At 40.3% G+C, this 144,179-nt stretch overlaps 5 protein-coding genes and 1 non-coding gene across 13 annotated transcripts; 3 read left to right on the top strand and 3 right to left on the bottom strand.

Annotated features, from left to right (window-relative positions):
- Window positions 1-43,794: 43,794 nt before the first annotated feature.
- On the top strand, window positions 43,795-67,974 carry LRRC31 (leucine rich repeat containing 31). Its single transcript, XM_036851526.1, is given in 11 exon segments — window positions 43,795-43,977; window positions 49,781-49,787; window positions 49,981-50,124; window positions 51,871-52,038; window positions 54,733-54,786; window positions 54,789-54,896; window positions 55,117-55,284; window positions 56,080-56,244; window positions 58,916-59,083; window positions 62,436-62,603; window positions 67,614-67,974. Coding segments are annotated over 11 exon segments (1,665 nt in total). The 3' UTR covers window positions 67,946-67,974.
- Window positions 67,975-70,292: 2,318 nt separating this feature from the next.
- LRRIQ4 (leucine rich repeats and IQ motif containing 4) lies at window positions 70,293-94,141 on the bottom strand. The gene is given in 9 exon segments (XM_036850010.1): window positions 70,293-70,585; window positions 75,544-75,740; window positions 76,772-76,910; window positions 78,343-78,516; window positions 82,925-83,077; window positions 83,079-83,321; window positions 83,323-83,418; window positions 83,420-83,975; window positions 94,030-94,141. Coding segments are annotated over 8 exon segments (1,680 nt in total). The 5' UTR covers window positions 83,945-83,975; window positions 94,030-94,141; the 3' UTR covers window positions 70,293-70,432.
- A 278-nt stretch (window positions 94,142-94,419) lies between these two features.
- LRRC34 (leucine rich repeat containing 34) lies at window positions 94,420-114,836 on the top strand. 6 transcript variants are annotated; one of them, XM_036850006.1, is made up of 11 exons: window positions 94,420-94,578; window positions 99,050-99,170; window positions 99,677-99,795; window positions 99,894-99,958; window positions 101,131-101,214; window positions 104,519-104,647; window positions 106,863-106,958; window positions 110,656-110,810; window positions 111,197-111,352; window positions 111,989-112,115; window positions 113,689-114,836. In XM_036850006.1, the coding sequence occupies exons 1-11, from the start codon at window positions 94,479-94,481 to the stop codon at window positions 113,890-113,892; spliced, it is 1,356 nt and encodes a 451-aa protein (XP_036705901.1). In that variant the 5' UTR covers window positions 94,420-94,478; the 3' UTR covers window positions 113,893-114,836. The 6 variants fall into 6 exon arrangements, with proteins under 6 accessions (XP_036705901.1, XP_036705900.1, XP_036705899.1 ...); XM_036850005.1 differs by having other exon boundaries at window positions 99,870-99,958; window positions 106,872-106,958; XM_036850004.1 differs by having other exon boundaries at window positions 99,870-99,958.
- Window positions 114,837-114,951: 115 nt separating this feature from the next.
- On the bottom strand, window positions 114,952-136,614 carry MYNN (myoneurin). Of its 3 annotated transcripts, XR_005019662.1 has the most exons (9): window positions 135,993-136,218; window positions 134,801-135,097; window positions 129,222-130,012; window positions 128,343-128,502; window positions 126,336-126,514; window positions 125,359-125,442; window positions 124,215-124,301; window positions 122,118-122,438; window positions 114,952-120,484 (listed from the first exon to the last, which is right to left on the bottom strand). XR_005019662.1 is itself a non-coding variant. In XM_036850002.1 (8 exons), the coding sequence occupies exons 1-8, from the start codon at window positions 136,208-136,210 to the stop codon at window positions 122,176-122,178; spliced, it is 2,079 nt and encodes a 692-aa protein (XP_036705897.1). In that variant the 5' UTR covers window positions 136,211-136,614; the 3' UTR covers window positions 122,077-122,175. The 3 variants fall into 3 exon arrangements, 2 of the variants coding, with proteins under 2 accessions (XP_036705897.1, XP_036705898.1); XM_036850002.1 differs by lacking the exon at window positions 114,952-120,484 and having other exon boundaries at window positions 122,077-122,438; window positions 135,993-136,614; XM_036850003.1 differs by lacking the exons at window positions 114,952-120,484; window positions 125,359-125,442 and having other exon boundaries at window positions 122,077-122,438.
- A 2,270-nt stretch (window positions 136,615-138,884) lies between these two features.
- Window positions 138,885-138,957, bottom strand: TRNAV-AAC. Its single transcript has one exon. It is a non-coding gene; the product is annotated as a tRNA-Val (tRNA).
- A 1,546-nt stretch (window positions 138,958-140,503) lies between these two features.
- On the top strand, window positions 140,504-142,441 carry ACTRT3 (actin related protein T3). The gene is made up of 2 exons (XM_036851504.1): window positions 140,504-140,742; window positions 141,330-142,441. Exons 1-2 carry the CDS (start codon window positions 140,543-140,545, stop codon window positions 142,246-142,248), a joined length of 1,119 nt encoding a protein of 372 aa, XP_036707399.1. The 5' UTR covers window positions 140,504-140,542; the 3' UTR covers window positions 142,249-142,441.
- The last annotated feature ends 1,738 nt before the right edge of the window (window positions 142,442-144,179 follow it).

The following is a 144,179-nucleotide window of genomic DNA, read 5'->3' as shown; positions in this document are numbered from 1 at the left end:
GAATGCAGTCCACTTCCCTCGATATCCACTTAAAACCACTAACACAAGGTAACACGTGTGTGTAGCTGACTTTACCAAGGTCTTGGCCGACTGGGGAAGGTGTGTGTCAAATACATCTTAAAATTGAACATCAGACTTTTCCATCGTGAAACAGTCCTTTGGGCAATTTTGACAATGCAAGCTCTGGCTTCTTGCTCTTTTTTTTGTTTTTTTTAAACCTTCTCTCAGCTGCTACCCCAATTCTTCCCACTTTATTTTGCAGAGACCACTCTAGCCCCTCTCCCTGAGTCTGCTCTTAGCCTTTCCTCAGTGGGCCTTTGACTCTAGTCTCTTCATATCTTCCTCCCCAACTCATCTTTGCTGAGGGTAGGGGAGTTTAGAGATTTCTACTTGTTTGAATTATACCACTAACATCTCACTTTAGAAGGCAGCTAGACTTGATTTTGGTTTTAAGTAACAATAAGCACTTTCTCTGTTATACAAGCACATTATAAATGAGTTAGCACTATAGTGGCAAGTAGTATTGACAACAAAGACCGTTAATACCGAAGCACTTGGTAGTGGCCCTAAAATATATTTCACTTTTACTGAAGGCATATACTTTAGCACTCTTCTAAATGCATCTAAATGCACATTCCCTAGAAAGTGTTGCTGATGACAGATGGCTTGCTTCCCTCACCTCCTATTTCTTTTCACTGTGGAAGCTCATGGTCGTCAGATCCACCCATGTCTTCTTGAAATGAAAAGTTCTAGGTCTATCTGCAAGTATTATAATGAAAAGGGATAAGCCTTTGTCATCATTAAGCAAGTAGAAATTATGTAATTTTCTTCTTGAAATCAACATAATTTAAGTGCTACCACAGTTTGTATACATTGTGTTCCCTTCCAAAGATTGTGAAGCAAAACCCATTATATATAAATCTGTACATAGACTAAAGTGAAATTCTAGCAGTGCTCAATTGAACCGAATTTTAGATATTTCATTTAGATCTTTTTAAAGAAAGAGTGAAGAAATATTAAAATGAGATTTTTTCATGATTATCATTGATTGTTCCTCAATCTTTTTCCCCCAAATTTTCTACTCTGTCATTTCATGGTCCATACCTCGTGACAATTTTTTTGCATATAGTTATCTGCAGTAATGGGAGGCCATTAAAGTAAGAATGGGGAGTAAATGTATGTCTGTAACACACAGAAGCAGGTACTTAATCTATTTAAAGATAATGAAACACTTAATAAATTTATATAACAACTTTGAAATGACTATTTCAAATAAACTTCCTTTTACTTTTACTTAAAAAAACAAACAAAAGCAAGGCAGTATTTACTTATTTATTTGGCAAATAAATCTTTACTTTACTGCCAAATAAATCTTTACTCTTTAGTAACTTCAGCCAAATAAGAATTTATTAGCTAACATACTGTTAGTAATGAAGCCAATAAAATTTATAGATAAGTCTAAGTATTTCTTTATACATATTTATTTTTCCCAAGTGTATCATGTTTTATAGTATACCCAGTGGTTTGGGGAGGAATGCTGTTGATGGTATTTACACAAGAATAATACAAGAATATTTCCTTACGTCATCATTTTTCATTAGACCCATACAGAACCGTATTCCTTTTAAGATAAAATTGTCCCTTTATTTTTATGTGCAAACATGTTTTCTGAAAGTAACTAGCCTCAGTTTGGACTAACCAATGTGTAGATTTGTGTACTTACATCCAATGTGAAGACGTCTTGGTTTAGACATTGCTCATAGAAGAACCATCCAAACTTTCTGTCTTTCAATTGCAGAAGCTTCTCTGAATGCAGGCTGAAAAACACATCTGACAACTGTGTCAGACTGTCTTAATTAATTCACCTTGCCTTAAATACGAACTCAACTAAGTTGATTAGTCCTATTTCATGACAGAAACGCTGCCCTCTATATCCTCTACAGATAGGAGAAAAGACGTTAAGCCCCAGGAAAGTGCACCACAGTGTACATAAACCTGTCTCAGAGTTTAGCCTTTACTTTAATCCTTCCTTAGCCTTTAAGATGCTTTGTGGGCATTCAGTTAATGCCACTCTTCAATTTGACACAAAAGTAAAATACTCTGCGTATAAGTAATAAGGTTTTCTTTGATAGAAATAGAACTATTTTATATTTCCAACAGGTTTTGAGTGGAAAAGTTCCTTTTGCAAGTAGGAAAAAAAAAAGTTATTTTCCACAGAGCTGCAAAATTAAACAAAAGATGGCAGTATATTTAAGGAAGAAGCTTCTAGAATTGACAACTCTACTTTAATTCCTATAGACAGTGAAAAAAACCCTTCATAGTCTGTGCGAGAGCTGTGATCCATATGAAAGAGAAAATATGGAATTTTGAAATAGACCTGTTCTATTTACTAAAGAAACAGTTGAAACCTTGAAAAAGAATATCCATATTTTTCTATTTCTAACAATTTTACTGGTGGAAAGTACGAAATAAGAATACAGTATGAAAAAACTACAGTTGAGTTACAAGTAATGCTTTCAGCTCCTAGTGTGACGATAACTTGCTGCTTTGTTGACACACATTTTTAGCATTGGATATTGAGGTCATTATAAAAAATACCACATGGGACGTATTGATTGCATTTTAGGGTGATTGTTCATGAAGCAGTCATCAACAGCAGGGACTTAAAATGACTAACTAACAGACCCAGTCAAGTCCCAGGCCCACCGTGTATGAACTGTACGACCTGGCCAAGGTATTAAACTTCTCTGAGCTTCAGTTTCCTTATCTCGGAAGGGCCTCATAGCGTTTTTCTGAGATGTGAAGGTGACAAAATAGACAAACTACCTGGATAGTTCCCGCTGAGCGTTAGCCATTGTATTAGATAACTACATGACATGAAGTCCTCTGTTGAGGATCCACGGGAGACAATTTTCTCAGCCCACAGTACTAGGAATAATTGAGTTTTTCCCTGAGAAATCCGGCCAAAACAAAATCTCAAGAATCACGTAACTAGTGATTTGTTTTTTGCATTAACTGCTGGAAGCTCAGGGCCAAATTTGCGGCCTGCTTTTAAGCATGCATTTTAAAACTAGAAAGTATCTATGGCCTCATCTTGTTTTTCCTAACATTATTTTCCTTTTGCCCTGATTTCTTTACTGAAGTGTTTTCTTATTGTATTATATGCATATTTTGAAGTTTCTGCCAACAATAATAAATGCATATAGATTTTCATCACTCTGGTAGTCTTAAAATTAGAAGAGGGACTTCCCTGGTGGCGCAGTGGTTGAGAATCCGCCTGCCAATGCAGGGGACACGGGTTCAAGCCCTGGTCTGGGAAGATCCCACATGCCGCGGAGCAACAAAGCCCGTGCGCCACAACTACTGAGCCTGCGCTACAACTACTGAGCCTGCGCTCTACAGCCCGCAAGCCACAACTACTGAGCCCGTGTGCCACAACTACTGAAGCCCCCGAGCCTAGAGCCCGTGCTCCACAACAAGAGAAGCCACCGCAATGAGAAGCCCTCACACCACAACGAAGAGTAGCCCCCGCTCGCCGCAACAAGAGAAAGCCCGCACGCAGCAACAAAGACCCAACGCAGCCAAAAACAAATAAATAAATTTTTTAAAAAATTAGAACAGCTTGTGCCTGAAAGGCTTGTTTATACGTTGTTCAGTGGGAACTTATAAATGCTTTGCTTCTATACATGCAACTTCCTAAAGGGTAATTAGGCTCCCAGCCAAGGCATAAGCACCTGTCTAACAGTGTAATAGCAGTGCTTGTTTCAATACGGAGTTACCATTTATAATTCTTTTTTTCCGGTAGCTTAGTCTCTTCCAAGTTCAATGGTCTCCTTCTGATTTTTTCTTTTTTTCTTCTTTGAGATGGCATGGGAGTCCGGGGGTGGACAGCTTGCAGTGTCCTTGCAGTGGAGGAGTTGGGGGAGGGATCTTGGAGGGTACTAAGGGGCCACATACTGTCCTTTGGTTCTCCTGATGCCGCTTCAGGCTGGAGGCTCTCTTGGCTTCCCATGTGGACACCAGTCCTATGATCTGCTCACCCAGAGTCCCCACCTGCTCACTCAACATCTGACACAGCAGAGCCCCTGAGGTTTGGCTGTCCCTTCCCTGGCTTAGATGGCCCTCACTATAGCCCTTGACCACAGAGTTATTTTTGCCCTGGCATTGGTGACCCACCCTAACAAGCTTCCCAGGCAGAGTCTCTGCTACTCTAATGTTGCCTAAGGGGATGCAGGCACCTCCTTCCACACCACTATGGGTTCCTCAGGAAAGCTAACTCAGGCTCTCTCTCTGCCTGGCCTCTTGGCACTATGAGGTTGTTCCAGGGCACCTTGCTGGGAAGTCTTCTTCCAGGAAACCACACGAGATGCGCGGAAAGCGTGCTTCTGTGTATAGCTTCCCCTCTACTCATCTAACACTGTTCTCCTCTCCTGGACCCTAGAGTACTCTGGGCGCTCCTGGAATCAAAAGCTAGGCCACTCTCTTCCTGCCTTGCTGGGACTTTCCTGATGTACAACTGTGAGCAGGTCCTCCAGTCCTGGCTCTTGTTATGCTAACCAACAGAGATGATCTGGAATTAAGTTATCCATTCTCTCTCCACAAAGTCTAGTTTTAAGGATAAAAGTCTCAACTAAGTAGATGAAAAAAAGGAAGTGTGGGACTCAAAGCCAGACCACCCCAGCCTCTTTGGTGAAGGGAGTTCTCACACACGTTCCATTCCTGTGGCCATGAGCCTCATGACTCTGCTGCTGAGGGGTCATAAGTGGCTGCTGGCTTTATAGCTTCACATTTTTGTATCATCTCCATCTATTTAAAAAAATAGGGGGCTTCCCTGGTGGCACAGTGGTTGAGAATTTGCCTGCCAATGCAGGGGACACGGGTTAGAGCCCTGGTCTGGGAAGATCCCACATGCCGCGGAGCAACTAAGCCCATGAGCCACAACTACTGAGCCTGCGCGCCTGGAACCTGTGCTCCGCAACAAGAGAGGCCGCGATAGTGAGAGGCCCGCGCACCGCGATGAAGAGTGGCCCCCGCTTGCCACAACTAGAGAAAGCCCTCGCACAGAAACGAAGACCCAGCACAGCCAAAAAAAATAAAATAAAATCAATTAATTAATTAAAAAAATATATATATATATAAAGTTAGCTTTCAGGTTTTATTACTAAAGTTCTTACTGACTTACTGTCAGTGACTTATCTAATTGTGGTGAGGATACACTGAAAAATAAAGATTGCTTTAGAACTATTTTATATCCTCACTTGTTTTGATGCTGACACACTTCTGATCCACCATGCACTTGAAATTATTTTCTCCTGTAGTGCTGAGAGATCTTTTTCCATAAGATAAGCATGTAAGCATAGAAACAGAATGTAATATGATTAATTTCAAGAACACTTTTTCCATGTAAACAAAACACTTATAAAGAAAGAATAGGAGGGCTTCCCTGGTGGCGCAGTGGTTGAGAGTCCGCCTGCCAATGCAGGGGACATGGGTTCGAGCCCTGGTCTGGGAAGATCCCACATGCCGCGGAGCAACTGGGCCCGTGAGCCACAATTACTGAGCCTGCGCGTCTGGAGCCTGTGCTCCGCAACAAGAGAGGCCGCGACAGTGAGAGGCCCGCGCACCGCGATGAAGAGTGGCCCCCGCTCGCTGCAACTAGAGAAAGCCCTCGCACAGAAACGAAGACCCAACACAGCCATAAATAAATTAATTAAAAAAAAAAAGAAAGAATAGGAAATATTCCTTCTTCATCTGTTCTTCCCTTTCTTTGTCCAGAACTTCTATGGTGATTATTTCATGATCTAAGGAAATTGTGAAAACTTCACATCTACTGAGTTTGTAAAAAATTGGAACCTCTAGCTTAATAAGATTGTGATTCTTTGTTAAAAATATGGAGACTTGGGACTTCCCTGGTGGTCCAGTGGGTAAGACTCCATGCTCCCAATGCAGGGGGCCCGGGTTCGATCGATCCCTGGTCAGGAAACTAGATCCCACACGCATGCCGCAACTAAGATCTCACATGCCACAACTAAAGATCCCACGTGCCAAAACGAAGACCTGGCACAGCCAAATTAAAAAAAAAAAAAAAAGATAGCATTAAAAAAAAATGATAGCATTAGATACGTTCTTCTGAAATTGTTATGTGCTATTTTATAATGCTTCTAACAATTAATAGAATACTGTATTTGGTATAAGCTTTGAACAAATGAAAGTATTTTCTTCTGGAAATAATTGAGTTGGAAATAACAAACATATTTTCCATCAATTTGCATATATTCATATCAATAAAGTATATTATTTTTATAATGGCAATTTCATTCAATCAGTGAGCTTTGGTTCATCTCTTGCTCATGTATATCATACAAGTGGACAACAGTTTGGAAATGGTAAGATAAGAAAGACAATCAGCAGAGGTTTTTGTTTCTTTCAATACTAGTTTTAATTGTTATTTTCCTTAATTTCCCTAATTTTATTTTATTTTTTTAAAGATCTTTTTGATGTGGACAATTTTTAAAGTCTTTATTGAATTTGTTACAATATTGCTTCTGTTTTATGTTTTGGTTTTTTGGACGTGAGGCATGTGGGATCTTAGCTCCCCGACCAGGGATCAAACCTGTACCCCCCTGCATTGGAAGGCAAAGTCTTAACCACTGGACCACCAGGGAAGTCCCAATTTCCCTAATTTTAGAAAGTCTCAATTTCCTTAATATTCCCATTCAAAAATAAGATTACTTATTATCTTATTACATAAAATCTTACTAAGATTTAGAAAGCCATGAACCCTGAAAATAAAAATAATACTAAAAAATTATTTCCTGCATTGCAAAGTACCTTAAAAATATCATTTGATCTTAAATAGTGATTTTTAATGGCCATAAAATGCCAAGCACGATGAGAATTGTATGCTGGAAACATGGCTCTTGCTTCTGGCTTATAATCTATGACTTTTTTTTTCTTTCCAAAAGACCCTTGTTTTCTGCTACATGAGTCCTCTGTTACCCCCTCCTCACTACTGATATAGCATAAGAACAAGAATGACAAATAACTGACAAGGTATAGGAAAGAAAGCAGTCTAGGAAACAGAAAGAAATGGCATTTCATCTTCAAACAGGAAAATTAATTTAAAAGGATCATTAAAACAATTGCACTTGTTTGTTGATGGTGGTACTTTCTTTGGTACCAAGAACACAGGATAAAAACTCCTCCAGGGAATTTGAATCTAGATTACTTGACCATACCACAAACGCTTCTGGAATTGAACACATTTTTGTTATGTGGATATTAATTGTAATGAAATTCGATCCCCCCAAATTATTTGCATTTCTCTAAATAATAAAAGTATTTCCAACAAAAAATGACCATGAAAAATAAGAACTACAGTTCCTGTGCTCTTATAGCTTTATTTATAAAATGTTGAGCTCTTGTGCTGAGTGTCACCATGATTCACGGGTAATATATTTTTACTGCCATTAGAACACTTGCAAAATTAAGGTAGAATTACCTCAGTTGACTGCTATTAGCCAAAGCTCCAGGATCCAGTGCCAAAAATAAATCCCCGTAATGATAGACTTCAAAAGTTGGACAAAGCAGGCTTTTAAAGATCGGTTTCCGGAAACTAAATATTACTTGCTGTGACAAAGGGCCTATCATTAATAGATATCTAGCACAGACCATTAAATGGACAGATTCCTTTTAACAATGTAACAATGTTTATAGAATTAGCATAATAACACTAGTGATACTTTTTTTTCTTAAAGTCTTCTTCTTGGTAAAGAGCCTCTGTAGTTTTACAAATATTACCCCATTCATACTTAAAACATCTAGTTTTTTTTTTTAGAAGGCAGTAAGAACATTTGATCAAATCCTCCAAAGGTGCAGTAACTGTATTTCACACATGGCGTATCGTTGATGAAACCAGAAGTGGTCTCGGGTTCCCTGACTCCCCTCCAGTTTAGTGCTCCGACTCCTGGCCTGAGCAGTACCCTGTTTCAAAGCAATCTCAGATGTCAATATTTTATCCTGTTTCAAAGCAATCTCAGATGTCAATAATGAATCAGTTTTATGAGTGCCACATGGCATGAAATATCTTTTTTTGAATTGTGGTTTAATACACATAACATAAAATCTACCATCTTAACCATCTTTATGTATACAGTTCAGCAGCAACTTTATTCACATTGTTGTGCAACCAGTCTCCAGAACTCCTTTCATCTTGCAAAACGGAAACTCTATACACATTAAACAACAACTCTCCATTCCCCTTCCCCCACCTCCTGGCAATCACCATTCTACTTTCTGTTTCTAGCATTTTGACTATTCTGGGCACCTCATATAAGTAGAATCATATTGTATTTATTCTTTTGTGATTGGCTTATTTCACTTGGCATAATGTCCTCTAGGTTCATCTATGTTGTGGCAGGTATCAGAATTTCCTTCCTTTTTAAGGCTGAATAAAATTCCATTGTATGTATATACGATCTTTTGTTTATTCATTCATCCACTGAGGGACACTTGGGTTACTTCTATCTTTTGGCTATTTCGAATAATGCAACTGTGAAAATGGGTGTGCAAATATCTCTTTAAGACTCTGCTTTCAATTCTTTTGGAAATATACCCAGGAGTGGGATTTCTGGATCATACGGTAATTCTATTTTTACTTTTTTTGAGGAAATTTTATACCTCAATAAAGCTGAAAAAACATTTATAAATACTGAAAGAATATTCCCTCAATTTTTTATGCTATTCTCTAAGCAATGGCTTAGAGACATGATGCACTTTTAAAGTTTTCGTCTGGATTATTAACATTTTCTCCATCATCTTATTAAGTCTACAATCAACAAAACATATCGAGCACTGATACAAAGCATTTTCTGATTTCCACAGCGTTCATACTCTCACCACCACTGATTTCAAGCCACACCATCGCTGAAGGGGCACACAGCAGCATTATACATTGCTTCCACCATTCTGATAAGTAGATGTAAACAACCTCAAAAGCATAGAAAATAGTAAAATGTGGTAAAATAATTAGCAAGCGCTAAGTTTTGAGTATGTATTACCTTACTTTTAATATAATTGGTTCAGTAGTGTGTGTCTATAACTTGATTTTTAATAATAGCTATGTTTAACAGCAAACTTGCAAAATTCCTAAAAATTTAATAATCACTATTGTGAGTTGGTACAAGCTGGCCCCAGCACATTACTGTTTAGACCACTTCTGCTCTCAGCCATGAACAGTCCTTCCCTCCTCCAACAATGTAAGCATTTTGTTTGGGTTTCTAAAACAGTGTATAACTTTAGCCTTTCCTTAAAAGCTTTCAAATAAGTCTCAAATAATTGGTATTCCAAGTCCTTCTAAATCTGGGCCCTGTACACCTAACCACAATGTTCCCACACCTCGTTAATGTGAACCTTGCTGCACTTCCAGTGGAGCCGGGTGCCTCCCAGCCCTGTCTTCACACAGTCCTTGCACATTCTTGACTCTGAGCCCTGCATCCTCTCAGTTTCTCTGGAAAGCCTTCCCCTATCCTCATACAAGTTCATTCCCTCCATCAGGGCCCAGCTCCAATTCCACTGACTCTACAAAAACTTCTCTAGCTACCTCAGTAATTTCTCTCACCACTTTATTACACTTACAGCTTCTACCATAAGATGCACCTCTTAATGAAGTATTATTTTGTACTGATCTTTTATTGTTGTCACACGTTGTTCTTAATTTCCCAATTAGAATGTATTGGAAATGTATAACATCTTCAATTAGAATGTAAGGAAAAGACTCATGTCTTATACCTCCTGAGTATCCTTCCTATATGTATGCATATACTCAAAAATATTCATTGAGCATCTACCATATATCAGGGGCTATGCTAGGCATTAGGGATAAATTTGTAAAAGTCTTTGTAAAGGAACAAGACACAGGTTTATCTTTGCCTACCTCATTGACAAGGCACACACTAGGAATTAAAAATAATTAATTAGATTAAGTTTGGGGGTAAAGTATATAAACAGAACCACTGAATTTCAGAGCTAGCAGGGATCTTAGACCAGGGATTCTCAATGGGGACCGTGGTACCTCCTCAGGGGTTTTGTGGAACCCAATGGAGGGTTTTGGGTTGTCAGGTTGTTTAGAGAATGCTATGGCATTTCTGGGTGGTTCCAGGGATAGGCAACATCCTGCAATGTGTGGACAGTCATGCTCAACAAAGACTCACATTGTTTCGTACACAATTTTAAAGTGTTTTGCTGGGAATTTATGAAGATGAATTATAATTAGCAGAACTTAGAACTGAACTCCACTTTACATGAAGAACTTTCTCTTACATGGTTTTTGGCATACACTGAATTTTCCAGATATTCAACTAGGATGTAAGTTGAGGGAAAATCGCTTTCTTCCATTCCAAATTTTTTTGAGTTGTTCATCATTCCAAAAATAATCACATCATAAACAGCAATGCCCTTCATGCCATTTGAGTCACTAAATCAACAAATCATATTCTGCATTCTTAGTCATTATATGTCTACATCTCTCTCTATAAAATCTTACAACATGCTAATCTGTACAATATACTAATTTAGTCCTGATTTCAAAAAGTCGAGTACTTTAAAAACTCAAAAATATTACATTGACTATAAATAACAACATATTAGACATAATTTAAATATGTTGATATAATAAAGTATTAAATAAAGTTATGTAAACACACATAAAAATTAAATAAAACATTTTCAATATAAGTGGGTATAAGAGCTGACTTTTCATGTATCTTACAGTGTAGTTGTGCTGGAGTATTTGCATGTTAAAATACATATGACTTTTTTTATGTTATTTTCCTTGCTTTTCTCCTTCATATTACACTTAGGACATTACCTTGGTTTTCTGGAAGTGTGTAAGCAGGTTATATAATCCAGGAATTCCACGTCAGGATGTTAAGGGGTGTTCCAAAATGTTATGAGAAGGGGGCTTCGGGTCTGATGAGGGTGAGCACAGCAGCTGCAGGACCACACAGACTTGAGATCACTCCGAGTGTTTTTATCTCTGCTGCGACCCTTGTTTCATTGCTGTGGGGTTTTGCTTGCCCTCCTGCCCTCCTTGAGAGCATCTGCACCCCGGGGATAGGGTCTGTGTTCTCTTGAATCCGAGAGCATTAGGCACACTGAAGTCAGGTAGCAACATGCATAATGAAATGGATGTCGAAATCATGGTGACTGTAAAGCACAACAGAAATTTTGGCAAATAAAGCGAGAGCTTGCCTGACATGTCACCTACAATGTAATTTTAAAGACAGTCATAAGGACAGTATCTTGCAAGGATAATAATGACTAAAGGAAATAATGTCGTTGGTGTTGGGTGTAGTTCTAAGAACTGGAGTTCAGAGCCCAGGGGAATCAAGCTAAGTTTTAGTGCCTCCTGTCCTTGCTTCCTCGTGTCAGAACCGTGTTTCCTACAACAGAAGGGAGGTTTTAAAATTCATCACCTAAAGGAAGGTTCTAAATACCTTGTAGCTTTGAGTATGTTTGGAAAATGATTAGAGACGAAATGCTTGAAGACGTGTGTAGGAAGTGTTGAGGGAAAAACAGCCTGGCCCTTATAATTATTCAGCTGACACACACCACTGCAGCTTCCCCAGGCACCACCCCCTGCCCCCATCACCAACACACAAGAACACTTAAACACCTTAGTCACCATTTTGCACAAGCGCTGTTCTGTCTTTGCAGTGTCCCCCTCTCAGGTTTCCAGTCAAAAATGCAGCAGAGGCTCACCAAAAAATTAATAATCAAACGTACCCAATTTTTATCTAAACAAAATCACCCTTGACACAACAGGGACAACCCCTGACCAAAGATAGGTGCTTTGTGCTATATCTTGGGGTCATAAACCCAGGTGCTCTCAAATGGAAAAAGAAATACGCTTCAGAGGGAAAACAAGCTGCAGCTGGTCTCCGTGTGGATTAACCAGGGACCGTGATTTCCTCCAGCTCCCCCACATGGGGAGGGCCCAGAGGAGACTCTGGGGCAATCAGGGACCAGCCAGAGAGCCAAGACCAGTCAGTCAAGAAGAGGAGAAGTGAATTGCGAATACAAGCAACTGCTGGCATGTCAAGTGATTTTTCTGGGATGACATATATAATAGAAAAATAAGTAATTTTGCCTTTTTGTCCCTAGGGTTAATGCGTCAGTTTTTCTTGTTACTAGTTTTTCCTACTTTCTATTCAACTGCTGTTGCCCTTCTAAAGACACACTGTGAGAAACGAGGGTGAGGTATTATCTTTTCCATCTATTAGTGCAAAATGGTATTTCTTCTCTATGCCTGCCTCAGCAACCATGGCAACAGCCTTTCTAGCTGGGCATCTGCAGCTAGAGTTTCACCCTATCACTCATGAGTAAAAGGCTGCCTGTGTCCCTGTTCTCAATTAGAGAAAGCGCCTTCGGATCCAAGTCTTTCCAGCCATGCATTTTGGGACACAATTCCAATTTTGTGGACATTGTGTCTTATTTTGGTGAGACGGATGAGCTGGCCATACTCCGTCAAACTGCACCCCGGGGAGCAGATGCTCTCAAGCAGGGCAGGAGGGCAAGCAAAACCCCACAGCAATGGGAGGTGTGAAGAGAGGGTGACTATGAAATGTAACATTGGAGAAAGCACCTCCATCGTACAAAATGCCAAAGACATTGGGCAGTTCTGCCCTGGCCTTTGGCAGAAACAGGCCAGCATGTTTTTCATAGGATAACACTGACCTCAAAGTGCCAATCTGAGTTTAGAGAGAGGAAATTCTTCATCCATAAATGCAGGCAGCTAGGGCCAAAAGGGTTATCAATGTTCCTTCAGCAGAACAGAGCCTTAGGACACAAGGATACCTCGGACTGAATACAAGAATGATGATGATAGCTAACATTTATTGAGCGCTCGCTCTGTATTAAACCCTATGCCTTGTACTTCGTACACATTATCCCATGTATTCATCACAACAGACCTGTGAGGCAGGTACTATTATTACTTTCATTTTACAGATGAGGATGCTGAGGCAAGGATACAGATAGGCTCCCATCGCTAGTAAGAGAACTGGGATTTGAACCCAAGTCTGTCTGGCTTCACAAGCTTCTCACCTTCACACACAGCCTTAGGTGGGAGTTGAGTGGATTGGAGCAGAACTCCCTCTTCCACTCCCCACCTCCACCCCCAGGTCTGAGCCATTGGAATTTCTGGGCCTTCTCCTGGTTCTCCAGCCCCTGGTCCTGTCTCCCCAGGTTACTCATTTTTTTCTTGCAATTGAGGTCTCAGTATGCAATTATTACTATTGTGTGGTGACCTGGAGCGTAACTGTCTACTCTCTGAAAACACAAGGTGAGCATAAGTTCCTTGAAGTTCTCTGCTAATGATGCTTGGCACTCTTCGGCTAAAGGAACATGAGTCCATAGCTGTCATCTTTCCAGCTCTAGTTTTGGAAGCACTGTGATTAAGAATGCAGCCAATCCAGCTGGAACTCCACATATCTGAAAGGGTAAGGCTTTCCTTTGCTTGTTTGCTCTGAGCACAGACTCCAAACAGCAGGAATGATGGTTATGTGAAGATGTTTCTCACACGCTGAGAGCTGAATGGACACCTGGTTTGCACATTGGCCATGGGAAATCTTGAGTATCCTGGCCGGTTACTAGGACTCCCGTTTGCATGAGACCCCCTCGGGGTCTTGGGAAGTGGGATAGTGAATTTTGGGAAGTTACAAACTCCTAGAACATCAAGGTGAGTCTTCAACAAAGATGTGATGAAGGCTGCCTTTGATTTATGGGGACTGCGGTACCCTGAAATGCAGAGGATGTATCATGTCTTGAATGAAGGAAGGAAAATTGATCCCTGGAGAAGAGTTCAAGGGCAATAGAGGAGAGGTGTGCTATTACTTGCCCACATTTCTCTAGATCTGGGAGATATATCCCAAGTCCCTCAAACAAGTAGGCTATCTTTTGAAGGAGGGCTTAAAGAATGTAACAGCCAGTATAAGGCCAGGCCACTGGAAGTTAGGCCAAAAACACAGTGTTTGCTGGCAGGGGAGAAACTCTTCTATAGCTTTAAGGATTATTGCAGTGAAAGGAGAGAGATGAGCATCATATTCCAGTGACAGGGTGGTAGTAGCCACAAACCCAGGCCACCAAGAGCTAGAACAGGCAACATGAACCACAGCTTCATCTGCTGAGAAAGCTTCAGGAGCAAGACCAGGAAGCCTGCCTTATAGCCAATAGGAAAAGGAAGGAAAGCTTGGGGCCTTGGAGTCCAGTGGCTTCCTTGGAAAACTCAAGAGTTTTCATCCCCAAGGACAGGGAGCCTGGGAAAATAAGGGTCACCCCCATGTTATGGGTTGAATTACATCCCTCCGAAATTTATATGTTGAAGTCTTAACCCCCAGTACCTAAGAATGTGACCTTCCTGGAGATAGGGCCTAGTAATCAAGTTAAAAGGAGGTCATTAGGATGGGCCCTAATCCAATGACTGGTGTCCTCATAAAAAGGGAATTTGGGACACTGACATGTACACAGGGAGAACAGCATGTGAACATGAAGGCAGAAATCAGAGTGATCCTCCTACCAGCCAAGGTACAGTAAAGATTGTCAGCACACCACTGCAAGCTAGGGGAGAGACGTGGAACCAATTCTTCCTCACAGCCCTCAGAAGGAACCAAGCCTGCCCAAACCTTGATCTTGGACTTTTAGCCTCCAGAACTGAGACAATAAATTTCTACTGTTTAAGCCACCCAGTTTGTGAATCTGTTAATGGCAGCTGTAGGAAACTAATGCATCCAGTTAAGCCCTCAGAGCACCAGGTATTGGAACATTAATATCAAGGTATGAAAGGGACAGCAGTTCTATCACGATGAGGTTATGCCCCATAAATTGTGTTCTCGGTCCAGGCCGTGTTTTGGTGAATGACTAGAATATCTTCTCCCCTGAAGTATAAGTGTAAATCCTGTAAAATACTATATACACAAATATTCATTCAATGAACACTTGCAGGCACTATTACATGCCCAGCAACCATTAACATTTTAAAAACACGACAAATAAAATTGGGTTAAACACTCAGTTGTCTCCTTTTTAAAATATTCTGATGAATGGACCCATTGAAGCCTGTCTCCAGCATTGCTGCTCTGGCCAGGCCTCCAGAGGTCAGATAGGGATGGAGAGGAGCACTGACTCAGCACATCTGGATGAACAGCAAGGTTTCATTTATTTCAACAACACTTTATGGTTCCTGTAGGGAATATTCAACTGAGAGCACTAAGTGCTACAGGATTTCCCTTTCTAGAGTGGAAATCCTGTATAGAACAATAATCAAGATAATCAAGGCCTCTTTTTCTTGGCTTTTCCTTAGAGGTGAGATTGGTCCATTTCATGTAATTTTGTTGGATTCCACTAGAGTCTTTGAAATTCTTGCTTCTGAAGAACATTTTCTTTGGTATGCGGTTTAGAAATACAAAGGGGGATGGTGGTTGGACATAAGCCCTAAACAAATCTTTTTATTGTGGATAATTTCAAACATATACTAAAGGAGACAGACTAGAAGGATGATCCTGAGTATACCAATTATGTCGCTAAAACAATTAGAAACTTGTGCCTACTCTTGTTCCAGTGATGCCGTCCACTTCTCCTTCCCCACACTGGTTTATACTGAAATAAATGCCAGCTATGATATCATTCCATCCACAAATATTTCTCTAAAAGAGAAAGACCTTCCAAAAATTACAATGACCCCATTACCACACCTAAAATAATAAGTCTAAGTGGCATCTATTGCCCAGTCAGTGTTAAGTTTCCCTGACGGTCTCACCACTTTTTTTTTTAAGTGTTTTTGTTTTTATTTAATTTAATTAATTAATTTATTTTGGCTGCACTGGGTCTTCGTTGCTGCACGCGGGCTTTCTCTAGTTGTGGTGAGCGGGGGCTGCTCTTCATTGTGGTGCGCGGGCTTCTCATTGCAGTGGCTTCTCTTGTGCCAGAGCACGGGCTCTAGGCATGCAGGCTCAGTAGTTGTGGCTCGCGGGCTCAGTAGCTGTGGCTCGCGGGCTCAGTAGTTGTGACTCGTAGGCTCTAGAGCGCAGGCTCAGTAGTTGTGGTACACAGGCTTAGTTGCTCTGAGGCATGTGGGATCTTCCCGGACCTGGGATCAAACCTGTGTCCCCTGCATTGGCAGGCGGATTCTTAATCACTGTGCCACCAGGGAAGTCCCTCTCATCACTTTTTGAAAAGTTGATTTGTCTGAATGAGAATCCAAAAAATGTCCACTTGTTGCATTTAGTTTGTGCCTTGAGTTTCTATTAAGCTGTAGGTTCTCCTCCCCCTTCTTTTCCTTCGAAATAGATTTAAGAAAACAGGTTATCTCTGTCGAGTCTCCCACAGTCTGGTTTTCCTTATTGTATTCCTATGGTGTTAATATGTTTCACAGGCCTCTGTATTTCCTGAAACCTTGTTATGAGATTTAGATGCTTGATCTGATTCAGATTCGATATTTCGTCAAAGATGGTATTGGATCTCCCACCAGGAGGCACATCATGTTCAGTTCTCTCTACTCTTGTGATGTTAGTGCTATTGATAGTCAGAGCCTAGATCTTATTTCATTTGAGGTTTGCCAAATGATGATATTTTAAGTCTACTATTCCTTGAGTGTGAGGATACAGCTCATACAGGAAAGGCAGGTTCAAGCTTTATTCTTTTCCAAATATTTAGTTGGTTCACTAACATTCTCCAAAGGTGACCAATGAGATTATTTTTAAAATGTCATTATGCCTTTTATAATAAATTTATTTAATGTTTGTCTTAATGCTCAAATTATTCCATCTTTGGCCAGTTGGTGCTGTTTCAAGTTGGTGCTTGAGTCTTGCACATAAGATTTTTAACTACTTTTGGGAAAAGGGCATAGACACTCTTTCCAGAACTTTCACTCATAGAGCAGTGGTGTCCAAACTTTTTTACTGTTAACTCTCATTAGAAAATATTTTCAAGTGTGAATCACCACTGTATGTTTATTTATAAATTATACACATGTACTATTATTTAATAGATTATGTGCATAATAACACCCCAAATAGAAAGTTTAAAGGATGAGATGAAGCTGAAACAAATAATGTTTTAAAAATCATGGCCACCTAGGAGATCACTGGATATGGCTCTCTTAGCCAATATCTTGGCAATGGCAGGGAGCTCCACCTTTGTCTGGTGAAAACCAGTCATCATAAAAGAGACTAGGCTGCTGGCCTCCAATACTGGGGCCTGGAAAGCTCAGTCCAGTTTCCTGCCAAGAGTCTGGCCTTGAGCACAGCTGAGATTCCTAAAGTGTCCTGGCACCCCACCCGGCTCTTTCAATGTCCAACAATCTGGTGAGCAGGCCTGAGATGGGTAAATGTTCAGAAGAGGAGACACACAGGCTGGCTTCATAGATATGGAAACAGAATCATATTCATCTCTCCGAGAAGGGAAAATTTGAAGTTAGAAAGTGTGACTTCCTTTGAGAAAGGAATCAGCTGATTAAAAAGAATTGATAAAGCAAATTACTGAAAAGTACTTTTTCATTGCCTTCCTATGCTGATAAACGAAGCCAAAGGATAAACAAATATTTATGACTCAGGCTGCTAAACAGAGGACTTGTTTAAGTAATCTGGTTGAGACAAACTCTCAAAGACTCAAGTAAAGATTCTGCTCCATCACGAGTAACAGATTTCCTCAGTTGTGCTTTTATGATATTCAGTTTATGAGGACTCTCTTACTGCCAAATTGTTTTGATATTCAACTAAATTGCAAACCTTCATGCTTGTCAATAACTCTGAAACATGTTTAGAAATTGTGAAACATTAATAAGTAAGGCTGGTGTTGGAAGTAATGGTGGTTTATGCAAGGACCCTGTTGTTATCTCTTCAAGGTGTCTGAATATAAAATCAACTCTGATATTTACAAAAACAATCTTTTGTTCTCCAAAACAATAAAAAAAAGTCAGAACAGCATCTGGCTTTTGAAATGGTGCCCACATTCCCTGCCTCTCTTTTGTAAAAGTTTAAAAGCAAACCTGGATAAAATAAAAATTTCTCTTTGACAGTTTCTAAATTTGAACATGGAATTTTACTCATAATTTGCAATTGTAGCAAAGAAAGTTAAGAGCTGAAAGGACCTGAGAGAGTAAGATCATCTTTAAGAAGAAGCAGAAACTTCTAAATGGTTCATCACCTGAAATTTTACTCTAAGTTATTCATTTCTATGAGTTAAGGGTTGCTAACCCTAGAAGAATGCAAATATGCCTAGGAAGCAGAATATAGTACTGCTAACATTTTGGGTGAATCAGTCAGTTTTCCTACTGATTGAAGCGACCCAGGCAGAGAGAGTTGGCAAATTTTTTGTGACAATCTCTTCAAGAGATGGGAAATTTTTTCACCTACTGACTATTTTCTATACAAACACTTAAGCCCTGTTTTTGTAATGCCAACCACTCTTACTGAAAAATAAAATTTGACCAATTTTAGCATCTATACTAGAGATTTATCCCAAAAGTTCAGTTCTCAAAGTTGGAAACAAAAGGCCTGAGCTTTTTATTTTGTCACAATCACCTTCACCTTCAGGAGGGCTGGCTAGCTCTTCAATTATGTGATGATGACCCACCACCCTTACTGCTTCATTTATAAAATACCTTGGGATTCTAAATGATTTTTCTACAAATGCTCACCATCACCAATTTATCCAAAAAGGAGACAAGTAAACTACATCATCATGGAAAAATCTCCTGTTCTGTGTGATTTCCCAGCTGGATGAAGTACTTAGAGGCCCTGGGCGGGCAGACAGATGTTGAAAAGACAACTGTGCTCTATTATGTAAACAAGTAAAAACAATTTCAAACTATAAAATACTTGTATGGAATCCAGCAAAGCATTTGTATTTCCCATGATGACCACTTCAATTTATTTTTCAAATATAAAATATCAAATTTTTTTAAAAAAAGGTTTTTTGTTGCTTCTCTTTTTGCTGATCAGCATGTGCCTGATCTTCTCCTCGGCTGACCCAGTCCCACGTGTTTTCGTCACAGAAGACAACTTGCTACGTAAAGCTGGATTCGTGTCAGGATTTCAGTTTCTTGGGAATGGGTTTACCAGTTAATAAACAAGTTTTTATTAAGCATTTGCTAATGCCCAGTACTGTGCTGAGTACTGCAGGGAACTCCAAGACTTATAAGTATGCAGGTGGTATTTCATTCCAAGTGTTTATAACCTGGGAAAGAAAGGTGAGTACGTGAAAAATGTCAGTTGTTACACAACATGGATCTGGAATTGAGTATCTGGGAGACACTCTGGAAGAAAGTTGGACTTGTGGTGTTTTTTTAAAAATTACTTAAATTTTATTTTCTATTTTGAGTAAAAATATTCAAAATTCCAAATTCAAAGTTCCAGAGATATTCCTCTCTCCCCTATCCTTCAACTCCAAGTTTCCTCCTCAAAGGCAATTGACATTACTGCCTTTTTGTATATTTTTTCAGAGATATCTCATGCATATATAAATAAATGTGAGTAGATATTTTCTCTCCCTTTGGAGTTACAAATTGTAGCTAGTCTGTGCCTTGAAACACAGAGGTAGTATGGTGTAGCAAGCTATCAAAAGCTGAGGCTCTGGGTGGGGGGCTGAGAGCAATAGATGAGGGAGATTAAGAGGTACAAACTTCCAGTTACAAAATAAATGTCATGGGGATGAAATGCACAGCCTGGGGAATAGAGTCAATAATCATGTAATATCTTTGTATGGTGACAGATGGTGACTAGATTTATTGTGGTGATCATTTTATAATGTACAGAAATACTGAATCACTATGTTGTGCACCAGGAACTAACATAGTGTTGTAGGTCCATTATTCTTCAAGAAACAAACAAACTCACTCACAGAAAAAGAGATTAGATTTGTGGTTACCAGAGGTGGGAGATGGGGGGAGGAGGAATTGGAGGAAGGTTGTCAAAAGGTACAAACTTCCAGGTATAAGATAAATTAAGTCCCAGGGATGTAATGTACAACATGATTAATGTAATTGACACCGCTGCATGTTATATATGAAAGTTGTTCAGAGTATATCCTAAGAGTTCTCATCACAAGGGAAAAACATTTTTTTTCTTTTTCTTTTCTTTTGTATCCTTATGAGGTGATGGATGTTCACTGAATATACTGTGGTGATCATTTCATGATGGACGTAAGTCATATGATCACGCTGTACGCCTGAAACTCATACAGTGCTGTATGCTAACTGTATGTTAATAAACTGGAAGGAAAAAAAAAAGCTGAGATTCTGGAGCCTGTGTTCCAGTCTTGGCTCTGTCATTTTTTACCAGTGTGACCTTGGGCAAAAGTCACTGAGGCAGTTCACCGATCTCTAAAATGGAGGAAAGAATGAGTATCTGCCTCTTAAGGTTGTTAAGGATTAAATGAGCTAAGGCATATAAATGCTCAGAACAGTGCTTAGCATGTAGAAAGCACTGTAATATGTTAGACGTTACTATTTTCACATAATATGTCTTGGAGTTTGTTCCTTATCAGCATAAACAGAAGACTCTTATTTACGATTGCTTAATGTTCCATTGAAGGACATACTATATTGTGCTTGGCCTTGAATGATGAGTAATATTTAGAAAATTAGGAAAATAGTGGTGTTATAGGGCATCAGGAGATAGAGGAAAAGTAACAGGTTATCACTATGCACCTTCAATTGGCTAATTTTTATTTATTTATTTATTTATTTATTTGCCGCGCCTTGCAGCTTGCGGGATCTTAGTTCCTGGACCAGGGGTCAAACCCAGGCCCCCTGCAGTGGAAGCTCAGAGTCCTAACCATTAGACTGCCAGGGAATTCCCTAAAATTTAAAAGACTGACCATACAGTGTTGGCAAGGATGTAGGAACAAGTGGAACTCTCTCACACACTGCTGATAAGTAGGTAAAATGGTGTGATCATTTTGGAAAACAGTTTGGCAGTTTGGCAATTTCTTATGAAGTTAAACACACATCTGTCATATGAGTCAACCACTGCACTGCCAAGTATTCACTTGAGAGAAATAAAAATATATATTTGTTACTGGCAAAGCCCAATGGGTCCCTGGGGAAAAATAAGATGGTATCTACGTGATAAGGTCTAACCTCTTCTTTTGTGCTTAGTCTAGTTTCACTTGCTTTTAGGGGGCCGTGTGTAGTGGCCTTGCGCCTCACACATCGGATTAGGGTTCCCAGCACAGAACTGCTGCTCCTGACACCCCAGCTTGGCAAGCTGTGTACAGAAGTGCTGCACACGACACCTCAATTCAAGACAGTGACTGCGGACCGTGTGCAGACACGCTGCCCCTGGCACTTCAGTGTGAAGTGCCGTGAGCCACAGAACTTCGCCTGACCCGCAAGCACTCCAGCCTTCCCTCTGCTCATGAGAACCCCAGAAAGCAACCCAGCCCAGGGCCTTTCAGAGAGAACGTGTACTTTAGAGCTTGAGCTCACACCTCTCCATTCTTTGATCAAAGACTAAAGCTTTCCTTTGCTTCTGAACCAAACTCAGTCTCATTCTACTGGCATGAGGTACACCAGGCAGGAGGATCCTTTTTGGGACCTAACTGAAAAGGGTCCGTAACAAATTCTGGCGACCACGAAGGATGGACTGTGGCCTTTTCAGCCGCACCTATCCACCAGGCTCCAGGCTCACCCCGGCTCCAGAGGGAGGATGGCAGAGGTTTTGGGAGGTTTGCGTAAGGATGACTGACTCTGATCTTTGAGTTCACTCTGATGGGGTAGAACTTTGGCAGCCTTTGGCCAAATTCAGAGCAACTCTGCCCAGCAACCCAATACCCAGGTGTGGTAAGCACACAGCGTGGCCCCCAGAGTCATCTGGACTGCACCTCCTTGAGGGGATCACACTGTGGCAGTGTTGGGGACTGGAGACTGAAACTCACACGTGTCTGCCCACTGCCTCTGGCTGGCTTCCCACGTTACCAGACAAGACGGGGCCAGGCAGTCTTGCCCACTGTGTCGCCGGTAGTGCTGGCCTCTCGGCCCCGTACAAGGCAGCAGCAGCTGCAACAGGGCTTCTTGCCCTCCTTCCAACCTCCAGGGGTCAACAGTGCATTCTCCATCATCACAGTTTGGTAAAGGAAAGTGGCCTGCCGCGTGAGTCAAGAGGCTAGATGGGGAACAGGCCCAGGTAATAAAGACTGCCTGACAAAACGGAATGAGGGCACAGGATCTGAGTTCAGGAAAAGGCACTAGGGACGCCTGAGTATGAAAGGGCCCTAGGTACAAGACTGGTGACTTGACCGTTTCTGGTCAGTGACAGTCTCCCTGAAGTGGGCTGGGAAGCCCCACGAGCTGCTCGCAAGACCAGGAGCCCCATTATCAGGAAGGCCTGTGAGCTGCTGGCAAGAACAGGAAACACCCACCGTCTGACCTCTCCCTGATGTCTTTTCCTTCTAATCTTCCAAGCTCCTTCCCCCTTCTGCTTGCGAGGCAAGCCTTGGGTGATTCTTTATCAACTGAGGTTCCACGGACACTCCTCCTGGTATCAACCCTCGTGATCTGGGGAGTACCCTGGTGGGGGGGATCCCTCATGCATTTAGCTCTCACTTGGGAGGAAGTTTAAAACTCCTTTCCAGCTGAAAGAAGGAAAGACACCTACCTCAGCTAAGCTGCTCTGACCTGGAGGCAGTCCCGTCTTCAAGCACCGACTGAGAGTCAAGGGGAACCCCCAATCAGAGCTCACTCCTATTTGGGTCTCTTGAGGAATCCATTAACAGTTTGGTGCTGGTTCCAAATTTCCCAAACTGGAAATCTTATTTGGGTCAAATCTTGTGGCATTTGCGTGCCAACAAATCACTCCAACAGCCCCGATGGTAGTTGGAAAAAAGTCATAGTAAGGGGTTGAGAGAAGATCCAGAGGGGTTCCTGAATTTGATTAGTGGAATCTTTTAGACCCATGACCCACATGCGCTGACATCTAGAGCCTCCTCAATGTACTCCTAACGGGGGAAGAAAAGGCCATGGTCTTTTAAAAAGCCTGAGAGGAAGCAGACAAAGAATAGAAACAATGTAGGTCATGTTATTTTCAGACCAGGAAGTCAAGGGGTCCCAGATAACAAACGCAACTGGGACCACTGAGACAATGGATAAGGGGGTAGAAAGCAAAGGCTAACCAATTATAAAAATATGATCCTAAAGGGAATCCAAGCAGCAGGAAAGACACCTGTCAATTAGAATAAGATAAAGGAAATCAATCAAGAACCAACGGAAAACCCTTTGGCATTCCTAGACTGCCTCAGGGAATGCCTTTGAACATATACTACAACTGACCCTGGGTCATTGGAAGGGAATGCAGTCCTGAGGTCGTGTGTTTCATTTCCCAAAATGCCCCCGACATCAGGTGCAAACTTCAGAAACTGGAAATAGAACCAGATACCTCTACCCCTTGCCTGGTTGAGGTTGACTACCAGGTGTTTAATAACTGAGATACAGAGGAAGAAAAGTCAGAAGATAAAAAGGTGTGGAGGCAAGCCCACGTCCTGGCTGTTGCCCTTCAATGTCAACTGGTCACACGGGAATCTGGACTAACTGCCCAGACTCCATTGAGTGACCCCAAGTCCCCACCGAGGGATAACAAGCCAAGGAAACTAGGACCTAATCAGTGCCCGTGTGCCACGTGTAAACAAGAGGGACACGAAGGAGAACGCCCTTGCCACTCCCAAAGGGAGACAGAAATGGCAGATCCTGGCCACTACCCTTGAAGGCAGATGGTCCAAACAGATGAAGAATGATGGGGCCATGGGGCTCCTAAGCTGGGGCTCCATCTGGCCCCCGAGGAGCCCTGGCTAACATTGGACATAAGGGGAAAGCCTGTCAAATTCTTAGTCGACACCAGTGCCACTTACTTGGTTCTAAAGACCAGATCAGGCAGACTCGATTGCAAGAGTTGTAAACTTCAAAGTGAAGTAAGTCAAACAGAGATAGACAAATATCATATGATATCACTTATATATGGAATCTTAAAAAACGATACAAATGAACTTATTTACAAAACAGAAATAGACTCACTGACAAAGCAGACTCACTGACAGAAAATAAACTCACTGACTCACTACCAAAGGGGAAGGGGAAAGGATAAATTAGGGCTTTGGGATTAATATATACACACTACTATATATAAAACAAACAACAAGGACCTACTATATGGCCTTGTATATAATCTATATATTTGAATATATACTATATTCAATATGTTGTAATAACCTATAATGGAAAAGAATCTGAACGAGAATACGTATACATATGCATAACTGAATAACTTTTCTGTACACCTGAAACATTGTAAATCAACTATACTTAAAAAAAAATTGTTCCTCTGGATGTAGAGTTCTAGGCCAACGGTTATTTTCCCTCAAAATTAATAAAATTAGTTTTAAAAAGAGTTGTAAAATTATGGGGGTAACAGGGAAGGCCCAAGACCAGGCATTCAGAGAGCCATTAGACAACCCAGTGGTTACTATAAAAACCTGTCACACACTAAATCCTGCCACTTTACTACCTACAGAAACAGGGTCCTTGGAACGTGATTGTGTAGAAACAATAGATACAGTCTATGCCAGTTCCCCCAACCTAGGAAGCGAGCCTCCCCAAACCCTAAAGAGGAATGGTTCATGGACAGGAGTCGTTTCATGAGGGAGGGAAAAAGGCTGGCAGGATACACAGTAACCTCTCAGACTCCAGTAACAAAAAGGATTACAGAAGATGGACAAGCGTCCCTCAAAAATGAGGGGCAGGACAAAAGACAGAGGAGGGATTTGTCACTGCCAAAGCCCGTTAACAATTCCCAGGAAATAAAAACAGCATCTGGGTAATAAAATAAAGTCTCACCTTTTTCTTTTCCTTTGTGTTTAGTCTAGTTCCACTTGTTCATAGGGAGCCGCGAGCAGCGACCTCACACCCAGCACTTCAGCAGAGGTCCCATTGCAAAACGGCAGCACCCGACACCGCAGCTCCAGCCGTGTACAGAAACGCTGCGCACAACACCTTAATCCAAGATGGCGGTGGTGGGCTGTGCGCAGAGGGGCTGCACCTGGCACTGATACGAGTGAATGCCACGAGCAGCACATCTGCGCCTGCCCAGTGAGAACTCCACCCCCCCCCCCCGCCCCGCCCCCTCCACGAGATCCCTATAAAGCAGCCATGCCCAGAGTCTGTCGGCCTGTTGGGGGGAGTGAGTGCTGTAGAGCCGAGCTCACATCTCTCCATTCTCTAATCCAAGAATAAAGCTTCCCTTTGCTTCTAAACCGAACTCGGTCTCCTTCTACTGGCACTGGCGACACTGGGCAGGAGGGCCCTTGTTGGGGCTTGACTGGGGAGGGTTGGTAACACAAGGACTTGTACGCAAGTGGACATAGCAGCTTTGTTTTCAATTGCCAAAACCTGGAAACAACCCAGTGTCCATCAATGAGTGAGTAGAATAAACAGGTTTTGGTGAATCTATACAGTAGAATACTACTCAGCAATAAAAATGGACAAACTAATGATAAATGGAACGTGATTAAGTCTCAAAATAATGTTGCAAAAGAGTATATACTGCAATGAGTTCATTTATATAAAATGCTAGAAAATGCAAACTAATCTATACTAAACAGAAAACAGATTAGTGTTTGATGAGTGGAGGAGTGGGGGTGAATTATAAAAGGAGACTGGGGGGATGATGAATATGTTTATTAACTTGTGATGATAGTTTCACAGGTATGTACATGGGTCAGAACCCATCAAATTATGTGCTCTAAATATGTGCAGTTTATTGTGATAAAATATACCTCAGTAAAATTGGGGAAGGAAAAAGAAAAAATTGTATATATTCAAAACAAAAGGGTTAGAGCACCCATAATAAGCTAATAGAAAAACTAAAATTTTTTAAATATCCAAATACAGTTCATTTGAGTATGCATACAAAAATAGCATAATACCAAATAACCCCCAAATCACTTGCATTTAGTTCTGTTTCACGCTTTCCCTTCCTTGCTCCCATACTGAGTATGTTTGTAGGAGAGGAAAAATCTTTCCTTCTACCCTTCTATGGTCTCAGCTGGGTCTCTACAAAGACAGATTAATAGCAGAAAAACAAACAGAAGTTTGTTAACATCTCACACATACATGGGAAAAACTTGGGGAAAGAGAAGAGTAACTAGAAAAGGTGGCTTAGAACTCCTGCTTTTATAGCATTTTCAACAAAAAGCAATACATTTGTAGAGAAATGACAAGACAAAGGAAAGCAGTTTTAGGTTTCCAAGGGTGGCAAACGGTGGGAAGGTAAACATATAGGAGGAAAATAATGGAGTAAGGTTTGTTTGCAGATTCCTTGGGTTGTCTCTGGGCTCATAAGAGTCCAGGATCATCTCTAGTAAAGGAGAATTTATATCCTGCCTTTAGGCAGAAAAGGTGGAGAGTATGGACAGTTTTTCCTCTGTTTGCTTCTTCTTAATTGCCTTCAGCTCAAAATAAATTTATGTCAAAGAGTGGTATTTGGGGGTGACATATTCTGTTTTCCTCTACCTTCATTACTCAGTTGGGGAATTTTTTTCTTTTAATTGCTTTGTTGAGTCACTTAATATTTACTTATTGAATTAAACTGGTTTTTTTTTTCCTTCAGTAGGCGATGGGAAAGAGCTTGATTGGGATGTGTGTGTGTGTGTGTGTGTGTGTGTGTGTGTGCTCTTCGAGGTGGGATGTGTGGAGAGGTGGCTAGTAAGTGGCAGGGGTATCTCTAGTCAAAGCTGTTTCCCTTACACCAGTGATTCTCAAACTTTTTTGGCCTCAGGATCAATCTTGCCCTTAAAATGTATTGGGTGCCTTAAAAAACTTTTGTTCAAATGTAATGTATGTCAATATTTACTGTGTTAAAAATTAAAGCAGAATTTCAAAAACATTTATCAATTCATTTAAAAATAACAATGAACCCACTGCATGTTAATATAAGTAAAATATTTTTATAAAAAAGATATTTTCAAAAAAAGTTAGTGAGAAGAATGGCACTGTTTTGCATTTTTGCCAATCTCTAATGTCTGGCTTAGAAAAAGACAGCTGGATTCTCTTCCTTCTTCATTCAATCTATCGTGACATCACATATCATGTAGCCTCTGGAAAACTCCACATGTCATGTACAGTCATGAGAGCATAGGAGTGAACAAGGCAAATAACATCTTAGCATTGTTAAAGTGAGAATTGTTTTCACTCTAAGGACCTCAGTGAGAGGGTTCGGTTTTTTAAAATTTTATTTTATTTATTTATTTTTGGCTGTGTTGGGTCTTCGTTGCTGCGCGCTGTCTTTCTGTAGTTGCGGCAAGTGGGCTTCTTATTGCGGTGGCTTCTCTTGTTGCAGAGCATGTGCTCTAGGCGCGTGGGCTTCAGTAGTTGTGGCACGTGGGCTCAGTAGTCGTGGCACATGGGCTCTAGAGCACAGGCTCAGTAGTTGTGGCGCACAGGCTTAGTTGCTCCACTGCATGTGGGATCTTCCCAGACCAGGGCTCAAACCCATGTCCCCTGCACTGGCAGGTGGATTCTTAACTACTGTGCTACCAGGGAAGCCCAGTGAGAGGGTTTTTACCAGCCCCAAAGCTCTTCTCTGGGAGAGACCTTGAGCCCATCTCATTAGGACCACCCTTGTCACAGCATCCAGCTGACACTCTACCCTGTTTTACAAGAGTTACCACTGAAAGAGGGTCAACAACGTTCCCAGTTTTACAAAATATTTACCAGATAAAACAGCTGGAGCCTCAGTAATGTCGGGGAAAGTGGATATGAGGCCAAACATTACAAGGAATGTTTATGTATCTGATTAATATTTGTCCTCAAAGCCTTAAAGATGTATCTAAAACTGGATTTTAAAAAATCTTTGTTATGGCCAAATTACTCTGAAAACTGGCCCACTAAATGAAACACCTGGAGTTGCATAAGGCATCAAGGGAACAGTCCCCTGACCATATTTTTCTTGAATGGCACAGAGTTTCACTGTTTTCGTAGACAACAATAGTTAGTCATTAAGGGCTCTTTTAGGGCAGAACATGGTCTTCCAGTCAGTCATGCCTGAACCAGTGGGTTAATTTCATGTGATGTGCAGAAACCCGGTATTGTGTGTTAATGATACTGTTCCTTACCACAGAATTTGAGAACTAATGGTAATTGCGCCTCCAGGAAAGGTCTAACTTCATTTGATGTATAAATTACATAAAGCCTGTTTAAGGAACGAAAAAGTCAGTAGGTTTTTGTTGTGCAATGGTTCTTGAGGTTAATTGCTTACTTTCTCAGCGAGAAAAAAAAAAATTAAAAACCAGAGTAAAATTCCAATGGCAAAATCCCTCCTTTCCTGCAGTCAGATTGCTTCTTTTTGCATTTGATCATGTTTACTTTCATCTTTTCAGTGTAGTGCAGAAGATACGTGATAAATAGGTATAGAACACTACTCTTGAGGGCTTTACTGGAACTCATGGTACAGTACTTTGTAACTAAAGAATGAGGACGGGAGGGTAAAGGAGCTTGTTTTTTAAATTTAGAACAAATAAATATATGCAAAAGAACCTGCAAAAATATAAATTGTTTTATTGTCAACAAATGTTTATTGAACCCCACTACGTGCTCTGTCATCAGTATCATCAAAGGGTGCTGTGCTGGGCAATGTGCAGTGTATGCACAGGTATGAGGTGTCCTCCTACTCTGGAGTAGAGATAACACTTTGGTTGTAGAGATAAGCACTCAAGGTAATACTAGATCAGAACAGAGATGCAGCATTGTATTATTATTATAATATTGCATTATTATTATCATATTAGATCAGAGCAGAGGTGTGGCAAAACAGTCAAAAGGCTGAGAGATCCCTTCTGCTATAGATTGCATGTTTGTGTCCTCCCAGAATTCATGTGTTGAACCTAATCTCCAATGTCATGGTGTTTGTAGGTAGGAACTTTGGGAGGTGATTAGGTCGTGAGGGTGGAACTCTCGTGAATAAGATTCGTGCCCTAAGAGAGACCCCAGAGAGCTCCCTAGCCCCTTTTGCCATGTACCAACACAGATCAAGATGGCTGTCTATGAACCAGGAAGCAGGTCCTCACCAGGCACTGAATCTGCTGTTACCTTGATCTCGGACTTCCCAGCCCCTAGAACTGTGAGAAATAAATTTGTGTTTATAAGCCACACAGTCTGTTAAAGCAGCCCAAAGGGACTAAGAAAACTCCTGTCTGGGAGAAGGCTTTGTGGATCTGGTGTGATTTGAGCACTCAAGTTCTAGAAGAATAGAGTCATGTGGTATCACTAACACCAGCACTATTCTTCATGATTTCCTGGCCTGAAACTAAGTTTGCGGTATGTTGAATGTTTGAAATACCTGCTAGTATAAACCTCTTTGTTTCCCACAACCCCACTCCCCAAGATTTAAAGAAGGAGAGAACCAAAGAATTTCCATTGTGAAATTTTTTAATGAGTTTAGTGTAAATGATTCAGAAACATAAGGATTTTATTTCCCTTAAAATAAACAGAGATCCCAGCCCAAGGGGAAAATATGTGGCCAGTGCAGCTCGCTGTTTGCCATGTTCGGGCAGGGTGTGAGGTTGGGAGGACCATTTGACCAGGGCTTCTTTGCGACATGTTGAGCTGACTGCTGTCAAGGACACTTTTTGCTATTGAGCAAACTGATGGTCATTCCCATTTTGCTTGACTAAATAACTTTCTTGAGAAAAAAAAATTAGACATTGTTAATTAGATATTTCCCTAGAAAAATCTAATGGAGTCAATTCTGTTTTGGTGTTGTGTAGTAAAGAGTCTATCTTTTACTGCAAAAAGAGGTCTGGCCTTTGTCCTTTGTCCTCAGTTGCTGCTTTTTTTTTTTTTTTAATTTTTTATTTTATATTAGAGTATAGTTGATTAACAATGTTGTATTAATTTCAGGTGTACAGACAAGTGATTCAGTTATACATACATATGTAACTATTCTTTTTCAAATTCTTTTCTCATTTAGGTTGTTACATAATATTGAGCAGAGTTCCCTGTGCTATACAGTAGGTCTTTCCTGGTTATCCATTTTTTTTTTTTTTTTTTAAAGTTTTTTAAAATAAATTTATTTATTTATTTATTTATTTATTTTTGGCTGTGTTGGGTCTTCGTTTCTGCACGAGGGCTTTCTCTAGTTGCGGCAAGTGGGGGCCACTCTTCATCACGGTGCGCGGGCCTCTCACTGTCGCGGCCTCTCTTGTTGCAGAGCACAGGCTCCAGACGCGCAGGCTCAGCAGTTGTGGCTCACGGGCCTAGTTGCTTCGCGGCATGTGGGATCTTCCCAGACCAGGGCTCGAACCCGTGTCCCCTGCATTGGCAGGCGGATTCTCAACCACTGCGCCACCAGGGAAGCCCCCTGGTTATCCATTTTAAATATAGCAGCTTGTACATGTCAATCCCAAACTCCCTGACTAACCCCCCGTCCCCCCTGGTAACCGTAAGTTCATTCTCAAAGTCTCTGAGGCTGTTTCTGTTTTGTAAATAAGTTCATTTGTATCTTTTTTTTTTTTTTTTAGATTCCACATATAAGCGTTATCTACGATATTTCTCTGACTTATTCACTCAGTATGACAATCTCTAGGTCCATCCATGTTGCTGCAAATGGCGTTATTTTATTCTTTTGAATGGCTGAGTAATATTCCATTGTGTATATATATATATATACACCACATCTTCTTTATCCATTCCTCTGTAGATGGAAATTTAGGTTGCTTCCATTTCTTGGCTATAGTAAACAGTGCTCCAATGAATATTGGGGTGCATGTATCCTTTTAGACCATGTTTTTCTCCAGATACTTGCCCGGGAGTGGGATTGTAGGATCATGTGGTAGCTCTATTTTGAGTTTCTTAAGGAACCTCCATACTGTTTTCCATAGTGGTTGCACCAATTTACATTCCCACCAACACTGTAGGAGGGGTCGAAAGAAGGCATACAGATGGCCAAGAGGCACATGAAAAGATGTTCAACATCGCTATTAGAGAAATGCAAATCAAAACTATAATGAGATATCACCTCACACCAGTCAGAATGGCTGTCACAAAAAATCCACAAACAATAAATGCTGGAGAGGGTGTGGAGAGAAGGGAACCCACCTACACTGTCCTCAGCTTCTTGACAGGAGAGTCTTTGTTAGCCTGGGGGCCAGGCAATTAGTCACAAAGTGAGGTAGGGTGGGTGTTTTGAGGTGGTATCAGTAGACCTCTTGAGGGGCTGGAACTTGAGGTTACCCACTGGATAAAGACTGGACACCGAGGCTGGGGTAAACTTTCTTAGTTGATGGTATTCAATGCGTATTGTCACACATCAATGTCAAGAAAGTGACAGTATCGTGACTCCATGGGAAGAGAAAACAGAAACAGCATTTCGTACTCTCTTGGACTCTGTCCTGTGTACTTCTTCCCTTGCCTGATTCTAATCTGTAGTGTTTAGCTGTATTAAAGCATAACCATAACAGCTTTCAGTGAGTTCTGTGAATTCTTCCAGCAAATTATCAAACCTAAGAGTGGTCTTGGGAACCCCTGAACTTGCAACTTGTGTCAGAAGTGAGGTTGGTCTCTTCTGTGGACTGTTTTCTCACTTCTCAGTTGGCTAAACTCTCACAAGTTTAAAGGCACATCTGTATGGCCTGCAAAAATCCCTACCAGCTCGGCTTTGCTGCCTGAAACCCATCAATCCTGACCTATCCTAATAAAGCACAGGCCAGGATATTTCTCCCAATATTTTGGTCAGGAGAAATGATATTAAAATAAAGATAAAGGGCAGTTTGGGAAAAGAGGACATATATACAGATAAAGCTGTCCATCAAAGTACTTATCAGAAGAGTGAACTGATTATATAAATTATGATATTCCCTAGAGTGAATATTATTTTAAAAATCAGATAGATATTTTTGTCCTAATATGAAAAGATCTCCAAAATAGTTTATTAAAGTATAAGAGCAAGATGCAAAGAATTAGCCTTTTTTAATTTTAATTTTTTAATTAATAACTCTGAAGCAAAGGGGTAAATGCTTTACTGAAGAAGTAAAGAAGTTTAAACAGTTTCCTTTGGGGGGGTGTATCCTAACCTGGGCATAGGATTTGCTTATTGGGGGACCTGGAATTGTGAAACAGAAGGAAGAGAAGTCAGTACAGTGTGTGTTAAAGAGGAGGTTACTCTTAACAGTCTACTCCCCTCTGGGGAACCCCTGAGAAAATGTGTAAAACGCCTTCACAGTTGTCAGCTCAAGGGACAGAAGAGGGGAGCATGTACCTCCTGCATGGCCCCCAAGTTCCCCTTGGCCAAGGTTTGTCCAAGGGGGGGTGTGCACTTCCTGGCACTTCCAGGCTTGCACCTGCAGTAGAACTCTGGGCAGCTCCCCCCAGCCTCCCTCAAGGTGGCGGCAGAGGAGCTCCAGGGCCAAGAAGCAGAGCTCCTGGGTTCAGCCAAGGCAGTGCTGTCCTGTGAGGCCTGCACACACCCGGCTGTCCCAGCAACACCTGCAGCAAGCCGTGGGCTCGGAGGATGTCAGTCGGGACACAAAGATCTCTGACGTGGAGTAGGATTCTCATATTAATCCAGATGCTGGACTCCCAGAAGATGTAGAATTTCTGGAATCCCAGGTGCAGTCATGACCTGGGAAGACTCAAAGTCAGAACCGAGATGACTGGACCAAGGGGAGGCTACCGCTGGCCCTGCTTTCAGGATTTCTCCCCGCCGCTTCAGCAGTATCCCGTCCACACCCGTTGACGGCGGGGGCTCTCTCCTCCACAACTGTTGCTGATCTTCTTCCTCCCTTTCCCCCCTCTTTCTCCTGCCTCTGAAATTCTTTCATTGCCCGACAACCCATTCTGTATTTAAACATACATAGCCATGAACTTAGGTAGTATTGGGGGGATTTACATCTCGTTTCCTCAGTTGGAGGGTTAGCTCCTTGAGGTCCAGAGTCATGAACTGTGTTTCTCTGCACCTATCAACACCTGGTAAACGAACTATGGGTAACAGATGGTCAGTCCATACGTGGCTGATTGTGGATGCTGGCCCCATGCTGCCAAGCTCCGAGAGCAGCTAATTTCAAGGCAAATGAATGAGAACAGCAGCACAGCCAGGGGTCATGTGTAACAAAGGGACTAAATGTGCTTGTCCTCATCGAGGCAATGAATAGATGACGAGCCAGCTTGGGTAAGCACATTCTGCTATTGGCCTAAAGTTCATTTTCACAGGGACATTTCTGGTAAAGCCCTGAGCTTAGGACTGCCTAGATAAGAATGCACATTAGCCAGTAGAGAACATGACAATAAAAGTGAAATGGGGAAAATATGCCTCAGTACAAAGAATACGATGTGCTTGCTTTAGGAAGTAAGACTCAAGTCACGAGTTATAGAATAATCAATACTTTCCGCCTTCTAACCTTAACGTTTAGGTCAGCTTCTAGGGTAGGGGGCTACAGCAGACCAGTATTCATAGTTCTTCTCCCCTTCCTGGATTTGCTCTTTTGAAGCTAGGTGGCCTTGTGACTTGCTCTGGCCAACGAAGTATTCATGGAGGTGATGCATGTCATTCCCCCGCAGAAGAATTTAGGAACCAGTGGCCAAGTCTCCAAGCTATCTTCCTTTGCTGCAGCAATCATGGGAGCAGGTATTCAGATAGAGTTGCAACAAAACCGGGGCAGGAAGATGGAGTGCGTACACTTAACCTGTACTTACTGAGCCCCAGCTGCGTGCAAATCACTTTTAGATACCGAGGATATGGCAGCCTCTACTCTCATGGACTTTCCTGTCTGCAGGGCAGACATCTATTAATATTTTTGACTTATATAAATCAGCATTTAACTCTGGCTGTGACTCAGGAAGGGAGGTAGAACGTGTCAAGAGAGCACATCACATGGACATCCTGAGGTCTAATGAGAGAGTTCATTTAACAACAAGTAAGAGTTACCAGTTAAAGAATAGCCGCAGCTGGGGTTCTGAGGCAGAGAAGGGAGTAGTGAATCTGAAGAAGAAAAGGCCAGCATGGCTGGACAAGAGAAAGTGAGGGCACAGTCCACCAGGCTCATGAAACACGTAGCAATCACATTGTACGGCCTTGTGGGCTTTGTTAAAGATTTCAATCTCTTTTTCTAAAACTTATTTGGGTATTCTGAAACAATTAATGGTCATGTATCACCCTCCTATTATACTTTTCTCCACCCCGGAAGCCCTTGTGGAATGGCATGGAGTTCCTTCTTGCTGAGAGAGATTTAAGCATCTTGAGAGATGGCGCACGTACTCCTGTCCTATGAGGTTCCTGATTGGTGACTCCCACCCCTCTGTAGCTCTCACCATCACACCCACCCACCCAGTATCGGGCAGGGTTCTTCAGAAGAGACCAGGATCTGCTCTGGTTAGATTGGCAAAAAGGGATTTGTTACACGTACTATATCAGTTATGGAATCATGGGAAAATGGATTCTGAGTTGTGTTTCCAGGAAGACCCTAAAGCCACCCCATATTACTGGGTCACCAAGAAAACTGCTGCCCTGTCACAATGAGGCCACTGCCTGTTGAAACTGGAAGCCGCTGCTACAGCTGCTGACCCAAAACCACACACATCAGGAAATTGGACATCACGTAAACCGCCCCTCTCCCCATGTACCTCAGCTGCAAATTCAAGGCTTGCACAAATGCACCGGATCAGCAGAACCTAAATCACATCCAGAGCCTAGCTCTGGGGGAGGCTGGGAAAAGGCGTTTTAAGTCTGTAGTCTCTGCAGTAGGGAAAACCTGCTGGACGGGGTTGAAAGAGATTTTGAGCATGTAATTCATGGTGTTCATCACACCACATATCGAAAGAATCAAAGTGAGATCCCCGCTTTTGAAAATCTTCCAATTCTCACATTAGCTCTTTAAAATCCTATACTTATCTAGTGCCACTCTCCTTGTCTTTCTATTGCCTTTTCCCCTATCAAGAATAAAGCCACTGTAAAAGTGTGTATTACTCCACTTCTTTTGCATTTGGCTAAAGCATGTGCCTTTCTCTCCATCTGTTCCTTGCTTTAGGAACATTAGAAGATGTAAGAGGGCAAGTTCCTTATCACAGATGAGCTTTGTCAGAACCCAGCACTGCGTAATGTACATATACGTGCTTGTTATACAAATGTTATTTGTCTCATTAAGTTCCTCTGTAAGGAAGCTGCTCCTGTTTTGAGAACATTTAAAAGGGATCATAAGTAATGCAATTGGGATGAGCTGCATTGAGCCACCAGCTTATGGACCAGAGGAGGGTAGATACTTCAAACCTCTCCAAGCCTATATTATTTTCTGTGACTAATTGGACAGTGCTTTTACACCTCTCTCATTTTCTTTGCATTTCCTTTATCTTGGGCTGCTTTCATGATCAGGATATGTCTAGGTAGAACTTTGATTCTCAGAATTCTGTGAGTCTTGATGTTCTCCTGGTGCTGGGCACAGGGGAGGTGATATCTAGGTAAGGAGAATGTTGGGAGCATCTAAACCCATCTGGTGACTTTTTGAGCTCAAATGGATACGTTCCTTATGCTACAGCAGCAGTCCCCAACCTGTTTGGCACCAGGGACCGGTTTCCTGGAAGACAATTTTTCCACGGATGTTGGCGGGGGATGGGGGAGGAGATAGTTCAGGCAGTAATGAGAGGGCTGGGGAGCGGCACATGAAGCTTCACTCACTGGCACGCCGCTCACCTTCTGCCGTGCGGCCCGGTTCCTAACAGGCCGTGGACCGGTACTGTGGGTACCGGGGACTGGGGGTTGGGGGACCTCTGCGTCACAATTTGCCAATAAGGAGACGGGTTCACTGCAGGAAACAACTAATGACCAACAGCCCTAAAATGGGAGTGAAGATCCCACGGGCAGGCTTGTCACTACATCCTTCATGATAACTCACTGCATAATAAGGGATGCATGGGTAGCTGATGATATAAGGGACTAAGTATTAGGGGCTGTGGAGAGGCCAGGAAGGTATTGGCTGCACCTAAGATCCTACACTCAAGACTGGTCTCTGTCCTCTGTTACCTTGGGACCCAAGAGGGGCCTTGGGTACAAGTGGAGGGCCCACAGCAAAGAGAAACCATCATTCCTACTCCCTGGCGGTTATTTCTGGATCTTCCCATGAGCATCCGATTAGCCCTCATGGTTGGAATAAATGCCAGCTACCTCATAGTCCTGGTGGTGATAATGATTATGATCATGATGACATCAGAATCTAACATTTATTGAGTTCTTGCTATGTCACAGGCACTATAATAAGCATCTGACATGCATCATCTCATCTAATCATCCCAAAATACTCTGTATTATATGTTATTATTATAACTTCTATTTTACAGAAGACAGTATTGAGTCTTAGAGGTTACAGATGTCCGGGATCACACAAAAAAGAAGTAGTTGAGAAAAACCTAACTGTAATAAGATTTTATTCAGGCAACATATTCCAACTCTTTTATTCTTTTGTCTACTATTTACATCTGTATTTCTAAATAATACACTTATACTGTCATTTCAACTTAGGTACTATCTATTGTCTTCCTGGTAGGGCAGATGAGAATTTATTTCTGTAACCCTCTACAAATTTCCCCTTTCCACAGCCCTTCAATATGGTTATTCCAGAGTTTTGTAATATAACATTTACTGTTATATTATGACAGCTATGTAAAAACTGTTCACATCTTAACCATAAAGTATGTCAGAAATGTATGTACATTTTTTCCTGTAGTTAATAATAGCTTCATTTTTTAGTAACAGCTTTATTGAGATAAAATTCACAAAATATAATTCACTCATTTAATGTGTACAATTCATTGGTTTTTAGTAGATCCACAGAGTTGTGCAACCTTCACTACAAACAATTTTAGGACATTTTAATCTCATCGAAAAGAAACCACTTACCCTTTAACTATCACCTTCCCCTTCCCCCGCTTTCCCTTACACCTCTCAGCTTTAAGCAATCATTAGTCTACTTTCTGTCTCTATATATTTGCTTATTCTGGATATTTACTATAAATGGAATCTTATATGTGGTCTTTTGTGTCTGGCTTCTTTCACCTAACATAATGTTTTCAAGGTTCATCCATATTCTAGCATATATCAGTACTTCATTACTTTTTTTAGGACCAAATAATATTCCATTGTATGAAATCACATTTTATTTATCCATTCATCCGTTGATGGACACTTGGATTGTGTTTACCTTTTGGCAGTCTGGCAGTTCCTCAAAACTGTTGACAAACAAATGTTGGTTTGTCTTTGCCTATCTTCTATTCACAGCTCTCGCTTTCTCTTGAGTCCTTCTGTATCGTAGAGCAGTTTTAATTTTTTTTATTTTTATTTTTTTTGAGTTTATGAATTTATTTTATAACTTTACACGTTTAAATTTTAAAAAATTCTGATAGGGGAGAAGAGTTCATCACAAGCTTTATAATACATAAGCTCTGAAAGCACACTTTAATTATTTTTTAAAGTAACTGATAATTCTGAAGATTTTAACAAATACACAGTTGAATTTAAATTCCATGTGTTGTTGAAGATAGCCAAGTGTTCTATTCCAAGATACAGTCCCAAACCAACCAATGTTTGGAGGAGAATTTCTACAAATCAAAAAGACTTATTTTCTTTAACATGCACTAATACGTATAACAAACATTCATAACTGTTAGAGCAGTTTTTAAATGCCCATAATTCTTTGATACTCCTTCCTTCAAAGAGTGGGGCTCTTTCTTCACCTTGAGTATGGGCTGGACTTAGGGACTCACTTTTAACGAATGGAATACAGTGGGAGGGATGGTGTGTGACCAGCTCATCGCAGGCATAACTGCTTCCTCCTTGCTTTCACCCGCGAATCACCTGCTCTGGCATGTCAGCTGCCAGTTTGTGAGAATATATCAGGCAGCCCTATGAAGAGGCCCACATGGTGTACCTTAGGAGAGGAGGGTACACCAGGACTGCTTTCCTAGCTCGATGGCTTTGCTGTTGTTATGCTAAAGAGTCAAACAATATTGCCTTATGCTTTTTGAAACTACCTTTTCTGCCCCTTCTCCCACTTCATCTGGATCTTCTCTTGCCTTTGCTCATAGTATCTCTGTGCTGCTCAATTTAGATTCTACTGCCAGCAGATCCTTCTCCGTGAGGGATTTTGTCCTGGAAAGGAGAGTCAATTGGTTAGTTCTGAGATTTAGTAGGGCCCAGACTGTCCCACACCATCTAATCTTGCCTTTGCTTTCACCCTTAGAACCTAGCTCTGGCACTGTTCCCCAAAAACCCATGGGCTTCCCTGGTGGTGCAGTGGTTGAGAATCTGCCTGCCAATGCAGGGGACATGGGTTCGAGCCCTGGCCTGGGAGGATCCCACATGCCACGGAGCAGCTAGGCCCGTGAGCCACAATTGCTGAGCCTCCGCGTCTGGAGCCTGTGCTCCGCAACAAGAGAGGCCGCGATGGTGAGAGGCCCGCGTACCGCGATGAAGAGTGGCCCCCACTTGCCGCAACTAGAGAAAGCCCTCGCACAGAAACGAAGACTCAACACAGTCATAAATAAATAAATAAATAAATAAATAAATAAATAAAGGAACGTGAATTTCTTTAAAAAAAAAAAAAAAGCAAACTGGGCTATTCATTTCAGTAACAGTCAAGTGGTCTTAGTTTGCATTCAATTTCCAATCAGTTTCTCAATCTATTTCATCTGAAAAAAAAAAAAACCCAATTAGCTTTCTATGCTGAGTGGGCACATTTAGATTTTAGGGTAAGTACCTTTGGCAGTTTGATTACAAGTCGGATGCCGTTCAGTGCCACCAGAAGACCCTTTGCCTGCTTTCGACTTCCTCCTGCCCACTTGCTGATACCCTGTGGGTCTTTCTGCTGTCAGTTAATCCGCCCTTTCCTTGTATTCGAAGTTCACAGGATACCTTACTACTTTTATAGTAGATAATTGTTGTGCGTTTGTTGTGGTGGTGGTTACTGTTAGAGGAATAGGTAGATTCAAAACTACACGATTGCCATTTTAATCTTGCACAGAAATGATCACATTTTTAATTTCTAGAAGTTCCTTTATTCCCTAGATTTCCCCCTTTTTACATCTTCTGATTCTTGGTTTATGGGCCCAAGAACTCTCGAAGTATAATAGTGATTTAAAAACTTTTTTTCTTCTCCTTACTTTGTCCTTATTTTCTCCAAGTTCCCTTTTTCTTACGGTTTCTGCATCTCATTTTCATATCAGAGTCTTTCCTCAACTATCTTGAGGCCTTTGGCCCTCCAAGCACTTGTAGAATGAGGGGCTCTGTGTATATAGGTGGGACCTGTCAATCAGTGGGCTTCTCTGTAATTGCTTGGGCAGCAACAGATTCATTTAGTTGAGGGACTCTACACAGTCAATATCTGCAGGTTTTTTCTCTTGGGCTGGTCAGTTTCCCAGATAGGTATCCCCGCACCTACCTCTATTGGGTGCGGGAAGACGGTGATTAAGCTTGGTTGCCAGTGTGTTCTTAGAGGAACTAAAGGGGTCGTAGGGAGAGATCTTATGCTTCCGTACACAGACTTTACTTCACCCCCTATCCAATAAGGTACTCGAAACATGACCAGTGTCTCTGAATCCAGATCCTCTGTGTTTCAACAGTTTCTGAAAATAAACTTTCTATCTTTTCCAGGTGGGGGGACGAGGGCGGTCTCCTGTCTGCCCCGGGGTGAGAAATGGAATTTAATAGTTTAAATTCTTATACTTTTAAACTAATCATCCTGTTTTCAGCCCTACCCATTCCTACCTCTTCCTTCAGAGTTACCTGGTATAATGACTGGTTCACTTACTGAACCTTTGGGGATTCTGAAATTTGAAAAATCTGTTACCCCAAACTTTGCAGGGAATTAACTGTAAAGTCAGGTAAACGTACCCTCCTCATGCTCTCTAGATAACAAAATTCTGTTGGCATCTGTCCAGTTCTCTTTATCCTTACAGATTCATGAAGTGATTGTGTTTTTTTAATTCCTTAATTGTTTAAATGGGGTTCAAAAGGAGTGGAGGTAAACACATGTTTACCTTTCTCACCTTTTTAATAGAAGTTTTGTCATCCTTTTAATACATCCGTTTTCTGCTTAAATTAACTGAGAACAGTAATATTAACTAATGCTAGAAATATATCTACAATAATATGTTTTCAAGGCAAGAGGTCTGAACAGGGCTGAAGTAAGCCCATCAGACATGTAACTCAAGACACTGCATGCTGCCAGAATGCTTTAGAACCGAGTGACTGAAGTAAGTTTTTAAAGATTACATAGGATTTTGGGCTTCCCTGGTGGCACAGTGGTTGAGAATCTGCCTGTCAATGCAGGGGACACAGGTTCGAGCCTTGGTCTGGGAAGATCCCACATGCCACGGAGCAACTAGGCCCGTGAGCCACAATTACCGAGCCTGCGCGTCTGGAGCCTGTGCTCCGCAACAAGAGAGGCCGCGATAGTGAGAGGCCCGCGCACCGCGATGAAGAGTGGTCCCCACTTGCCGCGACTAGAGAAAGCCCTCGCACAGAAACGAAGACCCAACACAGCCATACATACATACATACCTAGGATTTTTACTTTATACTTATTAAAACTTACTTAGACATTTAGGTATGGATTTTTAAAAATCATGTTGTACTTGTACATACGTAAGAAGAAAAATAAAAGCAGAAATTGATTAAGGTACTCTTAAAACTTCTTTACATTTAGAGTCCTAGCCTTGTGAATCATGTTTTTTTAATATATTTAAAAAAAAATTTTAATTGTAGTAAAAAAACCCCACATAACATAAAAGTTACCATCTTAACCATTTTTAAGTGTGCAGTTCAGTAGTATTAAATATATTCATATTGCTGTGCAACAGATCGCCAGAACTTTTTCATCTTACAAAAGTGAAACTCTGTACAGATTAGACAACAACTCCCCATTTCCCCCTCCCCCAAGCCCCTGGCAACCACCATTCTACTATCTGTTTCTATGAATTTGACTGCTTTATGTACCTCATGTAAGTGGAATCATACAGTATTTGCCTTTTTTATGACTGGTTTTCTTCTCTTATGTCCTCAAGTGTCATTCATGTTGTAGCATGTGTTATGCTTTTTAATAAAGTAAGTTTTGTGGAGAAAGAAAATGCATTTCCCTTTAAGAAGCAACACTGAAAATATGATTCACTCTGAAAACACTGGATCAAAAATTTTAAGGCCTTTGAAAGCATTCCTCAAAAATGCTTTAAAATATACGTTAAGCCGAAACCTCAGGATGGAAAAGAAAAAAAAGTATGCCTCACTTTTACAAAAACAAAAATCGCTTCAGTGCAAGAGAAATTACATGCCAAATATGTATTATCCTTGGGGTTTCATGGCAAGTAACCTTACCTACTGATAATACAGTAAATATAATACAGTAACTACTCTATTAAATGCCAGCCATTAGTTTCCCCAGAGGGCTCTTAAATGAACGCCTCTGATCCTGGGAGGAGAGGCAAAACCCTGGTTTTTAGCTGCTGTAGTCTGGTTATGTTGTGATCTGAAAATTTCTCCAAATTCAGTTTCCAGGATTTACCTTCACAGAGTAAAACCCAGTGAAGAGACAAGGGGGAAGCCATTCTTAAAGCTCGAGTTGGTGTGGGAAGCCTGAGTACTTGCACAAGTTTGTATATAAAGAGAAATTTCCCAAATACATTTTGAAAAAATTTCTTTTCTAAGTGTGAGCATGGTAACCTACTGCTTAACCCACTGTATATTAAGAAATATGCAGGTGCTTTCCCTCTTGTTCTCACAAGTCTGCCTTTCTTGCACTTGTTCCTTTTCTGATTCCCTGTTAGCTCTCAGTTGCTTCCTTCTCTTGCCTTCCTCTCCTTTCTGCCTTCCTTGTTCCCTACGGTATTTTGTTTCCTCCTCTGATCACTCGAGTCCTGTGTACTTTCTGACCTTCCCTGGCTGCCTGGTCTTTCCCATCCTGCTCTGTGGTGTACTCATCTGCACATAGAACCCAGCGGGGCCTCACCAGCTGGGTGGGGTTTCACTTGGGGAAATTACCACATCCTGGAGCACCATCCAGCAGTGTTTTCTTAAGGCGTGGGAGTTGGAGTCACAGCAACTGGGGGGGGGGGGAAGTAAAAGCATTTACTGTGATGGCTCTCCAAAGAATGGCAGTGTACAAACCTCCCAAAGGTGAAATTGAGTGAAAATGACCATAGAGGTAAGTCTTGGGTGGGAGCCAGGGGATCAGTGAAAGGAAAAGCGCCCCCGGGGTGATGGTGGAATCAGGATGCGGCAGTCAGGGCAGCAGGTTGTGGCTGGATTCACAAGCTGAAGGTCTGTCTTTCCCACCCAACCTACTGAGGCTCGGTCAGCTATGGGGCTGTGGCTGGAACACTTGTCTGGTTTCCTTGCTGTCTGTTCCTGCATAAACCTGGTGGGCCGGATCCTGCTTCTAGTTTGGAGAAAAAAAAAGGATGCCCAGTTGTGACTTCTAAAATAGTACTCCGTGTGTATGGAACAGTCCATCCCCCAAGCATGGAGGTGGGCTCTACAAAATCATTTTGAGGATCCCCTGTGTGCAAAATGTTTCTTGAACCATTCTGGAACATTGTAAGACCTATTTTATAGGGAGGAAGCCATGAACATTGTAACTTTAAGAATACCTATTAGGCTCTAGCCTAAGGACAGAATCTAAATTTTATTAACAGAATCTAAAATTTCATTTATAGTTTTACCCCTTTAGTTTAAGTCTTGAACCCTCCCTTAAAATGTAAGCAAATCCCCGGAGGGATTCATAGATTTACCCTTATGAATCTTGAGCCTCAAATCATACCAGAACTACCCCTAACCTCCATCCTCCATTCTTGCTCCAGGCAAACCAGAATTCACTCCTAGAGGCAACCCCAGGCTCCTTTAGATCTTCATACCTGGAAGTTTCTGAGCCTGATTTTTCTGCCTGGGACACTTCCCTCTCTCTCCTCTTTTTAGCTATCTCAGTTCTTCAAAACCCAGGCAATGCCACTCATTGTTCAAAGGCTGTGCTCCAAAACAGGCTTGGTCCAACTGTGGGTTCCCTGACTACGTGGGTCTCTCCTCCCTGACAGCCCTTGCTCCAGTGTAACCATCTTTCCACCACGTTAAGACTTCAGTGACATGAGCTGTGTCTTGTTTATCATTGAATCTCTTAGCATCGAGAACAGTGAGTTCTGTTTATGGAGTGAATTAATTCTTTACTGCCAATGTGTTCAATTCTTTACTGTGTTTCTATGGGGTGTGGGTCAAGGGCTGCAGTAGAGAAGGTGAGAATGCCAAGAGAAAAAGAAACGGTAAGCCAAGAGATGCACCTGGGGTCCCTGGAAGCAAACTCCTCTGGGCGACAGTTTTGCAAAGGGCCAGACAGCTTAGAGGCATGCCAAGTGCTCTGACGCTATCTCTCCCGGAAGGTAACTTTAATTGACTGTTGAAATTTTAAAAGTATTGACACATTTAATGCACTTGCCAAAGTGGTATTTAATGAATTGTATCTCACAATAAAATAGGGCAAAGTTTAAAACTCAAATTTGCTTTGGATTTGTATCTGCTACCATCTGTTAGTTCCGGGATCCTGGGTTGCATCATTCTTATTTTTATGTTAAACACTACCAGCAATAAAAACAGAAAGTAAGGGGGAAATAAAGACAGGTGTAAGGAAGTTAGGATTTCACACAGGCTTGACAGACTCTTGTTTTCTTCTGAAATCCTAGAAAACAGAAAACCACAGGAAGATGGCTTATTGAGAAAGACACCCTTCAACTTGTCCATGAGTCAAACAGGGAACAAGAGTTCCTCAGATGGAGAAACTAAATCCCAGACTTCATTTGTCAACAAATGCATCAGGGGGTCAAAATTCAGGTCCCCCAAAGCTGAAAACAGAAAAGAGAGCCATGACCTTAAAACAACTGATTTTCGACCCAGCGATGAGACACCAAAACCTAATGAGTCTGTTCTAAACATTTATTTTGTTAAATGCTTTAAATAATTTGCTCATTTTCCTTTTTTGTTTTGGCCATGCCACTCGGCTTGCGGGACCCCAACCAGGGACTGAACCCGGGCCCCCAGCAGTGGCAGCGTGGAGTCCTAACCACGGGACCGCCAGGGAATTCCCCTCACTTTCCTTTTGAGTTATCAAAAGTAATATGTCGCAGAAAGGTTTAGAGAAAAATACCCTATTTCCTTTCATTCTAGCACAAAGGGTCATTTCTTCAAGATTCTTTTCAGCCTTTTATTCATATACATGCATTTATGGTCAACCAACCAGTCAAACACTGAGTATCTGCTATGTGCCAGTCACTGTTATTAGAAGTACAGCCATGAAAAAGAGAACATTTACGTATATAAAGAACCAAAAGCAGATGTAATTTCTGTGTGATAAGTCATATGTAAACAAAGCAGGCTGAGGATACAGAGAATGATGGGCTGGGGGTGCTATTTTAGATGTGGTTGGAAGGAAGGAGTCTCTGATTTGGTGGCATTTGAGCTGAGATCTGAAAGTCAGCCATGTAGATTGAATGAAGCCAGCTACACAGGTATTTGTGGGAGTAGTTTTCCGGGCAAAGGGATGTGTAAATGCAAAGGCCCAAGATGGGAGTGAGCCTGGAGTGCTTGAGAGCAAGCCAGGAGGTTAGGCATGCTGAAGCAGGATGAGAGATGGAGAGAGGATGAGAGTAGTAGGAGACCAGTCAGAGAGGTAGCTGGGGCCAAACGGACATACTTTGTACAGTTATAAGAGCTTATAAAGCCCGCTTGATCTTACACGGAGCTGTGATCCTACTGAGACATATTATTATACTGCTCAGTTTTCATATTGTTACATGATGTTCATATGCCTAATTTTGACAGTGGCATAATATTCCATTACATGCCTATGCCATAATTACTTAAGTTCCTTTTCTGCCCTTTAGTGAATATCTTTGGCTTTCCCTCTCCCCTATTTTCTGCTTTACTCTGTTTCAGCTAATCAGCATAAATTCCCAGAACAGAGATTACAAATACAAGGGTTATGAAAATATTGCCAAATCTCTCTCTAAAGTTATGTGTCATATACAATGCCGTCACTATATTATTAGATTAAATGTATTTTTAAAACACTTTAAACTTTTTATGCAAACATATACAAAAGAAGAGAGAACAGTATGAGTCCCCATGACCATCTCCCTCTAACAATTACCAATCCATGGCCAATCTTGTTTCATTTATGCTTACCCTCGTGTCCGTCAGATTATTTGCACCAAATGCCAAAAATATCATTTTTACCTGTAAGCAGATTGAATGCATTTTTGGAAGCAGAAAATTAAGAAGTCTACCTTTAAAAGAAGGCAATCAGAAAGTTGTTGATATTTGTTCTAAAGTATGATTTGGAGCTTCAGGAACATGGTTTATGGATACCCATGACCATGATTCAATTAACCGTGCAAGGCCAGTCAGCTGGTTATCCCAGCCGGGCAACACCATGCGTGGCTTCTCCATTTCCCTTTCTCCCCAAATCCAGTGGCCCCTGGAGTCACGTGAATTCTGTCCTCCAAACAGCTCTGGGACCTCATTCCGCCTCTCCGCTGCTGTCCTGGCTTTCATCGTCTCTTGCCTGCACCACTGCCGCAGCTTTCTCCCTGGTTTCTCTACTCCTGGTCTTGCTCTATGGCCAGCCTGTCCTCCACACTGCTACCGGGTGCTCTTTCCAAACCACAGATACTGTGGTGTCTCTCACCGGTTTAAAATCCTTCACTGAGTCTTTCTTGCCTTGAAGAGAAAGTCTATACTCTCCAGCATAGTCTTCAAGGTGTTTGTGATCAGTTGAATATCTCTTCACAACCTCTGCCTTCCCCCCAATCTTATGTTCATCCTCTACTCCTGACATTCTGACTGACTGTTTCCTGAACTGGCCACATTCCCCCGAAGTGGGTCCCTGTGCCCAGAAAGACCTTCCCTTGTGGCATCCTCCCTCTGCACCCCTCCTCCATTTATCCCTCCCTCATGTCCACCCACCTGGCTGACTTTCACTCACCGTTTAAGGTGCAATTTATCTACCACGTTCACCTGGAAGCTTCCCAAGACCCACCCACTGGACTTTGGACCCTCTGTGGCTTTCTTGTCTGTCTGCTCCATTAGACAGGTAGCTCCTTGGCAACAGGAACTTGTTACCTTGGTTCCCTGTACAGGATCACCCATGTTACAAACATGTAGAAATGTTTCATGAAAGCATTGGGATTCTTGGTTGTAAACAACGGAAACAAACCCCTACAGGTTTAGCTTGGAAAAGAACCTAATGAGAAGATACTGCTTGGCTCACAGAATCACCTGGAGAAGCAAGAGCTCGGTTCAACAGTAAAGCAGCCAGAAAAGGCCCCGACTCACTCCATGGAGCTGCTTATGTGTGGTCACTTTGCACCCTCCACGGCGTGCCAGCCAACCTGCATCAGCTTTGACTAATCTGTTTTATATATTGAGGTGTGACATAAGATATTTTTTGAAGGAAGGGTTTTATAGATTTAAAAAAAAAGAAATATATGGTCTGTAAGGAGATGCCCGGGGGCCTCATAAATTGGTACTCATATTTATACTTAGGTGGTTTGATAAAGATTTGTCATCTTGATTTATTTTGGTTATCGAGGAACTGTAAGACTAATATTCATTCATTCGTTCAGTTATTTGTTCATTCAACAAATGTTTACAAAGTACCTCTGATGTAAAAGGCATTGCAGAGTCCCATCTTCCTGGGAGGCCTCAGTAACTTTAAGTCACTATGCTCCTGAGAAATGAACCAGGCAGGAATTATAATTTCCATTTTATAGATGAGTAAACCAAGGCTCAGAGAAGTTAAGTGACTTGCTTACCCGATGGACCCATGAGTTGAACCAGGTTTTCCAGTTGTGCTGCCTTGGACTTGCCAATCATATAAATATTACAGAGCTTCCAAGTAAGATGTGGTCTGAGAAGAGATTTCTGAATCTGTCAACTGGTTGGTGGGTGGACCGCACCCCACCAGCCTGCAAATCTTGTAGCTGCTCATCCTTGAGACCAAAGAAAAAGCCTGGAGACAACAGAGACATCAAAGTTCATTGGTTAAGGGGCATCTTACACAAAGGTCCTGGAGCAACACTCCTTCCATGGATGGCCGGCAGCAGACAGGACATGGCAATAACCTTCACTACTTGGTGGAGAAGGAGGCTACCATTTATAGGGGAACTGATGTCGGGTGGGCTCCTCAGTTACCACGGAAACCAGCAGCAGGGGCAGGGGGCAAGCACGCAGGCAGTTACTGATTAAGCCCTATAATTAAGAGGATTGGATAGTCATGTGAGTGAAGCAGGGCCTGGTGGAACAGGGGATGGACAGAGAGCAAGAGAACAGCCATCTTGAATGGCCTGACCATATATAGGCCATTGGTGGTGACCTCTGAGAAACAATTTATTTGGCTAGGCGAGTGTGGCAACCAGAATGTAGAGGGTTAACTGGTAACTGTGGTGAAGAAATGGGGTCAGCAAGTACAAACCATTCTTTCCAAACATTTGACAGTAAAGGAAATGATTGACACAACAGTGGCTTGAGGAGAAAACAAAGAAAAAGAAGGTTTGGTGAGGCTGGAACTTGAGCACGATTGTAGGTTGAGCCTATGGAGATAAAAAGCTAAAACCAAAAGAGAGAGCAATAAGATACAATGCAGAGAAAAAAAAAATTTTTTTTTAAATTTATTTTTGGCTGTGTTGGGTCTTCGTTTCTGTGCGAGGGCTTTCTCTAGTTGCGACAAGCGGGGACCACTCTTCATCGCGGTGCACGGGCCTCTCACTGTCGCGGCCTCTCTTGTTGCAGAGCACAGGCTCCAGACGCGCAGGCTCAATAATTGTGGCTCACGGGCCCAGCTGCTCCGCGGCATGTGGAATCTTCCCAGACCAGGGCTCGAACCCGTGTGCCCTGCATTGACAGGCAGATTCTCAACCACTGCGGCACCAGGGAAGCCCGAGAAAATTTTTTTAAGAACAAAAATTTTAAAAAGCACCTGGGGCTTCCCTGGTGGCGCAATGGTTGAGAATCTGCCTGCTAATGCAGGGGACACGGGTTCGAGCCCTGGTCTGGGAAGACCCCATGCCGCGGAGCAACTAGACCCGTGAGCCACAACAGCTGAGCCTGCGCATCTGGAGCCTGTGCTCCGCAACAAGAGAGGCCGCAATAGTGAGAGGCCCGCGCACCGCGATGAAGAGTGGCCCCTGCTCGCCGCAACTGGAGGAAGCCCTCGCACAGAAACGAAGACCCAACACAGCCAAAATAATAATAAATAAATAAATAATTATTTAAAAAAAAAAAAAAAAAAGCACCTGCACATAATGGGCTTTGGAGCCGATTGCTCTGGGTTCAAATTCTGACTCTGCTGCTTACTACTTAACAGTCTCTCTTGAGTCTCAGTTTCCAAAGCTATGAAATAGTGTAATTGTGACTCTTTGCATTAAGTTTACACAAAATACCCTGTACTCACATCCTCCATCCACAACTCTCCTCACCCAAAATTAGGGTTGCCAGAAAAAATACACACAATATTTGGGACATACTTTTACTAAACAATGATTCCTTGTTTACCTGAAGTTTAAGTTTAATCGGACGTGCTATTTTTATTTTTCCTAAATCTGGCAACCCTACCCAAAACAAAATACCTTGTATCCAATGTACCATAATAAAAATTGAAGGCCAAAATGAAGAGGTAAACGGTAGGTGGATGATGCTGCCCCCTACTGGTAGAATGTGGCAACACCAACCGTCCCCGCAAAGATGTACAGCCTGTAGGTGGTTTTCTTAAAAATAGCAAGCCACCAAGAAAACAAAACAAAACAAAACAAAGCAACAAAACAAAACAAAACAAAAATAGCAAGCCACCAGACACACTGTGGAGGAGAGGGGGAGTTTTTATTATCCTGCTAATATTTTAGTCTAAATTTACTACTACTGTAATGCCACTATCTTTTCATTTCCACTGGTACTAATATATTTCTTTTTTGCTATGTGGTTGTATACGCTTTGTCAGGGGTAGTAGAGTATTACTGCACATTCAGAACTTATGCTTTCCTATTGGATTCCAGTATACTCTTTGCATGTGTTTTAAACTGTACATTTTCACTTACAAAACCTCTTTAAAGTCACTGTCAGTACATGCCTATTCATTTTTCCTTACAAAAGTACGATGTGTTTCACATGTGTCTTAAATGTTGACACATGCAGTAGGTAAAGCCCTGGTACATAGTAGGCACTCAATAAAATTATAGCTTTTTATTTTTATTTATTTAACTTTTAAAAATTGTAGTGATATCATGTAGTGTGGTACTATTACAGTGGAACTTGGTAAGGGTGCCACATAAAAAGTCCCTAATGACGAGGACACATGAGGCTTTCTGAGTGTATTCTCTGGCAGGAGTTGAGAAAATACAAAAGCTCTCCCAGGGGCTACTCTCTCTGGATGTTTCAATTGAAGGGTCTAGGAAATGAGCAGTGAGTGCTTCACTCGCTCCCTTTATCCATCTGAAGCTCATCAATGGTGAATGCAGTGCTTCCCCTTCCTCACCTGTCTGGTTAGGAGGCCAGTACCCGGGCATACCCCCAGCATTGCATTCACCAAAGATGTTTGTGCATCCTTCCAGCAGCGCTGTCTTAAACGCTGTGCTAACAAGTTTACCTCTGTCCAGAAGCAAAGCTCCATCTACATGCAAGAAGCCCAGGTCAGGCCACGAAAGCAAAGCCACTGAGTTCCTCAGGCTCCTTTGTAGGAAACGGGTCACTGGAGCGGCCAGTGTTGAGCACCGACCGCAGGAACAGAGGTCAGGTTTTGTCCCCTTCTGAGGTGAGGTTTCACAAGGTACCAGTTCAGGGTTGTTGTCTGTCTTCTCACTTGTCTTATGGCGATCGTTATGCATCTTTAATACACTCTGTCATTCACAGCAAATTCTTCTTTATTTTTGTAATACAGCTAAGACTATCACTTCAGAAATGGAATTAAGATCCAGGATGGAGGAAAATGAGCCGTTCCTGCAGAAGCTGGGCAAAAACCCTGTCGACAAGTGTCTAGATTTGAACAACTGTAGACTAACAACAGCGGACGTGAGGGAGCCAGGTCTGTATGGAGTTGACCTTGCCCAGAGGCACAGAGGGCCTTTGGGCTGGGATGAGCAGGGAAAGTGCTCGGTCCTCACTTGGTAACCCAAGGTCTGCAGGGTGGCCCAGACAACTCAGGAAGTGCAGATGCAACGCTTTTTTTTTTTTTTAAACAAGTTAATTGATTCTTCCTCAAGCTTCAAAGATTTGAGCCGTGTTTAAGAGGGGGGTTTGTTTGTTTTTCCTGAGCAATTTTACCTCTCTGCTGATTACCTCTAGCTCCCTGAAACACGTCTGTTCCTGCACAGGATATAAACTCATCCATAAAACTGAGCCCTGCTGGGAATTTAAAGGGGCATCTTGTTGTTATCTGTGGAGTGAAAACTATCACTGCCAGCAATTATTGCTCACACCTTTTTACACAAAAGTGCAACTACTGTTTGTGACACTCTAGCAGGAGTTTGGTTGCAAAGAACCATCTCCCCAACACCCTGACACCACCTTTTTAAAAAACCCTCTTTTTTCAGATACCTTAAATCAAGTCTTTAATCAAATTAGGTGTGTCTACCAACAGAGGTATCAAAAGAACTGCGTTTTGAGTGAGGGGTCCTTGAGTATTTTAATTAAAATCCATGCCATTATATTTGAGACAGATCTCTTACGAGGGAGCTCTAACCATGCCTGTGATTCTCAAATGCCCATGTACATGTCAGAATCTCTTGCAGAACTTGTGGAAATGCAGGCACTTGAGTCCAACCCAAACCCACCGAATTGAAATCTTTGAGGGTGGGCCCCAGAAATCCTGTTTTTTTCCTTCTTAATATGTTCAATAGGCTTTCATACTTTATAAAGTTAGGATCATGGTGAACAAGATGAAGTTGCTAAAGTGCTTTGAATGCTAGTAGAAAGAAAACATATTTTTTGCCCCCTAAGCATGTTTTTAGAGTTTCTTCGGAATTATGGAAGGTCAGGAATTGCTATGCCTGTAACTCTAGAAGCTCACCATGCAGCGTCTGACTGCTGCCACTATTTTAACATTCAAGATAGATGTTTAAAAGCAAGCAAGCAAAGACACTTTCGCCCCTTGACTTTGGCATTTCCATTCTTAAGTCTTGTTGCTGCAGGAGATAAATATGACCTTTGAGAATCTTGTTCACAGAGAGTAACTTCAATTTTCATGAGCAATGGAGGAGACTCAGAGAAGGTTCTGGTCAGGGTTTGTGCCAGTCTAAACCTGCACATGTTGGCCCATGTAGGTATAACAGGAACTTTGTAAGGTGGTGACTCCCAGGTGATCAAGATAAGAAAGAGAAGGTAACGGGCACCCTCAGTCTCAGCGGTCCTGCCAATGGAGTATTCCCCAGACCTTCAGCCTGAGGGTCCAATAGGATGACAGGGTGATGGGTGTCAGGGGGTTTTGCAAAATAAAAGGACCAGTATACACATTACAGTGACAGTGGTAGTAACAGTCCTAGCAGTGGAATTACAATTTCCACTACAATAAAGGAGTACTTATGAAATCTTATGGAAACACCACTGCATTTTCAGAGTGCAGTTATTTGGCGGAAATAGAAAACGTCCCAAGAAACAGGTAAAGTAAATGTCACAGTGTCTCCAGTTGTGTGGCTGAGAGATCCCTGCTTTGTGGAAAGTCAGCAAGTCCACCCTCCTTCTATCCTCTTACAGAGCAACAGGCAGTGGATCCTATTTACTACAAATCACAAATTACACACGCAAATCTGTTTTTTCTTGTGTTCACTTCTAGTTGCTTTGCTGCCTTCTCACCCAGACTTGGAAAAACTGGATATTTCCTGGAATGATTTCATAGGCAGAACCCTCCATTTACTCATGCAGCAAATGCATCTTGTCAGCAAGTTAAAAATCCTGAGGCTGGGTAGCTGCAGACTTACTGCTGATGATATTCGAGCACTGGGTATGATGAATGCTTCCCTTAAGAGATGGCTTCCCTGGAAGGATCTTTGCAACCCAAACCCTCAGGGGGGAATTATCTGGGTCACCACCCCCTCAGGTGCCCATGGACGAGGATGAGAGCGCTGCCTGTATATGATGTGATACTGTGTTGAGCACTTGTATACCTTCTAAAGAGCTGTGTAACCTGCACCTAGCATCGTGCTAAGCCCTGGGATAGAGAAGGGAACAGGCTGACCAAGCCTCTGTTCTCATGGAGTTTAAGTGGAGATAGTAACTGTAAAATGTGCTCACTTTGGGTCTGTTACCTCATCTGTAAATTAGAGGAGTTGGGATAGATAATAATTAAGTTCCTTTCCAATTCCAAAATAGTACTTCTCTCTTCTATTTTCCCATTCCCATTTTTAAAAAAATGATCAAAACAAGATTTTTCAATTAAAAGCAATGATTTAAATAGGACTAGAACCTCAATTAAGTTAGTTTATAGTATATCAAACATCGGATAACATAGAACATAAGATAAAATTTGTCATGCTACTAACCCAGCTGCTTTACTGGGTTATGAACGCTGGGTTATCTAGAATGCTTGCTGGTTTTAGATGCAATTAATACTTTTTCTGTCTTCTTTTTGTCTGAAGTTTCTTATTTCGATCATGTATTTTGATCATTTACATCTCTGCAAAGATTTCTGTAAAAGCAACAAAATTTATGCCAATGTCTTCTCTCTAATCCTTCCCTAGAAAATGGGGGCCAGCTGATGTTTCCTGGTTCACCCTTCCTATAGCTAAGGGAAAATATTATACATCTCAGAGCTGGCCTGATCCTTTCAAATCCTAGTCCCACTTCTAATTCTCTTTGTGACCATGGACAAAATACTTAAACTTTCTGAGCCTCAGTTTTATTATCTCTGAAAAGGGGTGATATCCACCTCAAAAAAAATTATTGTGAGCATTAAATAATTTCTGTAAAGTACCTACTATGTGCTTGACACATAGTAGGCGCTCAATAATCGATAATTCTTTCTTTCCCTATTCCTTCATCCAAAATTACCTTTCTGTGGTTTCTCATGATCAGTTTAGCCCCACTGGTTAGCAGCTGGTTATCGTGTACCAGGTTCTCAAATTTAACATACTGTTACTCAGGCATGAAAAGAAGTATAGATTATTTTCTATGACTAATCTAATCTTTTTCATGATCCACCATCCTTAAGAAACCAGGAAGTGGAATTTCTGCCCTGGGACCCACTCTAAACTCATCTGGTCCAGGAGAGAGTCTGCACCCTTGTCACTAATGTTTTGTGTCCTTTCCCCTCTCCCCGAGATTTTATCCTCTCTGGAAGGCCTTCTGCATCCTCTCCACCAGGAGGGGCTTTCTTATCATCCATACTCTGCTTAGCCTTAATGGCAGATGGAGTATAAGGAGAATAAATGGTTTACTGATAAGAAAACATAAATCAGGAGGCATTTCAACATTATTACACCTGTTACAATTGCTTAGTGCAGGATTGCAAATGCCTAGGCCCTCCAGTGCCATATGCACTGCAGACAATCATGTACTCTTTCTCCCTGATCTTGGGGGATGCCTCAGGGTGATACACATCCACGCCCCTTTGACTGGCAATGGCATACAAAATGACACCTGTTTATCCCTGGCTTATGATATTATAACTCCTGGAGAATTTGCATTTTAACCTGGGGCTCCTGGACTCCAAAAACCTTAAACCATGGAATAAATAACCAGTGGCAGAAGTTCCAGCCCAGTAGTGGACGGTGGAAGAGAGGCTTCTGGACACAGTGGACCTTCCAACACTCTTAACTGGTGCTAAAATTGACTCCAGACATTGAGAAAGTACATTTGTCATGTGTGCGGCTCACCATTCTGTTCTGCCCCCAAAGCAGTGAAAATTATTCCTAAGGGCTGATCTCCCCACAATTCCCCTGTTCTCTCCCAGCTTCCGCTCTGTAGCCCTCAGATGTTTCCTGTGTGAAATGGTATCAGAAATGTCAAGTGTCACCCCCCCCCCACTGCCTCCTCCTCCACCCCAAGGTTGCATCACTGTTATGAGCTGCTGGTGCCTGATGCTCTCTCACTGGTTCCTCCCTGCCATGGCTGGATCAGTTGTATGTGATATTCTTGATGTCAAAGTGAGCTTTTCCTCTGTGGTGACCAGTGCCCTGCTTTGCTTCTACCTCTGGCCAATCTTCCTCTGGCCAAAATATAAACAGTGGTTATGCTGGGGAATAGTATTATGGGTGATTTAAATCTTCTTCATGTTTTATTTATTTTCTAAGTCTTTTACACTTCTGCCTCTGGCCAAGCTTCTCAGCAATGCTGATCCCCGGAGAAGGTGGTTGAGAGAAAGTAGACGGACTGGTAGAAATATTTACTACCATAAAAACAATTCGGTAAAACCACCCCTACTAACAGGTGGATTTTTTTTTTTTTTTACACCATGTTTGCTTACGAGCATGGCTTCAGAACTCTGGAGGGACTAGACTTGCTGTGCCTGTACATGTAGAAGCTCACCCTGCTGGGAGTGGGCAAGAACTGGGTCCTTTTCTCCTCCCTGTTCCCTGGCATCTAACCAGTAGCTGGCCCGGCTTCAATACTCCGTAAACAATGGCTGTATTGATTTTGAAATGAATTCCCTGCTTTGCGGATTAGCGATCAACCTGATCTTTGGGCCATTTTGTAACAGGAGAAGCACTTAAAGCGCTGCCTGAACTTGAGTTGAATTTGTCCTGGAACAGTAAATTGGAGGAAACTTGCCTCTGATCCTCCAGACATTCCGAGAAGGAAGCAAGATACAAATGCTTGAGCTTGTGGACTCTGCCCTCACGTCAGAAGATGTGGCGTTTGTGGGTAAGTGGAATTTGGAAGAGTCCTTCCCAGGAAAAAAATGTGAAGGCACCCATGATTGGATAGCTTGGAAATCAACGTTGGCTGTGTTTTCTCTCACCCTGAATTGAAAGAGTGGTTCACTATATCCCAGGTCACATGAAGATGTACCTCCCTCCTGCCTGCCCCAACTTTCACACCCTGCATCTTTACTGAGTTGTCCTTTGGATTTCCTTCCTTCCAGGTCACTTGCTCCTTAGGCTGCAAAACCTTGAAGTACTTGATCTTTCTATTAACAGAAACAATGATGGCAGTCTCAACAGTATTGCTCAGGGATTAAAAAGTACCTTAAATCTGAAAGTCTTGAAGTTACATTCATGTGGATTATCACAAAAGAGTGTCAAACTACCGGGTGAGTTAGCAATGGCTAAAGTTTGTATATAACTTTATATTATACGGAATTTTTAAGCTGTTAGGAAATACAACAAAATATAAACAGTGGTTATGTTGGGGAATAAGATTATGGGTGATTTAAATCTTCTTCATGTTTTATTGATTTTCTAAGTCTTTTACAGTGAGCATATACTTTCATGATTACAAAAATAATCTTTTAAAATGGCTGACTCTGGAAAGGCCAGGATATTTTAGGTCAGAGAGAGACACTGTGCAAAATAAGTGTGCTACTAAAGCTGTCCATTTTTCTCTTACTTTTGAAAATGCCAGCATTATTTTATGCTTAGTAGTAGGAAGGAATTGGTATTGATAAAAAGAACAGCTTCAGTGACATCTGTAGTTAAAATTTACTCTGCTATAGAGTATCCACATTAAAGAATAGGAAATGAAATGTGTTTTTATCCCTTCAACTTCTAGAGCCTGTAAAAATCCTTCTCCCTGGCAGTTTGAATAAGTCTAGAATGCTATGACAGCACCAGCGCTCAAGGATAGTAGGGGAAGATTCATTAGTTGAAATATTTTGATCAAAACCATTGACAGTCAATGCAGATCACAGGGAGTGTGTATTCGAAGCCACTGTCAGGTCCGAAGGGGTAGATGGTACAAAGTGGACAGTTATCCCACTTTCTGGGCTTTTGTCAACATAGTGTACATATTTTCTCAGTCTCCCTTCTCCACACCTGCCCCCTCTCCTGCTCCACTCCTGCCGACCGCCTTGTAATATGTCAGAATGGGGTTCTGACCTTCTTTGTAGATGCTGCTTTTAGATACTTGTGTGAGCAGAGGACACTAGACCTGTCCTGCAACAAGGAGATGAGTGGAGGGTTTGAAGACTCCCCGGGGCTGGCCACGCTCAAGCACGTGGAGGGGCTGGATCTTCACCTGTCCTCGCTGACGGCCGACGACATGGTGTCGCTGAGTAGGTACCGCAGAGCCGAGGGAGGACTCTTGGAGCCTTGGCATGTGTTTGCAAACCTGGCAAATTTGAGATGTGCTGTTTATGAAGTTACCGGAAGGATCACATCATAAAAGTTTTGTGAATGCCCCAATATAGTATTCGGCAAATATTAAGTGCCCAGTAATTGTTAGTGAGTCTAAACTCCTCCTATACACATCTGTAAAGGATAGATGTGGCGCTTGAGGGAGAAAATTTTGAATTTATGTGGCTGTTTAGAAATGAATCTGTTGCTGTCACAAAGTGTATTACAAATAGGGATGTAGAAGGAAAGCCAAAACGAAGGGTGTTGAGTCTTTCTCGCTAATCAAGTGAAGCCGAGGCACTTAGATACAAATGAAGTTACAGAAAGTCAGTGGGACAGTGCATAACGGGTGTACACTACAACTTTAGGTCACTACGCTTACTTTCCTACCACAGACATAGTCCTGTAACCTGTAATGTATACGTGCGGTTTCCCCTAACAAACAGCAAGCATACTCTTGAGATTAAAGGTTTTATTCCGCCTGCAGCCACAATAAACCTTCAGAATGCATCCAGACTCTGACCATGGCTTACCATCGAGAGCTCTACTACCCTGGTCCAGCCCACTGTCACCTCATGCCTAGATTATTGCAGGAGTCCAGATGGTTTTCCTGCTCCTCTGTCGCTCTGACTGCATTCTCTGTTCCTTCCCCCCGTTGACTACTCCCGCCACAGCATGTGTGCAGACGCTCACGCAGACCACCCATGCTCTGCTCTCCCTCTGTACTACTGGCTCCTCCTGAGCAGGGATGGGGTTTTTTTTCAGTATCTCTCTGTTGCTCATGCACAGGGTCTGGCACATAGTTGGCAGCCAGTAAATGCTTGTTGAGAATGTGATTGATTGAATGAATCAATCAATAAAGAACGAGAAAAAGAATCTTTTGTTGTTGTTTTTAGTACAATTGGGGGAGAAAAACAGTAAAAATAGGTCTTTAGGTCTAATATTGAGTTTTAGCCCTGCTAAGTTATTTCTTAGACTCTTATCCCTCAATTGGGGAAAATGAGAAGAGTTCAAGGCTTTCATGAAGATTTTAAAGTAGTAAACAATCCCTTTCTGAGCTCCAGGTGGAGACCGTGAGGTGTCACCATCCCCTTTTCCTTATGAATGTCGTACCTGTGGAGACACTCCTGAATTACCAATGCACCAGATTCCAACTAATGAATTTCCCCTGCTACAACTGTGTAACGCGAACGTCCTGTCTCATCTTATTGCTCAGGGGAAGATTAAAGTGCTAGAGGATCTGAATTGTTAACGCTAGTACAACAGAGGGATTAGCCTCTCTTACCTAGATCTGCAGCCACGAACATGGGTAAATGGCCCCAGAAAGGTAATGGTTATTTAAAAACTGTAGTGAATTGCATTGTTCTCCTGCTTAATTTTGAAAAGATGGAATCGAAAATACATCCTGTTGATACCTTATGATGTTAAAGAATTGAACATTCTTTTATCTGATCATTCCCGATAGCTCCAAAGGAATGGAATTACAGGTCATTTAGCCAACAACGTTTGATTGATCATCTAATTGTTTGAGGCACTGTGCTGTGGGCTGAGGGAAATTCACAGGCAGGAGCTTCAGTCCGGTGGGGGCAGGAATAAACCAAATACGTGGTGAAATACAAGGTGCTGGGGGCGTTAGAAGAGGGAGACACCACAGCAAGTACCTGCCCTTTTTTCCTTCCCTTCCCCTTCCTTTCTCCTGTCCTTCCCTCCTTCCATTAACATTTATGCCTTTGATTTCCAGGCTCTGAGGCACACTCTGGGCACGAAGCAGCCCCTACACACAGAGCTCACCTTTGGGGAGGGAGGGCAGAAGACAAACACATACACAAACAAATCACGTAATGGGGGGTGCTGGGAGGAAAAGAAAATAGGGAGATGTAATAGTAACCAAAGGATTACTGTGGCTTTGGTGGCCCTGGAAGACTCTGAGGAGGTGAGCCAGCCCCACAGAGATCCCAGGATACTGCATTTCCCACATTGGAAAGAACTAGGGCAAAGGTCTGGAAGCAGGAAAAGCAGCAGAAAGATAGCGAAGCAGGGGTAACTCCTGGCACAGCAAGGGCCTTCAGGACCCCACTCCGGTGCTGTTAGCCACAGATATCTGTTCTGATTTCTTGATTTCATTGCCTTTCTAGTACTTCTGACTTATAGTCTGAGAAAAGAATGATCGTATCAAACATTAATTGAGCAGTTAGTGTGTGCCAGGCACTGTAGCAGGCACTTTACATATACCAAGTCGTTTTATCTTCCCATTGCCTCTGTCAAGTAGTATTGTTATTCTTCTTGAGAAAACTGAGGTTCAGAGAAGTTAAGTAACTTGTCCGAAACCACACAGTTCTTTAGTAGCAAATCCAGGATTAGAACCACCAGTTCTGTCTCCAAAGTCTCTGCTCTTAACTTTTAGCCTTGAGAGAGGCTTGGAGAAGAGCCCAAGCTGCATACTGGGAAGAATGGCTGGTGTGTATGTTGTGTGTAATTGTGTGTAAGGCAGGGCAGGGGTCAGAGAGGGAAGAGCTCTGCTTGCTGATCAAGAAGACTGTGGGACCCAAACACCCAGAAGACCCTTTGTGAGATGCTGCCTAAAACATGTCACTGTTGATGTTTTAATAGCCCAGGTTATCCCTTTTCTCTCAAGTTTTCAAGAATTGGATTTATCTGCCAACAGAAAGATGGGCAGCTCTTCTGAAAACCTACTCAGCAGGCTCTGATTTTTACCAGCATTGAAGTCATTGTTAATCAACAACTGTGCTTTGGAAAGTGAGACTTTTACTGCCCTGGGTAAGAGCATTCCCCAAATCCCTGCAGGCACTGGTACCATAACATCTGAGAGGGGAGGCCTCTCTTTGCCTACAAATGAATTTCATTCCAAGGCTCAGCTGTAGGCAAAGTATTAATTTGTCTTTCTTTCAGGAAATATGCTCTCTTAAAAGTGACTTTCAAAGCCACATGAATGATTTCTGGCAATGTAAATTTAACATTTAAAATTTAAAGTGTACACAGTTGGCCCTTTGTAACCATGGGTTCCAAATCCGTGGATTCAACTGACAGCAAATCGAAAATATTTGGAAAACAATTTCCGGAAAGTTCCAAAAAGCAAAACTTGAATTTGTCTCATTCAGGCAACAATTTACACAGATAGCACTTACATTGTAATAGGTATTATAGGTAATGTAGAGTTGATTTAAAGTATATGGGAGGATGTGCATAGGTTATACGTAAATACTGTGCCATTTTATATAAGGGACCTGAGCTTCCATGGATTTTGGTGTCTGCAGGGTGTCCTGGAAACAATGCCCCTGTGGATACGGAGGGACGGCTGTATAACCGGCTCTGAAGGCTCATATTCCTGGTAACTTGTACAGTATAATTTGGAATTGCTGGAAAGGGAGGCAGTTACTAGTGTGTGAGCCCAGCTGGCTGCTAGCACCTAGTCCCAGCAGGGTTTGTCGTCTCTCTCAGGAATCGTGGCGTGCCTGAAGACCATGGATACAGCCCGGCCTACATCAGGGATTTACTAAACCTGACATTTCTGCCTATGCCGGGGCAAGGGCACTGTCTGCGAGTAGAGGGAGACATTTTGAGGCAAAGGGACTTTGCCCAGTTTTCCCAAATATACCACCCAGGCATCTAGCACTTTGAGCACATAGTGTCAGGGCTCCTCAACCACCTCCAGCTTCAGTGATTCCCTGGAGGGACTCACAGATCTCACTGCTGAGATTTATTACTACAAAGGGATACAAAGCAAAATCAGCCAAGGGAAACATGCATGGGGCCGAGTCCAGAGGAAACCAGGCCCAAGCTTCCAAGATTCCTTTGCCAGCAGAGTCACAAGGACGCGCTCCGTTCCTGCAGCACGTTGTGACGACATGGTCTGAAATGGTTCCCGGGGAGGCTCGCCTGAACCTGCAAGTCCAGGGTTTTTAGTGGGGCTTGGTCATGCAGGCACCCTCTACGAAGCACATACCAAAATTCCAGGCTCACAGAAGGAAAGCTAGTGTTCAGCATAAATCATCTTTAATTAATTAATTAATTTATTTATTTATGGCTGTGTTGGGTCTTCGTTTCTGTGCGAGGGCTTTCTCTAGTTGTGGCAAGTGGGGGCCACTCTTCATCGCGGTGCGCGGGCCTCTCACTATCGCGGCCTCTCTTGCTGCGGAGCACAGGCTCCAGACGCGCAGGCTCAGTAGTTGTGGCTCACGGGCCTAGTTGCTCCGCGGCATGTGGGGTCTTCCCAGACCAGGGCTCGAACCCGTGTCCCCTGCATTGGCAGGCAGATTCTCAACCACTGCGCCACCAGGGAAGCCCCCTAAATCATCTTATTTGTACACAAACACTGTAGGCACAGCGAACCACCCTTATAAATTAGGGAATGGTGACAACACTTCCAAATTCCAAGTTCCCAGATGTCAGCCAAGGGCCAACCTTGCCAGCAGGACTTTGTAGGGATAGTGGTCTCAGGCCTGCTAGGTTAACTCTATTTTGTACACATGCACAAGACTAGTGTGGTTGGATTCTGGTGCTTCCTGGGTAACAGTGAAAACAGAGCCCTTCTCTCTGACCTTCCCTCAAGGGTTATGTCTGTTGACACTCCCTTAAAAATGAATTGTCCTATGGACCCGACAGGGCTATTATTAATGAAATGACTGCATTCTATTAATAGAAAATAACAAGTAGTTATTTATTAATATCTGTCAATAAAAATAAGTACATATAATTTATCCCAAATTCTAAGAACTCTCTATTTAGGGTACTCTTGCTCTCCTTTTCAGCCCAAGTATTCTGTTCGACACACAGGGTCTTGGTCCTTGCCATGTACTGCTCCCAGCCCTCCCCCAGCACTGCTCATCTCATTGGCCACGTGTCTGCTAGGCAAAGTTATGATGATCAGAAGGTTAGGTGTATTAAATTCATTTTTTACTTCTTAAGATATTTTCAACTTATTGGGATGTAACCCCACCATAAGTCAAGGGAGACCTGTTTAATTCAATTTGAATTAAGACGTAAATCAACAATAAAAAAAGAAGTAAATCAAGTAAATACATATTTCTCTACATCATTTTGAGAAAAGAAAGTTCAATTTCTTATTGATAGGTCTCTGTACCATAGGAGTGGGAGGGTGCTCTTGTTAGATATTATAAAAAGAATATATATCTACCCCTCAAACATATATTATTTTTTAGAAAGAAGGCAGAATAGTTTAAAATGTAATTAATGGCTATACCTCGTGGATAAGTTGCTCTGGTTAATTTTAATGTTAGGGGAAACCGAGAACTAAGCAGAAAATCTTTGAATTTCCTTTAAAAATCTTTCCAGTATACACTATCTCCCTTCTTTGTCTCTGTTAACTGCAGTTAAGTAAACACAAATACATTTTGGTGTTTCAGAGTTCTAGGGAGGTTTGGCCTTGTCTCTGAATTTCAACAGCGACCAGGACATGTAAAACCAGGACACACTCTGGAAATCGTGACTAGCTGTGAAAACTGTTCGTCTCTTTCTCCCTCTTAAATGTGAAGTGAAGGAAAGAAATCTCAGTCAATAGTGAATTCCATTTAATCAAGTTTTTAAATTATTTATTTATTTATTTATTGGCTGCGTTGGGTCTTCGTTGCTGCACGTGGGCTTTCTCTAGTTGCGGTGAGCTGGGACTACTCTTTGTTGCGGTGCGCGGGCTTCTCATCGCGGTGGCTTGTCGTTGCGGAGCACGGGCTCTAGGCTCACAGGCTTCAGTAGTTGTGGCACGGGGGCTCAGTGGTTATGGCTCCCGGGCTCTAGAGCGCAGGCTCAGTAGTTGTGGCGCACGGGCTTAGTTGCTCCGCAGCATATAGGATCTTCCTGGACCAGGGTTCGAACCCACGTCCCCTGCATTGGCAGACAGATTCTTAACCACTGCGCCACCAGGGAAGTCCCCATTTAATCAAGTTTTACTTTTCTGAAGTTTCCAACATTTCTCCCAAATAAAAATAGACAACATAAACTGAGGCCATGAATTTCAGGCAGGAGAAACGGTCTCTACAACTGTCTTAACCTCACTGATAGTAATATGGTGCCCTAGCCTAGGTTCCTCAGATTCAAGGCTTATGACCTCTAAGGAAACCTAAATTATTGCTATTCTTATCGCTGTCAATTTCAGCTGAAGCCTCCATTCACCTCCCTGCTCTGGAAATAGTCAACCTTTCTTGGAATAAGTGTGTTGGCAGCAACCTAAAGCTGCTCCTGGAAACGCTAAAGCTTTCAACATCCCTTCAGGTGCTGAGGCTGAGCAGCTGTTCCCTGGTGACAGAGGACGTGGCTCTTCTGGGTTTTACCTACTGGTTCCATCCAAAGCAGTCCTGGCACTCAGGGCCCAGCGTGCCTGCCCTGCCAGTCCAGAGGAAGGGAGGCGGAGAAGGCCTGGAGCTAAGCCCTCTGTGCAGCTTTCCTGCTGCCTGACATCTGCTTAGGAGAGAGCTGGTTGAAACAGATAAGGGCAATTCTAAAACCAAAAAGACAGTGGAGAGTGTTTCATAAAAGGAGATGGAGGAATTTCCCTGGCAGTTCAGTGGTTAGGACTCCATGCTTTCACTCCCAGGGGCGAGGGTTCGACCCCTGGTTGGGGAACTAAGATCCTGCAAGCCACAAGTTGCGGCCAAACATTAAAAAAAAAGAAGAAGGAGGAAAAAAAGGAGATAGACATAGATATGGTGGTCGAAGAAGGAGGATTACCTGATGTAGAATAGAAAGTTGGAACACTGGATGTGGATGGGTGAGGCTCCTTGTCCTTGAGAGGTGTGTGCATGTGTGGATTGTGTTTACGCCTGTACCCACCTTGGCTCAGCTGGGTGCAGTTTTCTGTGTTCACCTACTGTTTCCTGTGGATAAATTACGCATAAGCAAACAAGAAATTTGTGTTATGCTCACACTGTTCTCTGATATTTCAATCTAGTTGGAACAGATATGTGTTTTCAAAACAAGTGTTATGGCCAAACACTGTAATTAGAAGATGTGGACAAATCATTGTGATTTTCTTTTGCATTTCCCTAATGACTAATGATGGTGAGCATATTTTTATGTGTTTGTTTATGTGTTTATCTGTGTTTATCTGTAAACTGTATATATACCTTGGTGAAGTGTCTGTTCTAATCTTTTGCCTAATTTAAAAAACTGGATAGTTTGTTTTCTTAATGAGAGTTCTTTAGATTTTCTGGATACAAGTCTTTTATCAGATCTATAACTTGCAAATATTTTCTCTCAGTCTGTAACTTGTCTTCTCATCCCCTTAACAGTATCTTTTGCGTAGCACGACTTTCAGTTTGGTTTTTTTTTTTAATATTTATTTATTTGGCTGTGCCGGGTTTTAGTTGCGGCATGCGGGATCTTCATTGCAGCGTGAGGGAGCTTTTAGTGTGGCATGCTGGATCTAGTTCCCTGACCAGGGATCAAACCTGGCCCACTGCATTGGGAGTGCGGAGTCTTAACCGCTGGACCACCAGGGAAGTCCCAAGACTTTCAGTTTTGATAAAGATCTATTTATCTATTTGCTAATTTGATGGATAGAGCTTTCTGTGTTGCATCTTAGAACTTTTTGCAAAACCCAAGTTCTCAAGGATTTTCCTAGGTTTTCTTCTAAAAGGTTTACATTTACATTTTACATTTTGACTTATTATCCATTTTGAGTATTTTTGTACAAGGCGTGAGATATGGGCTGAAAATCTTTTTGCATATGACAGCTCAATTATTCAGGCACCATTAGTTGAAAAGGCTCATTGAATTGCCTTTGCATTTTTGTCAGAAATCAACTGGCCAGTTTGTGAGGGTCTATTTTGGGTCTGTTCTGTTCCATTGGTCTATGCATCTATTCTTTTACTGATACCATACTGTCTTGATTACTAAAGCTTTATAGTAAGCCTTGAAATCAGGTAGCATGGGCATTCTGACTTTGTTCTTCTTTTTCAAAATCATTTTGGTTATTCTAGTTCCTTGACATTTCCATATAAATTTTAGCATCAGCTAGTCAATATCTACAAAAAATCCCGCTGGAATTTTGATTGGGATTGCATTGAATCTATAGGTAAATTCAGGAATTCAGGAAAATTCAGGAAATGACATCTTAACTATATTGAGCACTCCCATCCATGAACACAGTATATCTCTCTTTTTATGTAGGTCCTCTTTGATTTATTTCATTGGTGTTTTGTAGTTTCTACCATGCAGATCCTGCATATATTTTGTTAAATTTATATCTAAGTATTTAATTTTTTGGTGCTATTATAAACAGTACTGGTTTCTAAATTTTGATTCCCAATTGGTCATTGCTAGTATGTAGAAATACAATTGATTTTCATATATTGACATTTTATACTGAGACCTTGCTAAACTCATCTATTAGTTCTATGAGATTTTTGGTAGATGCTGTAGGATTTTCTACATAGGCAATCATGTCATCTATAATTAGAGTCAGCTTTATTTCATCCTGTCCAGTCTCTATACCTTTTATTTCTTTTTCTTGGTTATTTAACTGGCTAGGATTTCCAGTAGATGTTGAATGAGGTGAGAGCAGACATCCCTGCCTTGTTCTCAATATTGGGGGGAAAGCACTCAGTCTTTCCCATTAAGTATAATGTTAGCTATAGGTTTTTGTTTGTGTTTTGTAGATGTGCCCTTTATCAGGTAAAGGAATCCTAATCTCGCTAGATTTCTTATAATGAATTGAAGATATTTTGTTGAGGATGTTTGTGGCTGTGTTCATGAGAGATAATTGCCTAATAGTTTTTTTGTAATATCTTTGTCTGGCTTTGGTATCAGGGTAATAATGACCTCAGAAAATGAGTTGGCAAGTGTTCCTGCTTCTTCTATTTACTGGGAAGATTTTGTAGAATTGGTATTATTTTCTCATTAACTTGAAACTTCATAGAATTGACCACTGAACTTGTCTAAACTTGGAGTTTTCTTTGTGAGAAGTTTTAAACTACAAATTCAGTTTAAAAAATAGATATAGCACCATTCAGGTTATCTCTTTCTTCTTGAGTTTTGGTACTTTGTGTCTTCCAAGGAATTGGCCCATTTTACTTAGGTCGAATTTATGGAAATAAAGTTGTTTTCTTATAATCCTGTTAATGTTTGCTAATCACTCTGACTACTTCTTCTGTGATCTCTTTCCTCTTCAACCACCTGCTGGAGAAAATTCTCTGCTTTTAAAGGGCTCCTGTAAGTAGGTTAACCCCGCTTGGGTCTGCGTTTCTTAAACTCAGGTGTGCCATGTAATATAACCCAATCATGGGAACCCATCATATACACAGTCCTAGGAATTAGGGTTGAAATCTTGGGGTCACCTTAGAATTCTGATTACCACAAGAGGTTTATCAATATTATCAATCTTCTCAAAGAGTAAGCCTTTGGTTTGTTTTGTTTTCCTGAACTGGACACCATTAAACATATTTAAATTATTTCATTTAAAGTTATTAAAATTTGCTTCTTCAATTTTTAATTTTTTTGGTCTGCATCATATTTTATTAATCATAGCTCCAGCCATTATATATTGTTTCTTAATTTTTACTACTAGGTTTTCTTCCTCAGGTCAAATTTATACTTTTACATTTTTTCAAGGGTATTTTTTCCTTCTTTCAATTTTTAGTCAATAACAAGTATTGCTGTGTGTGGCTTTAAACATTGCCACTTAACTGTTTTGATTATTTCTAATAGAAACTTTAAGAATTTGTTAATCACTAGTAGTTTGTGTTTTATTCTTTCGTAAAGAACAGCATTGGTTTTTTCATATAGTAAGCTACAAAAATAGTATTTTCATGACCTATGATACTATTACCCAGATTTTAAAAAATATAACGCACATAAAATACTAAAATATAATAAATAGAGTACTCACATCATTGGAAAATTCAAATAGTATAGGAAAGGTAAAACAATGTCTGAGATTTGCTTTAAAATACTAAAAAAACAAACAAACAAAAAGTAGGGGAAGGGGACTGGATGAGCCAAGATCAGTGTAATGAAAATAGCGTTGAAGCTGATTGATGGGAAGATGGGAGTTCTCACTCCTATTCCATCTACTTTTTATATGTTTGAAAATGTCTGTAACAGAAAACTTTCTAAAGGGAAAAAGCATGCACATTATCTTTAACACTTAGCTAGGTCCTGAGAACATGGTGAGTAATGTTCCAAGACAGAAAGATAGGAAGGGACACGATCAACATGAACACCTAGGGACCAAATGCAGCTGTTGAGTGTCCTGACTGGGATGATGAAAATGATGGGGACGGAGCATCCCACTTGGTGTGGAAGCCAAGATGTCTAAGGAATGATTGAAGGACCAGGGCGTGTTTAGGCCTACAGGGGGGACATTTGAGGGGACCTGACTGTTGTCCAACACTGCATGGTTGGCACGAGGAAGGTTCCCAGCAGGAACCAGCAGGCTGAGGTGGGCAGTGGGGAAAGTCAGATAGGGCCTAGAGGCATGGTTTCCTCCCGCTGAGAGTTGCTTCCCTGTGTTGGGGCAACCTGAAGAGGGACTTCTGGCAGAGTTGGGCTGGTCCCCAGTAGAGAAGCTGTGAGAGGGATTTCTCTCTGATCATCGATCAGGTTGAATGAGGAGCCTTCCAAGATCCCTTCCAACTCTGAGATTCTACACATCTCATCTCTGTAATCCATTCCTGTTTTTGGCTGAAAAGGGAAGCATGTCCTGTCTGCTTTGGCTGTCTCTCCTAGCTCCTTTTCTTAGCTCCATCATTAACTGTTATTTATTGAGAGCCATTTTGGGTAGTACTGTGATATGTGCTATTCAAAGGAAAACTTGATCCATGTATTAAAGTCTCTAATTGACCCATGAATTAGAAATTATCCAAGCATATTTTGCCCATGGAAAGTGCTCAATTAAATAACTGTTGAATGAAGAATGAATAAGCAATGAATAATTAAACAGCATTAAACAGCAAGAAAACTATTCAGAAATGGTCCTGAGTTAAAGCCAGTGAGCCATGACTCTTCACCTTTAATTAGAGAAAGTCTGCAGTAAGAATTGGGACTCCAGTGGAGCACAGAGCAGGAACTCGACAAAAAAGACACTCTTTGGTATGGGATTTGGAAAGAGAAAGAAAAATCCATTTTCAAGCTGTGCATGAAATGCAGAGAGGAAATTTGTTACTAGAGTAGTTTCAGATGCCCTGAATAAAACTGCTAGCTAATAACATTTCATTACTAAGTATCACTCTTGTCATTACGAATCCTGGAGCTACTGTGTTGTGTTATTGGAAGTGGGAAATGGTCACACTAGAAAGTATCCTTGACTTTTAGCATTTAGAGTGATTTTGTTTTTCAGCATCGGTAATCCAGACAGGTCACCTGGCCAGGCTGCGGAAGCTGGACCTGAGCTATAATGACAGCATCTGTGATGCAGAATGGACCATCTTCTGCCAAAACCTGTGGCTCCTCAAAGAGTTAACCGAGCTGGATATTAGCCTTCAGCCATCAGCTTTTCGGGAGTGTGGACAATGGTTTAGACACTTGTTATGTGCCTTGACCAAACTTCTTGAGATCACCGAGATAGGAATGAAGAGGTGGGTCCTCCCAGCCTCACAGGAGGAAGAACTAGAAAGTTTTGACCAAGATCACAGAAGCAGCATTCATTTTGACCATGGTGGGTTTCAGTAAGCTGACTTCTCGAGGCTCAACTAAGCTACACACCATCCTAAGGGGGAAGAAAAGAACAAGAGTGAATCCCGGGGAAATCAAGGAGTACCAGCTTCTGGGCTGTTTGGTGGGATTTACAGTACAAGAGCTTTGTAAATATATATTGTCTATAATAATCTAATGTGAGCATGTCTTTATCCTCTATTTTATAAAACAAGAATGACATTTTTCAATGGATTTTCATTTGTTTTGATATATAGTTAGTTCACTTACTGTTTAGAAGCCCTGACAGAAGCGCTTAGATTCTGGTACTGCATCTCCTTTTTTCTTGCCCTGGAATTTTCTGCCTCTCTTTTCCTAAATATTTTAAATATAAGGGTGTGTGTTTATGAGTATGTGCGTGTGTGTGTGAAATTCTAATGTGAAAGGCACTAACTGTGGAACATTTTCATGTTATCTTTACCATTATATGTATCTTAATGTGGTCCACTCACATTTTTATCAGAAAGTATTCCTTTCAGTGGTTTATTATTTTATGTTCTCTTGGCTTTTATCTCAGATATAAACCATGAACACTAATAATGGCCACTGACATACAAATCTTCATTAAAAGTGGTCGAAAATTCAAAACCCAGTATCAAAAAATACCTTGTTAAAATAAAGTAAAATATTTTGTTGCTAAAATAAACAAATTAACATATTACCTCTGAGCATTTCCTTGACATGGAATTTGCCACATAAAACCTACTTAACTCATTAAGGTTTCTGTGCTGCTCTAAGTGATTTTTGGAATTTTTTATTTTTCTCTTACTAGAGCATGAAATTCACTGCATGGCAGAAGGGTCTGTTCACACATTTCTATTCTGATATGCTCCAGCCAAGTTAGGTTTTGCTTTCTTCTTGCTACACTAATAATTCATATTGCAATCATTGCTTGAAAGACACGTAGAATTTGAAATCAATACCACTCTAAAAGAAAAAGTCCTCATGGGAATTCCCTGGCAGTCCAGTGGTTACGACTCGCTGCTTTCACTGCTGTTGGCCTGGGTCCAATCCCTGGTCAGGAAACTAAGATCCCACAAGCCATACAGTGTGGCCAAAAAAAAAAAAAAAAAAAAAAACAGGAAAAGTCATCAGGGTGAAGAGGTCTTGAGTGGTATAAATGGGGATGTTTTAGGTAATGATTCTTCACTTCTTTGGGCATTCCCATGAATTCCATGAACACCTGTGCTCATGCAAAAACCTATGAACAAATGTTCACAGCAGCTTTATTCATACTAGCCAAAAACTGGAAACAGAGCAACACACTTCAAAGGGTGAATGGTGAAACAAACTATGCTATACTACTCAGCAACCAGAAAGGAATGAACTATTGATACATGCACTACTTGGATGGACTGGAAGTGAATTATGCAGAATAAAAAGGCCAGTCCCCGGGCTTCCCTGGTGGTGCAGTGGTTGAGAATCTGCCTGCCAATGCAGGGGACACGGGTTCAAGCCCTGGTCTAGGAAGATCCCACATGCTGCGGAGCGACTAGGCCCGTGAGCCACAATTACTGAGCCTGTGCTCCGCAACATGAGGGGCCGCGATAGTGAGAGGCCCGCGCACCGCGATGAAGAGTGGCCCCCACTTGCCACAACTAGAGAAAGCCCTCACACAGAAACGAAGACCCAACACAGCCATTAATTAATTAATTAATTAATTAAAAAAAATAGTAAGGTTATGATGCTGGTATATAGTATTAAAAAAAAAAAAAAGGCCAGTCCCCAAATGTTACATACTATGTGATTCCATTTACATGATCTTCTTGAAATAACAAAATTACAGGTTAGGGATTGGAAGAGGGGTAGCTGGTAGGTGTGACTAAAAGCAATAGCACAAGCTCCCTTGGTGGTGATAGAACAATGCTGTATCTTGATTGTGGTGGTGGCTTCACAAAAGCTACATGTAAGAAAATTGCATTGGACTACACACACTCACACACACACACACACATGCACACACACATGCACACACACACAAAAGTGCATGTATAAGTGATGGAATCTGAATAAGCTCTGTGGCTGGTAGTGATGTCCATTTTCCGGTTTTGTTACTGTACTATAGTTATGTAGGATGTCAACACTGAGGGAGGGTGAAGGGTGCATGGACCTCCCTGTACATTTCTTTGGAACCTCCTGTGAATTATTTCATAATTAAAAGTTTTAAAAGTAGACATGATAGTACAGTGAACCTCCATGTACCTATCACATGCTTCTACAATTACCAATTTTTGGCAAATCTTGTTTCATTTGGATCCTCCACGCTTACCTCTCCCTGATATTATTCTGAAGCAATTCCCAGGCATCATAGCATTTTTATCCATCAACATTTCAGTAAAAGAACCTTTATTTTTATAAATAACCATAACTCTGTGAATAATTTTTGTGTGGTAGGCATCTAATTCCTAGAGATTTTGCCCTCTTAATCCATCAGGGTTCATTACCTCAATTCATACATTTATAGAATTATTTCTTATTTTTCTTTACAGATTTTCCTTTTACATCCTTCTTTCCTTTCTTATCTTTTGGAGAATTCCTTCCCTTCTTTTGCAATTTTAGCAGGTCTTCAAATTTCCCACATCCTTTGCGTACCATTATTCCACGCCACCATGCCTGAATCTGAAAACAAGAACAGTATCAGCTGGTATCACAATGGACTGGGGATGGTTACAGCTCTTTGTTCTGGTATGTAGTTTTCAAGATGTGGAGAATGGAATGTCACTAGAACTCTGAACCTTATTTTCTCTCTTTCTCAATTGGCCAGTCATCCGGGCAAAGCATTTTTCAAGTATTTGGTGCTTTATGTGCCAGGCACTGTTCTAGACATTTGTGAAACAGCAGTTAAATACCAATGTCACTGACTCTGTGGAGCTCACATCCCAGGGAGGGGAATAGACAATAAACAATAAACACATGACTGTATAATTTGACAGATGGCGGAGGTGACAGTGCACAGCAAGGGGAATGGGTATGCCTGTGCCCTGCCTTCCTCTTGTTCCTGGACTACCTGCACTCCTACCTACGGGCAGCCCTTACTTGTTCTTGGGATCCTATTCCTTCGCACCTACTCAGGAAATCTCTTCTCTAGTAGACTCTTCGAACCTGCCAGTGGCTCCCCATTTCTCTCAGAATAAAAACTCAAGTCCTGGCCTCTCACCTTCTGAGATTCTCCCAAGGTCATTTTCACCTTTTGAGATGGACGGCATTCTGTCTATGGAATGTGTATCTCTCTAAATAAATCCATGTCTTAAACAAAAACAAACAAACAAAACCCCCCACAAAACTCAGGGCCTTGCAATGGCTTACAAAGCCCTATCCGATCTGCCCCTCCCTCCTGATCTCTTAACTCTCTCCCCCTTGCTCACTTGCTCCAGCAATGCAGGCCTCTTCACTGCTCAGACACACGCAGGCACTGCTCCAGCTCAGGGCCTTTGCCTTTACTGCTTCCTCTGCCTGGAACACTCTTCCCAATATTCAGGTGGTTCACCCCTCCACTTCTTCAAGAATTTGCTCAATTGTCATTGCTATGGACTGAATTGTGTCCCCTGCTCCCGCAATTCATATGTTGAAAAGCCTTAATTCCCAATGTGGTGGTATTTGGAGATTGGGCCTTAGAAGGTAATGAGGTTAGATAAGGTCATGAGGGTGAGGCTCTCATGATGGAATCAGTGCTCTTATAAGAAGAGACATCAGAAAGCTTGCTCTTTCTCTGTCACGTGAGGACACGGTGAGAAGGCAGCCGTCTGCAAGGCAGGAAGGGAGCTCTCACCAGAAACTGACCATGCTGGCACCATGGACCATCCCGGACTTCTAGCCTCCAGAACTGTGAGAAAATAAGTTTCTGTTGTTCAAGCCACCCAAGCTATGATATATTGTAATGGTTGCCTGAGCTAAGACAGTCATTTTCCCAATGAGGCCTACCCTGACCATCTCATTAAATTGAAACCCCTATAAATCAAAAAAAAAAAAAAAGATAAATATGAACTTATTTACAAAACAGAAAGAGACTCACAGACTTAGAAAACAAATTTATGGTTGCTGGGGGGAAGGGTGGCAGGGGAGGGATAGATTGGGAGCTTGGAATTGACATGTACACACTACTATGTTTAAAATGGATAACCAACAAGGACCTACTGTATAGCACAGGGAACTCTACTCAATATTCTGTAATAACCTAAATGGGAAAAGAATTTAAAAAGAACAGATACATGTATATGTATAACTGAATCACTTTGCTGTAGACCCGAAACTAACACAACATTGTTAATCAACTATGCTCCAATATAAAATAAAAATTAAAAAAAAAAAAAGCTAACTGAAGTAAGATCAGATGAAAGAACAGAGATTAAATATAGTAAGTGGCTACTTTAGTAGTCCAGTAGGATGGAACAGCAGTCTGAACTCTGCCAGTTTTTCCTGCCTAAATAAATGTTTGGACCAGAAAAAAAAAAATTTGAAACCCCTATAACACACACTCACACACACACTACTTCTGGCAATCTCAGTTCCCCTTAGCTTGAGTTTTTTCCAATACCAATTAATCACTTTCTAACATAGTATACAATTTTATGTTTTATATTTCATGTTCTTATTCCTGTCACACTAGGCTTTAAGCAATATGAGGACAGAACTATTTGTCCATTTTGTTCAGGGAATGTATTTCCAGTGCCTGGTACATAGTAGCAGCTCAGTAAATATTTGTTGAACGAATGAGTGAATGAGGTGGGTAGAGGTATGCTGTTTTATAGAAGGTGGATGAAGGGCAGATATGTGGATATTTGAGCAGAGGCTGAACTAAGTGAGGGCCGGTCTCGTCCACATCTGGGGGAAGCACCTCTGGGCAGAGGCAGGAGCCAGTGTTAAGGCTCTGAAGCAGGAGCACGCATGGGCCTTGAAAAAACACCAAGGACCCCATTTGTGACTGAAGTAAAGTGAAAATGGGAAGGATGAGATGCAGGGTGGAAGCAGCAGATCAGTTAAGGTGGTGATTTTCCAGGAGAACAGTATTGCCCAGGAGGGGGATTCTGGAAATTTACGAGGCTTTTTGTGTGCTAAGATTTAACAGACCTCTATTTTGTGACATGCACCCTGGTCCACAAAGACTTTCCAAGAGTGTGCAGGCTTAGATAGGTTGGAAGCAACTCATTTCCAGAGCTTTAACTTCCATCCATACCCCTCGCTGAAATGTATCTGCCAAAGAACACAACTGCTGACCCTCTAGTTGTAGCTGCCCCTTCACAACTGCCCCTCTGGCAGTCTCTCATCTACCTGAATCTGACCAGGGGGGTTGCCCTGGACTCCAAAAACCTCTGGGACACCAAAAAAAGAGATAATTAAAAATAGTAGGACTTCCCTGGTGGCGCAGTGGTTAAGAATCCGCCTGCCAATGCAGGGGACACAGGTTCGAGCCCTGGTCTGAGAAGATCCCACATGTGGTGGAGCAACTAAGCCCGTGAGCCACAACTACTGAACCTGTGCTCTAAGCCCGCGAGCCACAACAACTGAGCCCCTGTGCTGCAACTACTGAAGCCTCTGCGCCTAGAGCCTGTGCTCCGCAACAAGAGAAGTCACCGCAATGAGAAGCCAGCGCACCTGTGACGAAGAGTAGCCCCTGCTTGCCGCAACTAGAGAAAGCCCACGTGCAGCAACGAAGACCCAATGCAGCCAAAAATAAATAAATGTATTAAAAAAATAATAATATTGATGTTGGCTCTACAGACTGGGTAACCAATCCTTTTGTAAGTCAGGTGGTTTCCAGCTCTTTGCCTTCAAGAAAATTGAAGTTAATTTGTCAGCTTAGAGCCTGCTATCTATTTTTTGGGATATATCTGGAAGAAGTTCAGAGATATGTGAGGCCCTGCCACTTAAAACAAAACGATATAGGCAAAAAAAACCACTTTTTCCATTCTTGTCAACTTAAGAATTTAAACAAAGTTTCTCATCTGTAAAATAAAAAATAGGAATGGAACTGATGCCAAACTTTATCTCATTCTAGCAATAATTAATATTTATGCAATGATATATAAACTATGTGAAAAAGTCTTTCCAAAAATCCTGTAAGTCAAATAATTAAATATCAAAATTTATAATAGATTTTATATTATTTTGGTCAATTTTATACTACTACTAATTGCACTAAGACTCAATCCAGAACATTACAACACTGTGATCATAGAAAAAAATTTTAATTTAAAATTTTAATTTATATAAATATTTTTGTAGCCTAGAAGTATGAGGTAATTCGTAAATGACATACACACACACACTAAGGTTAATTCTGAGGGGAAAGTGGAATGGAAATACACGTTCAAGAAGAAAAAGAAATGACATAAAATTTTGACATGTAAGATAAGAACTTGTTTAAGTATTTTGTAAATTGATGTTTACTGACGTATCAAATCATAATGGTACTTAGATTCAATTGGATACATTTAAAATACTCATCTAAAACTCTATTTTAAGATGTCAGTATGTAAAATTCACTGGAAAGTAAATCCTTTGCAATGATTTAAACTTAGTGGCAAAAAAGGTTAAATATCAATTTTAAAATGTGCAAGAGGGTGCATGGCTTTTCAAAATACTTTTAGGAAGTATCCCCCAAATATTATTTTCATTCTTCCAGTGTAGTCATTCCTGAGTATATACATATTAAAATTAATATTTTAATATAAACTTTTTGCCTTTATGTTGCAGCTCGGGCATTATTTTGATTTATTAAAATTATGTTTGTGGTAGCTTATATTATCTATGAGTTTAATTTCAGAAGCGTAAAGGAGGTATCACACAATATTTACCAGGAAGGGGAGGATGTTAGGTCTGATATGATTGAGGGCCATTGATAAAGGGTCTTACAGACCAAAGACTAACTCTTATTTCAGGTAAAATGGAGAGTTGCCCACTTCAGCAGAGGCATGGCAAGATCTGACCTAGGTTTTAACAGCGTAGGTCTGACTGCTGAGTGGAAGATGTATCACAGGGGAAGCAGGTGAGGAAGTAGGGACACTAGTTGGAGGGCTAATGCAGTCATCTGGGTGTGAGGTGATGGGGGTTTGGACCAGTTGAATGAAGAATACTGAATACTGACTGAAGTGGACACATTCCTGGGCTGTCTAGGGTATCCTTATGTTTCCATGGGCTTGGTGGGCAAGGAGAGTGAGAAGGATCTTAGCCCTTTGATGCTAAGTTAGGGGCAGAGCAGAACTCTGGTCTCTAGACCTCTGATCCATAAATGTTTTCCTTTCTAATTTTTCAGCCTCATCTTACTGACTTTGTTAACATAAGCTTTTCACTCCAGTGAATAGTCCAACAGTTTTAGATAGTTTGGGAATTTGAAGTTTTGGTTTCTTTTGCCTATTTGTCGGCTTCTCATCTGACAAAGAGAAAAGGAACAGAAAAGACAAAAAATGCTAGGATGATGTTAAAAATCTCTCGCTTAGCCCCGGGGATATAAAAGTAAATAAGAATCTCTAGTCTCAAGGTATAGATGTGTACAGAGCAGCCTCATAAATCTATAGTTTAACACTAATCCCACTCCAAGCAACTGTGAATATGTTATACAAAATTTTTGCTGATTTTACCTTCGTTGCCATTGTCTTCATATTTCTTCTTTCTTTAAGGTATGTCCATACAGCCTCAGTGTCTTCGGCACACACTATCATTGGGGGTTCTTCCATGGGATTGCCCATCAGTGTCAGAACTTTTAGATTCACTAGACTATCCAGATTCTCTGGAAGATGGGTGATCAAGTTGTCCTCGAGCCGTAATTCTTTCAAAGCTGAAATGATTTTTTTTAAATAATGAATTTGTCTTAAAAACAAGCAAAATTAAAGCATGCATTCTTTAGTCCAATCACTTTGAAGTGTTTGTTTCCTCCTATGCCATGTAACAAAAGATGGCACATTTAATGAGGCAAACCAAGTTCTCTTTTTTATAACAACTCAAACTTGTTGGAGCCAGTGTAAATCAGTGTTAGAGACAGGAAACTAGTAAATACTAAAAAATGTTGAGAACGTTCCATTCCTCCAGGGATCAAAGAGAGGATAAAAATGCATGGTCAGGGGCATGACTAAGGAGTACCGCATACCCACCCCTGCAGCTACTCTTTGAATTATGTCCTACGGGTATGGGCAGGCAACAGCTTCCACTCATATTCCTTCATCCTCCTTTCATTAAAGAATAAGTCATAGCTTGAAAACACATCTATAAACCTGAAGATTCAGCACATTATGGCAAAAAAAAAGTTTTTATTTGGTTCCAGTAGGATCTCAGCAAAAGCCTGTTCAGTGAATGGATGGATTTACAAATAGTGGTTTAGCCTAGTGGAAAATGTTTGCATGTTCAAATATGAATCATGTATGATTTTTCATGTCAATCATGTAGCTCCAAAAGTCTCCTCTTGCTAATTTCATTACTCTGGGTCAATCCTTTTCCTTTTATTCAAGTGACGTATTGACCTAATGCAAATTTAATACAGGACCCCCAACTCCAAATTCTGGCAGATAGTAGGTATTCAGTAAATTCTTGTTCATGGCATAATGACTATATGGATGAATGCTAACTTTCTTAGCAGTTGCTATTTTCTTTTCAATTCTTAATAAACAATCTAATTGCCTTTGTGAGGCTCTTAGCTGTACTAATCTGGCACCTGGCCTTCCCCACACCACTAGGAAGCTCTGCAAGGAGATGATGGGGTAGGTCTAAGCTCTCATCACTGAGACTGATCTTTAGTAGGGCAAGGAAGCCTTCAATCATGGGAAATGCTGGCCTCAAACTCCACTGGGCTGTGGATCTACAAAGATTCCTCACCTTGTGCTTGGCAAATGGCATCTGGAAGTTGCTTAATCAGATTGCAGCGGCAATCAAGAATTTCCAAGTTGGGCATTGATCCCAAGGATACAGGCAGGTACTTGAGATAATTGTTCTCTACGTACAGCTCTTTAAGACTCTGAAATAACATGAGAGTATACCATAATGATCCTTACATTGATAAAAGAATTATGGTAACCAGAATGACCTGTGTGTTCCCATGTTCTTTCTTTCTTTTTTTTCTTTTAATATTTATTTACTGAGGCTGTTCCGGGTCTTAGTTGCTCCATGTGGACTCCTAGTTTCAGCATGCATGCAGGAGCTAGTTCCCCGACCAGGGATCGAACCTGGGCTCCCTGCATTGGGAGTGCAGAGTCTTACCCACTGGACCACCAGGGAAGTCCCTCCATGTTCTTTCAATGGGGATATTATGCATTGGGATAAAGGGAAAAACACATTTAAAGAATCATCATCAAAAACTACAATTATTTTTGAGTTAAGCCATCAGTTGCGGTTCCCATGTATGCAGGGAAAAGAGAACATGGGAATCTAGTGTTTATTTGTTTCACGAGAACTTTATGGAAAAACAGTTTGGATCATTTAACTACAAATATCATTTGCTCCCTTTCAACAGCTAATTCTCTGTGGCAGTTGCCACAGAACTGCAATTGTCACAAACATCAATCCAACATTGGCCAAGTGGATGTAGCCAAAATGTACAGAGAATAGGTTAACTATTTTCAGATTCACTGGGCAAGATTTTAATGTTTGCATTTCACCCTAAGATTTTGGAGAGTGTGGCGTGACATGTACAAGGAGCAAGTTGATGAAAGGAGTTCTATGAACACAGGGCAAAGGAATAGAGAATTAGGAACAGGTGAAAAGTACCTGTTCTGTACATGCCATTGCTCAGTTCCATGACTGGGAGTTATGTAGTGGCTTACACCTACTTTATCATTATTAAAGTGTAGCACCAGGAACATGAAAAAAAATTCTTTAAAGTACACATGCATAAAGACACTCTGGTATGGCTACTTTGAATGATGTCATCTTGTTGCTTTGCTAGGATTTAGCATAGTGCTGTGGACCCATCTTCAGCATGAACCTGGTGCAATAGTTAAGTACACCATGATATGCCTTCCACCATGCAGGGAGGGAAATCACACTGTCCCATCCAAAATGCAGACTCCCAGCCACGTCATCTGTATGATACCTTAATTTCAAAATAGTATAATTTTCAGGGAATATTTTTAAAAAGTGGAAATTAATTGGAAAGTGGTATGGCTCAGTTTCTGCAAATAAAACATGCCAAACCACACAGTAGAAACAAGTGTGGCTTGACATATCCAAGAGCAATTACAATAAAATGTTCTTGGAGTATGCATCCCAGGGCTGTTCAGGAAGACAGTGGAAACCTCAAGGTGTAACAGTGACTGCTTGCTGGGAGCTAGGGATCTTGTATGAATGATTCCACATGCAACCTGTGAGAACAACACCATGTCTTCTCAATATCAGCCAATTTAAGGAATCAGGGCATGTAATTCTTTGCCTGCTCGTTTGGGGAGGCTTACCTGTAGTTTCCTAATGCATTCTGGCATATGGGTAAGCTTGGCTCCCTGATCTTGGCCAATGTATAATTTCTCTAAAGACTCTAAAGGAAGGATTTCTTCTGGAAAGGAAGAAAACTGATTTCCAGTTAGTCCAAGAATCTTCAGTTTTGAAAGTAAACCAAAGTCTGAAGGTAACTGGAAGTATTCCAAAAAGATAAGTTTCAGGTCAAGATTATTTTTAACAGTAAGAAAATAAATTGGGTTTTTAGTTTTGAGGCAGAATGTTTAAAAAATAAGTAGAGCAACTTAGCATCTCCTACTGATGAAAAGTTAGCCCATATGTTTGCATATATAGTATTTATACTCATAGATCTAAAGTCTGGAGTTCTACTTTTCCCCCAGCCTCTCTGCTCTTTACTTTTATGCGCCGGATAAAATTAGAGCAATTTTTAACCGACTTTATTGCAAATTTTTAAGCTGTAGTGTATCAAATGCTTGACACTACTGAAAGAAAAAGTACTAAGCTTATTAGTGTAATATTGCAACTATAATATTCATAATTAATTCTGTTATTGGAACTGATCAATTAGTGACATGACCTCTCTCTCACCCTTAAAGGCTTTAGCTCAGCAATTCTGAAACTTTAGTTAAAATCTCAGGTGGAAGGAAACAATGAATTACAATTATATCTTCTGCCCTCCAGTGAATCCCAAGGCTATCTGTCCTGGTATTAGGCAGGCATTTCACAGACTCCCACTCCCAGACTTTCAGAGTTGGAAGGCCTTAAAAAGGTCTCTCTATTCTAACCCTCTAATATGGTGGTTGAATATGTTCCATAGCTAGCCATCCAGCCCATATTTAAACACCACCTCCTGGGATGAAAAGCTCATTGGATGAAGACCACTACTTATCAAATTTCCTTCTCCTGTCAAGCCAAAATCTGTGTCACTAATACATCCACCTATTGGCCTCTTTCTGGCCCTCTGGAACCACATGGAAAAATCTCATTCTTAAAATATGTGACACAATCACCCTATTGATTATGTTACAGAAATGCCTATTTTCTTGTAGGAAAACAGGCCCAACTCTGTGTCTTAATAGCTTCTTAACTCATTTTGAAATATAGTTCCCTTACCTGGTTTTATTCCTCACTGGGAAATCCTTCCTCACAGGTCCCTGCTTCAGCCTTTGGGCTTTCCTCCCACCCATTCCCTAATCTGCCACTCTACTTTTCATGAGAATGGTTAATAGAGTTTGGCTCAGCCCAATCTCTCTCTAGATGGGTGGAATAGGTAAATAATTAGTGAATAGATTATCTCTATAGTGGGCTTTCTTTTGACCTACAGGCAAAAGTCTCATACACCTGGAATCTGCCATAAGACATTTTTCTCTTTATTGTGTAGTGTGAGGGTTCATTTTCTTAAAAAGTTATAAACTGTTTACAGTTTTACTTATTTATTAACATTAAAAAAAGAAAACTCAGAACAAGTCAACCTCCAGAGAAACTGATGTTTAAGCTTTCCTTCTCGGCTATTTCAAAATTCTTCATTAGGCCCTTAGATCCCTTCAGTGGGAAGCATCTGCATTCAGTGCAGTCCAAAATAATGGGGAAAGAGTTTCCAATCTAACCACTTCATTATAACCTAGTCATTTCACTCTTATTGCTGTTTACTTAGTTCATAGGTTTAGCTTTCCTTTTTCAAAAGCCCACTGAATTTTAAAGGTTTTTTTCCCCCAGGATATTTAAGATCTAATAATTAATCCCATCACAGTCATATTAAAGTATAGTGTAAGTAAATTTGGATGTACAGAAAACCTGCAGAGCGTCAAATGAGAACAATTATTGCTGACACTATAATTGAGCTGTAGCCATTCTGAGGTTGAATTTTCCCCCTTAATAGTGTGAATGAAACATGTTAGCAGCCAAATCAGTAAACAAAAGATGTTGCAGCCACCTGACAGTGAGCCCTGAGGGAAGTCAGGATGGAGACAAATGGGCTGCCCACTCCCAAGCCCTCAGCCACTGCAGTCAACCTCCAGGGTGCACCCTGAGGAGACTCAGGATGGGAAAGCACAGGATACTGGCCCTAGATAGCTGAGGCGCATATCAAAGGAATGATTTCAGTGAGCCCAGACTCTTGCACCTTCCCATACACAGAAAAGCGCTAAATTCCTTAACTTGAGAATTTGGTTTTCTTTAATTAACAGTAATCTTTTGAAGTTCTGACTACCTAGACTTTGTTGCAAAAAGTCCTGTATATCTCCGCTCCTCCCTTCCGTCTGTGGAGCAGTCCCTCTGAGCTATCTGAGAGGCTGCGTCCCCTGCTTAAGTCCTCAGTTTTGTCCACAAAATAAAACATACTTCTCAACTTTTAGGTTGTCTGTCTTTTTTCAGTCAACAATAGAAATGTACCATACAAATAAAATCCATCTAGATACACACTGAAAATTAGCTATTTTTGCCTCCATCTAGGCAAGAAAAAGCTACTGGCCAGGCTTCTAGCGTCAGAAGCCCATGAGGTAAATTTTGGGGTGTGAGAGATAAGGAGTTGGCTTATAGGCAACGTGTCATTATGGAGAGAGATGCATTGGGAGGTTGCTGGAGGCATAATAGGAAATTGAAAAAGGAAGACAAAAGCCGCAGAAATACCATCATAAGAACTGAAGAATAATAAGCACTGGTACATGGAGATTTTCACGTTCAACATAATAACATTGAACGTGTTCACATTTCGGTGCAGTTTGACTTGCAGTAAAACTTGGTATTGGGTGAGGCTAATCTTTGTTAAGGAGCCATCTGTGTGTGATTCCCTCCTCCACCCTGATTTCTTAAAATGTCTCACAGGAAAGGGTTAGGTATCACTCATGACTCAATAGGATTTAAGTGAACTTCCCAAGGGCGCCTTATGTTTTGAGCCTTTCACTCCAACTGTGGAATGACAGACTTTGTTCACTATAAAAGGAATTTCTTACAGGAGCTGCAGAAGAATTGGGAGACGGGCAGAGGGCTTCTCATAGAACCTCTAAAATCCTCCAAGGTGGGCTGCTACCTAAGTAGAGATTAAGTCCTAGATTCTCTTCCTAAATCTTAAAGTCATCATCAGAATATTTACTTCCTGAAAGGCAGTTTTGAAACTCTCTAGCAATGAGGAAAACCAAAAAAAAAAAAAAAACCCCGAAGTTCTAGAAATTGAAAGTCTAGTAAAAGATTAAAAAAGAACAAAAAACAACTTTAAGGCTAGGACTTTTATAATGTACGAAGTACATGAGAGTGGTGTTCACGGCTAGGAAAAACAGACCTAATATTTGGTTACTGTTGTTGATTTCCAAACCTCCCTTTCTCTCTCTCTACAGTTGTCTTTTGCTTTTAACAGAACTCTGTTCTTTTAAATTTTCAAATATGAAAAAAAATAGAGATATATTCAATATCTTGTAATAACCTATAATGGAAAAGAATCTGAAAAAGAAACATATATACACAACTGAATCACTTTGCTGTACACCTGAAACTAACACCACATTGTAAATCAACTACACTTCAATAAAAACATAAAATAAAAAAAAGCATCTGTACCCGCCGTCCAAACCTTTTGTTAATGAACAAAATGAAATACTGCAATTAAAATTGAGTTCTTATGATCCCATCCTCATCTCCTTGACTTCCTCCCTCTTCCAAGAGGCAGCCATTATTAGGAATTTTGTGAGTTTTTTTTCCAGTACATATTTTTATACTTTTATTACATATAAAAATATCCATAAAATGTGTTGTGTGTATGTAGTTTTGTGTAATTAAAGATTTATATGTGATATAATATTCTGCAGTTAGGTGTTTTACTTTTTAATAAACATCACAATTTTGAGATCTATCCACATTGGCACGTATAACTCCAGTTCACTTAAATTATTGTGCAGTATTCCATTTTACAAATATACCGCAATTTACTTGCGAATTCCTCTACCCACTGACATTTAGATTATCTCCCATACGTCATGATTATCAGCAATGCTATGATGAACGTTTTTGAACACACCACCCTGCATACATGTGGGAGAGTTTCTCTGGGGACAAACTGATTTTGCAGTTTCCCATGAATGGAACGTTAAGGCCTAAGGTTGTATGTGTCAGAGAACTCTGCTGTTTCAGGAAACCCCGTTAGGAGGTGGTCTTGTTAAGAACATGAACCCTGCAACCCAATGCTGTGGGCTGGCATCCTGTCTCTCATGTACAGGTGTGTGGCCTTGACAAGTTAGTTAAGCTCCCCATGCCTCATTTTCCTCATAGATCATTGAGGATAATATCACCCACACTGAAAAGTTATTGTGAGGATTTAATGGGATAATATCAATACATGTAAAACATTTAGCCCAGTGACTGGCACATACATATTGTAAGTAACCGTCAGCTACCATTTATGATCACTATTGCTATTCAGGGGGGAAAAGTAACATAAATGGTGACCCTGTTGGATACATCTGTTAACCCCGGATTTTCACTCATAAACTCAGTTCGAATTTCCTGATGTTTAGACACAGAACTACGCCAATTTAGGGCCGGAAGGGCCCTTGGTGGGAGCATAGCGACAGCCAGGAAGGGAATCGGTACCTGGCATATTTTATTATCATCCAGCGCCAGGATTTCCAGGTTCTGCAGCTCACAGATCTGCAACGGACAGCGTTCCAGATAGTTCTGGCTGAGATCGAGGAAGCGCAGGTTAACCAGGCGTCGGAAGGGGCGGCGCAGCACCCGCAGGCCGGTGTTGTGCAGGTAGAGCAGGTGCAGCGAGGTCCACCTGCAAAGGAGGTGCGGCACCTTCTCCAGGCGGTTCCCGCTCAGCCCAATCTCCGTCACCTGCGAGAGCTCGGCCAGGGTGTGCGGGATGGAGTGGAGGCGATTGTGGGATAAATCCAGCACCGACAGCTTGGAACACTGGCACAGCGACTCCGGGAGAACAGGCAGGCTGTTGTACGCCACGTAGAACTTCTGCAGCTTCGTCAGGTTCCCAATCTCTTCTGGGATGACACTTAGCTTGTTCTCATCCAGGTCGATGACCTCCAGGTTGTAGAGACCACACAGCTCCAGAGGGAAAACTTCAAGTTGGTTTCGCTTCAGGTGGATCTCCCTCAGCTTGGTCTGGTTCACCATTTCCTTGGGCAGAGATTTCAGGTGGTTTCCCGCCAGTCCGAGCAGCTCGAGGTGGTGAAGGTGTCTACAGACGAGGATGGGGATCTCCGCCAGGTCCGTGCGGTAGAGGCGGAGCTCACGCAACTTGCGCATGCCGCTGAGGACCCGAAGGGACGAGGCCGGGAGCGGGTTGTCGCTCAGGTCCAGGCCCTCCAGGTTGCTCAGCTTCCCCAGCTCGGGGCACAGATTCTTCAGCTTGTTCTTGTTCAGGTAGAGGATCCTGACGTTCCTTAAATGCTGAATATCCTTGGGGATTTCTGCTATCTGGTTGTTTTCCAGATGCACTTCCTCTAATTCTCGTAAGCCTAAAATCTCCGCTGGAATGGTAAGCAAGCTCTGATTAGAAGCGTCAATGAAAAATGTTCTATCAGAGACCTGCTGTGGATCATTTTTCTGATGAATTCTAGATGAATGTCCTGATTTTGTGCTGTCATTTGACATTATTCTGATGGAAAGTTCAAATATTCAAAATCTGAAATATTGTGAAAAGAAAGAAAAAAATATCAGTTTACCTGCCACCAGATTTGGTATCCTTAAGAGAAATAAAATTCAGTTGATTAAATTTAGTGCTCACTACGACACAACATAAAATGTAGGTTTTTGTGTTTCATGTTGGGAGAAGATTCCTCTTTCTCCTAACAGGTTGACTCATATTTTAAAAAAAGGATTGTCTAATTTCAATTTTTTAGAAATGCCTCTTTTGATTCTATTTTCAGGTTGGATGTGGAAGGTTGCAAAAGATCATTGCTCTTACCATAAACACCGAGAAAACATTAGGAAAAAAATAGTATTTTAAAATATTGCATTTGGGGGAGTTCCCTGGTGGCTTAGTGGTTAGGATTCCGGGCTTTCACTGCCGTGACCTGGGTTCAGTCCCTGGTCAGGGAACTGAGCTCCTGCAAGCTGCGTGGCCAAAAAACGAAACAAAAATTGCATTTTTCCTTAAAACCCCCAGAGAGTTGTGGATGTAAAGAAGGCCAGTAGAATTAAATTCTAGAGATGGACTAGTCATTCCTAAATAAGGAGAGACCAGTGGGCACTTTCATGCCCGGTGGCATTTTCAAGTTTGGGGACTGGCGTGTGGAGAAGCAAGCCTGCCATAGGCATAGGCAAAGGAACTTCTGGGACAAGGAAAAACCAGCCAAACTTTTAACAGCCACGTGTGAGCGGGCACGGTGGGTTAGAATCTGTCAAACCGAGGGTAGTCATCAGTCAGGTCCATTAAACTATAACTTGCTTAATAAATAATACACTGTAACCTGTCTTCACTGATCAAGCTCGCTTCAATTGTTTTTACAAAAACTTGCGTATCCTCCAAGCATCGCGTAGCCTAAACAATGCATTACAAGACCCATTCACCACCCCTATAGATAGTATCTCTGACGTACGAGTCGTAAGGTGTTTGCCCGATTTGTTTTTCAGGAACTTGGAGTCAGCTATGGTCCAGGTGGCTCTCCAGCCAGTTAAGACTGGTTGGGACTACTGACCCTGCAACTGGGCATGCACGAGTGTCTGATCGGTGACCATTTGCCGTCAAAGGGTCAAAAACTCCACCCTCAGAGGACGCTAATGTCACGGTATTCTGAACATGCGTCCCATGAAGAATCATGTAGCTTAGTTGTGCCTGCGCAGAACGACGATTACCTCACTTTTTTCTTATCTTTCCCCATGCTCCCCACACCTCAGGCCACCCTGCTTCTTTATCTCATAAATATCCTAAGCCCCTTGTCTTTGGGGAGGTGGATTTGTGACTTGTTCTTTTGTCTCCCCGCTTGGCTGCTTTGTGAATCAACCCTTTCTCTGCTGCAAACTTCCACATCTCAGTGTTTGGCTTGCTGTGTTCTCAGGCAGATGAACCTGGTTGGTAGCATCAGGAGCTGAATGCAGAGCCAATTCTCCCCACCAGCTAGTTCAACCCTAATGGACTGGGGCTGACTCCATGGCCTTAGGAAAAGTTGCAGGTGGGATGAAAAAGTAGAGAGAGATCCTCTTGTCTCATGGTCTTAGATCCCTAAGCCTGGCTGGGGGGAAGCATTTCAATCCCTAAGTAAGACATTTGAAATTGCAGTGAACAGAAATGAATTAAAGTTGCAACCCAGAAAGAAATTAAAGGGACAGATAGATCATGTCCATGGGTTAGAACTCTCAATGGTAAGATGTCAGTAGTCCCCAAACCGATCTGTTGTTTCAGTGCAATCCCAATCAAAATCTCAGCAAGCTTTCTTTTTTCTTTTTGGTAGAAGTTCATATGCTGATTTTAAAATTTATATGAAAACGTAAAAGACTTAGAATTGCAAAAGACAATCTTGAATAATAACAAAAGTGGCAGACTTACACTACTAGATTGACAAATCTTACAAATCTAAGATGTTAATTTTGTATTGCAGAAGACTAAGCCCTTGGTTGTTAATACACGCACACACACACACAGACACACGTGCACATGCACAGCCTAAGGGGGAAGGCAGGGAAGACTATGACATGATGGTGGCCAGGTTGATTGTGGCATCTCTGCACTTGCCTTTTAGGGTGGCGGCTTTCCTGCTGGAGGACTAGGCCTCCCATCCAGCACAGAGGCCCAGGCAAGATGGAGGGGGGTGAGTTTCCAGCCCCACACTTAATATTATTGCTTCTTGCAGCATAGCAGCATGGGGTTCAGATCCTCGTTGCTATATGCCTAGCCTCAAAAAGAGCTCTGGGATGGTGTTGTCCTCTGTTATTTAAAGAAAGGAGAAGATGGGGAATTCCCTGGTGGTCCAGTGGTTAGGCCTAAGTGCTTTCACTGCCATGGGCCCGGGTTCGATCCCTGGTCTGGGAATCCCGCACGCTGTGTGGCCAAAAAAAAAAAAAAAAAAAAAAAAAAACCGGAGAAGATGTATCATGGATTAAATTATGTCTAGAACTAGTTGTCTCCAACATCTTTGTCCTTATCTAATACTGTTCAGTCCTGTAGGATAAGATCTCATTTCCTAAATACAGATGACTGACAATGCTGACAGCTCCTAGGCAATCAACAGTATCCAGACTGAGGTGATAATATAAATAAAATAGAAATAGAGGACACCAAGGACACCTAGTTATGTGCTCTAGGTTTTACTTAACCAATTTAATCCTCACGAGAACTCTAAGGAGGCACGATTACAATCCCTGTTTCACAGGTAAAGAAAGTAAATAACTAAAAGGGCTCTTAGGACATAGTAGGAAGCAGGAGCAGAGCTTTTGACCTAACCTCACCTCCTCACCTAGGTTTTTAACATCATTTGTTCACAAGAAGCCTGGTTTTTTTCTTTTTTTTTTTTTAATTGTGGTACATTTCTTTTTAATTAATTAATTAATTAATTTATTTATGGCTGTGTTGGGTCTTCGTTTCTGCGCGAGGGCTTTCTCTAGTCGCGGCAAGCGGGGGCCACTCTTCATCGCGGTGCGCGGGCCTCTCACTATCGCGGCCTCTCTTGTTGTGGAGCACAGGCTCCAGACGCGCAGGCTCAGTAGTTGTGGCTCATGGGCCTAGTTGCTCCGCGGCATGTGGGATCTTCCCAGACCAGGGCTCGAACCCGTGTCCCCTGCATTGGCAGGCAGATTCTCAACCACTGTGCCACCAGGGAAGCCCGAGAAGCCTGGTTTTAATTAAAATCTTTCTTCTTGGGTGTGAAGTTTCAGGCTTGATTTTTCTCTTCCAGTCTTCCTACACAGTCATCTGGGGGAAATTTGTGTGCACTGGCCACTCTAATTAGGGTTCGCACAAGTACATCTGGGCTTCCAGACACATAAAAGAACTTATTTCTCTTAACATTCATCCTGCTCTGTGATGAGACCTTCCTAGAAGGTCTTGAATGTGTGTGTATATTATCTCACATTAATCATATCCCATATGTGTTTGGAATCAAGTTGCTAGCCCTCTGAAAGCTATTTATATTGTATATGCTTAGTGGACTTAATAAAAGGAGGTTCTAAAGCCAGGATTTGCAACAGCTGCCAGTAAATAAGAATGGGGAAGACTGATTCTTTATTGGCTATTTTTTCCTAGGGATTACTTTCTGAAAATGGTCAAATTAACTTATTACAACCCAGTATTACTGAGAAGTTTCTGAGTGGAATTACTGTTGCATCGTCATTTCAAGGAGTGAGGGTTTGGAGACTTTAATAAATAGCCCTTCTTCGTGTAAATTTAATGCCCAAGAAAACCATTTAAGAAAATAACTCTCTCAAGTTTACATCAAGTGTTGATACTTCTGTCTCCAAGTCTAATTACACACAAACTGGATAGGTAAGATTAGGGTCCTGAGGTTAATATGACGTGTGACTCTCTCTGATAGCAAAAATAACCATTTCTAGTTAAAATAATTTCAAGATTTTACTTAAAACTTCACCTGGGAGATCTTCTCCCTCTAACACAGACAAGCTAAAAGTAACCTTAATTAACCTAGGACTGGAGAATCATGTAATGGTAACACCACCCCTTGCTTTGATAAAAATTTCTGGGAAACTATAATATCCCTTGAAAAAATTTTAAGTCTCCTCTCAAGTAATACTGAGATGAAGTTCCATATAAACTTCTGACTTGAAGTTCCATATAAACTATAGAAAGTTGAGTGGACAACTTTCTATAAGCAAGTAATTTTAGATTTTGGGCAGGGGCAAGGGAGAATCTACATGGCTCAGCTAATAATAAAGGCAGATTCTCTGGGTGTGATATTGTGATATAATAAGAAATATATGGTCTTGGTCTTTTCCCCCAAGTTCTTGACACAAGAACTTCTAAAACCCTTGGAATTTTCTGAGTAATAGGAGTGAGAATAGAGGAATGGAACATCTCTTGCTATTCATAATAAGCCCCTTTCAACCACACCCGAGTTTATACTAATCAGGTGACTCTAGTTGGGGCCCCAGATAGCTTCAGGATGGAGGCTGGTTGCCAGAGGAATGAACACATGTTTAGAGGGGTGGAACTTTCAGCCTCAGCCCCCAACCTTAGAGAAGGGGAGAGGGGCTGGAGATTGAGTTAAATCACCAATGGCCAATGATTTAATCAATCATGCCTCTGTAATGGAACCTCCATAAAAAACATCTTTGGTTTAGAGAGCTTCTGAACTGGTGAACACATAGAGTACTGGGAGGGTGGTGTGCCTGGAGAGGGCACAGAAGCTCTGCATCACTTCCCCATACACTGCCCTATGCATCTCTTCCATTTGGTTGTTCCTGAGTTGTATCCTTTAAAATAAACTGGTAACAGTAATGTAGGGAAGCAAAACTTGCCATCCTAAAATATCTCTTTAGTGTACAGATTATTTCAAGGTGAAAACAATCAAGGCCCAAAAAACTCAAGAAGAAATTTTTTTTTTAAACATCTTTATTGGAGTATAATTGCTTTACATTGTTGGGTTAGTTTCTGCTGTATAACAGAGTGAATCAGCTACACGTATACATATATCCCCGTATCTCCTCCCTCTTGCATCTCCCTCCCACTCTCCTGCCTCCCCCAATCCCACCCCTCTAGGTGGTCACAGAGCACCGAGCTGATCTCCCTGTGCTATGCGGCTGCTTCCCACTAGCTATCTGTTTTACATTTGGTAGTGTATATATGTCCATGCCACTCTCTCACTTTGTCCTACCTTACCCTTCCCCCTCCCCATGTCCTCAAATCCATTCTCTGCATCTGCGTCTTTACTCCTGTCCTGCCCCTGGGTTCATCGGAACCATTTTTTTTTTGTTTTTTTAGATTCCGTATATATGTGTTAGCATACGATATTTGTTTTTCTCTTTCTGACTTACTTCACTCTGTATGACAGATTCCAGGTCCATCCACCTCTTTTTATGGTTGAGTAATATTCCATTGTGTATATGTGCCACATCTTCTTTATCCATTCATCTGTCGATGGGCACTTAGGTTGCTTCCATGTCCTGGCTATTGTAGATAGTGCTGCAATGAACATTGTGGTACATGACTCTTTTTGAATTATGGTTTTCTCAGGGTATATGCCCAGTAGTGGGATTGCTGGGTCATATGGTAGTTCTATTTTTAGTTTTTTAAGGAACCTCCATACTGTTCTCCATAGTGGCTGCATCAATTTACATTCCCACCAACAGTGTAGGAGGGTTCCCTTTTCTCCACACCCTCTCCAGCATTTATTGTTTGTAGATTTTTTGATGGTGGCCATTCTGACCGGTGTGAGGTGATACCTCATTGTAGTTTTGATTTGCATTTCTCTAACGATTAGTGATGTTGAGCATCCTTTCATGTGTTTGTTGGCAATCTGTATATCTTTTTGGAGAAATGGCTATTTAGGTCTTCTGCCCATTTTTGGATTGGGTAGTTTTTTTGATATTGAGCTGCATGAGCTGCTTGTATATTTTAGAGATTAATCCTTTGTCAGTTGCTTCGTTTGCAAATTCTCCCATTCTGAGGGTTGTCTTTTCATCTTGTTTATGGTTTCCTTTGCTGTGCAAAAGCTTTTAAGTTTCATTAGGTCACATTTGTTTATTTTTGCTTTTATTTCCATTTCTCTAGGAGGTGGGTCAAAAAGGACCTTGCTGTGATTTAAGTCATAGAGCATTCTGCCTATGTTTTCCTCTAAGGGTTTTATAGTGTCTGGCCTTACATTTAGGTCTTTAATCCATTTTGAGTTTCTTTTTGTGTATGGTGTTAAGGAGTGTTCTAATTTCATTCTTTTACATGCAGCTGTCCAGTTTTCCCAGCACCAATTATTGAAGAGGCTGTCTTTTCTCCATTGTATATTCTTGCCTCCTTTATCAAAGACAAGGTGACCATATGTGTGTGGGTTTATCTCTGGGCTTTCTATCCTGTTCCATTGATCTGTATTTCTGTTTTTGTGCCAGTACCATACTTGTGCCAGTCTTGATTACTGTAGCTTTGTAGTATAGTCTGAAACTGGGGAGCCTGATTCCTCCAGCTCTGTTTTTCTTTCTCAAGATTGCTTTGGCTATTCGGGGTCTTTTGTATTTCCATACAAATTGTGAAGTTTTTTGTTCTAGTTCTGTGAAAAATGCCATTGGTAGTTTGATAGGGATTGCATTGAATCTGTAGACTGCTTTGGGTAGTAGAGTCATTTTCACAATGTTGATTCTTCCAATCCAAGAACATGGTATATCTGTCCATCTGTTTGTATCATCTTCAATTTCTTTCATCAGTATCTTACAGTTTTCTGCATACAGGTCTTCTGTCTCCTTAGGTAGGTTCATTCCTAGGTATTTTATTCTTTTTGTTGCAATGGTAAATAGGAGTGTTTCCTTAATTTCTCTTTCAGATTTTTCATCATTAGTGTATAGGAATGCAAGAGATTTCTGTGCATTAATTTTGTATCCTGCTACTTTACCAAATCCATTGATTAGCTCTAGTAGTTTTCTGGTAGCATCTTTAGGATTCTCTATGTATAGTATCGTGTCATCTGCAAACAGTGACCGCTTTACTTCTTCTTTTCCGATTTGGATTCCTTTTATTTCTTTTTCTTCTCTGATTGCTGTGGCTAAAACTTCCAAAACTATGTTAAATAACAGTGGTGAGAGTGGGCAACCTCGTTTTGTTCCTGATCTTTGTGGAAATGGTTTCAGTTTTTCACCGTTTCCCTACTGTTGCCAAATTATTGATCTGAAATAGCTTCTCAGGACTTATTTCTTTTAAATAGACTCAAAGTGGCATTTTATCCATTTCAAAAATGTTTATATCTTTCAGTCCTGCACCCATACCACCAAACTATAGACCTAGTAATTTATAAACAAAACCTCTTTTCTTCTTTTTCTTTTTTAAAATTTGGGTTTTCAAACTGTTATCTTGCATAACGAATGAGCAAGAAGGCATTGGGCACTGTTCCATTTACTAATCATTGATATACTTTCTCATCTCTTCAGAAAATAAGAATGTAGACTTCATATAACTCACTCTTCTTTTATCCATGGGCCAAAACATTTTTAATAACAGAACACCAATTTTTCCATATTCAGTACACAAACAACATGCATGCATTAACCCCACCAGAAATCAGCACTTCAGCAGAAAATTCAACCAGGAATTTACTCTGCTTGCTAGCAGCTCAGTTGAGCCATCTGAGAGTTGGAAAAAATAGCTAATGAATATATTAAATATTAATTTCCCCAGATCCTTTGAGTTCTATCTCCATATTATCAGGAAATAACTTACTAGACCATATTATCTGTGTTTCCTCAAGACATGACTTCCTTAAGTCATAATTAAACACCATGCTGTTGGCTTTTTAAATAAAATAACAATAAAAGAAAGAATCATTTGAAAAATATTTCTGGATCTTCTACAAACCTATAGTCAAAGACATGTCTATTAAGTTACTTACATAAATATACACCGACTAAGCCTTCCTACTATAAGGTGCCAGAGAAATGTAAATGCTGCCTTTTATTGAAGCATGGGGATCGCATACAGTCAGCCCTCCATGTATCTGATGGTTCCACATCCATGGATTTGACCAACCTCAGATGAAAAATATTCGACTAAAAAAATCCAGAAAGTTTCAAAAGCAAAACTTGAATTTGCCGTGCCCTGGCAACTATTTCATAGCTTTTACATGGTATTTACAGCTGTTTATATAGCATTCACATTGTATTAGGTATTATACGTGGTCTAGAGGTGATTTAAAGGATGCAGGAGAATGTGCATTGGTTATATGCGAATACTATGCTGTTTTATATAAGGGACTTGAGCATCCACGGATATTGGGATCCGAGTGGGTCCTGGAACTAATCCCTGAGGATACCGAGGGACGACAAGGAATGACATCCTCCCATATCTTCTTTGGTTCTGACTTCTAGAAAGCTCAGATTCGAGTTAGACCTCTACTCCGAGTTCTTGACACATAAGCACCCAGTGAATCCACTCAGCATCCCTCTCCCCTGGTCCCCTACCCCCCCCAATCAGGGAGGGTTTTTTTCCCCCAAACTACATCCCTCCTCCATATCTGGAAATCACTGGGGGTGATGAGAAAGGTACTAATGGAAATGAGCTGTACATGTGGTGTCTTTTTGACCATCCTATTTGATACGCATTTTGACATTGCAGGCTGTCGTTCTGTGTAAATACTGTTTGTGTTTTGCTAAGGCACATGGGGAGAACAGTGCTGAAGGTGCTGTTTGTCTGGTTAAAGCAGCTCTTTCCTGTTTATCCTGTCCTGACCCTGTTTGTTAGTCACTCTCTAGAACAAAAGTCTAATTCTGCCCTTCTTGCTCCTTTGGAAGAGTATTCTTCCCTTCCCCTGGGGCAGCAATTAATTAATCCTCAACCTCTCTTTCCCCTATTTTCTTAACTCAAAATTCTTTAAGGGAGGAATAGGGAAGGGCGGGTGCTGAACTGCACCTACACTCACACTTCAGTATTTCAGGTTACCTCTCAACTTTGTTTGTAGCACGTGGGATAAATGAAAATATAATTGTCTTTTCTATCATCATCATGTGTAATCTGAAGAAATACTTCAAGAGATGCTTAAAATCTGTGGGCTACACAGGGTTTCAAGAGACCTCTGCCTCGCCTGGCACAATTTCTTGGCAGTGGAGTGGTGGTCTGGAATTGGCTGGTGGGGGAGTGGGAAGGAGAGAGGACTCAGACATTTTGTTTTTCACCTTTGAACTGTCTTCCTAAATGGCCTGTTTTTACCTTGAGGATCTTCCTTGCACCTTTGCTCAGGCAAGGAGTCTCTGACTGGCTCCAGAGTCCTCTACAGCAGGGGTCCCCAACCCCTGGGCCATGGACCGGTACCGGTCCGCAGCCTGTTAGGAACCGGGCCGCACAGCAGGAGGTGAGTGGCGGCGAGTGAGCGAAGCTTCACCTGCCGCTCCCCATCGCTCACATTACAGCCTCAGCCATCCCCCCTCACCCCCCCACCCTACATGCCTCCCCCTCCCCCCCCACCCCTCACCCCCCCATGTCTGTGGAAAAATTGTCTTCCACAAAACCGGTCCCTGGTGCCAAAAAGGTTGGGGACTGCTGCTCTACAGGGGCCTACCACTTCTCTTTGATCTATGGTAACCCCAAATAGAGGGCCTTCCTTCCCTCCTTCCTTTTCTTCTCTCCCCCAGGCCCAAGTACCAAATCCTGACCATGTTACCCTGTAACTATCACTGGGTTCTGTCTCCTTCTCATTCCCCAAAGTCCAGTCTTAGCTGAGGCTTTATGATCTCTCCTGAGCTGCTTTATACTGCATCTCCCCTAGGTCGTGTCAAATTCATCCTCCATCAGCTGTTCCCCATCTGAGAGCTCCCAGTGCCCTGCCCCGTAACAGCTGTGCTTCTCAGAGGATGCACAGGACTCCACGTGGATCTGGCCTCGCTTGCCACACAGCTCCCCCTTCGCCCCCAATACAGACACAGTCCGGGCTCATCTGGGCAGCCCCAAGTACCTGCACATCTCCAGAAACACACAAAGCAGTTTTGCCCTCTGGCAGGTTCACCCGGGCCAGTCAGGATGATACCTCTTCCAAGAAGCCCTCCCTGATGCTCCCACCCCTCCACAAGACTGATCGACAAGCCCCTTTATGCCCCCTTACCTCCGCGCCCCATCCGTGCTAGTGCCACTCTGTGCTTTTGCGCCTGGCCTCCGCAGGTATGTGCACACTTTGGGGAGAGGACTGTGTCATAATCGTCTTTGTATCCCCGGCCCCTAGCCCATCAGCTGTGCCCCCTAAACCTCGAGAACTTCCCCTTGCAAAGGAGCCAGGGTGCCCTCCCTCAGTGTGTCTTTAACCCAAGGCAGGTGACCTGGACCCAGACGGGGTGACCAAGGAGCCTCCATAGCATCGGCGTTCACTGCCCGCCCAATCAGGTCTCAGGGACCGAGGGAGTAATGGCGAAGGTCGCCACAGCCGGCTGGTTCCGGCGCTCAGGGTCGCGCGGCGGATCTGCTCCCGGCGCAGATCGTTGGCGGCCTGGGGCGGCTGGCGCACGCGCGCGGTCGTCATGACAACGCCGCTGCCACGGCCGGCGGGATGCAGAGAGCATGCAGCGCCGCCCGCAGCAGGCCGGGCCTGGGTCCCGGACCCCACCTTCCGCCCCATCTGCGACCCCTACTCCGGCGTGGGCTGCGGCCGACTGTAGCGGTAAGAAATAGGGGGTCCTTTGGCGCCGGCCTGGCCCGGACGAAACGCGCGAGGGCCGTCGGGGGCAGGCCGATTCCTCCGAGCAGACTTCGGGCCAGAGGTGGTCCGGCGGGAGGGGGCCCCTGGGAACCCCAGCCGTGGCCGGAACTTCGGGGCGCCCCCAGACGCAGGCGGGAGCGGAGCGCCAAGTTCCCGCACCGGTACGCAGTTCGCGCGGTGGGTTGTCCTGAAGTACTAAAGTGTGTGTCGCTTTGCTCTTACGGTCTCTGAGAAGGTTGTCTGGATATACTTCTTGGGCCCCTTTTTGTGCAGTCTCCAGAGAGCAGGGCCCAGGTGGGCGAGAGGGTCTGGAAACCGCTCTTTGCACCTCTACGCCAGCTCGGTTTTAAGTATTTCTGCACCCATGAATTATCCGGTAGCAAGTTAAGTATAGTGTGAACGCCCTCTCCCTCCACCATTTCCATTTTGGACACTTGTGTTGTAGATATGAAATTGTGCCAGAAGCCTTCGTATTCCTCAAAGCACCATGAGATGAGCATTGATATACTCTGCTTTTAGCATAAGAGGAAATTTAAGATCGAAGAATTTAAGTAACTTGTGCAGCCCACACAGACGTTCTGGGTAGGCACCCAAGTCTGACACCCTCAACCCTTGGATTTCCCAGTACTTGGCTCTTCCAGTATGGGAGGGCATTGGGAACCACCTCCAAAATGAGCCCTTAACTAGAATTTTTAAAGCAGGCTGTTAAGTAAAAATTATTTGGAATTCAAGACTCAGGTGTGGATTAAAAATGAAATCTAGGTTAGAGTCTTGACATTTTCTTGTGTAATTGGTTATTCCTAGGTTTTGCTTTACAATTTGCAGACTGGTTTATTATTTTCTCCTAATATGAATACACTATAGGAAATAAATTATTGGTGCCATAGAATCCTGACATACAATACTTAGGTGAATTTTAAATAAAAGAGAGAGTAGCAGAAAGATATAGCTGAAGCTTTAAAATAATTTACATCCATGGCCAGGTAATTAAATACAAATATTCTTGTAAATTTCTTTAGCTCTATTTAGCTTGTAATCTAAGATTCCTTCATGTCTTCACAAAAACATGACCTGTAAGTCTTACATCTGTCTGCATGTCCTGGATACGGTTGTGCCAGCTGAGGGCAGGCAGAATGAACGTCAGAGAAATTCTCAGGGCAATCCTCTCTTCTCTTTAATGACACACTTAAGATCGTTTAAAAATCAAAATGGAGTAACTGTGGTACAGGCATGCAAAATGGAGCCAAGTGGCCACTGTGGATATGATTTCAGATGCATTCCTTCATCACTGAGAACTTGGATTTTCTCTGAACTGTATCAGACTCAAGGACACTACCAGCTGTTTTCAAAACAGAATCTGCTAGCAGCTGCTAGTTGCAACCTTGTAGTTTCAAATTAGCCCCCACCTTTGCAATTTTGTAATCATTTCAGACTCCTAACAAATCCTTGCTTACCAAGCACCCTTACGTCTTGCCAGCTCCAATCCTAATTCTTGACAATTTATGTAACCTTGTGGGGTTTTTGCCTTTATAAGCCTCCACCCTTTTGTAGTCTGGTGGAACACAGTTCAAGTGCTTATTGGATCTGTGTCTCCTGGGTTGCAGTCCTAACAAATCCCAAATAAACACGTCTTTATTTCAATCAGGTCTCTATTTCTGAAATGTTGTTTAACATTTTTAATACCGAGGAAAGTAGTAGCCAGAAGAGAGGAAAGAAACCCAGTGGGAGCCCAGCTCCAGGAAGTAAATCCGTTTGAGATCTACTTGCTTTGTTTTCTGTTGAGGACGCTAAACTAGCATTTTTTGGATTGCATTCCATTTTAACCATGGTCACGTAAGTTCTAAGTCTGGGAGCACTTTTAACCTCCCTCCCCGCCAGGCTCAACAATCTGAGGAATCTTTGAGCACCTGAGAGTTTTAAATGTCCTGAGAAGTGTTGTAGATAGGAATCTGTTTAGCATTGTTCAATTCATCATTTCCCAAACTTATTTGACAATAAAACCTATTCTATTTAGAGCATCTTTGATCATCTTGTAGATTAGTATTCCACAGAACACAATTTGGGAAATATTGTGCTAAAGTATTATTTAAATACATGAAAATTTCCTAAAGTAAGTGAAAGATTTCTTTAAAAAATTTTTTTAATTGAAGTATAGTTGATTTACAATGTTGTGTTAGTTTCAGGTGTATAGCACAGTGATTCAGTTATACATACATATATATAGGTATATTCTTTTTCCGATTCTTTTCCATTACAGGCTATTACAAGATACTGTGCTATATAGTAGGTCCTTGTTGTTTATCTATTTTATATCTGGTAAGTGAAAGATTTCTTATGTACATCCATCCACAAGACAGAAATTATGCTGACATTAAAAATTTTCAGAGAATATCTAATGATATGGGAAAGCTGCTCACAATGTTAACTGAAGAAAAAAAGGATATAGAAAAAGAAAAATAATAGGGAGGAAATACCCCCAGACCTCAGTTGTGGTGGTTCTTTGGTAGCGGGATTGCTGATGAATGTTTCTTTTCTTTTCTTTTTTTTTTTCCTTTATTTTCTTTTTGATATTGAAATTTCCAAGTTATCTGAAATAAGTGTGGGTTAACTTTATTTATTTATTTATTTGGGCTGCACTGCAGTGCAGTGAAAGCACAGAGTCCTAACTACTGGACCACCAGGGAAGTCCCCTACATTTATTTTTTAAAAGTTTATTTTAAAAAACTATAAGAAAAGTTTATCTGCTTTCACTTGTGTAATATGATGTTCCTCATCTTAAATATTGTTTTGCACATTTGTTTAGCAAACTCTTTAGTTCATGTAGTGCAGAAATCCACTCAGCAAATAAGATCTTTGGGATGTAGAGACTTAGAGAAGCTGGATCCTAAAGACCTCAGGCTGATTGAGCAGTGAGATCTCTGAGCATGGACTCTTAAAGAGACATACCCAAAAGGTAGGACAGAAAATACAGACAGTGGTGTGTGCTTCTAAGAAAAGTGTCAGCATACCTTCTACCCAAGAAGGCCTGGGCCTCAAAAAGGGTGCTTTTAGAGTAATAGCAAAGGGGAGGGGGGAGGGATAAATTGGAAGACTGGGATTGATATATACACATTACTGTATATAAAATGGATAACTAATAAGGACCTACTGTATAGCACAGGGAACTCTACTCAATACTCTGTAATGACCTATATGGGAAAAGAATCTTAAAAAGAGTGGATATATATATATGTATAACTGATTGACCTTGCTGTACACCTGAAACCAACACAACATTGTAAATCAACTATACTCCAATAAAAATTTTTAAAAAAGTAATATCGAGGGCTTCCCTGGTGGCGCAGTGGTTGAGAATCTGCCTGCCAATGCAGGGGACGCGGGTTTGAGCCCTGGTCTGGGAGGATCCCACATGCCGCGGAGCAACTAGGCCCGTGAGCCACAACTACTGAGCCTGCGCGTCTGGAGCCTGTGCTCCGCAACAAGAGAGGCCGCGACGGTGAGAGGCCCGTGCACCGCGATGAAGAGTGGCCCCCGCTTGCCGCAACTAGAGAAAGCCCTCGCACAGAAACGAAGACCCAACACAGCCAAAAATAAATAAATAAAATAAATAAACTTGAAAAAAGGCCACAAGCAAAATTTAAAAAAAGAAAAGAAAAGTAATATCGAAAATAATAAGACCATTAAGGAAAAGTGCAGGTATAACAGAGGAACAAGTTCTTAACTCCTGTTTTGTTTCTGTCTTCCTTATTAAGGACTGGACAGGGAAAATCACCTTTAGAAAGAGGAACTGGAAGGCCAGGGTAGGTGAAGAGCTTCTGTGAGCTAGGCCTCAACTTGGTGTTAGGAAGAACAGACAGAGCTGTATTCAAATGCCATCAACGTGCATGGTATAGAGGGTCTCCAAGAAGCCTATTGGACTTGGTGATTTTTCAGATCCCTTTTGAGTTTAGACTCTATGATAAAATTGTCTTTGTTTGAAGCCATGATAAGCAACCTTGAGTCACCCTAACCCATTATAGCAGAGTAGGAGGAGACTTTGGAGTCAGTATGATTCTGTACTCTGCCCTTATTAGCTGTATGATTTTAGGCACAATACGTAATTTCTCTGGACATCATTTTCCTCAGCTGCCAGGCCTGTTACATAACAGAGGTTAGTTCTCCCTTTGTGTCACTTCCAAGTTAGTGTCTGCCCACTCTTCAGTGGGTACTTCTATGGCCCTAGTTCTCCAAACAGCATTTTTCTTCTCTCCCATTCCTTCTTATTTTTCTTCCCTTTCTGTATTCTTAACGTCATCTCCTTTTCTTCACCCTGCCCTCAACTCTATACACACACATTTGTATCTTTGAAAGAAGTCTAATTTTTTTCTGGCGGGGGGGAGGCTCCTGGGATAATGTATATGCGATGAAGGGTAATGCATTTATTTTTCAAAAGCTGCAGAACCTGTTGGCGGTCTACAGGAATATTATTATGAGCTATGTATGGAAAAGTCCCAGGAAATTAAACCTTTTATATTGCATATACTCCAAGAAGTGGACGAAGAAATTGAAAAGGGGTAAGGAAGACAAATACTTGATTACATCAGTAACATTCACTGATATGCATCTGTGTGAAAATCCTGGAACACTGAGTGATTTGAAAGCCATTTGCAAATGCTTGATAAAGTGGACATACTTTTTGATTCAGCATAGATGATCGACATGGTTAGGTCTTGGAGGTAGTGGAGTTTACTGAAAAAGGACTAGACCAGCATTCTCCAAGTCTGGGTTCCAGATTTGTCCTTAACTCCTGTGAGCTGGGTTTATTTATGCAAATCATTGAAGTCTTCAATGTCATTATTTGTCAAGTGGGAATACTTTGGTTTCCTTGTGGTTGAGAAATTAAACTATGCATATGTTAAAGTGCTTTGCAAAAGCTGTAGAATATTCAGTAGTTTTAAGTTACTTGATATAAATCTGTATTGTGGTACATACTTGGTTCCAGTAAATGCTATCCATGATGTTACTAAACATGAAGGAAAAATACTTTTATTTCTTTACTGGATTTTTTATATTTTAACAGATTGGTAGGAATCACGTTAAATGTTGCTGGTAACTGTCACTTAATGCCAGTAGAAAGAGTAACAGGTGAAGATTTTTGGATTCTTTGCAGAATTTTAAAGAATAATCCATATATTAATGGTATGTCTCCTTAAGAATCATTCCTTCCTGCTTTCATTTTCCTGATTTTAAGTATTCATTAGAAGGAATATCAGCTTCTATTCATCTGTGTTCTTCAGGTTTGGATGTTAGATATAACCTCATAAGTGATGTTGGCGCATCCTATGCTGCAAAACTGCTTCAGGTATTATTTTACTACAGAATGTTCTTGGTTCATTTTTTTTTTCTCCCAGGACCCAGTTAAGAACCAGCCCTTTCTGTGGAACGTGCAGGGTTTCAGCACCCCTAGCCTGCTAAGCTAACCCTTTATTGCAGACTTCACTTTGGAGATACCCAAGCTGAAATGCTGTTTTATGGTTGCATTTTATTTAAGAAAGACAGTGTGGTCCACCAATCAGAATAGGTGTCGTTAAAGAAAAGGCTTTGTTTCAACCTCAGAAGATTGGCACATACGTATGTATGTCTGTATTTTCAGTTAAAATAAAATGTTTAAAGCAGCATATATCATTTTTTATTCTTCCCTTAAATTGGCTTTTTAATTTCCTATTTGTTCCATTCTCATCTGCTACAAGTGCTTATAATGAGCTTAAAATGATCTTAAAATTCTCATGTCCATGAAATGGCACACAATGTAAGGACAGAGTGAAGATTAAAAAAAAAAAAAATGAAGTAACCAAGTTATTTTCATCAACCACAAATAAAAATGCTGCAAAAGCATCATCATCAAAATATTCTTAGTTCTGTTTACAGTGAAATCACCTAGTCTAATCACACACACACAAAACACTAGTTTTGCAAAATGTCAAGTGTCCTGACTCTGTGCCATATTTATAACACTTGAAATACACTAAAAACCCATTTGTGGGAGGGAGGGAGATGCAAGAGGGAAGAGATATGGGAACATATGTATATGTATAACTGATTCACTTTGTTATAAAGCAGAAACTAACACACCATTGTAAAGCAATTATACTCCAATAAAGATGTTTAAAAAACAAACAAACAAACAAACAAAAAACCCATTTGTGTATTTGGTCTCAGTAGAGCTGGTACCTAGAGCCTCCTGAGTCATCTTTTGCAAACTTATACACTATGGTTAAGTACATAAAGCACATCCATACTTTGAATCATTGATCAAAAATGAATATAGTTCTTTTCTTTATATTGCCATTATATTTGTTTAAATGATCATGTTGATTTTTTTCCTTAATGGTCCTTTCTTTTGCTGGACCTTGAAATTTCCTGGTTATAAAGAATCTTTTTGGAGGTAAACACTTTTACTTAAAAAGCAGCTCTTATATATTATTGATTTCTAATAATACACATGTAATAGCTTCTTTTCTCTCCTTATTTTAGAAACAACATAATCTCATTTACTTAAACCTTATGTTTAATGACATTGGGCCTGAAGGTGGAGAACTGATTGCTAAAGCACTACATGTAAGCATTCATATACCTCAAACTAACATTTTATTTGGGAATTTTAACTTCTTTAGTTTTAGCTTGGAACCAACAGAAACAAATGTTAATGTCAACTTATTTTAATATTGTACGAATGTATATTTTTTATTTCACTTCAATTTATTAAAATCTGGACATTACATGAGCACTTTTGAACTCGTTTTTAAAAATAAACAGCTTTATGGATAAACCATAATGGAAAATATAAAAAAAGACTGTATATATGTGTATAACTGAGTCACTTTGCTGTACAGCAGAAATTAGCACAACATTGTAAATCAACTATACTTCAGTTAAAAAAATAGAGAATAAAAAAATAAAGAGCTTTATTAAGATATAATTCACATATACAAAATTTACCCTTTGTAAGTGTTCAATTCAGTGGTTTTTTAGTATATTGAATACAGTGGACCCTTGAACAGCACAGGTTTGAACTGTATGGGTCCACTCATATGTAGATTTCTTTCACTAAATACATGCTGCAGTACTACACAATCCACAGTCAGTTGAATCTGAGGATGCAGGACCTCGGATACAGAGGGCCAAATGTAAAGTTAAAGTCATTTTCAACTGCACAGAGGGTCATCGCCCCTAACCCCTGTGTTGTTCAACAGTCAGTTATATTCACAGTTATGTGACCATCACCACTATCACTGTTTTTAGAACATTTTTCCCCCAAAAAGAAGCCCTGTACCCGTTAGTAATCCCTCTCTGTGCTTTTCTCTCTCACTCTCCAGCACCTGGCAGTCACATCTACTTTCTACCTGTAGATTGCCTATTCTGGCCATTTAGAAATGGAATCGTACAGTATGTGGCCTTTAGTGACTGGCTTAATGCTTTCAAATTTTATCCATGTTGTAACATGCTTCATTTCTTTTTATTGCCAAGTAATATTCCATTGTTTGGAAATATCACATTTTGTTCATCCATTAGTTAATGGACAGTTGGGTTTCCACTTTTTGTCTATAATGTATAATGCTGCTATGAATATTTGCACACATTTTTCTGTGCATGTATGTTTTCAGTTTTCTAGGGTACATACCTAGGAGTGAAATTGCTGGTTCACTTGGAAACTCTGTTTAACATTTTGAGTGACTGCCAAACTGTTTTCCAAAGTGGCTGTCCCTTTTAACAATTCCACCAACAATGTATTGGTGTTCTGATTTCTCCATATCCTCACCAGTACTTGTTATTGTCTTTTTGATTTGAGCTATCCTAGTGGGTATGAAGAGGTTTTGTGGTTTTGATGTGCATTTCCCTAATGAATAAAGATGTTGAATATCTTTTTATATGCTAATTAGTCATGTGTATATCTTCTTTGGAGAACTATCTGTTCAAATCTTTTGCCCTTTCTGGAGTCCCTTATTAGATACATGATTTGCAAATATTTTTGCACATTCTGTAGGTTGCCTTTAACTTCCTTAGTGGTGTCTTTTGAAGCACAAAATTTTAAAATTTTGATAAAGTTCATTTAATCTATTTTTTCTTTTGTTGTTCGGGCTTTTTGTGATGTATCTAAGACGGCTATAACTTCATGACTTTGCCTAATCCAAAGTCATGAAGATTTACACTTACATTTTCTTCTAACAGCTTTTTGTTTTGGCTCTTTCATTTAGTTCTCTGACACATTTTGAGTTAATTTTTATATATGAGGTGAAGTAGGAGTCTAATTTCATTCTTTTTCATGTGGATATCCATTTGACCCAACACCTTTTGTTAAGACTGTTCTTTCCCCATTAATTTTGACCTCCTTGTTGAAAGTCAGTTGATTATAAATGTGAGGGTTTATTTCTGTACTCTCCATTCTATTCTTTTAATCTATATGTCTATCCTTAGGCCAGTCTCACAATATCTCGACTACTGTAGTTTTGTAGTAAGTTTTAAAGTCAAGAAGTGAGTCCTCTTTGTTCTTTTTTCAAGATTGTGTTGGTTCTTCTGGGTCCCTTGCATTTCCACATGAATTTTAAGATCAGTTTATCAATTTCTGCAAAAAATGCAACTGGGATTTTGAGAGGGATTGCTTTAAATATTTAGATCAATTTGGGGAATAGTGCTCTCTTAAGTCTTCTGATCCAGGAACATGGGATGTATTTCCATTTACTTAGGTTGTTTTTATTTTATTTTTTTTTAATATTTATTTATTTTTGGTCACACTGCACTGCATGTGGGATCTTAGTTCCCCGACCAGGGATTGAACCTGGGCCCTCAGCAGTGAGAACACGGAGCCCTAACCACTGGACCGCCAGGGAATTCCCCATTTATTAGTTCTAACAGCTTTTGTTTTGTTTTGGTTTGGGTTTTTTTGGTGGATTCCTTAGAATTTTCCACATATAAGATCATGTCGTATGCAAACAAGAGTTTTACTTCATTTCCAACCTGGATGCCCTTTTTGTTTCTTTTTCTTGCCTAATTGTCCTATCTAGACCCTCCAGTACAATGTCAAATAGAAGTGGTGAGAGTAGACATCCTTGCCTTCTTCCCACTCTTAGAGGGGTTTGACTTAATTTTAAAGATAATTATTTGCACTTATATGTCCAAATATTTATTCACTAGGACAATGAAATGTCTGTAATTTTGTGAAAGATTTATCAAAAGAAATGAAATAAGAGAAGGAATTAAACTTCGCAAATGTCTGAGAAATTGTATCACTTTCAAAATGATACGGGGGAATGTGAAGTGATTGCTTAATGGGTACAGGGTCTCCTTTAGGGGTGATAAAAATGGTTTGGAATTAGCTAGAGGTGATGGCTGCACAACACTGCGAATGTAGTAAAATCCAGTGAATTGTACATTTTCTTGCTTATTTTTTTTCCTGCACCGTGCGGCTTGCGGGATCTTAGCTCCCCAACCAGGGATTGATCCCAGGCCCTCGGCAGCGAGAGCATGGAGTTCTAACCACTGGACCGCCAGGGAAGTCCCAAATTGTACATTTTAAAATAGTTAATTTTGTGTTATGTGAATTTCATCTCAATTTTAAAAGGTGGTGTAATTTTCTTAGAAGATAAATTTATAGATTTTCTAATGAAAGGAAAGTTATTAAAATCTGCTTCATTTACTGGTCATTATTTTGGTATCTATTTCCTGGGCATTCTTTCTACTAAACTATTAAACTAGATTTTTATCTGTTATGGGAAATTGAATGTTACCTTTAAGGAATATATCTTCTATCTCCATGAAAAACTGATGAGTCTGCAAATAGTAATATAGTCTCCTAACTCATGTAATCTAAAGAGAATTCTGTGGGTTAAAATTTTAACCAAGTTTTGCCTCTTTTCCTTTCCAGAAGAATACAACTCTGAAGCACCTAAGAATGACTGGAAACAAGATTGAAAATAAGGGTGGAATGTTTTTTGCTGCGATGCTACAAATTAATTCATCCTTAGAGAAATTAGATGTGGGTGACTGTGATCTGGTGAGTTAAATTGGGTATGAGATAGTCACTCAGATATTGGATCATTCTCCCTGGAAACTAGCATAGAGAAGTGTCAGAGACCAGCTAAATGACAGTTTACGAATGATTAAGCTTGTCTCTAAGGTCTAATATCAGAGAAAATATTTTTTTTAAATAAGCATCAGATTATAATAAATAATATTATGGAAGACTATCCAGTGTAATAAAAATATTCCTAAACTTCCATCTGTTACCCTTCTTAACTTGTATGGGATTTTCTAAAGAAGAAGATTACGTTCCTTTTAATTAAACAAATACTACTTCATTCGTCTAATATAAATTTTTTACTTATGGAAACATTTTGCAGTGAGTAGTTATGTTATAGCATAAAACCTAAGGTTATGCTAAGAGCTGCTCTGAGCCTTCATCTGGACTGATAATGAGAAGTCTGTCTGTTTTGCATGTCTTCAAATTCTAGGCTTCATTTTCTCAAGCATGCCTTCAAACCTTCAGGCCTACTGTTAGGAACCTATTGTTAATAGGTTAATGCAAAATTACTGGGACAGGAAAACAGTAAGATGGGCCAAGGAGGCTCTTTGGGGTAGTAGGCTCTAAAGCTTAAGAAGGGGGTAGATGCAGCCAGTATGGTCTTGGGAAAGCATTAATTCAATATACAGTTGACTCTTGATAACATGGGTTGAACTGCTGGGGTCCAGTTATATGCAGATTTTTTTCAATAGTAAATATTACAGTTGCTACAGGATTCAAGGTTGTTTGACTCCATGGATACCAAGGTACACAGTTGATCCTTGACCCTTTAAGGGTCAACTGTGTATTGTCTACACATACCAGTCACAATTCTAGACTCTAAGGATATAAGAGTGCATCAGATATGGTCTCTGCCCTTATAAAGGTTATATTTTAGTTAGGAAAACATCAGTAAATTAGAGAAAAGTGCTACAAAGTTGGCAAAGTACTCTGATAATGGGCAGAAGGTAATAGGCATGATAGGATGGTTACCCGAAGACCTGAGGAGGTCATACTTAGGAGTTGTGAAGGATGAGAAAGAGCTCCCTTGAGGAGGGTCCATGGCAGAACATTCCAGGCAGGGGGTCCAGAACACACAGACTCTAAGATAGTGCTTCCCCAAGTGTGGTATGGGTAGCATACTGACTGACATAATTTGAGGTAATTTTAATACGTATTTGTTTTTACAAATGCTTTCTATTTATTTCAAGGGATTGTGGCTTTCCATTTATGGTAGTGACACAGTTTTAAAATAAATATAAAGGAAAAAGTGAGTTGATTTAATGGAAAAGTATTAGGTAAATAGTAAAACTGATACTCAGATATGGCAAAAATCATGAGGGGAGTACATGAATGATGAAATACTGAGTCTGAGAACTACAAAGCCAGAGTAGCTACACAAAGGGAGTTAAATGCAAATTATGGAAAGGCTTTAAGTTGAGGGGTGACATGATATGATTGGTGCTTGTAAAAGATCACTCTTGTTTCTCTGTGGGGAATTAGAGGGTGGTGAGAGGAAGCCCACTGACCACTTAGGCAGTTTCTGCAGTAATTCAGGTGGGTCATGAGGACTGGCGTTGGGGTGGTAGCTACAGAGATGGACAAATTTGAAACATCTTTTGGAGGCAGAATCTGTAAGACTTGCTGATCAACTGATAGAGTAAGAGGACTGGTGAAGTGGAAGAAAGCCCAGGTTTTCTGGCGTAACAACTAGATGTGTGTGCATCACAGAGATGGCAGAGGACTAGGCCCTTCCAATAAGGTAGAGGGAGGCCTGTGGGAGCAGTGAAAAATGTGATTAGTAACCCTTTCCTGCCACAAACACACACTTAAAGTACTAGTATGAATGTAAAAGAAAGCTTGCATTAAGGATATACACTATATGTAGTATAGAGCCCTAGGTGGGATCCACTTGTGTGTCTGTATTTCTGTGCATCATGTAGAACCTTGAGGGCTTAGGAGCAAACCTAGAGGTAAACATCGGAGGAAATGGATACTGAAACCTTAAGAAACTCCCCATGTATGTTATAGATTTTAGGGCAGAGAGAAAATAACACAGTAACAATTCATTTCTGAATTTGATCAACCTACCATTGAAGGATCAACCTACAATTTTGATTTGTCAGAATCCAGATTACTGATCTTGAAATATTAGGGAGGTTAATTTATATACTTTGTCAGTTTCCTTAATGAACTTACCTGTTTTTAGGGAATGCAGAGTGTGATAGCATTCGCTACAGTCCTAACTCAAAACCAAACAATTAAGGGATTAAACCTAAACCGACCTATACTGTATGGTGAACAGGTATGTATTCAAAGTGAGCAGTTAATAAGGCTACATGTGAATAAAACGAAGGTACTACTTACTGAAGGTTATGTCAAGATTCATGAATGCATTGTATTTTTAGAACTGTAAACTACTGTTTACAAAGAAAAACTTGAAAGGAAAATTTTAAATTCTCGGTAAGAGTTTTATAAATATGGTTTTAGATGTTGCTTATTTAAACAGTAAACATGTTGTCTATTTTTCTTATAAACTCATTCTCAGTGAGTAAACCTGTGAGGGGCAGAGGACTTTAAGATGAAAGCATAAATGATTAAAGTTTTAAAGGCTGGAGGATTATAAGAGCCCAGTGTGAACTGTTTTGTGATTTGTTTGTTCTTGTTACACTGATGTGATGAACCATTTACATTTTTGAAATCCTGAGCAATAACGGCAAATTGCATATGAATAGCAGTCTGGGAGGTCTGGACTTGGTGCGTCAGGTAAGCTGCACGCTAGAGACAGAAAGACGGTAAAAACATGGTTCCAACTCTCAAGGCTTCTTGCCCCTTAACATTCTTTTAGGTGGCTCTCCTCTCTTATCAGCAAAATGCTAGGGAATAAGAACTCGTTTTACTATTGGTCTAAACAAAAACAGAGTATCTACTAAAAGAAAAAGTTCAAGGACTTTGGTCTTTTTTTTTTTTTTTAATAAACGTGTTTTAATACATCATTTTTTGTTTTGTGTTTTTTTTTTTTTAATTTATTTATTTTTGGCTGTGTTGGGTCTTCGTTTCTGTGCGAGGGCTTTCTCTAGTTGCGGCAAGCGGGGGCCACTCTTCATCGCGGTGCGCGGGCCTCTCACTATCGTGGCCTCTCTTGTTGCGGAGCACAGGCTCCAGACGCGCAGGCTCAGTAGTTGTGGCTCACGGGCCTAGCCGCTCCGCGGCATGTGGGATCTTCCGAGCCCAGGGCCCGAACCCACGTCCCCTGCATTGGCAGGCAGACTCTCAACCACTGCGCCACCAGGGAAGCCCAGGACTTTGGTCTTTAAATCAGCTACTTCACTGTTCCCCATTAGTATGAGTAATTGAGAATTAACCATATTTTAAAAATATTTTTCATATTTGTAAGTATATTTTGCATTCGTTGTCTACATAGATCTCTCCCTTTGAATTATCTCTGTACTTTCCTGTATGAAAAATTTTGGAATTTTACATCATGTTAATTGCTTCATGTTTACAAATTTAACCTCAAAAAGACAACCAGAATCCACAAATAGAAGAACCTACTTTAAAGACCAGCAAAATACCTGGCTCAAAGTAAGCATTCAGTAAATTGCTTCATTTTTGATCCTTCACTCAGTAAATATTGGAATGCAACCCTAAACAAGAAACAATGCTGGTGCCAGGGATAGTGTCAAAGCACACAGCCCTCGTTTTCAAAGAGCTTTTTTTCAGTCCACACGGAGGGAGATCCACAAGTCTGGAGAGTGATATGCTCAGGGTGCCTTGGGAGCAGGAGAAAAGACAGAGAAATCAGTGCAGGGGGATGAGAGGTGGCAGGGAAGCGTCTCAGACTGAGGACATGTTAAGAGATTTGAAGGCTGAATCAAAATTTTCCGGATTAAAGCCCTGCGGAAGTATGTTAAACTATATGAAATTGCATTAGAAGCACAATTCCGCTTTTAAATGTTGAGTGGCGTCATTACTCCTAAATCCATCTGAGAATAGTTATTGAAAGCCCGCGCGCAGCAACGGAGACCCAACACAGCCAAAACATAAATTAAAAAAAAAAAACAAACAAAAAAGCCCAGGGCTCTTTCTCAGGCCCCGGACCTTGCTCTTAGCCTGGTGCTTCTGGGCAGTCAGCTAGACTAGCCTGCTTTCTGTTCCTCTCCCAGGCAGCCGCCCCCTTCTATCCCTGACAGTACTAGTCTCTTAAATGGTTGTGGAGTAGACTCCTCTTGTGCTTCCTCATACTTGCTGTTCCCAAATACAAGCCGGCAAACCTGTTTCATTTAAGGGTTTTACTGTTCATTATCTGGGGAGCTTGGAAAAACGCTGATGCTAGGTGCCACCCTAGGCCAAACTAAGCCACAAACTCAGTGAGTGGAGCTAAAAAAAAAAAAAACCCAAAAAACAAAAACCCTTTACTATTTTTGATACTAGTTCCCTTTCTTAATAAGGATGGTCCCTCTTTCAAGTTTCTTGACCTAAAAATGCAGTCAAGGGATACATCATATCTGTATTGAGTATGTCCTCTGTTCCAGGCACTATGCAGACCAATACTGGACCTCCTAAATGGTCAGTTTTCATTTAAGATTTCAGACTTCAGCTTCCCTCTGGATATGTATTTTCAGTGTCAAAGCAATAACTTAAATCAGATACCATATTATAGAATATTGAACAATAATAAATGCTTTGTGGTTTTCTATAGAACACTAATTTTGTGCCAGGTACTTTTGTTAATTTATTTACTTCTGTGAGGGAAGTAAAATTTTACCTATTTTATATAGAAAAGGGAACTGGGACTCAGCTAGATGACATAATTTGCCCAAAGTGATAAAGTTAGTACAAGGTAAAGCTAGCATTTGGACAGTTTTATTATAAAGCTCATGTACAATCTGCTATTGCTATGTGATTTTATTTAACTTTTATTTTTTCTCAGAGTACTTTTAGATAATTCGAGCATATATGGCTATCCATGGTCAGCATTTCCAGTGACTATAAAACTTATAAAAACAGCAATAATGCATCAGGACTTCTTATCATAAAATACTTTGGCCCATTTATTTTAAGACGTGCTTTGATTCTGTTAAAAATTTAAAGTACTTGGTGTTCAGATCCTCACTGAGGTTACATACCTTTTGTCTGGAAGCAGCGGAGGGAGGGAAGAAGGAAGGAAGGAAGGAAGGAGGGGAGGAAGGGAGGGAGGGAGGGAAGAAGGAAGGGAGGGAGGGAAGAAGGAAGGGAGGAAGGGAGGGAGGGAGGAAGGAAGGAAGGAAGGGAAGGAAGGAAAGGAAGGAAGGAAGTCTTCCAGTTACCAGAAAACAAGAGTAAACCATATTTATAAATTTGGGATGACTTTCCAAGGGGAACTGGATATATCACAGGGTGAGTGTATTTTAAAAATAGAATCATGATGGGCAATGTCTTTGTATTTTGTCTAAAAACTACAAAAGAGTGGCGATCAAGAGCAAAGTTTAGAAACGTATGTAAGGGGCAAGAACACCTTGTCTTGAGAGGACAGCAGTAAAGGGGTTTTCATGCTCAATTTTTTTTTTTTTTTTTTTTTTTGGCCACACCGTGCAGCTTGTGGGATCTCAGTTCCCTGACCAGGGACTGAACCTGAGCTCCAGCAGTGAAAGCTCTGAGTCCTAACCACTGGACCACCAGGGAACTCCCTCATGCTCAATCATGGGACCAATTATTTTGATTTTTTTTTTTCCTGCTGAGATGATTGTTGCTTTTTTAGTAATGATTTTTTTAACCAGCCTCTCTTAAATCACTTAGTCACTGCACTTTACAAGTGCCTGCTGCCTGTTTCTAAGACAGTAAAGATATTTGTGGCAAAATGATTGTTTTAAAAAGCCATGCCAAACAAATTGCAAATAGTAGACTAATAGTCTTAACTGATAAAATCTTTTTAAAAAGCTAATTTAAATAACTTTGCATGTTTGGAATAAACATGTACTGCTTCAAAATTATATTCTAGAAAAAAGACTATCTATTTTTAGGAAGAGTCCACAGTTCATCTAGGCCACATGTTGAAAGAAAATCAGTGCCTTGTTGAACTACACATGTGTAAGCATGACATAAAAAACTGTGGTATGAAACAGTTATGTGATGCACTGTATCTGAACAGAACCCTACGCTACCTTGATGTAAGCTGGTAAGTTGATAACTTATATATTAATTCAGGAGTTAAATCATGGGAATAATCTCTGTAAATATTCACTGTAGATAAAATTCTTTGTTAGACACTAATTCCAAAATTAGAAAATGCAACCATTGTTGTCAACTTTTTATCTTGAGCCTTAGTATTTATTCGGCTTATACCGATATAATAACTTGAGAGCAATTTAAATATGTAAACCAGAATAGAAGCAACATTTTATGGCAAATTTTTATTAACTTTTTTGGAAATTGAGCGATTAAAATAAATCTTAACTAAAATAGAAAGTACTTATTACTATATAAGTTTTCAAGCATGCTATCTCTATGAATAAAAGAATACTTCATATTTCCAAATATAACTACATATTTTTCCTTTCCCAGCAATAAAATAACTCAGGATGGAATGGTGTGTTTGGCCGATGTACTGAAAAGCAATACTACCCTGGAAGTAATAGATCTTTCTTTTAACAGAATAGAAAATGCAGGAGCAAACTATCTCAGTGACGCTCTTGCTTCACACAACAGGACTCTTAAAGCGTTAGTATGGTTTTATATTTAACCAAAATAACAGAAAAACTTAAATTTTTTAGAATACTAACCTTAAACCTCTTACCTCTTAAGATTCATGGTGAAATATGAAAACTCAGTTTCTAAACTGACATATTAAGTTACAGGAAACATTTCAATTTCTTCTATTTTTCAAAAGTAATGTCTTTTAAAAATTAGATTGATTCTAGTTAGGACTGCTTAAAATTAATGAGAAAATTCTTATTATTTTATCCTGAATTCTAACAGAAAAATTATAATCATTCAATATGATCAAGACTCTAAAATAAGAATGAATCAAAGAAGAAAATATTACTTGGATGACTTTATCTTGAAAAATATATCTGTAATCCACCCCAAACCTTTACTGAATAATAAATAGAAAACAATAGACTGTTTATTTCCAAAATGTAGGTAGCTCTACTTAGGTACATGAAGTATCCAATTAGGAAATTAAGTTTCTTGGATTTTAGGAATTATTAGGTCAATATTTTGATTATACATTAAATGTATTTAATGCTAAGACTTAACACAATAAAATGTGTGTAATAAATGCTGTTGCTAGCTTACGCATTCTCTTTGTGGAACTGTTGGTTTCCAGGGTTATTACTTTTTGGTTTTCCATAGGTTGTCAGTGGTAAGCAACAAGATAGAGGGAGAAGGACTTGTTGCACTTTCACAATCAATGAAAACAAATCCCACACTCTCTAATATCTACATTTGGGGAAACAAATTTGATGAAGCTACACGTGTGGTAAGTTTTTTTCTTCACTGAGGCTTTTTCTGGGGTTTTCCCTATAACGTCAGATGTTATATACAGATGCCTTAGACATGATTACAAAGTGTAACGAGACACTGCAGTTTTGATAAATTTTAATGTTAAGTCCTAAAAATTAGCTACTGGAAAGTTTTGTGGTTGAAATAGGAAAAGATATCAAGTACTACATATTAGTATAAATATCACTGAATTACACAGTCCCAATTTCTCCAAAGTTAAGTTTTTTTAAATTACAATTGTTGATTTATTTTAAATTTGCTGTGGCACAATCTCCAATCTGCTACCCAATAATTAAACCAAGACACAGAATTTGGAGAGATATAGTAAAAGCTGTCAAAATATTTGGTGTGCTGCTTATGTAAATACAGAGAACCCTTGATACTACTTTCAACACACACAAAAAGCATAGTAACAAATAGTTTTCATTTGGAAAGAAGAGAAAGAAAAATAAGATGTTAGGGGACTTCCCTGGTGGCACAGTGGTTAAGGGTCCACCTGCCAATGCAGGGGACACGGGTTTGAGCCCTGGTCCGGGAAGATCCCACATGCCGCGGAGTAGCTAAGCCCGTGTGCCACAGGTACTGAGCCCGTGTGCTGTAGAGCCCGCGAGCCACAACTACTGAGCCCACGCGCAGCAACAAAGACCCAAGGCAGCCAAAAAAATATATATATATATATAAGATGTTAGAATTCTCAAAAATTGCCAAAAGACTAACCAGAATTCTATCACTAAAAAGGCTAATAAAATGTACACTATTAAAAAAAATCCTTGATTTCAGAAAAACATCATATCCACATTCTACACACTAGAGGCTGAGTTGGAATTACTAATGACAAGCTACAGCAGAAAGCAGCTAGACTTTTGAATCTTTTACTGTCTAATTTCTGCCTTTCTCTATAATCGCAACCTTACTGATAAACTAGTTTAACATGTTTGTACGACACTTTTATGTAGATATCAATGATCCATAAGAGATATACAAAGAAAATTCTACAATGAAGAAATAATTAGTGGCCAGCCAGGCCAGCATCTAATACTATGGGAATGGTCTCTCTAAGCCTAAATCTGTAGATTACCTTCAGGGGGTCCATGAACTCCATATAGTTGTATGCCAAAATCTGTGATTGTTTATTTTTCTGAAAAATGGATCCCTGGCTGTCATCGGATCTTCAAGGGCATATACAACAGCACTCCATCCTCATTTATGAGTCAGTCACCTTAGGACTTGAAAATTTTGACCATGAGACCTTTGGTTCACAAAATTGGTAATACATAGAATTGTTATCTCTGGGAGTCATGAAACAACAAAACATGCCTAATAATGTTAAAACGTAGAAATAAGTTTTGCAAGTTTGTAATTACATTGTGTGGAATTAAATGAATAAAAACTATAATGCCTGGAAAATATTAAAATTCAGCAGTGTTATTCAGAATATTTTATTTTAAACTATAAATTATCACATCTAATTTGAATGTTGAAATTTGTTTAAGCACTGTAAAATGAATAAACTATTTTCTTAATGATACAGTTTTTCTTAAAAATCCTAGGCATATTCAGATTTAATTCACATGGGCCGTCTAAAATCAGACAATACAGATGTGGAGCCATTTGTGGTGGATGGACACGTGTACCTTGCAGAAGTCTCCAATGGCCTTAAAAGGCATTATTACTGGACACCAGGTTATGGAGAAGCTTGCAGCCCATCATCTAATGCAGGTTTTACTCTTGTACCAGTAGGTCAATATCTATGAAAAACAAGCTTTAAAGTAATTTTCATATATTTGTCTTATTACTCTTCACAGAGATTATATTTTATTGTCTATTAAATTTTCTTTCATAAATTAGAACAAGTAAAAGAGATACTAAACTGTGAATAACTGTCCATTGTGAAAAACTGAGTAGTGTAATTTTTTCAAAGAAATTTAGCAAAATAGGGACTAAAATTTGAACACCTGGAGAAGGAAATCAAGGAACTAATTTCTTTTTATAAAGAAAATATACCCAAAGAGTAAAGCAGCATACAAGGAAAGGTCATTATAGGTATCCTAACTGAAAGTTGTCATGAAGTGGTAAAAAGGTTTCAGGTGGCAGATTCCAGGGGCTGTCAAGGGGTTTAGAGGTTGAAAAAGTATTTTAGGTATTTTACAAATGGGTATTGATACAATTTCACAAATCCAGGCAAATATATATAAACATACACATATACAAATACATATAAATGTATACTTTCCAAACAAGTCAGTGCTGCCAGTGAACTTTTAAAAAAGATAATTCTCTCTTTTGGAGGATGCCAATAACATTTTCATGATTTGATAGCAATTACTGTTGTCTGTGGTCAATCCTGTTTTCAAATTAAAATTTCTATGAAGAGGCAATAGACACCACGATCCTTTGATTACAGACCCATGTTCACAAATTAATTCATACATACCACTTAACTGTTTAATCTGAATGATTTATTACTGCTAAAGCTGGGCAAAGTGGGAGAAAAAAAATTTTATGTGAACAATTTAAAGAGGTTACTTTAAGTTCTGCAGTCTAAATGTAAAAACCATCTATCTCTAAATGTTGAGAGGAATAAAGGTGATAGCTTTACAGTTGTCAAAGTATTGGCCTTCACTTAAAGTACTGTGAATTCCTCAAATCATAGCTGTATTTATTCAAAAAATTTAACATTAAAAAAAAAACCCACATCTGTTATTGTGCATTCCTTTAACAGATTAAAGAATTAAGATAAATATGCCCTACTCACTACTTAATGATTTTTAAAGTTCAACAGGTTTTTCCTTATATTCAGCACCTCATACCACACTTCCATACTCCCTGGGGAAACTGGGGTAGTGGTGGTGAGGGGGTGGCACAGGTGGTGGTGGTGGTTATGAAATGGGAAGAACATCTGGATAAATTATGAGCCATGATTTTCACTTAATGTTCTAGAGTTACTGAGCCAGAAAAGACCTAAATGCCTTACCAAATCCATTCTCATGCTTTCAGAGAGATGAATTTGATTTTACTTAGTTATTAGCTTTTATCAAACTTTAGTTTCCAATGTTCTCTACATGTTTCAGATCTTACTTTCTTTCCACTTTAAGATCTCTCCTCTGCAGATATAAAGACTAGCTGTTTTTTACAAAGTTCTTTTACATTATTACATGCTGAATATAGCTAGAAATAATTAACTGTATCTAAAAAAAAAGTTGTATGTCCGAGGAAAGGCATGTCTATAGTGTTAAAAATGCAATAGGAAATTAAAAAAAATTTTGTTTTTTGATCAAATTTGAAAAACTGCAGAATTCAATGAGTGCAAGAAAACCCTGGTATAGGAAAAAATACAAACATTTCTAACAACTGTCATTACATTTGGAAAACATTAAGCTGGTGAGGAAATGCCACTCCTAGCAATTAGAGAGCCAATAAACTCAGACTTGAGAAACACTATGACAGACTTCTGTCACAGACACTTGAACATCTGTCCAAAGAGTAAAGATAGTTTAAACTGAAGATACTAAATCAGCATTTTTTAAAGTATGGAGCATCAGAATCACCTGGGGCAAATGTTAAAAATACAGATTCTTAGAGTGAGAGCTACTGAATCAGAATTTCCGAGGATAGTCTGGGGAATCCGCATTTTTACAATCCAGGTCATCTTTAATCTCACTGAAGTTTAAAAACCAATGCTCTGGTTTTCTCATTCTTCAAATTAGTTTCTTTAATATATACTTCTTTTAAATGGAAGTATCTAAGTGAATAGCAAGATGAATTATCCCAAAGCTAACCCATCTGTGTTAACCAGGACCCAGATAAAGACAGTAAATGCCATAAGCTTCCCCAGAACCACCTCCAACCATCTTCCAATAGACAACCACTATCATGATGTCTAACATCACAGAGTAGTTTTGCATGTTTTGGAATTTTATATAAATGGAATCATACAGTATATATACGCTTTGTGTCAGACTTCTTTTGTACATTATATTAGTGCACTTCATTCCTGTTGTTTAATGTAGCAGTGTCTCTTCAGCTTTTACTGTTTTGAAGTATTCCCTAATATGCTGGATAGTAGAGGAGTCCATAGGATTCTGAAAGAGATACTCCCAGGCTAGGACACAGCTGTATCAAAGTAAACCTTCCTAATGCAGTTTGCTTTCCCAAGCTACTCTCTGTCCCTCTGTGCTACAGAGGGGACCCACAAGTTCCTATATTCTCCCAAGGGGAGACTGACAAGGTAGCTGAGTGGGAAGCAAACAGGTAAATGGGAAGTAGGCTTATCTGGAGCCTGCAGTGGAGTGGCATGTGCTAAACCTGCAACCTGACTTACACGGGGCTGCTTGAGACATTTTTGCAGAAGTCTCAGAGCTCTCTTCTCCACATCCAAGAGAACTAAGGTGAAGCCAGGTCAGCCAATAATTACTGGGCTCTGACCAGGCTAGGAAAAACCTGATCACATATTTTACAAGCTGTTGCCTATTGCATGAGAGGCCAGCAGGATGCCCAGAGAATAAAGAGTGAAGACAGTGTCTTCCCTGATGCCATTTTGTCATGCAAGCCTCCTCTCCTCCCCATATATGTGGACAGCATTTTAGAGAGAAGACAAAGGGTAGAAATAAGACAGCAATTTTCAAAATGTTTAAGCACTACCTTAAGATATTATAAATTCTAGCTGCTTTATATCAGATTAGGTTTTAAAGTGCCTAGGACTAAAAGTTAATTTTTTTCCAGACTTCCCACTGGGTGCGAGAGTTCTGTAGGAAAATTCCACTTCTTCTGCACATCTGAATTGTAATGAGCAAATCTGCAATCATATACATGTTATACATTTCCTTCCATTTTCCTCTTAGCAATCATCCTTTAAGATCCAGCTCGAATCCAGCCTCATATTACAGTGTTGCAGACTCTATTATGCTCATCATTCAACAAAGTTTCAAGTTTGAAGCAAAAAAGCAAGAAATAAAGTGGTTTATACCTTTTAGATATTTGATAAAATGATCTTGTTTGCTGTACGCACTCTGCTTTTCAAACTAAATGGTAGTATTCATTATGTCTTATCTACTACTCAAACCATAGCCACCTGGGTTCTACTCCCACTATTATTACTGCAGCTGTCTTTCTCAGGGGATCATGCTCCAATTACCCAACCCAATTACCCAACCCAATGTTGTCTTTGATTTGCATCCTATCTAATTTCTCTGTACCACGTGATCAGTACAAAGCCACTTTTGTCTTCGTGAAACTTGGCATCACCCTGGTTTTCTTCCTATTATCACTTTCCATCTCCTTTTCTGTCTTTTGCTCATTCTTAAAATGCATTTCCCCCAAGATTTTGTCCTCATCTTTTGTTCTTCTGTACCATCTCCCAGGGTTGCCTAAATCATTTCTATCACAATAATTATTAGCCTTATGCTGCAAGATCTGTATCTCTAGCTTTAATCTCTGCTGGGTTTCAGTCCCCATTTCCAACTACTGCTAGACATTTTCACATAGGTATCTCACCACCGATCAAATTCAGCACATACAAAATAAAGTCTTCTCTTCCATAAACCTCCCCCTTATCTTCCCTAGCAGTTAATGGCACCACCATATACTCAATCGCTGAGGATCAGAACTTAGGATTCTAAGTTGAAACTGCCTAACTAACTACACGCAACAGAAACTGACTCAAGCCTGCTTAAGAAAAGGTGGATTTAGGGAATTTACGGGTTCACTCCCTGGCTGGGGAACTAAGATGCTGCAGGCTGCGCAGCACAGCAAAAAAAAGAAAAGGAAAAAAAAAAAGAAAAGGGGGCTTTACTGTAAGAATTTAATAGGCAAAAATCACTGGCATCCAGAACAAGGAAATGAAGCATAGCTGTGTGACCTCAAGAATGGGACTGCAAAGCCAGAAACCAAGCCAATTCTCTCACAGGGCCTCAGTCGCTTGGTTCTGCAAACCTACTTCATCCCCTTGCTTCGCTCTATAGATCAGCTCTCTCTGCTTCTTCACTATTTCCTTTAGACCCTGGCTTGCTTCAGTGACTCTGGACCAGATCTAAATGATCTTTTCTTTTCCATGTACACCAATACCTAGTAAGTCTCTGAATTTCATAGCTCAAATTCTTAAGAAAGTCGCTCAGTTTGGCCTAAGAATTGTTTCTCCCTGGTAAGGTGTTCCGTCAGCTGTGGTCACAAGTATGGAATCATGTGTTACAAATGAGGCTGTCTAATCCCTGCCCTTCAGCAGTCAACTGTAGTTGAGTGTGTGAGATCCTGGATTATAAACATGGCTATCTAACCCCACTCTTTCAGCACAGGCTAAAGGTAGAGGACTATTTCAAGGTGGTATAGATACAGTGCTAGATGTGTCTTTGATTCCTATCTCTGCCACCACCTTTCAGACTTTCTGTCCATTCTCCCTACCTCAGTCAGCTGTGTACAAATTCCTCCCATTAGCCATCTCCTCTTGTTTGCCTATCCAGGGGAGTAACAGCCCTTTCTCTGTCCACTCAACTTCCACTGACTGCTCAGCATTTCCTTTCTTTCCTTCCTCCACTGTAACACTTGGCATTCAGGCTTGTCTTTCGCACTTGACTGTAAACTTAAAAGAGGAGATTATCTTATTCATCTTTACAGCTGTATGTATTCTGATTTCAGTAATTTTCCAGCATTTGAAATAATGGCCAGATATTTTAATCCAAATATCTGATTCACATCCATGGTGTTTATTTCAGTATATTCTTGAAATTAAATACCCTATTTCTGAATGATTACTGTGTTTACATGATAATTATCTAAATTCCTTAAGCAAATACACCAGATCTCTGTTCAGTGAAGGGGGGCAGGGTTTGTAGAGGACAGACGAGTAGACCATATCACTGTCTCAAGAAATGCTCCAATAAGTAAATATTGGTATTGTTCATATATAATGAGTAAAAATGTAGAATTTACAGAAATTGCATTAAAGTACAATTTCTTTTTATTTGGTGGTATTTCTAGCCAAGTTCTAAAGACTCAAAATCTCTGAGTAAAAAGTGAAAAGTTATATCAAGAGCTTCATTTATCAAGAGCCCACAGAGAGACTTCCCTGGCAGTCCAGTGGTTAGGACTCTGCACTTTCACTGCCGAGGGCCTGGGTTCAATCCCTGGTCGGGGAACTAAGATCCCTGCACGCCGCGTGGCGTGGCCAAAATAAAAAAGAAAAATAGAGCCTACATATCACATATCAAGAGCCCAAAGGAAGAACAGCAAGAAAAGTTTAGGATAATAGTTCTCAATGTTTGGTATGCATTAAGATCACCTATGGAGCTTTTCAGCATGTTCTGGAGATTGTCTGATTCAGAGGGCCTAAGGTGGGGTGGGGCTTGGACACCACTATTTTTAAACTATGTTTCTGATATGCATCAAATGTCAGTTACTGTTCTAGGATATTTTAAAAAATGAGTACATGTAGATTGTCTCTATAAAAGCACATTTCAACTACTCTCATTTGCACAACTGCTGTAGAAATGAAACATACAGAAAAGTGACACACTGTTGTTGCAAGAGAACTGACAGAACCTTTTCTTTTGAAAAAAATAAAACCATTTTCTAAGATCTGTCTATCAAAATCATTCTATGAAATTAAACATAAAACAAATACCAGCAAAAAATCATTTATATATAATCTATGGTTTTTTAAAAAGCCTAAAATCTAATGATACAGAAAGAATAATCTAATACAAATACAAAACAAAATTAATTTAGAAAATAATTTCTCAATAAGATGTTCAGCATCCTAAAAAGACTTTAAAAAAACTTAGCAATACTTACATAATTAAGAATAGAACTTTCCCAAAACACTGCACTGTAGCAAATATATTTAAAGATGAATTTAACTGATAATTGTGAGTGTTACAATGATAGCAGATACAACTAAAATATATGCATATTATGATAAAGAATAATACAGCATTATGAGAAGAATGACAAGACAAAGATACTCAGTCTTCAAGCTTTCTTTACATGTCATTCTGGAAGAGCGTCAAGCCATGTCAATTTAAAATAAAATTATTTTAGCTAAGAAGCAGATAATGTGATGAAGAAAAGACAATAAATCAACTTTAGTCACTCCAATCCAATAATCCTAAAAATAATAAATTTAAAGGCTAATTTATGTAAAGGCAAATGCTAATTATCATGTTAGAGGAAATTTGGTAAATACTACCCTTACAGAATTATGACATCACTATAGCAGTTTTTAAAAAGAAATTTTGTTCATTAGATGCTTGGATTAATGAAGATGTGAATTAAATATAGCCTCTCCATTTCAGCAGACTTCTTAAAAAGGCTGAGTCTTAATTTTCTTTAATTTCTTCACATTCCAATAAATTCCTATTGAATTTAAGCCAGAATAGATTAGTTGAACATTTTTATAACTTTATAAATTGTATTTAAACCCAGTATATTAAATTAATACATATGCATAATTAGATTTCTTAGATAAATACTAAATTTGATGTATGTTATACAAAGGCAATATTTCAAACTCTATTTAATTAAGTCAATCCCACTGGTGGCAATTTATTGTAAAAATGCTGCATGTGCTGTAAAATGGTGATGATCTGTACAGTTTAGAAGAATTTAGTTTTATTAAGTCTTCTACTTGGTTCCTATGACTAGGAACCCCAGAGAAAATACAACTAAAGAAATCAATACCAATAGAAAATACATTAATTTTGTTACAGGTGTAGTTTAAAAGCAGAAAACAAATGATGCACAGCAGAAATAAGACATAATGTCACCATGGTGTTTGATCAGCAGTATAGGAACTGACTTTGAGGAACTGATAGTTTACTGTCCAAAGATTAGGCAGTGAAATAAATCAATATGTGGGAAAAATGGGAGGGGGAAGAGTGGTAGTAAATATCAGAATAAATCTGAATTTTCTCAGTTCATTTGGAAGGAAAAGGACTACTGTGAAACTACAACCACCATGAACTGTTGTGGTTTAATCTATAAAAATTTAAAACTCAAAACTTTCAGAAAACTCAAGTATAAAATATTTAATAAACTGGCTTTCTGATAACTCAAATGTTCACTTATAATTGAAGTTAATTTCTTAACTATTTATGAATATAATGTATCAAGTTCAGAAGACAAGTGTTTTATACTATGCATTGCTTCTATTTAGAAAATTCTTTTTAGGATTTTATATTTTAAAAAGTGCATAAGAATACAAGAGAGGCTTATCAAAAATTTTCAAAACTCAGTATATTTTCCTCATCTCCAGTAATCTAGAAACCTATTAAAACAATCTGCATCAAATCTGAAACTGTCTTTAATAAGATAAAAACACCAAATATCTATTTAAAATTCATTTTGAAAATGTAGTCTCAGATAATTCAAATCAAAAGTACTGACCATTGGTTTTATCCAGAAAACTGAGTTCTAAATGAACAAAATTTATATATAGTTTTCTAGTTTTTAAGAGAAGCACTTTTTGTTTCATTAGAAAAGTTATTACCTCCAATGGACTATATTAATAGAGAAATAGCACAATTCTTACTCAGTACCTAAATTTTCTTAGGCAGAGATCCAAATTTTTTTCCCCCATAGTTTATGTACTGGTCTACGGGGCTTAGTAACAGCACCACTCTTGGGCTGATACTATTATGGATTTTGTTTAAATTTTGAGGGGAAGAAAATAAACACACCCCATAGGTCATAAGTGAATCATAAACTGATAGATTCCGCTTCAGTAAATGAAAGGCAATTCTAAAATGAAAATAAGTATGGAATTAAGGCAGCTCTAAAAGATAGTAAAACTTATCCACCCCAAATAGTGCTACTGTAGTATAATTCATTCCTTTAAAAGCTGTGTGTATAATGTAGACATAAAAGCCAAATATCAAAATAAGCATTGCACAATTATGATGCAGCATCAGGTGCTTTTACTTCAGTGAATGAAAAATAATGGCCACAACTCAAATGAAGGGTTAATTTAATATGAATATATGCACCTTACCAGAGATGTTTATGTTTACTACCAGAGACGATTTAGCAATTCCATATTCCTCACAAAGTCAGTATAATTGTTGTAAAAAAATCAATTGTGGTTCTGAATACCCGTTCACAGTTGACCTCAACAATGTATCTGATGTAGGAGACTGATTATCTGTGACAGGCAGAAGCATGTGGTGGTCCTCAGTCCCAAGTGGAAGAGTTAGTGGTAAAGTCATATCAGAAGGCTTCACATCCAAAGTTTCTGATAAAGGACTTTTTTGTATGGAATCTTGTTCACTCAAGGGATGATCCTCTATACTGGAATCTAGAATTTTATCTGTACCTGAAATGGAAGGGAAAAAAATTCACCATCTTTAAAAACAAAACGAAAACCATGAGGAAGACTCAATCTATTTACCACCCCCAGAACTTGCATTCCAGCCCCACACCTTCAGTCACAGTTTCTTTTTTGCTGATTTGCCCTTCACATTATCTATACAAATCCATTATGGGCCTCAAGATTAGGTTTAAGCACCATTATAAAAATGGACTTAATTGTGCTGGACCAGGGTAAGCTGTTTCCTATCTACTTTATCACTCATTTGTCAGTTTTTCATATACCACCTTGTGACATCTGTCTATCTTACTGGTATGTAACATTCTACTTAGGTGTGCCTTGAATGCTCAACAGACTATAAATTCCTTCAAAGTAAATGTCTAATTACACTTCTCTAATTCCTTCAAAGTACCTTATAATGCTACACACATAATAAGTACCCAGTTTCTTCACTGAATGTATTAATGAGTAGTTCATATTATTCTGTGAGTTCAAGTTCAGAGGTATGGCACTTTCATTTATTTTCAGAAGGAAGAAATTCTGTGTTACTCAAGGGAGTAATTACCCCACTGACTAAAGATACATTTTTCCCTTCAAATTTTCCACTAGCTTTACCACGCTCTTCTCACTTCAAAGTACTGACATGATTTCAATCTCACCAACCTTGTTAGACAAAATTTCATATTTGCTTTTTTAAAGTTATGATTGTTTTTGCCAGACTATTCTTCAGTTCAGCCAGCCAAGAATACAACTTGCGCTCTCTTGTTGCGATGACTCTCTTCACAATATTCTCTCTGCCTGGGATGAACATTCCCTTTCCCATCTCCACCCTTTGAACTCTTCTCCACCTTTCAGTTTACCTAGAATTAAGCCTTTCCAATACTCACCTCAGAAGGACTTAATCTCTTCTTCAGTATTCTTGCATCTCTATTATATCCTGTATTTTGTGTTGTAATCAGTTATTTATTTAGATTTCTGGTCTCCCACACCAGATTGTAAGCTCTCTGAGGACTAGGACTACGCCTTGTTCAACTTCATATACCCTGCATAGTTATGTGTACTTTAGAGGTATTTAATAAATGCCTGTTGAATTAATGACTCACTGAAGTTTTCAGACATTACTACCTCAATCCTTATGATGTTTATATTTACTATCAAAGACTTACTATCATCTCTACACAGTGAAGAAAACTAGTGTTTTGTTTCTAATCATGACAGAAGGCTAAGCACAGTGAAACTTTCTCAAGGATTCATTTTAAATAACAGACTAAAAATTTTGTAGTCTGGCTTTCCATTTCATGCATCATAACAATTTGGGGATACCCGTTTCCCTATTTCCTCTTATACATTTTTGGACTAGCGTTCATGATGCTCCTTTCTTCGCATAACTACAGTAAACCCCAGTTAACCTAGATTCTAGTATGGGAAAGAGTGATATATAGTTGTTTATGTATTCTCTCATTCTTGCAATTGTTCATATATCAGGTTTTTATTTATTTATTTATTTATTAATTAACATCTTTATTGGAGTTTAATTGCTTTACATTCATATATCAGGTTTTTAAAGGAGGAAGTATTTCAAGCAATGTTTATTACAAGGTCAATATGGAAAGAAATTCAGAGTGAACTCATCTGAACATTATAAAGCTACCTTCCTCATATGTGTGCACCTAGTTTTTAAAAATATATACCTAATTTAAACTGTTACAATGTCTATCTCAACATTTTAAGGAATAGTACAAATATGAGAGCACCAAATTTTTAAAAAACAGAAGCATTTACCAGAATGGACTTTTGTTTTGTGCTTCTTTAAATTTTTAATATCTGTGTAAGAATTTCCACATAATTCGCAGATAAATGGTCTTTCTCCTGAAAAACAAGTTAAAAAATTAAAATCTCAGTATTTCAGAAGCTGCTAAGGCAAAAATATCAATGTTCACGAACACAATGCAAACATTATACTGTTTAAATTTAGTTTCAAATTACCATTTTAATCTCTTGGTTCTAATATAGTGAAATGAAAACTTCTATACACATAGGCACTCCTTTCCTTTATAATACAAAGCGTCCCTATTTCAAGGAAAAATCGAGCATTTTCACTAACAGAACCTTCAAACTAAAAAAAACTTACTTTTTTATTTCTATCAGACATTTAGTGAGTGCCAATTATATGCCAGACTCTGGCTAAGAGATGTAGCTGGGGGAAAAATGCGTAATTATGGTTTCTGCTCTCAGGTAGCTTATAAATTAGAAAATCCTTTAAAAATACTCACAGAATAAAAATACTACAAAATTATAATTCTTCTGAAATAAGAACTGTTCATTGCTTTATAATGCAAAGTAAGGAACATGAGGATATAGAAGTTACCAATAAACTTATTAACTGTTTACTAGGTGCTCACACTATACTAGATAGGAATTACAAGAAATAACTATTAGAAAGAAAAAGAACAGTACATTTTCAAAGTGGTGTTCTCCTTTGTTTTAAAAATTTTTGTGTATTTCATATTTTCTTCATATTACTTATATACTACTTTTACAATAACCATGTCAATATTAAAATATATTCCTAAAACATGCATACTGAACATTGTTTAATAAGAAAATCTGATATTATCTTGGTATTATCTATTCCTTTTCATTTTTTGGTATTATCTGTGTAATTTTATCCAAATCATTTAAAAACCATTGATTATCTGGCACACTTCTTAGAAAATCTACACAATTCTTGACCAAATTTAATCCATAATCCAAACAACTAAAAAACCAAAAATAAACAAATAAAAAGTTGATATTCATACATTAAAATATAGCTACAGTTAGAGTATGATTAGATACCATATAGTCCATAATGGTTTAAAGTCAAGGTTTACATAAAAAGAAATTAGAGAGAACAAAAAATAATACGTTCTCCCTAAACACAGACCTGTATGGGATCGAAAGTGTTTGTTGAGCTCTCCTGAGGAAATAAAACTTTTCCCACAAATACCACATATGTATGGTTTTTCACCTAGATGGAAAATAAAAGATAGCGAAGTGGTGTACTATACCAATATAATATTTATCAATTACAATAATCTAAAGTAAGCTGTTCTAAAATATTATTTAAATTAAAACCTCTTTGTATTGTATTTTAGAGGTATTTTCAGTGTGATCCAACTTAAATGAACATTAGTAATTACTTTACACTGTTCATGTAACCTGATGCTTTTCATATAATAAAACTTTCTCCAAATATCCTTCTAGTAGACTAGAGGTGGGCAAGAAGTCTGATTTTTATATAATTAAAAACATGAAAATTCATCAATCCATATTTCAATTTTTGCTGTCTATAAGATTATTAAAGGGGAATAAAATCATTTAGGAAAGATCTATTAAAAAATTACCCTACAAAAAAATGAAAATTTTTGAACAACAGGTTTTGCTTCAAAATTGATACTTTGGGTTTGAAGTATCTATTTAATTTGCAAATCTTACAATGTCTGTGTAGAAAAAGTCCTAAGAAGTTATTAAATCAACGTTCTACCCAAACTCACCCCAACCCCTTAACTTTACAGTTTTATCCAAGGGAAATGAAGCTTCAAGACCCTAAAGAGTTCTTCTAAGGTCATAAAAAATGTCTTATTAACTCAAGTTTATATATTTTCAAAATTATCTGATTTTAATGTATATAAGTTACATGATAAAAAAATTTCACCCACTGTGTATTATTCTAGAAAATAAGTCTGCTTTTATATCTAATATTTATGTGAAAATCAGAAACACAAAAAGCTTCAAGAAGCACAGACACAACAGATATACAACTACAAAGCCTGTAACCTACTTTTTGTAAAGGCTCAATTTCCCTTTTTCTTTTATTTACAACTTTCCTTATTTTAAGCCATCTCTGTGTCAAATTCTTACCGGTATGTTTTCGAGAATGAGTAATAAGAGAACTAGAGACAGCAAATGCCTTCCCACAGGTGTCACACACATAAGGCTTTTCTCCCGTATGCCTTCGAACATGATAGGTCAATGTGCTGGCTTGGGCAAATCGCTGTCCACACCTATCACATACATATGGCTTCTCTCCACTATGCTTCCTATTAGTAAATAAGTATAAAGATACATGTTGGCAAGTAAAACAATCTGAGGATCACGCCACACAGCAAACATTTTTCATACAATTCTTCATGCAGTATCTTATTTCATCTTAACAGATCAACAGTATGTGTTTAAAATCAAGTTTTCAATGTATACTGTCAAGAATAAATGTTTTGGTTTTCAAAACATTAGTTCTGAGATTAGTTCAAAGTTTTGCCATCAGCCTTATGTGGTAGTCAAGTGTGCCCATAATACTGCAGGCAATTATTTTTGTCTGTCCATTCACTCACTCTTCAAAACTCCTTCCTCAAACCTTCAGCACCTCCTCACCTATCCTCACTCTCAGCTGATGTCCTTGCTTCCTGTTTCACTGAGAAAAATTTAAGCAATCAGAAGGAAATTTCTACCACACAAATCTCCACCTATAGGCATCTGTATCTATAGAGTTTGCTTTTCTTAACTCTGAGAATGACAGTTCTTCTGAATCCAACTACTCCAGTTTATATACTTAAGATACTATCCTCCTTGCCTACTCAATGATCACTCTTGCAGTTTCCTCCATCCTATATCATCTAGTTTCACCACCCCTTTGGATCGTAGCATACAAATATACTGATACATCTCCCATCTTAAAAAAAAAAAAAAAGACCCCTGACCTTACTTGCTCCTCTATTTTCTGTTCCCCTTTAGTAAAATCTTGAGTCTCCAATGGTTCTACTTTCATTTCTTCTCTACTAGCCTCTGCTAACACTGCTTTTGTCAAAACCACTGCTAACCTCTCACTTTGCCAAATCCAATAGTCAATTCTCACTCTTAATCTCCCTATCATCAGAATTTGACACAATGATTACTCCCTCTGAAATCATTTCCTCCACCTGGATTCCAAGACAGCCCAATCTTCTGGTTTGCCCCTATATTGGTTGTTCCTTCCTAGTCACTTATAATGACTTGCCCGTCTCCCAGAACTCTTAGTTAGTGTGCCTTATGACTCCATCCTTTGATCTTTTTTATCCATCTTCATTCCCTTGGTGACCTCATCTAATGTTATGACTTTAAATACTATCTACTCAAACCAGTCCCCTGACTTCCAGACTTAGATAACCAACTATCTAATGCACGTTTCCATTCAGATGTCTAATAGTCATCTCAAATTTAACATGATCAGAACTCTACTCCTAAACTCCTGTACTCCTACATAAACTGCTTTATCCACAAATCTCCACTTCAGTTAATGGTAATTCTATCTTTTCAGATGCTCAGGCTCAAAACTTGAGAATCATTTTTAATTCTACTCTTCTTTTTTTCTTTCATACCCCACATCCAATGTGCAGCAAATTCTGTTTGTTGTACCTTTAAAATACGTCCAGAATCTGACTACCACTTATCTCTTCCACTGCTATCTCTCTGACCTGAACCATTGTCACTCTCACTTGGGTTTTATCTATAGCTTCCTAACTGGTAACTTTGCTTCCACTCTTGCAATCCTACAATCTTTTGCTTAACATAGCATCCATAGTGATCCTCTTACAATGCAAGCAAGATTACATCACTTACTTCTCATTCTCAAGAGTAAAAGCTTCATAATGACCTACAAAACCTTCACCATCTGGACACCCTAACACCATTCTGATCTTATTTCCCTCCCTCACTTATTCCTCTCCAGGCACCATGGCTCCCTTGCGGTTCCTTCACTGTGCTGAGAATACTGTGTGGTGGTACCACAATTAGAACTCTACTGTCCTGAATTCTCATACAATAGTCTATTTAAGGCTATAGTGAATGACAGACTCAAAGATCAAACATCTGTTTTTTTGTTTTTATTTTTACCTTGCATGAATCTTGAGATTGCTAGAAGTTGCAAATTGTAAATTGCATACATCACATTTATAGGGTTTTTCCTCACCATGATGCATGCGACTATGGAAGACTAGCTGGCATTTCTGAGCAAATCCTTTATCACACAATTCACATTTGTATGGCTTCTCACCTAAAAGTAAATAAAATTTATATTTAGAAGGAAATATTGTTTTAGTTGCTTAAGCCATACAAGCTTTCAAAAGAGTTCATCAACAGTACTAGTTTCAGTATTCAGAAAATATTAACTCTAGAAGTAAAAAAGCAAATAGGATATTTTTCCAGATTGATTACTGAAACCACCAGTAGAGTTAAAAGAAATTAGTGTTTCTTAGTGCATAATAGTGAAAAGTGATCAATGAGAGAAATACATAATGCATCTTAAAAAGCACAAATCTAAGTGTACCAATAAAGGTAAATATAGAGGCTGAGGAAGGAATGTATATATAATTTATGTTCAGAAGTTCGACAAAGCAGCAGGTGGTGAGATGTGTTGGTAAAATCTGAGAATCAGCCTGAGTTGTAATTACTTCTTATCAGTTTTAATATATTGTCTGTTAAATATTTAGCAAGGCAGAACTAAATTTATGCTTATTTTTTGAGGGAAAATGGTTTAAAGAATTCACACACTGGGACTTCAGAGTATCAGTTAACAACAAAACAAATAGCCATTAAATACTTGGTCACAATTACAAAGACATTTTCAAGTCTAACATGCTCAATACTTTTATGAATACAAGTACATACCAAATTTTGGTCACAAACAGTCAACAATGTATGTTAATATGTTTATAAAAATATTATTTCAGTCACAATATAAAAACAATTATACTTTCCACGAACCACTCTTACCTGTATGAGTTCTTACATGCGTTTTCAGCTGGTTACATTGGGTAAATGCCTTTCCACACAAGTGGCAGACATAAGGTTTGACTCCTTTATGTATTCTCATGTGCCTTCGCAAGCTGCTGGCTTCTGAAAACACTTTCCCACACGTGTTACACATTGGTTTGGCCTTGGAATACCTCTGATCCAGCTCTTCCCCGGAGCTCTCCAGCTCGTAAGAGTTCTTGACACTGGCTATATTAGACATAGAGTGTTCTTTCAGAGCACAGTTTGGCTGTGATTTTCCACGCTTCCGTTTCACTGTAACAGTTTGCACAATATCTTGTGCTGGAAAAGTATTTTCCACAACTGATGTCAACTCAAGTTCTGAATTATTTCTTTGTGCAACTTGTTCTATTACAGGCGTGGACAATTTATTTGCATCTAGATATACTTCAACAGATGCATTCTCTAAAATGTCACTGGGATATTGCACTGTTTTATTCTGCCCTGTTTTCTGGGAGTTGAAGGCCTTCTTCTTCTTTTTAGTTTGAGATGACTTCTTTGCTAAAGCCCCTTGTTTAGGATTTGCCTGAACTAAATCTGTAGACCCTTCTGATTTCTCCCGACTGTTATAATCTCGTAGAGTAAGGAGACAAGTCTGTTGATTCAATTCAATGTTTCCGGTAATACTAGATATCTCTGTAGAAGAGGGATTAGCAATAAAAGCAAAATCTTCCATCTTTATTTTACATTTAGTGACCACCTCTTCCACTTTGAGATAGTCAGCAGCCTGATGGATTTCTTTAACATTCCAACTGTAAGGAAACAAGGCTAAATGACAATGTTCTGATCAAAGAAAACACGTTTTGAAACAGAGCTACACAAGTATTTCTGTCTTTTAAAGACCTAATGAAGTAGAATGATACAAAAGGCCTAAGAGAACAAATTTATAAAAAATTTATTCACTCAGAATGTTTAGGCAAAAATCTCCAGTTTTACAGAACTTGAAAAGATGAAAAGTAATGGATTATTCATATGTACAACCATGGAAAAACAAAATGTTAAAATTTCTACGTGTTAAGAAAACAGTTGGAACACAAAAGTGGCTGTTAGCAACTTACTGCCTCCTCCCATTTCTCCTGAGGCCTCTTCAGATACCAAGCAACTTTTCTGGACTGGCAACAAGAAGAGTCTAAAGAAATTATTACCTTCCTCTGCTCCCCTGTGAGGGACTTCAACTGCACTTCTCAGACTTTCCTGTGCATGTGAATCACCCAGGGATTTGTTAAATGTAGATTGATTCAGTAGGTCTGCTTTGGGGCCTGAGCATCTGCATTTCTAACATATGCCCTGGTGATGCCAATGCTGATGGTCCATGGATCACATTTGGAAGAACAAGGTTTTAGAATGCACTAAGCTCTCTCTAGCAACCTTCCCAGCTTTTTTGTGTGTGATCCCCAACCCAAATTAGCTGGAGAGTTTGTCATATTAGAGTTATGTAGAAAAGATTAATGTTCAACATTCCAATCAATATTTACTGAGCATTTCACTTTATAAAATGCTTAATCTGCCGACTCAGGAGCCCGCAGTGTGGGGTGGGGTAGGGTGGGCAGCTGCCCATTAGACCAGCAGAGCAGGACTGCAGGGGTGCGGCCCTCCCTCCCATGCCCTTCTGTTCAGATACCCAAGGGGCCCATGTGCACCCCTGGGATCACATGGCCGAACACAGGACCCCAGAGGTTTCCAGAGTCTTTGCCTACCAGGGAGGCTGGGGAGGCCCTGCCGGCCCATCTCTGAGCAGAGCATCCCCAGATGGGGCAGAGCTGCATATGGCTGGGCTAGACAGGGAGGGGTGGGGCAGTGGGCTCTGGAAGGGGCTGATGGTAGCAGATAGGGTGTTGCCTCTTGCCTGCAGGTGGGGAGCACCCTGACTGAGTGGGTGGCGAAGGGTTGGTCACCAGGCCCAGACCCCCAGCTCCTTTGGTTATAGGCTGACATCAGAGTAGTGGCTCATGGGAAGCGGTTAGCTGGAACGTCTGAGGCCTGGCTCACAGAGTCAGGGAGGAGCTGGGAGAAGCGGACAGTACCGTGAAGGCAGATAAGGGGCAGCAGCCTCAGGTTTCTGCCCCCCACTCCCCTGGTGTTTTCCAAGCCAAAGCCTGCAGCTTACTTTTTAAAAAAATTTTTTAAAAAGAAAAGAAAAACAATTTATAAAAGCAAAAAATTAAAAATCTCCTTATTGTTAAATCTTTTAATATGTATTGTTATATGTACTGAATAAAATGTGAAAAGCAAAAAAAAGAAAAAGAAAAAAAAAAATTTACTGAGCATTTACCATGTATGGTACTGAGAGCGATATTAAGAAATACCAAATAGTCTCTGCCCTCCAGAAGTTTACAATGTAGTGAAAGGCTGGCTGTTCAATTACGCTAGCAATGGCTCTGGATTACTAGCTGAATTAATTAGAATAAATCAGCATCTTTGGGTGCTTCAATTTTCTTAGCTGTAAAGTCAGAGAGCTGAGTTGGTATTAACACTAAAAATATGCCCTTTTAATTATCTGATGATGGATACATACACAAACATACACATACACACATACATACACACACACACACCCTCAAGTAACCTTCCTACTTGTCATTTTCCCCAGATATAATTTAATCCCTCAGAAAAATTAAGTAGATTTATAGGCTAGTTTGGAAACCTAATCACCACTTTTAGTGAACATTTTATTCTCTGGGAAAATCCATGCCAAGTTCCTAAACATACTACAAATAAACTTTTGGAAAATAATCTGTTTGTAAACTGACTCCCTTAGCTAAGAAAACAATACTTAAAATAGTCTTTTCTTATGGCCTTTGGCTATAATTCTGGAGCAAATAACGAACGATCTTTGTAATCAAGTTAACTCCCTGTTTGCAAAGATATAGCATGAATGCCCCAAACATAAATACAATCTTATTCATCTTCCATACAAAATGCTTTTTGCATGTGTACAGCACTGTCACTCTCTAAAAACATTACGTTTCTTAAGCATTTTTATTGATTCTGCTACACAGTCTATTATTAAAATACAATAAATGAGAGTCCCTATTAGAATGAAAACCAAATTTACTCCATCACTTATTATACTTAGGTCTCAAATTATAATTGTGCTTAGTGCTTCATAAAATGAATCACCAACAAGGTGGGATAGACTTTAAGACCAATACAAACTAGTACTGAGTCGCACACTAACTGTTCAGTACTGAAACAGTAATTCATACAAATTATTTATTTATTTCACAGATAGCCTATAATCTGTTACAATTAAGAGAATCAGCATTTGTTTATGTCAGTAACTGATCTGCTTTTGTTTATAAGCATGAAGTTAAAGTGCCTGCAAACTTGCTTTCACTTTTTGAATAGTCACTGAAAGTCATTTAATTACATATTGCCAGGTATATGGCTAACTGCTTTATATCAGTAATTATAATCCCCATTTTACATACAAATGAAGGATCAGAGGCCCAAAGAAGTTAAGTAACTTGCCCAAGATCACAGAGTGTTAGAACTAAGATTTGACCAAGGTAATCTAGCTCCTGAGTCCACTTAATTCTTTATTATTCTGTTTTCTTAATCACTAAGTTGTACAGACTTTCTAGTTTTGGTATATGTCTTCTCTTGCATTTGTGTCTGGGCTCAAACAATTGGCTCCCCATCTCCCCAGGAAAGATATGTATCAAAAAAGACTGAGCCAGGGACTTCCCTGGCAGTCCAGTGGTTAAGACTTCACCTTCTAATGCAGGGTGTGTGGGTTCAATTCCTGGTCGGGGAGCTAAGATCCCACGTGCCTCGGGGCCAAAAAACCAAAACATAAAACAGAAGCAATGCTGTAACAAATTCAATAAAGACATTAAAAATGGTCCACATCAAAAAAAAAAAAAAAGATTGAGCCAAACATCTGGCTCTTCTTCACACTGGTTTTTTGCATGAAGGCTCAAAGTAAGGCACTCTTCATTGTGTTCCCATCAGTTCAAGATTTTTGGCAAAGTTATTTGAGAAAAGGAAACCACTAAATTGAAGATCAACCAAAATTCACTGGTTTTGTGATTATTTTATATTATGTATTCTAAATTTTTAGATCAGAGGCACTTGTATAGCCAAATATTCAGTAAATTTAAATAACATCATATGACATTTATCTATGACACTGCTTTGTTCCTTTAATCAACTCACACAGAACTGACTCAAAAATTTCATTACATCAAAATTTAAAAGCAATTCCAAAGAGCATGAATGTTTCCTTTTCAATAGGATTAAGGAACATCCTAATTCCAGCTTTTCAAGAAGTATATTTCCACGATAAGCTGCAGTGTAAAGAGAAGGAAGAACTTTGCTTAATGTGTACATGCATATATCTATAGAGATCATCTGGAAAACAATGAAAGAATATTTACCGAAGTGTTAAGAGTGGTTATCAGTGGGTGGCAGAATTTCAGGTGTTTCCTTTTTTGTTTTTTCCCTAATTTTTCTCCAATAAATGCGGAATTAATGGGCTTGTAGAGTAGGATAGAGAAGAGGAAATAAAGGAAGGAAAGTAATGTTCATTGGGAGGTAGTAAATCCTAAATCTTCACAGTAACAACCAATGTAATTATTATCATCTCATTTTTACAAATGGAGAAACTGAGGCCCAGAGAGGCTATATCTTGCTCAGAGACATGGTGACTTGACAGGCAAGATCTAATTCTAAAGCCCATAATCTTTCTATGTCAGATGATGATCTATTCATGTTTACACTTTCATAAAAGACGGAGAAAAGAAGACAGGAGTAAGTTGATTGGTTCCTCTTTCCTTTTATCCCCACCACCTTTTGCCCAACAATGAGTAAACGTATTAGTATTAATCTAATTATACAGTTCACCACATATGAAAGACACAAAACGCCTGCATTATCAGATTCCTCAGAACCTACTTCTTGTCAGTGCAGTGACAGCATTAAGCATCTCAGAAAAGCATCCTAGCATCTTAGACCAGACTTAAGCATTAGCACTGATAGCTCTACCAGGCAACAGGAGTCATGGCCATTAACACGCCAATGAAGATATTTTCCCGAATCAAGATCAGGAAGAGGTCCTGCAGGTTGCTATTTATAGCTGGAAATGGGAGCACTATTAAATGCACACAGAGATTCTTCCTTCTTTCTCCATCTATGCCTCCCCACCCCAAACACCTTAAGAGGTAGGGGATAGAGAGTGATAGAGAAGACCAGAGGAACATAAAGACCAAAAAGCAAGGGGAAATTGGAATTCAATTAAAATTCATCATATTTTGATCTTTAACTTTACATAACTGAAATCACAGGCTTTGTTTCAGTAGATAAATCAAATGTGTCAAAAACCATGCTTTAATCGTATTAACATCTGTACTTTTTGTGCTTATGAAATGTGGTCTGTTTATCTCAAATCAGAGACACTGACTTCTTTATTAAAAACAACACTGTGCACATCAATATTTGAAGACTCAGAGTTCAGGGACTAAATGGAAAAAAACTAATCTGCTTTAGCTCTAAAGACTATTGAGCAGCTTTTGTAAGTGGAAATAAAATGTGTACCTTACCTGTCAAGATTTAGAGTTCCTGTGTATATAAATTCCAACAGTTTCTGAAATCCATCCGCCTTCACCTGACTCTGATCAAGAAAGACATTGTTCTCTGAAGTGCTTCTGTAGATCGCACCAAAATACTCACTAAACGAGGCAAGCACATTCCTATGAGCTTTAAACTGGAATTCCCCAATTACTATGGTGCAGTCACAAAGAAAACCTGCTTCCCGTTGTTTGTTCAGTCTCTCTAAAAGGTGCTCACAGTGGTGCGAATACTGCATTTTGATATCAGAATCGAATTTTACCCTTGTTCTAAAAAACAAAAAGAAATAGTAAATCAGTAACCCTAAATTTTCATCAAACTTTTCACCCAAGCAATTGGTGAGTGAAGAGACACAGAACATGAAATAAAATAAAGTCTGTTCTCATTTTATATCTCCAGAAAATTCTTATCAAACAGATATGAATAAAACTGCCGAAGGGATAAATGCCTTTCTAGCTTTTATTTCAGCTTGGTAAACTAACACAATCCTTTGGACACGTCAATAAATGGCGACGTGCGAAAACATTTTCCACAAAGTGGAAAAAAAAAAAAGCACCGCAAAATTTCACGCTTTTGCATCAGTTGAACCTTCAGACTTTCAAGCTCAGTAGGCACACGTATATTACGAAAAAAAAATTAACAAACCACTAAGAAATGATTTCTTGGGACAAAGGGAGAAAGGACACGGTATGAGTTCTTTAAAACTGCTCTCAATCGCTTCTCGGCCTTTTGGCTAAGATCAAATGTAAAACTCTCAAATCACTGAAACCTGTTAGCTTCCTCGGAGCACAGTGGCTTCAAACGCAAGGTGGGCGCCCAGGGGGCGGAGAACGAGCAGGGCCAAGAGTTGTCAAAGGTTAGGTCACTCGCCCCAGGAGGCCACACCCCTCCCTACCCCGCCTCCACTCGAGGTGGCATCGGAGAGTGACTGCGAAAGCCGGTCTCCCCTGGCTTCCGCCTCCCTGCCCTTCGCCGAGCTCCCACTCCCGCAAATTCCCACAGCAGAGGTTGTGGCCAAGGCCAACACCGGGGCTGCCTCGCCCAAGCTTTCCACACTAACACCTTCACTCCGACCTGAGCGCGAACTCCAAGGAGCCTGCCCTCCAATGTCCCAGGGTCTAGAGAGAGCGGGGACAGCAGGCTGAGGGCGAAGACAGAACTCACCTATAGCAATCCAAAGGGGAACACAGTTTCCTCACTCTCTCTCCGCCATCTTGGAAGGACGTCACCGCGCCACGCTCCACCTCTCCCTTCTTCCTCCACAGCGACGTCACATCCGGCTCCGGGCATTCCGTGGCAACCCCGTAGGCTCTAGGACCTCGGAGGCCCGATGCCGGCCTGTGGGGAATAGTCTGGAGTACAGAGACACCGCTACCTAGCATGCCAGGAGCTAGGGAGAAACAGGGAGAGTCTTGGATACGAGATCTAAGGGCTCGCTCACAGCGCCACGCCTGTCTTCCTTATTCTGAGCATTCTGGTTGGAGGACAGTCGGCATCTCGCGCTCGGCCCGCATTCAGGGCCGAGACTGAACCGCACTGAACCGCGCTGCACCGCGGGCCTCTTTCCAGGAGCCAAATGGCGCATTGCGTGCTGGGGCTTGTAGTTAGTTGCTCGTCTTCTCCCATCATCCTCCCCTTCCTTGAGGCCCCACGAGTAGGAACAGCTGCTTTGTGTACTCGGGCTCTGGGCCATGGGAATTTTTGAGCTGAAACTGATCACCCCTTTTTAGTTTACGTACCCGAAAGCTCTTGGGAACCCACGAGTCTTGTTTGCATCAGCCAACTGGAGCCCAGTTTCCAGGATACCCTTACGTGGTGATTGAAGTCTGAGCTGTATGAAAGCGGAGCAAAGCAGTAGGGTACACTGGGCATGCGCATGGGGGAAAGGTGGGCTTTGTACCGGAAAGGGTTCTTCTGCGTCTGGACTAGAAAATTTTTAATACAATTATTTACATCGTATTCAGATTTTGTGCAGTGAGGGAAAGGGGTGCCAGTTATCTGCGTAATATAAAAAGACGCAGAAACGGTAAGATAAGTCGTGCTGATATGTTAGGGTGAATTCTTTCATACTACCCGCGGACAATATAATCTAAGAAAACCAAAATGTCAACATTTTTTCTTGTTAAAAGTTGTAGCACAGGGAGCTCAGCTCGGTGCTCTGTGATGACCTAGATGGGTGGGATTGGGGGGTGGGGTGGGAGGGAGGTCCAAGGGATGGGGAGAATATATGTATATATCCTGATTCATGTAGCTGATTTCACTTCGTTGTACTGCAGAATCTAACAAAACATTGTAAAGCAACTATACTGCAATTAAAAAAAAAAAAGTTGTGTCAGGACCACAGGAAATTTACTCGTGATTTTATATTAAAGGACAGTCTCAACTTGAATTTATTCTTTTCTCTCTTGAGATTTTTTACAACCAGATTCTGTTTGCTCTCTTTGTAAATTCTTTCTTGCCGGTAAGAATCATGTTTGGGAAAAAAACCACAACCGTTAGGTTTATAAGAAAAAAAAATGAGGCTGGTTCTTTCTTGATTTCATCTTTATGAATATAATTTTTTTCTGATTCCACTTTATTTTTGTCAGAATCCTTTTCAGTAATTTATTAATTCAGAAATATTTGTCTTTACTATGTGTCAAACAGATACTAAGAATATGGAAAAAGCATAAAACATGGTCACTGGCGTTTAGAGAAATCAGCAATCTCAGGGGGAAAACTAATGGAAAACCAAATGACTTGTAATACAAAGAGTGCTGGGGGCAACAGGGCTTATTTTTTACGCGGTGTTTGATTACCCTTACTAGGCTGTACATTATATCATTTTTTCAGTATCAGGTTGTGAGTTTTAAAAAGTTTTTTTTTAAGTCTGGAGCACTTCTTCCATGTGCAAGCCATTAATAAAAAAACATTTGGTGAACAAGTAAAATACATCCAAGTTGAAAGTTCAAATTCCCAAGGTACTGCAAATTACTATCAGGATTATGTTTTTTAAAAAGCCAACAAAACCCAATCCAAAAATGGGCAGAAGACCTAAATAGACATTTCTCCAAAGAAGATATACAGATTGCCAACAAACACATGAAAGGATGCTCAACATCACTAATCATTAGAGAAATGCAAATCAAAACTACAATTAGGTATCACCTCACACAAGTCAGAATGGCCATCATCAAAAAATCTACAAATGCTGGAGAGGGTATGGAGAAAAGGGAACCCTCTTTCACTGTTGGTGGGAATGTAAATTGATACAGCCACTATAGAGAACAATATGGAGGTTCCTTAAAAAACTAAAAATAGAACTACCATATGACCGAGCAATCCCACTACTGGGCATATACCCTGAGAGAACCATAATTAAAAAAGAGTCATGTACCACAATGTTCATTGCAGCACTATCTACAATAGCCAGGACATGGAAGCAACCTAAGTGCCCATCGACAGATGAATGGATAAAGAAGATGTGGCACATATATACAATGAAATATTATTCAGCCATAAAAAGAAACAAAACTGAGTTATTTGTAGTGAGGTGGATGGACCTAGAGTCTGTCATACAGAGTGAAGTAAGTCAGAAAGAGAAAAACAAATACAGTATGCTAACACATATATATGGAATCTAAAAAAAAAAATGGTTCTGACGAACCTAGGGGCAGCACAGGAATAAACACGCAGACGTGGAGAATGGACTTGAGGACACGGGGAGGGAGAAGGGTAGGCTGGGACGAAGTGATAGAGTAGCACTGACCTATACACACTACCAAATGTAAAGTAGATAGCAAGTGGGAAGCAGCTGCATAGTACAGGGAGATCAGCTCAGTGCTTTGTGACCGCCTAGAGGGGTGGGATAGGGAGGGTGGGAGGGAGACGCAAGAGGGAGGGGATATAGGGATGTACGTATGCATATAGTTGACTCACTTTGTTATACAGCAGAAACTAACACAACATAGTAAAGCAATTATAGTCCAATAAAGATGTTAAAAAAATAAAAAGCAAACATAAGGAGCATCACAAGACCCTGTTAAGTGGACGTAAGCAGGGGGAAAAGAAATAAGCTGTTTCCGCCCGGTTTCGAACCGGGGACCTTTCGCGTGTTAGGCGAACGTGATAACCACTACACTACGGAAACCCGCCTGCTGGAAAAGCCTGAGAAAGTCCTTGGTATCGCTGTTGTAACGTGCAATTCACAAGCACTTAAAGGTAGGGTTAGCGTAACTTTTAACAGAAAGAACAATGAAACCCCCCCAAAAAAGGAAAAATAACCGTATGTCCAGTTGAACAGTACTACCATTTCAAAAGTTGGAATTTGCATACACTTTTTTCAAAGCCCCTAGTTAGAAACCGGGCACCGGTTGGTTGCACTTTTTTTGGGTTTACTTTCTTCTACGGAAAAGAAGTGTTATATTAGTTTCTTTTCTTCGCGTTACGCTGTTGACAGTCCCGGATGAGTTTCGGGGCTTTGGCCGGCTAGGAAGGGCTGGCCGCACGCGAATCCCGGAGTCCCGGCTCTCGCAGCCGGGCGCAGCTCCGCGCAGCCCCAAACTCCCTAGCTGTTACTTAGCTAGCGAGAAAGCGATCCTTTCAGCCTCTGGTGGAGGGACGTGTCGTTAGCTCTTGAATTTCCTCCTCTGCTCTGTACTTGTTTTAGACGGCACTTGTTTTAAAATCTTCTACAGGGTGTGCAAAATTGAAGAGGTTGAAAAAGAAAATCAGACATCAAGAAGCACTTTTTTGGCACGCAACATGCATAAATTTTTCTAAGCCTGAGCTTCATATGACCTAAGGAATATCGTTTTTCCTGCAAAGAGGCAGACACATCCTTATGCCTAAACATCAAGAATTTTTAGGGAATGAGAATGAGCTTCCATATTACACCGGGGGCGGGGGCGTGGGGTGCGTAACCTGATGGGATTGCTTAAAAAATTTAAAAGTGAGATTATACTTTCTTGGTTTTGAGTACGTTTTGCTTAAAAAATTTAAAAGTGAGATTATACTTTTTTGGTTTTCAGTACGTTTTGCTTAGAAAACACGGGGAAAGAAACACAACAAAGTACTGCCCAGAATGTATAGAAATAATAATAAAAGTATTTAAAACCCACTTTAAGTCCTAGCACTATTTTCCCTTTCTCTTTTTAGAAGTTGACGAAATTCTCTTTTTAGAAGTTCAGAAGCATGAACCGTGCCTCCCCTGCTACGACACTTTACCCTGTCAAATCTCTCCACCTTCTTCCAGTTTCGAGGGCGCATTTCAGAGCTTCCCGCAGGCCCCTGGACAGACATCTATTAACCAGGATGTAATGACGTTGAGAAATAAAACTGTTTTTATGGCTCATGGAGGTATTAGAGAAAGCCTCTTGTGAAGGGTTAGATTTGTATCTAGCTTTTTGGGAAGAAAGTCAGGTTTTCCTGATATTGGTATTCCCGGATTCCAAGGGGGTGAAGAGTGGTCCAACCCGGGTGAGACGCAATCGTGGGTGGCACTTTAGAGTGCACCTTGCATCCATTGAGTCCCCGGCCTGGGACTCCCCTCCGCCTCCCGCCCCCCCCCCCCGCCCCCGGCTCCCACCAGCCCGGCTCAGGCCCCGCGGGGCCGTGCCGGGGTCTCTATGACGCGGCGTTCCAGGTCGTCGGACCGGCACATCACTTTCCCCGCTCTCCGCGCAGGCGGCAGCCAGGGCAGCCCGAGCGGCCGGGCGACAGGAGGCGGCGGCGGCATGAGCTACTACCAGCTACCGGTGGTGATCGACAACGGCTCAGGAGTGATCAAGGCGGGCCTGGCTGGGTCCCGGGAGCCCCAGTTTGTCTACCCGAACATTATAGGCCGCGCCAAAGGCCAGACCTGGGGGTCAGAGGGCGCGCAGGAAGTGTGCGTGGGAGACCAAGCGCAGCAGCGGAGAAGCTCACTTTCCATCAGGTACCGCCTTCTCCCGGCGGGCAGGACCCTCGTGGAGGCGAAGTAGGGGGGAGCCCAGAAGAGGGGCCCGATACTGAGAGGAAGGATAAGAAGTGAGGAGCAGGAAAGTCTCTGCCAGCTATCATTATTGCAAACGCTCGAGCCACAAATCTCTGAGGGTACCACATACCTAAAGAGTGAACATCACTTGCTCGCTCTATCTATTCAAATGTATTCAAACGTACAAACACAATTATCGTTCATAAAATACAAGTTCATTTAGGAATGTTAATTCAAGGTACCTTTGTCTTCTGGGCTATTTGTTTTCAACTAACTGATATTAAAACTGTGAAGATTTCCCTATTTTTTTTTTTTTTTTTAAAGCCAAAAAGGGTATTCCAAAGAGGCAGGGAAGATGGAAAGCAACAAAAATTGCAGAGGAAGGTAGCTGGGCTATCTTTTGCTGGCAGTTACCATCTCTGAGAGGCTCTGGCGGACACTGCCCATAAAGGGCTACTGGTAATAAATATGGGGATTAACCCATGTTTGAAGAGAGTAGACACTGGAAAAATGTAAAGCTGCCATTTATCTTATTGCTTTTCCTACAGCTACCCAGTGGAGCGTGGTCTCATTACTTGCTGGGGGGACATGGAGATCATGTGGAAACATATCTATGACGATAACCTGAAGCTAAGGCCCTGTGATGGCCCAGTCTTGATTACAGAGTCAGCACTGAACCCACTGGCCAACCGGCAATGGGTCACTGAAGTATTTTTTGAGCATCTGGAGGTTCCTGCCTTCTACATGTCCATCCAGGAGGTGCTAGCTCTCTTTGCTGCTGGCTTCACAACTGGCTTTGTGCTGAATTCAGGTGCTGGGGTTACCCAGTGTGTACCCATCTTTGAGGGTTACTGTCTGCCTCATAGTGTCCAGCAGCTAGATCTGGCAGGTCTTGACCTTACCAACTACCTCATGATGCTGTTGAAGGAGCATGGCATCATGCTGCTTAGTGCTTCACACAGAAAGATTGTCACAGACATTAAGGAAAACTATTGTTATGTGGCAATGAACTTTGAAGAGGAAAAGGCCAAGAAAGCTGATTGTATAGAGAAGGTTTACCAACTACCTGATGGGAAGACACTCAAACTCCATGACCAGCTCTTTCATTGTCCAGAGGCCCTCTTCTCTCCAAGTCTCATGCATCTTGAGACCCCTGGCATTGATAAGATGTGCTTCAGCAGCATAATGAAATGTGATACAGATCTGAGGAATTCCTTTTTCTCCAATATTATCCTTGCTGGGGGATCAACCTCTTTCCCTGGTTTAGATAAGCGGCTAGTTAAAGATATAGCAAAGGTGGTGCCTGCCAACACCCCTGTGCAGGTTATTGCTCCCCCAGAAAGGAGAATATCAGTGTGGATGGGAGGCTCTGTTCTTGCATCCCTCTCTGCCTTCCAGGACATGTGGATCACCGCTGCAGAATTTAAAGAAGTCGGACCCAACATAGTGCACCAAAGATGCTTCTAAATACAGATAAAATGGTTAGAAGAAAATGTTGTGAGTAAATGTGACAGAAAACTTTGGATATTATATGTTGCGGGGAGAACAAAATATTTCAGTTATTGGAAGGTCCATGTCTCTGTTGCATTTCTATAATGGGGGCAAATAATGATGAAGCAGTCAAATAACATATTTATTGAGTAGAACCAAATTAAATGCTAGAGGAGACATTACTCTTTTAATTTTATTTATTTGGCTGTGCCGGGTCTTAGTTGCGGCAGGCGGGCTCCTTAGTTGCAGCATGCCTCTGGGATCTAGTTCCCTGACCGGGTATGGAAGCCGGGCCGCCTACATGGGAGCGTGGAGTCTTAACCACTGCACCACCAGAGAAGTCCTGAGAAGACGTTATTATTTACCTTGTAGATCTTACACTTCCTTTGGAGGGAGAGAGCAATTTGTGGTACAACATGATATGTGCCAAATGAGTGATACAGATTGAAGGTTGTTGAAGTTTATGGAAGGAAGGTGGCTATAAGGGAAGATTTCATAGCAGAGGTATGCCATCATGAATGGGGTGGCATTAGGATGGTGTGGGAGCATAATAAAAGAGGGCAGATATTCAGAAGAGCATAGTGGAAATGAGCAAGAAGCTAGATATGAGGATGAACAAAGCATATTCAAGGCATGTTTAATACACTGGTTTTGTTAAAATGAAGAGCCCATATTGAACAGACTAAGAGAAATGACTAGGAAGGCAAATTAAGGCCAGAGACTGGAAGGCTTTGTTTTAAATGTCCTATAGGCAAAAAGGAACCATTAAAGATTTGAAAACAGGAGACATAAGGAAATTAGGATGAATGTGGTGGTAGTTTAGAGGATAAATTGGACTGGGAAAGGCCTTGGAGATTCAGTGATCAATTAGAAAGTTGTCAGTGTAGATATGAAGTAGTCAAGTCTTATACTCAAGATTATAAGCAATAGGAATTAAAAAGAAGAAATTATGAAAAACTGACAAGTCTTGGTGCCTAATTAGTTATGAAGGGGAAAGAAGGGTCTGAAATGACGAAGGTAGCTGAGAGAATGATAGCAGTGTTGACATAACTCAAAGTATGTAGTATCTGCTTTATGCAAAGCACCGTGCTAAGTGCAGTAGTGCTAAATCAGGAGTCAGATTGTGTCCTTAAGAAGCCAGCAGTCCAGTGTGAGAGGTGAAATTCATACTTTAACTGCAATAATATAAGGTGAAAAGTGATTTAGTGTTCTAAGAGAAGTATAAAATGGGACTCATAGGAGGGAAAACAACTTAAAGGCTCAGGGAAGGCTATTGGGGGCTGGGTTTGAAGCTGAAATTTAAACCTAATAGAGTGCCCGTCCTTCTGAATTTAGGGGCAGTATATGTGGGTTCAGGTCCAGGCCCTGCCACCTACCGGCTGCAAGATTTAAACAAATTGTTTAAACATTTTGAAGATCAATTTCCTCATTGATAAGTGGGGTTGCTAATCCTAATCCTTATCTGTCTCACAGGGTCCTTATGAAATACAAATGAGATAATGTCTCTATGGGAATTTTCAAAATGTTATTTTTTGCTTACAGAATTAGACAATTTATAGGTCCAGCTCATGCTACTTCCTCCATAGTCAAAATCGATTATTTGTATCCTTCAGCACATTATATTACTTGTACTTTTATTGACCACTTAATTTATGCAGCCTTATCTTTTGGTTTGCTTGTCTTTCTCCCTTACTAGATATGTGCTTAAAGTACAGGGATTGTGGGCTTTCTCTTTTCATCTCTGTCCCCTTCCCTGATGACTTCTGTGGTGCACTCCCAGTAGATATGCAGATATATAGAATTGACCAGAAGCACACTGATGGCAGAGGGAACATTAGGGCAAAGCCTCCAAGGTGTAAAAATCATGGGCATGTACAAGCAGCAGGAAGTAATTCAGTTTGGCCTGA

The sequence above is a fragment of the Balaenoptera musculus genome, chromosome 4, assembly GCF_009873245.2.
Source record: "Balaenoptera musculus isolate JJ_BM4_2016_0621 chromosome 4, mBalMus1.pri.v3, whole genome shotgun sequence".
NCBI lineage: Eukaryota > Metazoa > Chordata > Mammalia > Artiodactyla > Balaenopteridae > Balaenoptera > Balaenoptera musculus.
Note: the sequence above shows the minus strand (reverse complement) of the source record. Positions and strands in the feature narration are given on the sequence as shown.

Excerpts from the sequence above, each read along its gene's own strand:
- MYNN (XM_036850002.1), bottom strand. The coding sequence starts at position 136,210 with ATGCTAGGTAGCGGTGTCTCTGTACTCCAGACTATTCCCCACAGGCCG. Across the intron at positions 130,013-134,800 it reads GGAACTCTAAATCTTGACAG|TTGGAATGTTAAAGAAATCC; the intron begins GTAAGGTACACA and ends GTTTCCTTACAG. Across the intron at positions 122,439-124,214 it reads CAAAACAAAAGTCCATTCTG|GTACAGATAAAATTCTAGAT; the intron begins GTAAATGCTTCT and ends CTTCCATTTCAG.
- ACTRT3 (XM_036851504.1), top strand. The coding sequence starts at position 140,543 with ATGAGCTACTACCAGCTACCGGTGGTGATCGACAACGGCTCAGGAGTG. Across the intron at positions 140,743-141,329 it reads AGAAGCTCACTTTCCATCAG|CTACCCAGTGGAGCGTGGTC; the intron begins GTACCGCCTTCT and ends CTTTTCCTACAG.
- LRRC34 (XM_036850004.1), top strand. The coding sequence starts at position 94,479 with ATGCAGCGCCGCCCGCAGCAGGCCGGGCCTGGGTCCCGGACCCCACCT. Across the intron at positions 99,796-99,869 it reads GAATAATCCATATATTAATG|CTTCTATTCATCTGTGTTCT; the intron begins GTATGTCTCCTT and ends AAGGAATATCAG. Across the intron at positions 106,959-110,655 it reads CTATACTGTATGGTGAACAG|GAAGAGTCCACAGTTCATCT; the intron begins GTATGTATTCAA and ends ATCTATTTTTAG.